Raw genomic sequence first — 121896 nt, 5'->3', positions numbered from 1 at the left:
CTGGAAGTTTCTCTGCCTGCCGCCCCCCCCTTCTCCCCGCGCACGCGCGTTCCGCTCTAATTCCAGCCCATGAGTCACCCCCTCCCCGCCTCAGCCAAACCTGCTGGCCGCCGGTTTTTTTTCAAATGTCGGATGAGTGACACCGCCGTCGACCAATCGGCTGGGAGGAAGCGCGGGCGCGCCGCGGTTCTCGGGGCGGACAGGCAGGGGGCGAGCGATGAGACAAACAAACCAATCAGCGCCTTCGAGAGGCGGGCGTTCACCGGCATCGAAGCAGCTAGCAAGTTAGGCAGCGGCGGAGAGCGCTCTTGGTTGACGTGTTGGTTTAAAGTAGAAATATTATTTAACGGTAATAAATTCTGCCATCTGGGCTCGAAATGTTCTAAATTCAAAATAAAGTTTTCTATTGCATTTTTAAAAATTTTTAACCACGCACGGTCACTGGCTGGAGCTTGTCACTTTTTTAAAAAAAAGAGCACAATAATTTAAATGTTCCTATACTAATAAAAATGTTTTTTCTTCCTCTTCCTCCCCCCCCCAACCCTTCCCGAAAGATCGCTGCTGGCTGGTCAACGTTTCTGGCAAAAAAAAAACAAAATCATGGGTAAAAATTACTATAACATCCTCGGTATCAGCTCGGAAGCCAATGAAGATGAAATTAAAAAAGCTTACAGGAAAATGGCCTTGAAGTTCCACCCGGATAAAAACAAAGAGCCCAACGCCGAGGAGAAATTTAAAGAGGTGGCCGAGGCTTACGAAGTGCTCAGCGACCCCAAGAAGAGATCCATTTACGATCAATATGGGGAGGAAGGTGAGTGGGTGCCCTTGTGGAGCTGGCTGGCTGCTTCCACCGCCCTGGGATTCCCTCGCTATCTGTCAGACCGATAAATGTTGCAGTCCATTACAATTTAGTGTAAAAGTCATGAAATCCCCGATGCAGAAAGATTCTCGTTTTCTGACAAGTGCAGTTTCTTCTTTTGAAAACTTGTGGCCATTTTACAACGCCGGCATTCAATTCGATATAACTGGAAGTGTTATATTTTGCTTGGTTTTTTTTTGAAGGAGAGTTTGTGTCATGGATATGTGACAAGGACTCAAAATAACGAAGCTGAAGGGCACTGCTGCCAATTAGCACTGAAAAGCAATGTAAGCAGTTTGGCACAGCCTCTGTTGGAGGGAGAAGTCATTCTCCTGTCCAATGTTAGGTTTGGAAGTAGCTGGGTGTTGCTGCGACTATCCTATTAATAAGCGGGTTTTTATTCCGTTACGATTTGTCTAACCTACGATGTTAAACTAAATACGCAAGGGTTAATGTGTGCTGGTCAACGGAACGATCGGTTAATATGAGCAATCGGTTATGACTGCATATTTAACGAATTACTTTCTATTCCTCCTTTAGAATCACCTTTTGCAATGTTTTAAAAAGATGTGCAACTCTGAATAATGTTCATGCTTCAGCAGTTGATTGAACACAAATAAAAGACAAACTTGCGTTTTCACAACTTCAGAGCAGCCCAAAGACTTTTGCAGCTGCTGAAGTGTACTCACCGGTGTAATATAGGAAACGTGGCATCAAATCTGGGCACTGCAAGCTACCACAAACAGCAATGTGCTAATGACCAAATTTTCTTTTAGTTATTAGTTCATGGATGTGGGTATTGCTGACTAGACCAGCATTATTGCCCATCCTTAAATCGTCGTTGTTTGGAGGGCATTTTAAGAGTCAACCACATTGCTGTGGGTCTGAAGTCACATTTAGGCCAGTTAAAGGTGACAGATTTCCATCCCTAAAGGACATTAGTGAACAAGATTTTTCATGAAAAATGGTTCCATGGTCATCATCAGACCTATAATTTCAGATTTCCATTGAATTCAAATTGCGCTATCTGCCATGGTGGCATTGGAACTCAGGTCGCTAGAGCATTCCCCTAGGTCTCTGGAATATTAGTCCAGCAACAATATCACTTTGCCACCACGTGGTTGAGAGATAAATATTGTAAGAAGTCTCACAACACCAGGTGAAAGTCCAACAGGTTTATTTGGCAGCACTAGCTTTCGAAGTCTCGAGCTCCTTCATCAGGTGAGTGAGGACTTGTGTTCACAAACAGGGCATATAAAGAGACAAACTCAATTTACAAGACAATGGTTGGAATGTGAGTCTTTACAGGTAATCAAGTCTTAAAGGTACAGACAATGTGAGTGGAGAGAGGGCCAAGCACAGGTTAAAGAGATGTGTATTGTCTCCAGCCAGGACAGTTAGTGAGATTTTGCAAGCCCAGGCAAGTCGTGGAGTTACAGATAGTGTGACATGAACCCAAGATCCCGGTTGAGGCCATCCTCATGTGTGCAGAACTTGGCTATCCGTCTCTGCACAGCAATTCTGCATTGTCGTGTGTCGTGAAGGCCACCTTACCCGAAGATCAGAGGCTGAATGCCCATGACTGCTGAAGTGTTCCCTGACTGGAAGGGAACACTCCTGCCTGGTGATTGTCGAGCGGTGTTCATTCATTTGTTGTCGTAGCGTCTACATAGTCTCCCCAATGTACCATGCCTCGGGACATCCTTTCCTGCAGCGTATCAGGTAGACAACGTTGGCCGAGTCGCAAGAGTATGTACCGTGTATCTGGTGGATGGTGTTCTCACGTGAGATGATGGCATCCGTGTCGATCCGGCACGTCTTGCAGAGGTTGTTGTGGTAGGGTTGTGTGGTGTCGTGGTCACTGTTCTCCTGAAGGCTGGGTAGTTTGCTGCGGACAATGGTCTGTTTGAGGTTGTGCGGTTGTTTGAAGGCAAGAAGTGTGGGGATGGCCTTGACGAGATGTTCGTCTTCATCGATGACATGTTGAAGGCTCTGGAGAAGATGTCGTAGCTTCTCCGCTGTGGGGAAGTACTGGACGACAAAGGGTACTCTGTCTGCCATGTCCCGTGTTTGTCTTCTGAGGAGGTCGGTGCGGTTTTTCGTTGTGGCACGTTGGAACTGTCGATCGATGAGTCGAGCGCCATATCCTGTTCTTATGAGGGCGTCTTTCAGCGTCTGTAGGTGTCTGTTGCGATCCTCCTCATCTGAGCCGATTCTGTGTATACGGAGGGCTTGTCCGTAGGGGATGGCTTCTTTAACTTGTTTAGGGTGGAAGCTGGAGAAGTGGAGCATCGTGAGGTTATTCGTGGGCTTGCAGTACAGTGAAGTGCTGAGGTGACCGTCCTTGATGGAGATGCGTGTGTCCAAGAATGCAACCGATTCCGGAGAGTAGACCACGGTGAGTCTGATGGTGGGATGGAACTTGTTGATGTCATCATATAGTTGTTTCAATGATTGTTCGCCATGAGTCCAAACAAAGAAAATGTCATCAATATATCTAGTGTATAGCATCGGTTGAAGGTCCTGTGTGGTGAAGAGGTCTTGTTCGAACCTGTGCATGAAGATGTTGGCATATTGAGGTGCAAATTTGGTCCCCATGGCTGTTCCGTGTGTCTGGATGAAGAACTGGTTGTTGAAGGTGAAGATGTTGTGGTCCAGGTTCGAACAAGACCTCTTCACCACACAGGACCTTCAACCGATGCGATACACTAGATACATCGATGACATTTCTTTGTTTGGACTCATGGCGAACAATCATTGATACAATTATATGATGACATCAACAAGTTCCATCCCACCATCAGACTCACCATGGACTACTCTCCAGAATCGGTTGCATTCTTGGACACATGCATCTCCATCAAGGGTGGTCACTTCAGCACTTCACTATACCGCAAGCCCACGGATAACCCCACGATGCGCCACTTCTCCAGCTTCCACCCTAAACACATTAAAGAAGCCATCCCCTACGGACAAGCCCTCCGTATACACAGGATCTGCTCAGATCATAACAGACGCCGAAAGACGCCATCACAAGAAGAGGATATGGCGCTCGACTCATCGATCGACAGTTCCAATGTGCCACAACGAAAAACCACACGGACTTCCTCAGAAGACAAACACAGGACACGGCGGACAGAGTACCCTTCGTCGTCCAGTACTTCCCCAGAGTGGAGAAGCTACGACATCTTCTCCAGAGCCTTCAACATGTCATCGATGAAGACAAACATCTCGCCAAGGCCATCCCCACACCCCCACTTCTTGCCTTCAAACAACCGCAAACAGACCATTGTCCGCAGTGAACTACCCAGCCTTCAGGAGAACGGTGACCACGACACCACACAACCCTGCCACAGCAACCTCTGCAAGATGTGCCGGATCATCGACATGGATGCCATCATCTCACGTGAGAACACCATCCACCAGGTACATGGTACATACTCCTGCGACTCGGCCAATGTTGTCTACCTGATACGATGCAGGAAAGGATGTCCCGAGGCATGATACATTGGGGAGACCATGCAGACGCTACGACAACGGATGAATGAACACTGCTCGACAATCACCAGGCAGAAGTGTTCCCTTCCAGTCGGGGAACACTTCAGCAGTCACGGGCATTCAGCCTCTGATCATTGGGTAAGTGTTCTCCAAGGTGGCCTTCACGACACACGACAACGCAGAATTGCTGAGCAGAGACTGATAGCCAAGTTCCGCACACATGAGGACGGCCTCAACCGGGATCTTGGGTTCATGTCACACCATCTGTAACCCCCACGACTTGCCTGAGCTTGCAAAATCTCTCTAACTGTCCTGGCTGGAGATAATTCACATCTCTTTAACCTGTGCTTGGCCCTCTCTCCACTCACATTGTCTGTACCTTTAAGACTTGATTACCTGTAAAGACTCACATTCCAACCATTATCTTGTAAATTGAGCTTGTGTCTTTATATGCCCTGTTTGTGAACAGAACTCCCACTCACCTGATGAAGGAGCCTGAGACTCCGAAAGCTAGTGCTGCCAAATAAACCTGTTGGACTTTAACCTGGTGTTGTGAGACTTCTTACTGTGCTTACCCCAGTCCAACACCGGCATCTCCACATCACGGATAAATATTGACCAGGACACCAGGGATAACTCTTCTGTTCTGAATAGTTCCATTCCACCCAAGAGGGTAGACTGTTTAATCTCTTATCTGAAAAATGGCATCTGTGATAATGCACTACTCCCTCCATACCACACTGTTCCAGTCTTTGTAGTGAGACCTTTAGAATTGGAAACCTGTGAATGTACTAAAAGAACAAGGCCACAAGGTTCATGGTCCACAAAAGTCAAAGAACGTGAAATCTAATTATATTTTGTCTTAAACGGTCAGTTACGTTAAAGATAAAAATACAATAAACACAATTACTTGTACTCTAAATTGCATGTCTTAACTCCATTTCACTTCTACATCCATTAGATTTGCACCCCAAAACCCTCAAGTCAGATACTTAGCAAAACATGGAAGATTAACTGTTAGGTCTGGGTATTCTGTATTTCCAGCAAGGTTATCTCTTCAGATTTCCTTCAACCATCCTAAGATTGCAAACTCCCCTTTCAACCGAATGCTCCTGGTTCTGTTATTCTGTGATTTTGGATTTTTATATCTTAATTTTTTTTCTTTCCTCAGCTTGGCTTTACTAGAAATTTACCTCGCTGTTAATAGAGCCCTTCTGTTAATGAAAGCTTTATTGTTTTATCCAACACTCAGAAGTGCAATGGAATTCTGCTGAAAGAGTTGTTTTCTTCATTTTGCAATTAAAGTGCATGAACAGAGAACAATCCCTTGGAACCTACTAACCCATGAAAGTAACATTGACTTTTTATTCTATTGTCCATTTCCCAGCCACCTGGCCACGTGAACCCAGCTGTTTTTTAAACAGAAATCAGATCCTAAGAAGGAGATGTTGGGTGGGCGATTAAAAAGTTTGCTTAGAGCGAGATGTTTAAAGACACAATTCAAGTTTATAGCCTGTACAGTTGAAGGCAATGGCTGATGCACAAGAGAGTCAGAGTTGGAGGAATGTAAAGCTCTTAGAGCATAGTAGAGATAGGAGAAATTAGATAGGATGGGCAAGGGCATCGAGAGATTTGAACACAAATGAGTATTTTAGAATCAAGTCATTGGTGTACCAGGAGCCACTGTAGGTTGGTGAGCACAGGGGTGGTAGGTTCAGACATAAACAGCAGCGTTTTGGATGGGTTGAAGTTTATGGAGAATAGGAGATGGGTCTTGACCAGAAAGGCCTTCAGAAAATTGGAGGAAATAAAATCATGGATTTCAGCAGTGGGTAAGATGAGACAGGATGTGGAGTGTGGGTCAGTTAGGATGAAAAGTTTGCAAGCTGTAAATTAGCGTGGGATTGTGGCCAGGGAGGGGGATGAAATCGGTGTGAGGATGGCGTTTGTGGCACAGCTGAAGACAATGGGTGGGATTTTGCAGCCACCTAGAGTGAGTTTTCCGATGGCAGAAGCACTCACCATTTTCTGCTGGTGCGATCTTTTAGGTCCCGCCAAAGTCTATGGCATTATATATGGCTCACCTGCCATGCCGCTGGGTACCTGCCATGGGGGTCTGCTTTGCTGGGACCATAAGTTCCTGCCAGCGGGAATAGTTGGAAAATCCCATTCGATCACTTTGGTTTTCCCAGTGTTTAATTAGATGAAACTGCAGCTCATTCAATGTCAATTTGACAACACAGAAACAATGAAGCTTGAGAGAGAGTTCCGTCAGCATACATGTGGAACCTGGTGCCATGTGTTTGGATGATACCACCCAAGGAGCAACCTTTGGATGAGAAAAAGAGATGAAGCTAGACACAGAGACAGAAGGAGAATTCAGTGCCAAAGTTCTGTAGATACCACTGGATTGGTTAGGGTGGAATTAGACAAAGGCAGTTCCACTTAGCTGGACAGCAGATGTGATAAGCATGTCAGAGGTCTTGATCGATGAAGATAATTGGCACCACGGACACAACAGGAAGTCAATATTCCACTGTAGGGACATTTGAGAGGTACAAATTGCTGTTGTAGGATAAATGGACGGAACTGGGAGTTTGCAAACCGTTCAAGTACTGGAAAGGAAAGGGAGGATGGAAATGGGGCTGTAACATTGCAGGCCAAGAGGTCGAGAGAGTTTCTTGGGTGGAGCCCAAATGAAAGTGTTCGCCAGCAACCTCTTGCTACTCATAAGGTTCCCCCATGCCAAAATGTCCAATTATTTATTCACTGAGAGTTGGTCACCCTGTGGGAATAGTGGGAGAATACCTGAGGAGAAGAACAGTTTACAATGTCAGCTAATGTTGGGGCCAGGAAGGAAAGTTGGGTGATGGGGCAGCTTAGTGAGGATAGGATCAACAGTGTAAAGGTAGGCGGGGGAGAAATTAAAGAAACGTGAGTTCAGGGTTAGGGTGGGAGAACGTAAACTCGGTGGGGAAGGTCGAAATGTGGCAGAGGCAGGTAAATGGATGGACTCTTTATTGCTGACAAGCCAACGATATCCTTTGCTGGAGAGGGGTTTAAGGAAGCAGATGGCAGTGGAGAAAAGAAGCAAGGGTTGTCTTTGCATTTCAGAATTATCTTGGTGTAGTTAGTAGTTTTGGCCAAGGAAAATAAAGTTAGATGCTGCCTGATATGACCTAGCCAGATCTGGCAACTAATGGCTAAACCAGTGCACCATATATGTTTATCTTTATATTTTAAATTTAAGGGATCTAAGATGGAGACTAGTCTGAGGGAACAACATGGGTGAAAGAGAGATAAGTGTTATACTGGGAGCAAAGGTTTCAAAGGTGATGTAAAGGTGTGATTGAGCAAATTGATAGCTGCAGAAAAATTGTGCTGAACAGAGGGTCAAAGGCTATATTGCTGGGAGTTTGAAATTGTCATTGTAAGTGATTTGGGCTGAATCTTTTTTTCTGGGGCAGACAGAAGGAAATGGGGTTGAAATGGTTATATCAGTGAGGAATCAATCCAAAGAAATAATGAGAGATAACTTTATCTGTGATTCAGGCAATGCATTAAAGATTTAAATTGCATTTATATTGTGATTTTTCACCTCAGGATGTCCCAAAGTCCTTCAGCCAATTAAGCGCATGTATATTAATGGGAATATAAGAGGCCATGTGAGATAGCAAGATTGATGGGTGATCATCAATGTGGGTAGAAGAGAGGGATCAAAAGGAAGTTAACTCAAAACATAGGAATAGACAGTTCAACACTTCAAACTTGTTCTGTTGTTAAGATTATGACTGATCTGTATCTTAATCTGCCTTAATGTATACACCCTTGTCTAACAAAAATTAATCAAAATCCGATTCAAGCTTATTAATTAATCTACTCAATTTTGTAGAAGAGAGTTTAATTTACACTCCGGCTGTTTGTGAAAATGTGTTTCCTAATGTTTGTCCTGAAAGGCTTGGCTCTGCTATTCTGTTTCATCAGCAGAAATGATTCACTATCTACCCTATCAATTCCTTTTGCAATCTTGACCTCAAATAAACCATCCCTTAACCCACTACATTCCAGAGAATACAAACTTAGTCTATGTAATCTGTCTTCGTAATTTAACTCTTGGAGCCCTGGTAACAGTCTGGTGAATGTGCACTGCATTCCTTCCAAGACCAGTATATCTTTTGAGGTGCACTGCCTAGCACCGTATACGGCAAAAATGTGGGATTGAAGTTGCCATCAGATCAACCATGGTACTGAATGAGCAGTCTTGAGGGGCCAAGTGGTCTATTCCTGCTCCTTGTTCGTATGTGTGTACCCCAGATATAATCTAACCAGGGCTGCAGCAAAGCATCTTCTCCTTTTAGAACTTGAGGGCTAGATTTTAAAGCTAACATTCCTTTATTTTTTTGGTGCCTGGAAAGAGGACAAAGTGAGTTGACATGAAGATTGATTCACTAGGGATGAGAGGAGTTGCTTATTGCAGGCACTGAGGGTGGAAAGAATCTGTATATGTCTGAGATTTGTTGTGGGACTTGAGTGGATGATAGAGAATAAAGATTTTATAGGAGAGCTAAGGAAAAATGTGCTAAAGGATAGGAGAACAATGTGGTAATAAGGGCTATGCCATTGTCCAGGTCCAGAATCTCTTTTTCTTTATGTAGAACAAAACACTTTCCTGGTACATCCATACCAATTTGAAGTGGAAAAACTTGTATACCACTTTTTTGTCAAAATTCAAATGGTTAAAGTAGAAAAACTTCATATTCCTTTCATATTTTCACAGTCCTGTCACTATCGTTCAGTGTTACTCTGGCGGCACGGTAGCACAGTGGTTAGCACTGCTGCTTCACAGCTCCAGGGACCTGGGTTCGATTCCCGGCTTGGGTCACTGTCTGTGTGGAGTTTGCACATTCTCCTCGTGTCTGCGTGGGTTTCCTCCGTGTGCTCCGGTTTCCTCCCACAGTCCAAAGATGTGCGGGTTAGGTTGATTGGCCGTGCTAAAATTGCCCCTTAATGTCCTGGGATGTGTAGATTAGAGGGATTAGCGGGTAAAATATGTAGGGATATGGGGGTAGGGCCTGGGTGGGATTGTGGTCGGTGCAGACTCGATGGGCCGAATGGCCTCTTTCTGTACTGTACGGTTTCTATGATTTCTATGATGATTTCTGTGACTTAATTTCCAAAACGCTCTTGATTTTATTGCAGCCTTATACCTATGCTCTTTGTTCTGAATATAACCAAATGGAAAATAATTCTATTAGAATGTTATAATTATAATTGAATTTTTTTAGGAGAAGGTAAAAAATACTATTTTAAATCTTACAGCAAAACTTGAAGTATAACAGTCTTTGAAAGTGGAAGGGTTAGAGAGAACACAAGACTTAAGTAAGCAGGATAACTGCTGACCAGCAGTACAAACAATATTCAGTATTTCTAACTGGATTCTTTGCCAAGTGATGAAATGCTGTACAACAATCGGCATTGCATAGTGGGTATTTGGCTGGAGCAAATTATTTGTTACGTAGGTTTTTAAAATGGAGTCAGTCCAGCAATGAGACAGTATTGTGGTCTCTATAGCAGCATTAAATTTCAGTTACAGTATGCAGATGCCAGCTTTCAGAGTCCTGTCTTGTCTAGTGAAGCAACCCTCCTGCCTGAAAGTTAATTGGATAACAGTACTCAGGTCAAATGGGATGAAGGAGTACAATATAAAGGGAAAGACTCTTAGTACTGTAGAGGATCAGAAGGACCGGTAGCACGGTGGCACAGTGGTTAGCACTGCTGCTTCACAGCTCCAGGGACCTGGGTTCGATTCCCGGCTTGGGTCACTGTCTGTGTGGAGTTTGCACATTCTCCTCATGTCTGCATGGGTTTCCTCCGGGCATTCCGGTTTCCTCCCACAGTCCAAAGATGTGCGGGTTAGGTTGATTGGCCATGCTAAAAATTGCCCCTTGGTGTCCTGAGATGTGTAGGTTAGAGGGATTAGCGGGTAAATATGTAGGGATATGGGGGTAGGGCCTGGGTGGGATTGTGGTCGGTGCAGACTCGATGGGCCGAATGGCCTCCTTCCGCACTGTAGGGTTTCTATGATTCTATGACCTTGGGGTCCGGGTCCATAGGACTCTAAAATCGGCCCCGCAGGTGGAGGAGGTGGTTAAGGCGGCGTATGGTGTGCTGGCCTTTATCAATCGAGGGATTGAGTTTAGGAGTCCGGGGATAATGATGCAGCTATATAAGACCCTCGTCAGACCCCACTTGGAGTACTGTGCTCAGTTCTGGTCGTCACATTACAGGAAGGATGTGGAAAAGATTGAAAGGGTGCAGAGGAGATTTACAAGGATGTTGCCTGGATTGAGTGGCATGCCTTATGAGGATAGGCTGAGGGAGCTCGGTCTTTTCTCCTTGGAGAGACGTAGGATGAGAGGAGACCTAATAGAGGTATATAAGATGTTGAGAGGCATAGATCGGGTGGACTCTCAGAGGCTTTTTCCCAGGGTGGAAATGGCTGCTACGAGAGGACACAGGTTTAAGATGCTGGGGGGTAGGTACAGAGGAAATGTTGGGGGGAAGGCTTTCACACACAGGGTGGTGGGCGAGTGGAATCGGCTGCCGTCAGTGGTGGTGGAGGCAAACTCAATAGGGTCTTTTAAGAGACTCCTGGATGAGTACATGGGACTTAATAGGATGGAGGGTTATAGGTAGGCCTAAAAGGTAGGGATATGTTCGGCACAACTTGTGGGGCCGAAGGGCCTGTTTTGTGCTGTAGTTCTCTATGTTCAATGTTTCTAAATGTATTTAGATAGTAAAGTGGACACCAAAAGGAAAAATAAATGAGGAAAGGTGGAGAAGATTAAATGGTATTTTTGTGGTTCAAAATCTACATTTCCTGTTTGAAGTTTTAACTTCACGGTACGGTAGCACAGTGGTTAGCACTGCTGCTTCACATCTCCAGGGACCTGGGTTCGATTCCCGGCTTGGGTCACTGTCTGTGTGGAGTTTTGCACATTCTCCTCGTGTCTGCGTGGGTTTCCTCCGGGTGCTCCGGTTTCCTCCCACAGTCCAAAGAAGTGCGGGTTAGGTTGATTGGCCATGCTAAAATTGCCCCTTAGTGTCCTGAGATGTGTAGGTTAGAGGGATTAGTGGGTAAATATGTAGAGATATTGGGGTAGAGCCTGGGTGGGATTGTGGTCGGTGCAGGCTCGATGGGCCCAATGGCCTCTTTCTGCACTGTAGGGTTTCTATGATTCTATGAACTGTGGAAACCTGGCGCTGATGCATAGAAAATAATGGACACTAGACATTACTTTGGACAGCCTTTTCATTGGTGAGCTCTGTTATTTGTGCGATTATTTGAAGCTCTCCAAAGATGCCTGAAAATATCTTCATTCATCACAGGACAGTTGTTTTTTCCTTCTGCCATATCAGGCACTGAGTACAATTTTCCATTTTTGTTTAAATCATTCCTGGACTGTATTCAACAATATGTCAGAATGTGATTTTGTGTTTTCTGGTTACCAGCATGCAATAGTTGAGATGGTTGGGGTTGCTGATGGTGGTGGTATGTATGTATATGTGATTCAGTTGAATGGATGATGTTTTTGAGTGTCAGATGTCAATTGTATTAGTCAAAGAATCAATTTTTCAGTTAAGTACATGTAATGTATTGCCAGCAGAAACCCGGAGGTCAAATTAATACCTTTATTGCAACAGTACCAGATTTCTTATTATTCTTTAGCCAAAGGTTTTTAACAGATCATTACTTCTCACTCAAGCTACATAAAGCTGTGTGTGTAAAAACAGGCCAAAGAATATAAACACAAATTTTGTGAAGAATCTAGCCTTATGACTCCAGTTGAAAGGACAAGTTTACAACTGATCGGCTCAGTATTATTCAACGAAGAAATATTTTACTTCCTTAAAATCTGCCTATTACAATTTCAGCATCTGTCAAAGAAGAAAACAGCTTCCAAACTAGCACTCTTGTTCCACAACAAAGTCATTGTTTAAGATTCAAATTTCGTAGCAACATTTTAACTACTCATTCCTTAAGTCTTAAGTTTTTGCAATGACTTGCCCATTGGAATGAATAGAGTGAAACTCTGGAGGATACAGACTGTTATATTTTTTTCATCTGTAGAATCAATGTTGAGGAATTCTTTCAATTCACCTGCAAGCTTTCCTAAAAATCTTTTAATTCAAATCTAGTGAATCTTCATTTTTAGCCCAAAGATTAGCTTTCGAACAATAAGTTGTATCGAATAACTATTCTTCCCACACCCCCAAAACCACACCTTGCCACACTGATCCAATTGCATTATTTCATCCGCTCCTCCAATGTAGTTGCCATCCCATCCTTCAATGTATTATATATGGGAAGAGAGATGTTGGGATAACTTTCCCCTTTTTCTCCTCGCCCCTCGCTTGTCTGCAACAACATCTGTGTTTAGAGGAAGTGCTTTACCGTTTTAGGGTTGTGACTTTTAATAATGAACATAAATCAGAAGAAAATATAACATTTATTCACAACTCCCTTCTGTACAAACAAAAATAAAGATGGATTCTAGAAAATGAAACATATAACTAGAATATTAATAAAATACAACCGAACACATTCAGATCAAGTCATTTAAGGCGGGCCACATTGGACTCGTGGCTTTTTTGGAGATGAATGGAAATTGGAAGTCTCTGGATTTCCAGACAAGGTTACAACTGGGTTTCTGTCAAGGCAAATCTTTGCAGGTGAAAATCAGTTAGCTCCACTCACGCTGCTCGAGTTGACTGTTAGGCAATGTTCTGTTCTTCTCGGTGTTAGAATGGTCCCTCTTGTCCTGATGGTTTCCAGACTGATCTGATTTCTACCAGGTGCTTGGACTAACTTACCCCACCGGGAGGATACGCTCTGCAGCTGGCTGCTTGATGGAGTCGCCAAGCTTGGCAGGCAGTAATAGAGGGGAGGGGAGGAAAAGGGAGCAGTGGAACTTGAATTTCTGCAGGGTTCAGCCCACACTGAAGAGTTCAGCCCCTCTTTCCAACATCCCTCCCAACACCCAAGACCTCACTCACACGCCAGCCTTCAAGCAACCCTGAGCTGGACTCTCCATGGGATTCTGGGAGGAACAGCTAAGGTTCCATTTGTGGGGAATAGACAGAGGTGCAAATAGCAGGACAGGTTGTATCGAATTGGCACTAACTTTCAGTCACAGTGGCCTATGAAAGAACCTGTGGAGCCCCAGTACAGCTCAGGGTTGCTCTAAGGCTGGCGTGCGAGTGAGGTCTTGGGGGTTAGGAGAGATGTTGGAAAGAGGGGCTGAGCTCTTGTTCCCTGCGTGGGGAATGTGCAACATCATACCTATGAATAGGTGTCTATTCTGCATCTGAAATCCCACTCTCGTAGTTAATATCAATTCTCTCATAGTGTGTGGATCATGGTGGTCAGTCTTCATCCAGGTTATTATTTGGTTGTTGAAGACCCAATTCGGCACTTTGACTTTCCATCTGTAAGCGACTGACCTGCACTTCTTACACGAAGCTAGCATACTTGGAGCCAATGGGTAACTTCTGAAAGGTCCTCTTGTCTGCCTATGAGAGCATTAATGGTGTCCTGAAAAGGCTGTATTGCCCCAATCCCATGTTGCAATGACTTTGTGTCTTTCCTCCCTAGTTTGGCTGACTCCATATCATCCTTGTGCTTGTTGTATGTTAATCAAGCTGTCTGTTCTCATATGTGTCACCTCTTCCTGCATTCCAGCTATGTCTAGTGAGTTAACGTTGGACATTCCTGTCCCATATGCTCCTGCAGCCAAATCCACTATATCCCTTTTCTTGCACCTCTGACCCTCCAATCCAGTTCCCTGCGCTATACATGAGCTTATGCTTAGGAACAGTGACTGCCCTTAACAAAAGCCTGGGAGACTCGGGCTGCCTAAATTGACTCGGACCTTCACATGTCTATACCCTGGAACTAGGGGTAACCACACACTCTCGGTGGGGCCCATTGCCAATCTGAGCCCAGTGGTTAAATTTGCAATACCCCCTCCAGTTCTGCATATTGCTAATGTTAATGACATCGTTATGACCATGTCCCACAGTTTACCCCAACGGGCCCCATATGTCCCTTAGTCGTTGACCAGTATCAAGTTAGTAAAATTATTCACAGATTTGCATAGCAACCACGTTACATTCAGTTACATGCCAGTTATCCAATGTTATCCAGATGATCCGTCTGAGGAAATCCTTTTCGGCGAAGTGGCAGTACCTGTAGGTATAAACAGAATGTCTTTCTGCTCTCAATTAGTGTTATGTTAATCTCACCATTTCTATCTCTTGATTTCTTTGTTCCGTGACCTGGCTACTCCACTGGCCCATTTATACTTTCATTAGAATATACATCAGTGCCAAGTCACAATATTCCAATTAATTGAATTGCATTCAATAACCCATTTGCTGTTTAGATTCCGATCTCTGTCTTAATTACTTAATTCTCTTCAGTTTGCTTCATAACATCTTTGATACAGAAATCAAACCTTTCTATTTGATTTCAGGCAGTAACTTATTTTGATTTTATTTATTTTGTCTTAAATAGCATTATTTTTAAGATCGCTTGCTTACAACACATTTTCTTATGTCAGAATTATCCCAAATTCAGAAAACGATGTTGTGGGCTTTCAAATGTCCATTAGTATCTATCTTTTCTCTCCATAGCTACCATCTAAACTGCGTTTTTATTATTTTTTTCTCTCTTAGAATCCCTTTAAATGTCTCTCTTTCATCACCATTGTTGTTCTCATTATCCATTAAATGAATCCCACCTTTAATTCTGTTCCACTCTATTCAACTATCAGCTCTCCTATAACGTCTCTTCCAGTACCCTATTCATTTCCCCATATCCCATCTCACATCTCATCTGTACATCATATACCAGTTCCTTTCCTTCAATGTTCATCTATCCCCCTGGGTTATTTCCCTCGTACCTAACTATAATAATTTGCCAGTTTTTGTGGTGGGAGCAGGCATTCCCATTGAGCCCACCTTGCATCTGATAGTTTTCAACCTTCCCACATTCAAAATTTGCAATAGGTGTGTTCTGTGTTTAGAACTACTTCTCCCAGTCTTGTGATTGGTTCACTAACTCTGAACATCCACACCACACTGTCTAACTAGAATGCTGTTCAGTCACTACGGTAGTGTAATAATTCCCATCATTGTCAGACAGCCCTACAGCCAGTGCAGTTGCTAAAAGTTGTTCAATAGTGATGAATGCAACTTAGCACTTCCCCACTCATTCTATCTTTTGCAACTCCTCACTAGATGCCCTCCCCCCTTTTACTATATTTTGATTCCGGTTGATTATTTCTGCTATATTGAAATCCACAAATAAACTCTCGAATGTCTTGAAGCTGCTGCAAATCTTGCTTTATTTACAGTTACCTGAAAAACAAAACACGAAGATCCATCCTGCTTGGGACAGAATGGGTTAATTCTCTGCTAGTTTCAAAAGGGGTGGAGTAACGTTATCAAATGGACATCATTACGTCATCACTTTTTTGAAAATTTAGCAAACCTTCGGAACCGGGCCTAATTCCTTTCTTAGACTCTAATTCTAGAATTATCTTTTCATTGCCAATTATATTAGGAATACATCTTTGAACCTGACAAGAAGTTTTGATCCAAAATCAATCCAAAACAAGATTTGCCATAATCATTTCAAATATCCCAAATCTTAATTAACCCTACCAAATTAAGACTGCCACATTTTCACACTTATTCCGCATCCCTTCAGCATACGCTTAAAATTTGCTCATTTAATTGTTTCCATAAATTTGTCATTTTAAATTAACAGATGTGAGTTTGAGTATTTAAAATCAAATCAAACTGCTTGCTGAAATAGTTAACTTTCCTACAGATCCCAAACGGAACTTAGCATGCAATATAGAGGTAGCCACCTCTCATAAATTTTAAACAAGTCAGCTTCTTCAAGTGACGGCTCAAAATCTCTGTCAAATTAAAAAATAAAAATAAAATTTGTAATCTCCAATATATATAAATTCTTAATTACCGAATTAGGAACAGAAGATGGTGAAATCTCAATACAAGAGCTGCCGTCAAAATTTCTTCAGACTAAGACAAAGGATCTTAAGAGCACCTGGTTTCCTTCAAGCTTTAAATCCTTTCTTGCCACACTTTGAACCCAGGATTATTCAGAGTTCAAATTGGTTATATGAAACTCCAATTTATATACTTTGAATTTAAAATTCCAATTTACTTTCCAACAAAGTAACTTCCCATACATATATATGTTTGTATAGGCTATATCTCTTGAGAACAACCGTGGCCATTGATTATACTCAAGATTAAGAAATTTCAAATACTTTTATTTCAATTTACACTTTAATCCAATCCAATTCCCATTTGGTTTTAAACTCTGCATCAAACCACTATTGCAAAATCACAAGTTAGGGAAAAAGCATTAAAGCAAACAACATAACAAAAACATCCACACGTGCTATTAAACACACAAACGCAAATGGAAGCTTCCATACTTCACTCCACAGCATTTTTTCTTTCATTCAATCTCAACATTCTAAACTGGAATAAAAATAAAACATACAAAGAAAATAAAGAAAATTGTTTAGGACAGTAGCCTTCATTCTTCTTTCTTCCAAACTATAATCAAACCCAAAAACAAAAGTAAATTCGAGAACTTGTAAACTTAAATTTTAACAGGTTTAATCACTTCCCGGCCTTTTGGCTAAGATCAAGTGTACAAAGAACAATACAGCACAGGAACAGGCCCTTCAGCCCTCCAAGCCCACGCCGCTCCCTGGTCCAAACTAGACCATTCTTTTGTATCCCTCCATTCCCACTCCGTTCATGTGGCTATCGAGATAAGTCTTAAACGTTCCCAGTGTGTCCGCCTCCACCACCTTGCCCGGCAGTGCATTCCAGGCCTCCACCACCCTCTGTGTAAAATACGTCCTTCTGATATCCGTGTTAAACCCACCCCCCCCCCCACCTTGAACCTATGACCCCTCGTGAACGTCACCACCCTATCTATGCCTTTCATAATTTTATACACCTTTATTAGGTCACCCCTCATCCTCCGTCTTTCCAGTGAGAACAACCCCAGTTTACCCAATCTCTCCTCATAACTAAGCCCTTCCATACCAGGCAACATCCTGGTAAACCTCCTCTGCGCTCTCTCTAAAGCCTCCACATCCTTCTGGTAGTGTGGCGACCAGAACTGGGCGCAGTATTCCAAATGCAGCCGAACCAACGTTCTATACAACTGCAACATCAGACCCCAACTTTTATACTCTATGCCCCGTCCTATAAAGGCAAGCATGCCATATGCCTTATTCACTACCTTCTCCATCTGTGACGTCACCTTCAAGGATCTGTAGACTTGCACACCCAGGTCCCTCTGCGTATCTACACTCTTTATGGTTCTGCCATTTATCGTATAGCTCCCCCCTACGTTAGTTCTACCAAAATGCATCACTTCGCATTTATCTGGATTGAACTCCATCTGCCATTTCTTTGCCCAAATTTCCAGCCTATCTATATCCTTCTGTAACCTCTGACAATGTTCCTCACTATCTGCAAGTCCAGCCATTTTTGTGTCGTCCGCAAACTTACTGATCACCCCAGTTACACCTTCCAGATCGTTTATATAAATCACAAACAGCAGAGGTCCCAATACAGAGCCCTGCGGAATACCACTAGTCACAGGCATCCAGCCGGAAAAAGACCCTTCCACTACCACCCTCTGTCTTCTGTGACCAAGCCAGTTCTCCACCCATCTAGCCACCTCCCCCTTTATCCCATGAGATCCAACCTTTTGCACCAACCTACCATGAGGGACTTTGTCAAACGCTTTACTAAAGTCCATATAGACGACATCCACGGCCCTTCCCTCGTCAACCATTCTAGTCACTTCTTCAAAAAACTCCACCAGGTTAGTGAGGCATGACCTCCCTCTCACAAAACCATGCTGACTATCGTTAATGAGTTTATTCCTTTCTAAATGCGCATACATCCTATCTCTAAGAATCCTCTCCAACAGCTTCCCTACCACAGACGTCAAGCTCACCGGCCTATAATTACCCGGGTTATCCTTCCTACCCTTCTTAAATAACGGGACCGCATTAGCTATCCTCCAATCCTCTGGGACCTCGTCCGTGTCCAGTGACGTGACAAAGATTTGCATCAGAGGCCCAGCGATTTCATCTCTCGTCTCCCTGAGCAGCCTTGGATAGATTCCATCAGGCCCTGGGGATTTGTCAGTCTTTATATTCCCTAAAAAACCTAACACTTCCTCCCTTGTAATGGAGATTTTCTCTAACGGGTCAACACTCCCCTCCAAGACACTCCCAGTTAACACATCCCTCTCCTTTGTGAATACCGACGCAAAGTATTCATTTAGGATCTCCCCAACTTCTTTGGGCTCTAAGCATAATTCCCCACTTTTGTCCCTGAGAGGTCCAATTTTTTTGGGATTCTCCTTAATCCTGTCTGCCAAGGACATTTCGTGACCCCTTTTTGCCCTTCTAATTCCTCGTTTGAGTTCTTTCCTACTTTCTTTGTATTCCTCCAGAGCTCCCTCCGTTTTTAGCTGCCTGGACCTAACGTACGCGCCTCTTTTCTTTTTGACCAATCCCTCAATTTCCCTGGTCATCCACGGTTCTCGAACCCTACCCTTCCTATCCTTTTTTACAGGCACATGCCTATCCTGCAGCCCTAACAACTGTTCCTTAAAAGACTCCCACATGCCAGATGTGGATTTACCCTCAAACAGCCTCTCCCAATCAAGAGCTGTCAATTTCTGCCTAATCCCACTAAAGTTAGCCTTCCCCCCCAATCCAACACCTTACCCTTGGGACACCACTCATCCTTTTCCACCACTATCCTAAAGCTAACAGAATTGTAATATCGACATGCTGTGCTTGGTTGAAGTCATTAGGTTACATTTTAGCTTCATTTGAAGCAATTTTTAAAAGCGGCATCTCGGCCTTTTGGCTAAGATGCAAATGAGATCAAGCCTTGGAGGAGGAGCTATGTCTACTCCAATCAGCTTGGATCATGTAGATCAATGCCACGACAGGAGGTGAGAGCCCTGTCTTGTCAGCTTGGACCGGGAATGCCTCAACTTGTTGAGACTCTGAATTGGACTTGATTTGATTGAATTGGAATAAAAATACAAAAAAAACCTCTTCCTCAGCCTGCCCCTTTGAAGTTAAACCAAAGTGTAAAGCATGGCATTTATTGCCCGCAATAAATACTCTACAAAAACAAATAGTGACTTTAACAACTCCTGTTCTCTATCTAATGCAACAGCAACCATCTATATTCAAAAAGTAACCAGACTGCACAAACACACAAATATAAAAAGTACTCAAATTATCAGCTCAACTTTAGGTTTTCTCGAATCAATTTTTTTGCATCTTGCCAATTAATTCACAGTCTTTCTCTAGTAAGGTGAGAGAACATAGTTCCTTTTCCTCTCAATTCTGTAACACCACTCTGCACACTACCTTCCTGATATTAAAAGCAACGGTCCCCTTTGAGGTTCTTTGTAAGGTTAGTGAGGGTTTGAGCGCCTGCTCCTTATTCCACAGTCTGTTTTTAATCTGTCTCAGCCACCAATCCTTTTGCTCAGCTTCGGGAACTTCTGAGTCATATCCTTTTTCCATCATTTTCTTAATTTCCTATGCTCAATTTGTATTACTTGTATTAGGAGGGCAATGTAATACAAGTCCCTCCCAGAGATTCCCTGCCTCGGGACTGTCCGTCATCATTCTGTCGCATGGCTCATATCCCCCAACGTCGTGTTGCACAGCATTTTTTTTTTCGCTCTGCTACTCGCGATACAAAGTCCCACATTCTCGTTCCCCCACATTAGCGCAACTCCTAATCCCTAACATCTTTCCCTGTTGCACGGTCTTTTTTTTGGTTCTGCTACTCAGTGATGCGAAGTCCATTTTTGCTCCCTTGCATTAAGCGTGACATATTTACTCAGTCATCCTGAGTCAGGAGTCCCCTAATCTTCTTCAGGTCACTCAGCTTATGGCTCCGGTAACCTGATGTGTGATTCCTCAAAATACTGGGTGGTGACCTAAACGATACTCATCCACAAAGGGAAACTTATCCTGCTGCTGGAATTCTGGTGAACAGTGCCAATCTGGAACTTTTTTTCAGAGATTAAGCGTTACGCTGGCTTTCTCAGCTAACACAGACTCATGGAGACCGTATTCTGGTTAAAGACATTTCTTTACTTACCAAGCTTGGTCCATGCACATGGGAGAGAGATTTGGGGCAGTCCAAATCGACTCTGAAGTTACATTAATCTCAGTACTACAAAGAACAAAGAAAAGTACAGCACAGGAACAGGCCCTTTGGCCCTTGCAAGCCTGTGCCGATCATGATGCCCTAACTTTTTTTAAAAAAACCTTCTGCCATTACTCGGTCCGTATCCCTCAATTTCCTCCATATTCATGTTCCCATCCAGTTGCCTCTTAAATGTTGCTAATGTGCCTGCTCCCACCAGATCTCCAGGCACCCACCACACTGCGTGAAAAACTTCCCCCACACATCTCCCTTAAACTTTCCTCCTCTCACGATGAACCTGTGCCCCCTTGTAATTGACACTTCCACCCGTGGAAAATGCCTCTGACTATCCATCCTATCTATGCCCCTCATAATTATTTTAGACCTCTATCTCTATTAGGTCTCCCCTCAGCCTCCATCTTTCCAGTGAAAACAATCCTAGTTTATTCAACCTCTCCTCATAGCCAACACACTCAGACAAGGCAACATCGTGGTGAACCTTCCTTGCATCTCACAAAAGCTTCCACATCCTTCTGATAGTATGGTGAAGTGCACGCAATACTCCAAATGCAGCCTAACCAAAATTTTATATAGCTGCAACATAATTTCCCAACTCCTGTACTCAATGCCCCGGCTGATGAAGGCAAGCGTGCCATATGCCTTCTTAATCAACTTGGCCACCTCTGTTGTCACTTATAGGGAACTGTGGACCTGCATGCCCAGATCGTTCTGTATGTTATATGTTGCTAATCCATTTACAGGATAATTCATACCTAAATTTGATCCTCCCAAATGCATCACCTTGCATTTGAACAAAGAAAATTACAGCACAGGAACAGGCCCTTCGGCCCTCTAAGCCTGTACCAACCATGCTGGCCGACTTAACTAAAACCCTCTACCCTTCCAGGGACCATATACCTCTATTCCCATCCTATTCATGTATTTGTCAAGACGCCCCTTAAAAGTCACTACCGTATCCGCTTCCACTTTCTCCCCCAGCAACGGGTTCCAGGCACCCATCACCCTCTGTATAAAAAAAAATCTGCCTCGTACATCTCCTTTAAACCTTGCCCCTCGCACCTTAAACTTATGCCCCCTAGTAATTGACTCTTCCGCCCTGGAAAAAAGCATCTGATTATCCACTCTGTCCATGCCTCTCATAATCTTGTCGACTAATCAGGCTGCCCCTCAACCTCCTTCGTTCCAGTGAGAACAAACCAAGTTTCTCCAACCTCTCCTCATAGCTAATGCCCTCCATACCAGGCAACATCCTGGGAAATCTTTTCTGTATCCTCTCCAAAGCTTCTGGTAGTGTGGCGACCAGAATTGAACATTATATTCCAAGTGCGGTCTAACTAAGGTTCTATAAAGCTGCAACATGACTTGCCAATTTTTAAACTCGATGCCCCGGCCAATGAAGGCAAGCATGCCATATGCCTTCTTGACTACCTTCTCCACCTGCATTGCCACTTTCAGTAACCTGTGTACACCCAGATCCCTTTGCCTATCAATACTCTTCAGGGTTCTGCCATTTACTGTATATTTCCTTATCTGTATTAGACCTTCCAAAATGCATTACCTCACATTTGTCCGGATTAAACTCCATCTGCCATCTCTCCGCCCAAGTCTCCAACCGATCTATATCCTGCTGTATCCTCTGATGGTCCTCATTGCTATCCACCAATCTTTGTGTCGTCTGCAAATTTACTAATCAAACCAGTTACATTTTCCTCCAAATCATTTATATATATATTTACAAACAGCAAAGGTCCCTGCACTGATCCCTGAGGAACGCCACTTGTCACAACCCTCCATTCAGAAATGCCCCTTCCACGGCTACCCTCTGTCTTCTGTGACCGAGCCAGTTTTATATCCACCTTGCCAGCTCACCTCTGATCCCATGTGCACCATTCTGCCATGAGGGACCCCGTCAAAGGCCTTAACAAAGAACAAGAACAAAGAACAATACAGCACAGGAACAGGCCCTTCGGCCCTCCAAGCCCACGCCGCTCCCCGGTCCAGGATTGAATCCTGAATCCAGGATCCCCTCCCAATTTTCCAGCCTATCTACATACTAATATCCTATCCACCGAGCTGTCCCTCACAGCTACGATGCTTTGTTCATCACAACCTATTAGCTCACCCCCACCCCCCCATTCCAGACCATGTGATCTCCAGGGAGAGGCGAAAACCCAGAGTGAAAACCCCAGGGCCAATATGGGGAAAAAAAATCTGGGAAATTCCTCTCCGACCCCCTGAGGCGATCGAAACAAGTCCAGGAGATCACACTGGCCCTGATCGGCAAATGCTTCCCAACCCTATTCATTTCCACTTGCACGAACACCATATGAATTCCCTGCCCCCGAGACAGGTTCCCAACTATCCGCAGTCTCGCTCTGTACTGGCACCAGCAAGTTGATCATAGAATGAAGCCTTGAAACGAGAAACAAAGAACAATTAGCCCGCGCCGCTCCCTGGTCCAAACTAAACCACTCTTTTGTATCCCTCCATTCTCACTCCGTTCATATAGCTGTCTAGATAAGTCTTAAACGTTCCCAGTGTGTCCGCCTCCACCACCTTGCCCGGCAACACATTCCAGGCCCCCGCGACCCTCTGTGTAAAATATGTCCTCCTGATATCTGTGTTAAACCTCCCCCCCTTCACCTTGAACCTATGACCCCTCGTGAACGTCACCACCGACCCGGGGAAAAGCTTCCCACCGTTCACCCTATCTATGCCTTTCATAATTTTATACACCTCTATTAAGTCTCCCCTCATCCTCCGTCTTTCCAAGGAGAACAACCCCAGTTTCCCCAATCTCTCCTCATAACCAAGCCCCTCCATACCAGGCAACATCCTGGTAAACCTCCTCTGTACTCTCTCCAAAGCCTCCACGTCCTTCTGGTAGTGTGGCGACCAGAACTGGACGCAGTATTCCAAATGCGGCCGAACCAACGTTCTATACATCTGCAACATCAGACCCCAACTTTTATACTCTATGCCCCGTCCTATAAAGGCAAGCATGCCATATGCCTTCTTCACCACCTTCTCCACCTGTGACGTCACCTTCAAAGATCTGTGGACTTGCACACCCAGGTCCCTCTGCGTCTCTACACCCTTTATGGTTCTTCCATTTATCGTGTAGCTCCTCCCTACATTATTCCCACCAAAATGCATCACTTCGCATTTATCAGGATTGAACTCCATCTGCCATTTCCTTGCCCAAATTTCCAGCCTATCTATATCCTTCTGTAGCCTCTGACAATGTTCCTCACTATCTGCAAGTCCTGCCAGTTTTGTGTCGTCCGCAAACTTACTGATCACCCCAGTTACTCCTTCTTCCAGATCATTTATATAAATCACAAGCAGCAGAGGTCCCAATACAGAGCCCTGCGGTACACCACTCGTCACAGGCCTCCAGCCGGAAAAAGACCCTTCCACTACCACCCTCTGTCTTCTATGACCAAGCCAGTTCTCCACCCATCTAGCCTTACTGAAGTTCATGTAGACAACATCCACTGCGCTACCCTCATCAATCATCTTCGTCACTTCCTCGAAAAACTCAATCAAGTTAATGAGACACAACCTCCCCTTCATAAAACTATGTTGCCTCTCTCTAATACGTCCACTTATTTTCAAGTGGGAATAAATCCTGTCTCGAAGAATCCTCCCCAATAATTTCTCTACCACTGATGTAAGGCTCAGCAGCCTGTAATTACCTGGATTATTCTTGCTACCCTTTATAAACAAAAGAACAACATTGGCTTTTCTCCAATCGTTTGGGACCTCCTCTGTAGCCAGTGAGGATACAAAGATTTCTCTCAAGGCCCCAGCAATTTCCTCCCTTGCCTCTCAGTATTCTGGGGTATATCCCATCAGGCCCTGGGGACGTGTCTACCTTATTGTTTCTCAAGAATCCCAATACCTCCCCATTTTTAATCTCAACATGATTCAAACTATCTACACACCCTTTCCCAGACTCATCATCCACCAAGTCCTTCTCTTTGGTGAATACTGACGCAAAGTACTCATTTAATACCTCGCCCATTTCCTCTGGCTCCACGCATAGATTCCCTCCCTTGTTCTTGAGTGGGCCAACCCTCTCCCTGGCTACCCTCTTGCTCTTTATATATGTATAAAAAGCCTTGGGATTTTCCTTAATCTTGCTGGCCAATGCTTTTTCGTGACCCCTTTTAGCCCTCACTACTTGCTTAAGTTTCTTTCTACATTCCTTGTATTCTACACTTGTTTCATGTGCTCCCAGCCTCCTAGCTTTGACAAATGCTTCCGTTTTCTCTTTGACTAGGCCCACAATACCTCTCATTATCCAAGGTTCCCAAAACTTGCCATACTTCATCATTACAGAAATGTGTCGGTCCTGAATCCCTATCAACTTACACTTGAAAGCCTCCCACATGCCAGGTGTTGATTTGCCCACAAACATCTGCCCCCAATCTACATTCTTCAGTTCCTGCCTAATATTTTGTAATTAGCCTTCCCCCAATTTAGCACCTTTCACTTGAGGACACACTTATCTCTATCCATCAGTACCTTAAAGCCTACTGAATTGTGGTCACTGTTCCCGAACTGCTCCCCTACTGAAACATCGACCACCTGGCCAGGCTCATTCCCCAACACCAGGTCCAGTATGGCCCCTTCCCTAGTTGGACTATCTACATACTGTTTCAAGAAGCCCTCCTGGATGCTCCTTCCAAACTCTGCCCCATCCACACCCCTAAGTGAGTCCCAGTCGATATAGGGGAAGTTAAAATCTCCCACCACATTAAGCTGCCAATCCTGTCCTTCCCTTAACCAAGTCTCTGCAACAAATTCATAGTTCCTAGTACTAATCCAAGCTCTAAGTTAATCTGCCTTACCTGTTACATTTCTCACATTGAAACAAATGCACTTCAGTCCACCAGACCCTCTTTGATTAGCAACCATACCCTGCCTGCTCTTTCTCTGAGTCTTACTGGCCCTATTAGCTGGTTCCCCTTCAGCTAATTCACCTTTGTTTTGGTTCCCACCTCCCTGCCAAACTAGTTTAAATCCTCCCGTGTGACACTAGCAAACCTCCCGGCCAGATTATTTATGCCCTTTCAGTTTAAATGCAACCCACCTGCCCCGGAAGAGACCCCAATGGTCCAGATATCTGAAACCCTCCCTCCTACACCAGCTGTTTAGCCACGTGTTGAGCTGCACTATCTTCCTATTCCTAGCCTCACTAGCACGTGGCACAGGGAATAATCCTGAGATTACAACGCTAGAGGTCCTGCTTTTTAACTTTCTACCTAACTCCCTAAACTGCTGCTGCAGGACCTCATCACTCTTCCTACCTAGGTCGTTAGTACCAATATGTACCATGACCTCTGGCTGTTCACCCTCTCCCTTCAGAATGCTTTCTGCCCCTTCAGTGATATCCTGGACCCTGGCACCGGGGAGGCAACATACCATCCTGGAGTCTCTTATGTCCACAGAAGCGTCTGTCTGCACCCCTAACTATGGAGTCCCCTATAACAATTGCTCTAGTCCTCTTTGTCCCTCCCTGCTTAACAACAGAGCCAGCCGTGGTGCCACTGCTTTGGCTGCTGATGCTGCTGTTATCCCATGATAGGCCAGCTCCCCCTACAGTATCCAAAACAGTATACTTGTTGGAGAGGGAGATGACCACAGGGGATTCCTGCACTGACTGCCTGCCCCTTCTAGCGGTCACCCATCTGTCTGCCTGCACCTTGGATGTGACCACGTCTATAAAGCTCCTATCTATGATGCTTTCCGCCACCTTCATGCTCCTAAGTGCATCCAACTGCTGCTCCAACCTATCCATGCGGTCTGTAAGGAGCTGCAATTGGGTGCACTTCCTGCAGACGTAGTTTTCCGAGACGCTGGAAGCGTCACGGATCTCACACGTGCAACACTTAACCCCACTGATCGACATTTTGAATATCAATTAAATTATGTAAGAAAATTTACCTTCACTTTTACCTTCTCACAGTGGCCTTTTGTTTGGTCAGAGGAGGAGGGAGGGAGGGAAACAATGCAGTGTTTCAGGCGTAGTGCTCCTTGACACCAGATCTTCTGCTTCCCACTTGGTAGATGTTGCTGGTCTGACTTCTCCCAGAATGCACCAGTGAAGTCCCTCAACCACCTCTACTGGATTAAACTCTATCTGCCATTTCTGTGTCCAAGTCTCCAATTTATCTATATCCTATTATATTCTCCCCAGCACTATCAGCAACTCCGCCTATCTCCATGTCATCCGCATCCGCTAATCAGACCACCCACATTTTCCTCCACATCATTTATATATACTACAAACAACAGAGGTCCCAGCACTGATCCTTGCGGAATACCACGAGTTACAGATCTCCATTCTGAAAAATACCCTTCCACTGCTACTCTCTTTTATAACCAAGCCAGTTCTGTTTCCATCCAACTAATCCACCCCGAATCCCATGTGATTTTAATTTTTGTACCAGTCTTGTCATGTGGGACCTTGTCAAACGCCTTACTAAAGTCCACATAAACTACATCCACAGTCTTTCCCTCATCAATTTCTTTTGTCACCTTTTCAAAAAACTCAATCAAGAGACATGACCTTCCCCGTACAAAACCATGCTGCCTGTCACTAACTAGTCCATTTTCCTCCAAATGTGCATATATCCCGTCCCTCAGTATCTTCTCCAAAAGCTTCCCCACCACTGATGCCAGGCTCGCCTGCCTATAATTTTCTGGATTATCCCTGCTTCTTTTCTTAAACAAGGGAACAACATTGGCTATTCTCCAGTCCTCTGGAACTTTGCCTGTGGTCAAAGAGGATGTGAGGATATCTGTTAAGGCCCCAGCTATTTCTTCCCTTGCCTCCCGCAGTAACCTGGAAGTGGTAGACCAGCCCCTGCTCTCTTTCCTCCTATCAGTTGAGTGCAGCAGGTGTTTTAAAAATAATTTGATGCGTTTAATTATTGTGACTGTATCACAGAGATAGGTTTCCTTGTAAATCTTTTTTTAAATGGTAATTATTGTATGTAACACCTGATCTTTAAAAAAAATAATAAAATGCTCCAACTCTACCTCACAAATGCATTCAAGAGGTTCATACACACACACACGTATGCACACACAAACGAGTTACAAAGAAGGAGAGTAGGTTAAGTCCGAAAATAAAGTTACTCCTATACGGATCCTGTAGCTTGATGACTTGGGTGGTTTTAGGCTGGGTTCGGTAATCTTTCTGGATTCTTTGGTTTTATGTTGAATGTGCTGTTTGTGGTATTGAACAGGCAAGGTACACCCTTGCAAATTGGCTAGGGAGAGTGAGAGATAGAAGAGGAGCACTAGTCTTTTTGCTGTTACCCCCTCTTGGTATTTCCACACACTGACCTTGGAAATCAGTATCTTTTTATATAAAGGGCTAGTTTGCTGTCATGTGACCTTATTTAACAAACCAGCCATATACCAGCCAGTTTCCAAAATGGCCATAACACGTTCATTCCAGGTACATTGTTTAAAGTGATTAGAACAAAATGGTCGGTGGGGCCTGCTACCCAGACAGGGTCCATTGTCTAAAATGGTGGAGTTCAATGGTTTGGTCCCCATCCAACTGAATAATATCTGAGCCTTTAAGTAATTCAGGAGATGGAAGTTCACAATTATAGTGCACCAAGGACATTAAACTATGTTCAGACTGCCCGACTCCCTTCTGATAACGTCACTTCATAATTTACAAAGCTGTGTAAATATTCAGCCATTTTGAGGCCTATTGTTTAGGTCACTTGCAACTTTTTGAAACTTATTGAGTGGGGTTCTCCCAAAAAAATTCTAAGTGTCGAACTTGCATAAAAACTGGAGTAAATCACATTGGTTTTTTTCAGCAGGATTTTCAAAATGAATCTCCAACACTCTGTGCACTGCAGAGTGCACTAGCGTGAATCTCATTAAAAATCCAGGGTTGGGGCCTATTTCCACTTGAGAGGCCGGCAGCATAGCGCAGAGCGGGCCACTGCACATGGGCCACTGCACATGGGCCGAGATCGGTGCATGCGCAATTGCTCCACACTGCCAGCTTCCAGATTGCTGGCCAGCTGTACGACCACTCGATCGCTCACCTCCCTGATGTGTCCGGGCCGGTCTCGATCACTGGCTTCCCTCCCTCTGTGGCTGCTGAGTGCAGGGTGGCAGCAGGACTCCCCTACCAATCTCTTCTCTCCCCCACTCCCTTGGTGATGCCTGGTGGGCAATGACACTTTGCCCCCTTGGGCAGTGCCAAGCTGGCAATGCCTGGGGGCACCCCCCCAATCCCTGACCTCCCAGGAGGCTTCCATGGCCTCCCAGGAGGCTTCCATGGCCCCCCACTCCAGCGTGGTCGGGCCACCAGTTCCCCGCAAGTGGGGAACTGTTGTAAACCCCGCTGGAGTGAAACCTCCCTGGTGGGGGGAGGGGGTGGGGGACTCTGGTGGGCCCAGAGACCTCAGTCCTGTGCCTGTTAATAGGATGTAAATCTTCATCTACATAATTTCTGGCGCGGAGCTGACAGCGCCGGAAATTCGGCGGCTGAAGACTCGCGGAGGCCGTGGTACCTAGCAGGAAGCCAGCTAAACGGTCTTTGCTTGAGTTTCAGTGGGCTGGGAGAACTGCCCCCATTCTGTGGGTTCAGCCCACTCAATAAGCAAAGTCATTTTTTACTGTTTAAGAAAAACCCTTTTTATAACACTTGTGTGTAATCTGTTTTATATTATAGGTCTGAAGGCTGGAGGGGTGTCTCCTGGTGGCCCTGGTAATACGTTCCACTACACTTTCCATGGTGATCCCCATGCTACGTTTGCTTCCTTTTTTGGTGGTTCTAGTCCTTTTGATATTTTCTTTGGTACTCAAGGACGCTCCAGAATGGCTAGTGACTTCAGCCATGAAGACATGGACATTGATGATGATGATGATGACCACGATCCCTTCAATGCATTTAACCGTTTTGGTTTCAATGGAATTAATGGATTTCATCGACGGCATCCAGACTCCTTCCATACTCGAAGAAAGATACAAGACCCCCCTGTAATTCATGAACTTAGAGTATCTCTTGAAGAAATCTATCATGGTTGTACTAAAAGAATGAAGATCACGCGTAGGCGGTTGAACCCAGATGGCCGAACCACAAGGACCGAAGACAAGATTCTGAATGTTGTTATTAAAAAAGGTTGGAAAGAGGGCACAAAAATCACATTTCCCAGGGAAGGTGATGAAACAGCAACCAACATCCCAGCTGATATTGTCTTTATTCTAAAAGACAAGCCTCATCTCCATTTCAAGAGAGATGGATCCAATGTTGTTTATGTTGCGAAGATCACCCTTAGAGAGGTAGGTACAAACAAATTTTGTTCTAACCTATCAAAAATTTAGAGGCAATCTTGAAATGTCAGTTATTTTCTGTTACCCAATGTTTATACACTAGAATAGAACATAGTTTGATTTGGTCCTAGGAAAACAAAAAGCTTGAATTATAACCTGCCAAGGTTGGACGGAGGGATATCAGTTGAGCCCCGGGAATAAAGATTTCCTGTATGCTGTAGAGTGCTTATGACATAATTGCCCAGGAACCAGCTGATCTACAGACTTGGCTTCCAGTCAAATGTGCATTCCAAGGGAGCTGCATGACAAGTTTTACACACTGGATTATTGGGGGTGTGGGTGTTATTTTTTTTCATCCTTTTCACAGGATGTGGTTGTGCCAGCATTTTTTGGTATCCATCCCTAATTGCTCCTGAGACGATGGTGATGAGCTGCCTTTTCAAACCGCTGCAGTCCATGTAGTGTAGGTACACCCACAGTGCTATTAGGGAGTTCCACGATTTTGACTGAGTGACAGTGAAGGAATGGCAATATAGTTCCAAGTCAGGGTGGTGTGTGGGTGTGGAGGGGAACTTGAAGGTGGTGATGTTCCTAGGTATCTGCTGCTCCTGTCTTAAGTAATAGAGGTTGCAGGTTCAAAGGTGCTGTCAAAGGAGCATTGATGAGTTGCTACAATGAATCTTTTAGATGGTACACACTGCTGCCACTGCATTGGTGGTGGAGGGAGTAGATATTGAAGGAAGGGATGGGATAACAACCAAGTGGATATTTTGTCCTGGATGGTGTTGAGCTTCCACGTGTTGTTGGAACTGTACTATATTTGACCAAGTGGAGAGTGTTCTATCACACTCCTGATTTCTGCTTTGTAGATGGCAGACAGGCTTTAGGGAGTCAGGATGTGAGTTACTATGCAAAATTCCCAGCTTCCTGTAGCTGCAGTATTTATATGGCTGGTCTAGATCAGTTTCTGGTCAATGGTAAGCCCCCGGGATGTTAAGACTGAATATGGTTGCCATGTTTATAAGTGTAAAGTGAAATTGTTTCTTTGCCCCATATTTTTAAATAAATGTATTTCTTCACCCAAGCCTTGTGCCAGTGGAAGACTTAGTGGGACGTAGCAGAGTCTTCCAATATCTTTTGCATATGTCACATTTTGCACTCATCTCTTTTGAGCCTTGTATACTCAATCACACCTACATCCTTTAGTAGGATTTTTAATCTGTGATGAGAAGGCTGATCAAATTGTGTAACTTTCAGACAATATTTTTTCTCTCATTCTTATTACCTAATGCCATGTCTTTAACATTCTCTCTACAAGTATCAGATTTTTCTAAGTGAGTGCTACAGTGCCCTGATTGGGAAAACGATTACTTTATCATGTTCCATGTCCTGTTTCATGTGTGCCTTTTTCATGGAAGGCTTGCTCAACATCAAGGGTATCTGAATAGAGAACACAGAACTAATAAAGTGGCTTAATCCAGCTGTTTTCCAGCCTTTTAATAGACCTCAATGTATTGTCATCCCCAAACTTGAAACAAGTAGAACTTACATACTCTGTAACATTACTCAAATCCTTACTAAGTGAATCTAAATAGCATTTTAACTAATCTGCTTGCATACTGTTGAAGTGCAATCACTATAGTATGGCACTATTAAATGAATGCATAACTAATACACTCATTACCAGACTAAAACTTTTTCTGACTAGTTCAATTCCCCAGACTGATCATTATCATCAACATATGAATTCTTTATGTTGTGTGTCACTTTGAAAACCATACTGTTCTGCTTTGGGCAGTTCATCACACAATGACATTGCATCACATCTGAAGCACCTGTTAATTGTTCCCTGGGCATTCCTGGGTTCATTTGTCTATTATGCTGGTCCAATCCTATCTGCAATATCTAGATTTGCTCAAAGTGCCCTCATCATCATTCTTTCTATCTGTAGTTCTTCTGTTGTACTGGCCTGTGGGCCACAAACTGTGAGCAGAATAACCTTCCACTTTTCTTCAGTTGTCATCTCATTCACAACAAAAAAGTAACGTCGTCTTTCAATATACTGGCCTGCGTTTTCTACTTCGTGGTAGAACTGTTCTAATTTCCCGATTTAAAGGCATTTTAACACTGCACCTGTACCTTGCTTTTTTACTTATCTTCGACGCTCCAGTCTCTTCCCTCTCTAAGAACAAAGAGAACAAAGAACAGTACAGCACAGGAAACAGGCCCTTCGGCCCTCCAAGCCTGCGCCGCTCCTTGGTCCAACTAGACCAATCGTTTGTATCCCTCCATTCCCAGGCTGCTCATGTGACTATCCAGGTAAGTCTTAAACGATGTCAGCGTGCCTGCCTCCACCACCCCACTTGGCAGCGCAATCCAGGCCCCCACCACCCTCTGTGTAAAAAACGTCCCTCTGATATCTGAGTTATACTTCGCCCCTCTCACCTTGAGCCCGTGACCCCTCGTGATCGTCACCTCCGACCTGGGAAAAAGCTTCCCACTGTTCACCCTATCTATACCCTTCATAATCTTGTACACCTCTATTAGATCTCCCCTCATTCTCCGTCTTTCCAGGGAGAACAACCCCAGTCTACCCAATCTCTCCTCATAGCTAAGACCCTCCATACCAGGCAACATCCTGGTAAACCTTCTCTGCACTCTCTCTAACGCCTCCACGTCCTTCTGGTAATGCGGCGACCAGAACTGGACGCAGTACTCCAAATGTGGCCTAACCAGCGTTCTATACAGCTGCATCATCAGACTCCAGCTTTTATACTCTATACCCCGTCCTATAAAGGCAAGCATACCATATGCCTTCTTCACCACCTTCTCCACCTGTGTTGCCACCTTCAAGGATTTGTGGACTTGCACACCTAGGTCCCTCTGTGTTTCTATACTCCTGATGACTGTCATTTATTGTATAACTCTTCCCTACATTATTTCTTCCAAAATGCATCACTTCGCATTTATCCGGATTAAACTCCATCTGCCACCTCTCTGCCCAATTTTCCAGCCTATCTATATCCTGCTGTATTGCCCGACAATGCTCTTCGCTATCCGCAAGTCCAGCCATCTTCGTGTCATCCGCAAACTTGCTGATTACACCAGTTACACCTTCTTCCAAATCATTTATATATATCACAAATAGCAGAGGTCCCAGTACAGAGCCCTGCGGAACACCACTGGTCACAGACCTCCAGCCGGAAAAAGACCCTTCGACCACTACCCTCTGTCTCCTATGGCCAAGACAGTACTCCACCCATCTAGCCACTTCTCCTTGTATCCCATGAGCCTTAACCTTCTTAACCAACCTGCCATGTGGGACTTTGTCAAATGCCTTACTGAAATCCATATAGACGACATCCACGGCCCTTCCTTCATCAACCGTTTTTGTCACTTCCTCAAAAAACTCCACCAAATTTGTAAGGCACGACTTCCCTCTTACAAAACCATGCTGTCTGTCACTAATGAGATTGTTCTGTTCTAAATGCACATACATCCTGTCTCTAAGAACCCTCTCCAACAACTTCCCTACCACGGACGTCAAGCTCACCGGCCCATAATTTCCTGGGTTATCCCTGCTACCCTTCTTAAACAACGGGACCACATTCGCTATCCTCCGATCCTCAGGGACCTCACCCGTGACCAAAGAAGCGACAAAGATTTCCGTCAGAGGCCCAGCAATTTCATCTCTCGTCTCCCTGAGCAGTCGAGGATAGATGCCATCAGGCCCTGGGGCTTTGTCAGTTTTAATGTTCCCTAAAAAACCTAACACTCCCTCTCTTGTAATGGAGATTTTCTCTAACGGGTCAACACCTCCCTCTGAGACACTCCCGGTTAACACGCCCCTCTCCTTCGTGAATACCAATGCAAAGTATTCATTTAGGATCTCCCCTATTCCCTTAGGTTCTAAGCATAATTCCCCTCCTTTGTCCCTGAGAGGTCCGATTTTCTCCCTGACAACTCTTTTGTTCCTAACGTATGAATAGGATGCCTTAGGATTCTCCTTAATCCTGCCTGCCAAGAACATCTCGTGACCTCTTTTTGCCCTTCTAACTCCCCGTTTGAGTTCTTTCCTACTCTCTCTGTATTCCTCCAGAGCTCCATCTGTTTTCTGTTGCCTGGACTTAACGTACGCCTCCCTTTTCATTTTAATCAGATCCTCAATTTCCCTGGTTATCCACGGCTCTCGAATCCTACCTTTCCTATCTTTCCTTTTTACAGGCGCATGCCTATCCTGCAGCCTTATCAATAGTTCCTTAAAAGACTCCCAAATGTCAGACGCGGACTTACCCTCGAACATCCTCTCCCAATCAACATCCACCAATTCCTGCCTAATCTGGCTATAGTTAGCCTTCCCCCAATTTAGCACCCTGCCCGTAGGACAGCACTCATCCTTGTCCATGACCGGGCTCATTTCCCAGAACTAGGTCCAGTATAGCCCTCTCTCTAGTCGGGCTATCTACATACTGTTCCAAAGAACCTTCCAGTACGCATTTTACAAATTCCTCCCCGTCCGAACCCCCAGCTCTAAGCACTTTCCAGTCTGTGCCAGGGAAATTAAAGTCCCCCACTACAACAACCCTATGTTTTCTGCACCTATCCAGAATCTCCTGACATATCCTTTCCTCCACTTCCCGTGGGCTGTTGGGTGGTCTGTAGTACACCCCCAGCATAGTGACTGCACCCTTCCTGATTCTGAGTTCCACCCACAGCGACTCAGTACATGACCCCTCTAAGTTGTCTACCCTCTGCACCGCGGTAATATGCTCCTTAACTAATATCGCTACTCCCCCACCTTTTTTAGCCCCTCCTCTGTCTCGCCTAAAACACTTATACCCCGGAATATTCAGCTGCCAGTCCTGTCCTTTTAACCAAGTTTCCGTCACCGCAACCACATTCAAATTCCGCATAAGCATTAAGGCCGTAGGTTTGTCTGTTTTACCCGTTACGCTCCTCGCATTGAAGCAGATGCACTCCAGACCTCCAGGCTCACTCAGGTCATCCTCCTCCAGAGTGCTCCTCTTCTTAGCTAGCCTTGCCCTGGCCCCCAGCTCAACCCCAGCCTCAGTATTTACTGACCTACTGTTTGGTTCCCCACCCCCCTGCCACACTAGTTTAAATCCTGCCGAAACACTCTAGCAAAACTCCCAGCCAGGATATTTGCTCCCTTCCAGTTAAGGTGTAACCCATCCTTTCTGTACAGTTGCCATCCTGACTTGAAGATTTCCCAGGCAAGAGCTTGTAATGGAGATTTTCTCTAACGGGTCAACACCTCCCTCCGAGATCTCCCATCCCAAGAGCTTGGAAAATTTTTCCTTGTTGCCAATGTAATAAATTGAGGGCATCTCAATGAAGTTTCAGAACACACAGGCTTTATTGCTAAAGCAACAAATAACGATAAATACAAATAGGGTCTGACAGAATTCTATGTGACTATATACTATGCCTCCCTGGCTCCAACTGCTGATCCTTCCTGACCCAGGATATGCTCCCTCACACTCCATTGGCGCCGCTTTCCACCACAATACTCCATAGGGTCCAGCCCAACCACATTACTGCCAGGGAATGCCCCCTTAAAGGGGTCACGCTACCACACTTAATTTGTTGAATAGCAAGTTAATTCAGTAAATAAAATAAGAGCCATTGCTGAAGAAAGAGACATATTGAAGCTTTTCATCTTGCACTCAACAGGATACTTTGCAAGAATACCGATAACTAGAACCTACTTGCCAACCAGTCAGGGAGGGAGGGAGAGGATTGAGGGAGGGAGAGGATTTTCTGAACAGTTTTATCCAGAATATAATCATGCCCCAGGGAAAACAATGGCTCCGGAAAAGGAGGGTTTTTTATTCATTCGTGGGACATGGGCATAGCTGACTGGCCAGCATTTATTGCCCATCCCTAGTTGCTCTTGAGAAAATGGTGGTGAGGCGCCACCTTGGATCGCTGCAGTCCACGTGCTGTGGGTTGACCCACAATGTCGTTAGGGACAGGATTCCAGGATTTTGACCCAGCGACTGTGAAGGAACGGCGATATATTTCCAAGTCAGGATGGTGCGTGGCTTGGAGGGGAACTTGCAGATAGTGGTGTTCCCATTTATCTGCTGCCCTTGTCCTTCTGGATGGAAGTAGTCGTGGGTTTGGAAGGTGTCTAAGGATCTTTGGTGAATTGCTGCAGTGCATCTTGTAGATAGTACATACTGCTGCTACTGAGTGTCGGTGATGGAGGGATTGAATGTTTGTAGATGTGGTGCCAATCAAGCCAATGGGCTGCTTTGTCCTGGATGATGTCAAGCTTCTTGAGTGTTGTTGGAGCTGCATCCATCCAGGCAAGTGGGGAGTATTCCATCACACTTCTGACTTCTGCTTTGTAGATGGTGGATAGGCTTTGGGGAGTCAGGAGGTGTGTTACTCGCCACAGTATTCCGAGCCTCTGACCTGCTCTTGTAGCCACTGTGTTTATGTGGTAAGTCCAGTTCAGTTTCTGGTCAATGGTAACCCCAAGGATGTCGACAGTGGGGGATTCCGTGATGGCTACACCATTAAATGTCAAGGGGTGGTGGTTAGAGTGTCTCTTATTGGTGATGGTCATTGCCTGGCATTTGTGTGGCGCGAATGTAACTTGCCACTTGTCAGCCCAAGCCTGGATATTATCCAGATCTTGTTGCATTTGGACATGGACTGCTTCAGTATCCGAGGAGTCATGAATGGTACTGAACATCCCCACTTCTGACCTTATGATGGAGGGAAGATCATTGATTGAAGCAGCTGAAGATTGTTGGGCCTAGGACACGACCCTGAGGGACTCCTGCAGAGATGTCCTGGAGCTGAGATGACTGACCCTCCACAACCATCTTCCTATATACCAAGTATGACTCCAGCCAGCGGAGAGTTTGCCCTCTGATGCCCATTGATTCCAGTTTTGCTAAGTTGAGTGATAGGGAGCTGGATAGCAGGGATTTCAGAGATATTAAGAGGAAGGAAACACAGCTCCCGGTACTGTCCAACAGGTACACTATACTTGCTAGCTGTGAGGGTAAAGAGAAGGACTGAAGGGAGGGCAGCCATAGTGTAGACCAAGGCACTTTGGCGTAGAAGGTTGTCTGGGAGAAGGGGATGGAGAGCAGAATACAAATGTAGCAACAACAGGGGATTGACAATTAGGCAGATGATAGTCTCTGCAGCCAAGAATAAGAATCCCGAAGGGTGCGTTGCCTACATGGTGCCAGGGTAAGTGGCTAGAGAGGAACTTGGAAAGGGTGTTCTTAAAAAAAAAGTGCATTAAACACTAACATGTTAAATGAAAATCACCTTTCTATAAGAATACATAATAAGAATGGGTTATGCTTCTGATGTATAATGTTACATTAAAAACCTTTTGCTGTTTTGAACCTAGCTAATGAGTCTACTTACTAACTTGAGGATGTCTACTATTTACCTCTCACTCAGTGCTTCTGCCACCTCCCTGACACTCGTGCTCACCGCTTCCCTCCTTCTTGCCACTTCTCCATTTGCCACTAACCTCCCCAACACACCCACTTGTCACTTGACCGACCTTATTGAATATTTTGAGATAACAGAGCGAAAGAGTAGACAAGTGCAACGCAGTACATTTAAATCATCTTTCGCATTGATCATGGCTGATCATCAAATTCAATATCCTGATCTCCCTTCCCCACCCCCATTTTCCCTTGATCCGTTTAGCCCAAAGAGCTATATCTAATTTCTTCTTGAAGTCAGAAAACATTTTGCCCTCAACTACTTTCTGTGGTTGTGAATTCCACACATTCATCACCCTCTGGGTGAAGAAATTTCTCATCGCCTTAGTTCCGAAAGGTTTACCCCTTATCCTCAAACTATGACCCCTAGTTCTGGACTCCCCCACCATTGGAAACATTCTGAATCTACCCGGTCTAATCCTGTTATAATTTTATAAGTTTCTCTGAGATCCCCTTGCACTCTTCTAAATTCAGTGAATATAATCCTAACTGACTTAGTCTCTCTTCATATGATAGACCTGCCATCCCAGGAATCAGCCTGGTAAACCTTCGCTGTACTCGCTAGGACATCCTTCCTCAGATAAGGACGCCAAAACTGCACAAAATACTCCCAAGTGTGGCCTCACTTACGCACTATACAATTGCAGTAAAACATCCCTATTCCTATACTCAAATCCTCTCGCTATGAAGGCCAACATACCATTTGCCTTCTTTATTGCCTGCTGTACCTGCACACTTAGTTTCAGCGACTGATGCACAAGGACACCAACGTCTTGCTGAGTATTGATCTCTCTCAATTTACACCCATTCAAGTAATAATCTGTCTTCCTATTAGTGCTACCAAAGTGGATAACCTCACATTTATCCACATTATAATGCAGCTGCCATGAATATGCCCACATACTCAGCCTATTCAAATCACACTGAAGCATCTCTGCATCCTCCTCACCGCTCACCTCCCACCCAACTTTGTATCATCTGTATAGTCTGTGCTCCATATCTGAACAATCTAGAGAGGCCGCAATCGTTGTGTCCTCCATCCATTCTGACGCAGCAGAATGTCCCATTTGTGCCATTAAAGCTGCTGGAAGTGACTCCTTCATCAGGATTATTTTTTAACAAGCAGCAGAGATTTGATCCAAAAACAGAAAATGCTGGAAAATCTCAGCAGGTCTGACTGCATCTGTGAGGAGAGAATAGAGCTAACATTTCAAGTCTAGAGGATCTTTAATTAGAGCTAGAGATTTGATCCAAATGGGCGTCTTTTTCTAGGAACTAAACTGCAGTTAAGACCAGGTGCCTGTCCATGATTGATACCATAGTACTACATAACAATTCAAATACGAGCACTGAATAATAAATCTCCAAATTGAATTTCTCCAATCTTGCACACAGTCTGTCAAAGTTCATTTATATATTCCTCATGGAGTGACTGTCAGTCTTTAAAAAATAATCAAAGTCAGACCATGCATGGATCGCATGTCATCGTTCATCTTTTTTGTAAATTTCATCAATGAAGCTTAATAGAAGACTCAAACTTTGAACAGTATTCAACTGATGGCTATCCAGCTTGCAAAATATTTTGCTTCAAATTTTACTTTTGTTTCCTCTTCGGTAATGATGTAAACAGTGCCCACATATCCACTTCATTTTTTCACTGGTCATAATGTTTGGATTCAGTGGGTAATCATACACTGACAATTTCATAGTATCATAAAAGGTTTATGGCACAGAAAGAGGTCACTTGGCCCAACATGTCTACTCCAGCGAAAAATTGAGCCACCCTTCCTAATTCCACTTTCCAGCATATGGTCTATAGCCCTGCATGTTACAGCACTTGAGCTGCATATATAAACATATTTTAAAGAGTTGAGGGTTTCTGCCTCTGCTGCCCTTTCAGTCAGTGAGTTCTAGGCCCCTTCCTGCAACCCTCTGGGTGAAAATGATTTTCTTCATCTCCCTACTAATCTGTGTCACCTAGTCACTGACCTCTCTACTAAAGTAAATAGGTCCTTCCCACTATTCTATCCAGGCCCCTCGCAATTTTATATATCTCAATCAAATCTCCCTTCAGACTCCTCTGTTCCAAGGAGAACAACCCCAGCTTAGTCAATCTTTCCTCAATTTTCCTGTCCTGGCAACATCCTCGTACATCTCCTTTGTATCCTGTCTAGTGAAAATACAATTGGCAGGATCTTGAACCATACTCTCCGGGTGCAAAATCCGACAAAAACTGGAAATCGCAAATCTCGCTGGTGAGATCGCGATTATCCCCAACCCTCGCCTATGGGACATGATTATATTTTAATATAATTATCCACTCCCATGCCAAGTTCGCTAATAAATAAAAGCATTCCATATGCTCTCTTAACTACCATAGCCACCTGTTCTGCTATCTTCAGGAATCTGGACCTTCACTCCAAGGTCCCTGTGTCTCCAAGGTCTCAGCATCCTCTCCTAAATTGTGTATCCCTTAAGTATATCACCTCACATTTCTCTGGGTTGAATTACATTTGCCACTTTTCTAACTATCCTCAGTCCATTGATATTTTCTGCAGTCTACAGCTATACCCCTCACTATCAACCACATAGCCAATTTTTGTGTAATCTGTTAACTTCTTGATCATTCTCCCCAAATTTGCACCCAAATCATTATTATATACCACAAAAAGCAGGGGACCTAGTCTTGAGCCCTGTGCACCAATCATGAAACAGTCCACCAGTTGGAAAAACATCCATTTACAATTATCTCTTGTTCCCTGTCACTAAGCCAATTTATATTCAGCCTGCTACATTCCCCTGGATCCCATGGTTTGATTTGATTTATTATTGTCCCATGTATTAGCATACAGTGAAAAGTATTGCTTCTTGCACGTTACACAGAGCATACTGTTCATAGAGAAGGAAAGGGGTCCTTGTGCATGAGACGCAAAAGCCCAGTCTGCAGGTACAACAGGTGATCAAGAAGGCAAATGGGATGTTGGCCTATATCGCGAGGGGGATAGAATATAAAAGCAGGGATGTCTTGATGCACCTGTACAGGGCATTGGTGAGGCCGCAGCTGGAATACTGTGTGCAGTATTGGTCCCCTTATATGAGGAAGGATATATTGGCATTGGAGGGAGTGCAGAGAAGGTTCACCAGGTTGATACCGGAGATGAGGGGTTTGGATTATGAGGAGAGGCTGAGGAGATTGGGTTTGTACTCGTTGGAGTTTAGAAGGATGAGGGGGGATCTTATGGAGACTTATAAGATAATGCGGGGGCTGGATAGGGTGGAGGCGGAGAGATTCTTTCCACTTAGTAAGGAAGTTAAAACTAGAGGACACAGCCTCAAAATAAAGGGGGGTCGGTTTAAGACAGAGTTGAGGAGGAACTTCTTCTCCCAGAGGGTGATGAATCTCTGGAATTCTCTGCCCACTGAGGTGGTGGAGGCTACCTCGCTGAATATGTTTAAAGCGCGGATGGATGGATTCCTGATCGGTAAGGGAATTAAGGGTTATGGGGATCAGGCGGGTAAGTGGTACTGATCCACGTCAGATCAGCCATGATCTTATTGAATGGCGGGGCAGGCTCGAGGGGCTAGATGGCCTACTCCTGCTCCTATTTCTTATGTTCTTATGTAAATGAGTGCGCAGAATGTAGTGTTACAGTTATAGCTAGGGTGTAGAGAAAGATCAACTTAATGCAAGGTTAGGTCCATTCAAAAGTCTGACAGCAGCAGCGAAGAGGCTGTTCTTGAGTCGGTTGGTACGTGACCTCAGACTTTTGTATTTTTTTTCCCGATGGACAAAGGTGAAAGAGAGAATGTCCGGGGTGCGTGGGATCCTTAATTATGCTGGCTGTTTTGCCGAGGTAGCGGGAAGTGTAGACAGAGTCAATGGATGTGAGGCTGGTTTGCGTGATGGATTGGGCTACATTCACGCCCTTTTGTAGTTCCTTGCGGACTTGGGCAGCGCAGGAGCTATACCAAGCTATACCACCAGAAAGAATGCTTTCTATGGTGCATCTGTAAAAGATGGTGAGAGTCGTAGCTGACAGGCCAAATTTCATTAGTCTTCTGAGAAAGTAGAGGCTTGGTGGGCTTTTATACCTATAGTGTTGGCATGGGGGGACCAGGACAGGTTGTTAGTGAACTGGACACCTAAAAACTTGAAGCTCTCAACCATTGATATAGACAGGGGCATGTTCTCCACAACGCTTCCTGAAGGCGATAACAATCTCCTTCGTTTTGTTGACATTGAGGGAGAGATTATTGTCGCCACACCAGTTTGCCAGTTTTTCTATCTCATTCCTGTACTCTATCTCATGAGCCTTTAACCTTGTTAAAATCCAATTGCCCTACCTTCATCAAGCCTCATGTTATTTCAAAAAGTTCAAAGTTTTCAGATACAAAATTCCTTTAACAAATCTATACTGACTGTCCTTGAGTATTAATCCATGCCTTTCTAAGTGACAGTCCTGTTCCTCTGAATTGATTCTTTTGCAGAAGAGACCCAACCTGTCAATCTTTTCCTGATGCATATAATCTGTGTTTCTGGTATCATCCTTGTAAATCTTTTATGCACTCTCTCCAGTGCTTTTAAATCCTTTTACATAATACGGTGACCAGCATGCAGCTCCCGAAACGTAGTCAACCCAATGTTCAATATAGATTTACCTTACCTTCCTGCTTCTTAATTCTATGCATGCCCGACGCTATATTCTCTGACCTGATTCAATGATCTATAACGGACACCTTTCGAAGGCTCTTTGAAAATCCAGATATCAGGCTTGAAGGGTCAAATGGCCTACTCCTGCTTCTGGTTTTTGTGTTTCTACTTTTCTGAGACTAGCTAGAATTTTAAAATAAGCCAGATTGGACCTTAGTCATGCCTACCAACAGTTGGAATTGGATGAGAACTCGAGACTGGTAACCATCAATACTCACAAGGGTTTATGCCAATATAAATGCTTGCCTTTCAGAGTCTCATCAGCAGGTGCTATTTTCCAACATACAATGGAAAGTCTTTTACAGGACATCCCAGATGTAGTGGTTTATCTCAACTTTTTTAATGACAGGAACGACACCTGGAGAACACAGGGTAAACTTGAAGGAGGTTGTAAAGCAATTTAAAGAAGCAGAGGTTAGGCATAAACGGGAGAAATGTACCTTCCAAGCAGACAAAGTTGCCTATTTAGGTTTTAGGGTGGACGAAAAAGGTTTGCATCCTTTGGAAGACAAAGTAAAAGACACTCCGCAGCCACTAAACATCTCTGAATTAAAATCATTTCTCAGAATGGTAAACTATTATGGTGGGTTTCTACAAAATATATTCACCACCTTAGCCCCACTCCACCAATTGTTAAAGAAACAATCCGTCATGGAGGTGGGGAGTAAACTAAAAGGAGGCATTCACAAAAATCAAATAGGCCCTGCGGTTGTCAGCATTATTGGTGCACTGTGATCTGATTAAGTTCTTCTTGGTGATGTATGATGCATCTCTCTATGGAGTTGGAATAGTGTTGTCCCCAAACTGCTTGATGGAGCGGAAAAGCCAATTGTCTTTGCCTCAAATACTTTGTCTGTGGCGGAAAATAAATTGATGAGGAGGTGGCAGTAATATACACAGTTCCATCAATACATTTATGGTTGGCATTTTACAATTATTTTGGACCACAAGCCTTTGCTGGGTTTGTTCAGAGGAGATGAGCCAGTGCCGCCAATAGCTTCAACAAGAGTGCAAAGGTGGACTCTCTTATTGGCCGCATTCAATTACACTTTCCAGCATCGCCCAGGAACACAGATATCTAATGCGGGTGCGCTGAGTATGTTGCAATTGCCACAGATTGTGGTATCACGGCCAATTCCACAAAAGATAGTGCTGGCACTGCATATGATAGAGTCCTTGCCAGTCTCAGTGAAACACATAAGAATGTGAACAGAAAGAGATCCAGTATTATCAAAGATTTTTTAAAAATGGTATTGCAAGGGTGGAGATCTGAGAAGTCTAAGCTGTTGAAGCTCTATCAGCAAAGAAGGAAGGAGGTAACTTGTGAAGACAGGATGTTGTGCAGAGTGAGGGTTATAATCCCGCCCCAAGGAAGATGGCTATTGTGCAACAGCTGCACAACTCTCATCCAGATCAAAGCAGGATGTAACCACTAGCCAGGAGTTGTGTGGTGGCCAGGCCTTGATGCAGAAATAGAGAGGATGGTTAGTCAATTCCCCAGTTGTCAAGCTCAGCAGGCCTGCCGCCGCTGGCTAATTTACACCCTTGGGAGTGAACAGGGAAACCCTAGGCAAGAATACATATCAACTTTGTGGGAGCCTTGTGCCAAATGTTTCTGATTGTAGTGGACTCTCAATGTAAAATTAAATGGCATGCGTCACGTTGGGTCAGCACCTTACCATCCAACAACAAACGTGTTAGTAGAATGTGCCACGCAAACATTTACAGCCTCAATGAAGAGACAAGTAATTAGGCTTCTCCCATTAAGAATGGCCAGCTTTCTGTTGTACAACACTACGCCAGTTGTGACCACGAGGGTCATGATAACAGAGTTGCTAGTGGGATGTCGTCTAACGACACGGTTGGATATGATATTCCCAAATTTGGTGGGGAGGGTGGAGGCTAGGCAAACTTCTCACAGAGTCAGGACCCAAGGAAGAGCATGAGAGTCTTCAGAGATGAAGATTTAGTTGTGATCAGAAATTTTGCAACTGGACCAGCATAGGTGGGTGGGAAGATCGTGGAAAGGATATGTTCAATCTCCTGTTTTGTGGAGGTGCAAGGATGTTGCATCAAGAACCATATGGATCGCCCGAGAAGGAGAGTGGTACCTGAGAAAAGGGACCAGCAGGTAACACACTCAGTCCAGGTAGATCTGCCTGGATTGGGAGTGGGGATCCCACTCCTGAATGTGGAACCTGATCAACCAGTAGCGGCAGTAACGGAGATTGCAGCAGCCACCAAGGATGAATTAGACCCTAGGTTGATGAGTTTGTCTTTCAATTCTGCCCGACCTGATTTGTCATTTCCAGACAAACCTAGATTGGAGTTGAGACGGTCTACGAAAGTTCATAAGTCACCGGATCGATTAAACTTGTGACAGGTTGTCATGGAGGTTCCCCTTTATGATTTTTCTTTATAAACTATTGTTTGTGGATTTTTTTTCTGTTTCTCCTTGAGTGACTTCAGGAGTTGGGGGGTGGGAGGGGGGGAAGGGATGTGGTAGCGTGACCCCTTTAAGGGGCCGTTCCATGAGGGCCACATGATCGGGCTGCACCCTATGGAGTGTCATGGTGGAAAACTGAACAAATGCAGTGCAAGGGTGCATATCCCGAGTCAGGAAGGATCAGCAGAGCCAGAGAGGAGGAGTTATACAGTCACATAGTATTCTGTCAGGTCTTATTTGTATATATCGTTATTTGTTGCATTAGCCTTTTGTGTTCTGAAGCCTCATCGAGTCACCTTCAATATTTTAGTTTAAGTAATAAATTTGATAGTTATTTTTCTGCTTCTATTTTATAAACTAATCACCTACCTGCTTACTTAATTAATGTGTCTTGTCTTCGGCTCTCAGATCTCACTTTTTGCTGCTTCCTCATTCAACATTTCTTGTTCTGGAAAAGATTAGAACAGCACATCATCCCTCACTGCACCAAATTCTGTCACTTGCCAAATTCCCCAAGTTAAGCAAGAGCTATGTCAAATCAGTACTCCATTGAGCTGAACTTTGTGCATATGCATACACTGACAGGGACTCTAACAAATTTAAATTTAGGTGCTAGAATTGCCACTTGGATGCCTGGCATTTTTCCATAATTGGAACAGAATGGATAAGACCGAGCAAAAATGAATTCTCTGCCTGAAATAGAACCCAAGAGGACTTGACTGAAGAATACTATAATGCTCTTACTAGAAACAACAGTATGTAGATGGACACTACCAATTTGATACAAGAAAATAACTTGGCAATCTCACTGTTTTGGGCTGTGAGGAGGATGCAGAGATGCTTCAGCGTGATTTGGACAAGTTGAGTGTGTGGACATGTGCATGGCAGATGCAATATAATGTGGATAAATGTGAGGTTATCCACTTCGGTAGCAATAATAGGAAGACAGATTAAATTGAGAGTGTAAATTGAGAGAGGCGGATACTTAATGAGACCTTGGAGTCCTCGCGCATCAGTCGCTGAAAATAAGCGCGCAGGTACATCAGGCAGTGAAGAAGGCAAATAGTATGCTGGCCTTCATAGCGAGAGGATTTGAGGATAGGGATGTTTTACTGCGATTGTATGGGGCATTGGTGAGGCCACACCTGGAGTATTGTGTGCAATTTTGGTGTCCTTATTTGAGGACGGATGTCCTTGCTATAGAGGGAGTACAGGCTGGGGTGGCAGGCCTGTCATATGAGGAAAGACTAAGTCAGTTAGGATTATATTCACTGGGGTTTAGAAGAGTGAAAGGAGATCTCATAGAAAGTTGTAAAATTCTAACAGGGTTAGACAGGGTAGATTCAGAAAGAATGTTCCCAATGGTGAGGGAGTCCAGAACTAGGACTCATAGTTTGAGGGTAAGGGTAAACCTTTTAGAACTGAGGTGAGGGGAAATTTCTTCACCCAGAGGGTTGTGAATGTATGGAATTCACTACCACAGAATGTAGTTGAGGGCAAAATGTTTTCTGACTTCAAGAATAAATAAGATATAGCTCTTGGGGCTAAAGGAATCAAGGGATTTGGGAGAAAGGGGGGATCAGGATATTGAATTCGATGATCAGCCATGGTCAAAATGAATGGTGGAGCAGGGCTGAATGGCTGACTCCTGCTTCTAGTTTCTATGTTTTACTTCCATCTCAAAATCAAAGTAAATTTGATTGCAGCTTTTAATTACAAATGACTGGATTTTTAGCTCATGGATGAGTGATGACCATGTATCAATTGAGGCAGTGTTTTTTGTAATGATTCATTTCCAAATCTATTTAGTAATTTATTTATGATTATATTTAGGAATTGTTGCATAATTTTGTTCTAGTTACTGCTAATTAAGACGGTTTTTTTGTATCAGTTCTGTTACTTGTCTCAATATGTAATAAACACTATTGCTTCCAAACATGGGAAATTTGATTTCAATTAAATCAGTTGACAAGCAGGGAATTTGTGTAAGCCAGTGATTATTTTCATGTGTGAAAATAGTCACTGGCATGGTAAAGCTACACAAGAACCCGACATTTTAAAGTTTCAGCTATTAGATCAGTTGATTTTTCTTGTTTCCATTAGGTTGGATTTTTGAATGTTTTTTTTTGAAGGAGCTTTGTCAAATCACCTAGGATAGTCCTTTCAAGGATAATCAAATTCAACTTGATAAGTGCAGACATGTTTAAAAGTTAGACCATCTTTAGGTATAAGACAATTGTGCAGCATCAGAGGCAATCCTGCATTGTAAACAACAGGCACAGCAGCATTTGTACTATATTCAGCATTTTGATGCTGGACATGGATAGACTGAGCACTGGACAAGCTGCAACATATGCTTTTGCCATTAGTGGATATTCAAAACCTGTCCTTAAAATATGTTTAGTGGCTGGAGCTCCAAAGTCACATCGGCAACTGTATACAAATAAAACTTGCATTTATATTCCACTTCTCATGTAACAATGTCTCAAGGAGAGATGTTGACATCAAAAAAGAATGGTGTGAGGGGTTGGAGTGAGGAGAATTAGGATGTCAAAGGCACAATCAGTGATCAATATCCCAGTAGTTAGAAAGCAGGGAGGCGTGTTAAATATGTTTCAAATAAATGAGTAAATATGGCAGGAAGGAACATGGTTGTGATGAGTTCTGTCATTTCTTCAAACTTCCTTTCCAAAGAGATGCAAGGCAGCCTTTATTGCTTTTCCTTGTATTTAAAATTTACATTACATGTAGGTAATGGTTTCTGGGTTTATTTGTATCCAGTGTGTTAACCCAGAAATTATTAGATATAATAAAATCACAATCTCTGAATTACTGTCCATTAAAATTTGGGCTGTGAAGGAGTGTAACTAATTGGATAACTCTTTCAAAGACCCAGCAGAGGCATATTTAGTTGGTTGATAAAGACATATTTGCATCACTACCTGGTGTGATTGTTTCTGTTGTTTGTAAATTTGTGTAATGTATTGTAATTATTCAGCCTATTATTCAATTTTTTTGATTTGCATTTTTTTTCATTTATGGGATATGGGGGTCGCTAGCTAACCAACATTTATTGCCCATCCCCAGTTCCCCTTGGAGGACAGTTGAGAGTCAACCACATTACTGTGGCTCTGGAGTCACATGTAGGCCAGACCGGTTAAGAACGGCAGATTTCCTTCCCTAAAGGGCATTAGTAAACCAGATGAGTTTTTCTGACAATTGATAGTAGTTTCCTAGTCTTCAGTAGATTCTTAATTCCAGATATTTTTTATTGAATTCAAATTCCACCATCTGCTGTGGTGGGATTCAAACCCAGGTCCCCAGAACATTAGCTGGGTTTCTGGGTTAATAGTCTAGCATTAATACTGCTAGTCATCGCCTCGCCAAGTGCATGGCTTTTGTTTTTGCAATATGAAAAAGCTTGTTGAGTAGTTAATAACATTAAATTTAATGTAAAATGTATTTCGGTCAGCAAATACAATTTGTTTTTGTACTTATTCCATATTTACACTAAAGAGCCAGAATTTTTCTTGCTATTGACTGTGCCCTTCTTGATAAAATCTCATCACTCATAAAGGTTAACTTTCCTCATAAGATGGTGAATGTGACATCAGGAATTTTTTATATATAGTCCAGCTGTCTGTACTGGTAGTACTGTGGTTTAATGAGCAGACATCAGTATATTGTCTTTTTCATAAAGCTTGAGAGTTATGAGTTGAAAAATTTATATAACAATCACCAATATTTGAAACTCTTCACCCACTGCCCATCAGGGGCTGTAGTGGAGGGTGTATATAGTTTGCACACTTTTTGGGCAGCTAACTAATATGGATTAAACATGCACTGTAGAAACATAGAAAACTACAGCACAAAACAGGCCCTTCGGCCCCACAAGTTGTGCTGAACACATCCCTACCTTTTTAGGCCAACTATAACCCTCCATCCTATTAAGTCCCATGTACTCATCCAGGAGTCTCTTAAAAGACCCTATTGAGTTTGCCTCCACCACCACTGACGGCAGCTGATTCCACTCGCCCACCACCCTGTGTGTGAAAACCTTCCCCCCAACATTTCCTCTGTACCTACCCCCCAGCACCTTAAACCTGTGTCCTCTCGTAGCAGCCATTTCCACCCTGGGAAAAAGCCTCTGAGAGTCCACCCGATCTATGCCTCTCAACATCTTATATACCTCTATTAGGTCTCCTCTCATCCTACGTCTCTCCAAGGAGAAAAGACCGATCTCCCTCAGCCTATCCTCATAAGGCATGCCACTCAATCCAGGCAACATCCTTGTAAATCTCCTCTGCACCCTTTCAATCTTTTCCACATCCTTCCTGTAATGAGGCGACCAGAACTGAGCACAGTACTCCAAGTGGGGTCTGACGAGGGTCTTGTATAGCTGCATCATTACCCCTGGACTCCTAAACTCAATCCCTCGATTGATAAAGGCCAGCACACCATACGCCGCCTTAACCACCTCCTCCACCTGCAGGGCCGATTTTAGAGTCCTATGGACCCGGACCCCAAGGTCCTTCTGATCCTCTACAGTACTAAGAGTCTTTCCCTTTATATTGTACTCCTTCATCCCATTCGACCTGCCAAAATGGACCACGACGCATTTATCTGGGTTGAAGTCCATCTGCTACTTCTCCGCCCAGTCTTGCATCCTATCTATGTCCCTCTGTAACTTCTGACATCCCTGTGTATGTTTAATTTTCATTTAACATGCCTTTTATACTCTTATAGACTTAAGGATATAAAGGATTCATCATACATATCATGGATTCCATTATCATTACAAACTTTGTTTTGTCCTTAATTACATGCATTCCATATTTTATGTCTTAAAAATCTGCCCCCTCATTTAACCTTATATTGGCTGATGAGAAATCACTACCGCACTTCAGTTTAAAAAAAATAAATTATTGGGTTGCAACCATTTCTTTGCATTCCTGATCAACTTTGAGCAGATGGTGATGAGCTGCCTTCTCGAACCACTGAAGTCCATGTGCTGCTAGGGAGAACATTTCAGGATTTTGGGCCAGTGATATAGTTCAGATCAGGATTGATGTGACTTAGAGGGAGAATTGCCGATGGCATTTCCGTGTGCCTACTGTCCTTGTTCTACTAGATGGTAGAGATTGTGGGTTTGGAAGGTGCTAGCAATGGAGGTGTGACGAGTTGTTGCATTGCATCTTGTAGATGATGCACACTGCTACCTCGGTGTGGTGGAGGGATCGAATGTTTAAGCTGATGGATGAAGTAGCAATGGAGTGGGTTGCCGATGTCGAGCTGTGCCAATCCAAATAAGTGGAGAGCATTCCATCACACTCCTGGCTTGAGCTAGTAGATGATGGGTGAGTTATTTGCCACAGAATTTCCAGCCTTTGGCCATTACAGCCACAGAGTTTATATGACTGTTCAGTGATAAGTGTCAGAATGTTGATGGCAGGGATTCAGCAATGACCGGGGAGATATTGGGAAAAATGTGGGAGATGGTTCTTGCCTGATACTGTGTGGTGTGAATGTTACTTGCCACTTATTAGCCCAAGTCTGAATGTTGTCTATGTCTTGCTACATCCACGCACAGATTGTCACAGTATCTGAGGAGTTGAGATTTGTACTGAGCACATCAGCAAACATCCTTACTTCTGATCTTGTGTTGGAGGGAAGGTTGATGAAGCAGCTGAAGGGGTTGGGTCTTTGACACTACATTCAGCAACTCCAGCACCACTACATTCAGCAACTCCAGCACCAATGTTCTGGGGATAGGCAATTGCCCTCCACAGGCCATCCTCTTTTGTGCTAGGTATGACTTCAAGTTTGCTCGGCCTTGGCCATGCTTGACCAGTTGCTGCCTTGATATCAGTCATTCTCCACTCACCTCTTGAATTCAGCTCTTTTATTCATATTTAGAGCTCTGGCAGAATCCAAATAGATCATTTGTGAGCAGTTATTGATGAGCAGGTAAGCAAGTACCATGTGAGTGCTGTCAAAAACATCATCCATCGCTTCTTGCTGATTGAGAGTAGACTGAAACTGTAATTGGCTAGATTAGATTTATACTGCTTTTGTGAGCAGGACAAACCTAGACAATCTTCTGGGTTGTCAGGTAAATTATAGTGTTGCAGCTGTACTGATTTAGCTTGACTAAGGGTGCTGCTGGCTCTGGAGTGCATATTTTCAGTTCTACAGTTGGGATGTTGTCAGGGTCCATAGCTACATATGGCGCCTTCAGCCATTTCTTGATATCAAATCGAATTGTCTGAGAACTGCCTTTGATAATGGGAACCTTTATCAAAGACTAAAATTGATCATCCACTCAGCACTTGCTGAAATTGATTGAATCCTTCAAGCCTGTCTTTTGTGCTTCTGTGTTGAGCTTCCCTGTCATTGAGGATGGGAACGTTTTGTGGTACATCTTCTCTAGTTAGCTGTTTAATTGTCCACCATTGACGAATGAATGTGGCAGGACAACAGAGCTTTGATCTGATCCGTTAGTTGTGGGATTCTGTGGCTATGCCTATTGCATACCTCTTCCACTGTTTAGGATACATTTAGCCCTGTGTTGCATCTTCACAGGTTGGCACCTCATTTTTAGATATAAGAACATCAGAAATAGGAGCAGGAGTAGGCCATCTGGCCCCTTGAGCCTGCCCTGCCATTCAACAAGATCATGGCTGATCTGAAGCGAATCAGTTCCACTTACCCGCCTGCTCCCCATATCCCCTAATTCCCTTATCGATCAGAAAACTATCTACCCGTGATTTAAACATATTCAACGAGGAAGCCTCCACCACTTCAATGGGCAGAGAATTCCAGAGATTCACTACCCTCTGAGAGAAGTTCCCCCTCAACTCTGTTCTGAACCGGCCCCCCCTTATTTTGAGGTTGTGCCCTCTAGTTCTGGTTTCCCTTCTAAGTGGAAAGAATCTCTCCACCTCTACCCTATCCAGCCCCTTCATTATCTTATATGTCTCTATAAGATCACCCCTCATCCTTCTAAACTCCAACGAGTACAGACCCAATCTGTTTAATCTCTCCTCATAAGCTACACCCCTCATCTCCGGTATAACCTGGTGAACCTTCTCTGCACTCCCTCCAAGGCCAATATATCCTTTCGCAAATAAGGGGACCAAAACTGCACACAGTACTCCAGTTGCGGCCTCACCAGTGCCTTGTACAGTTGCAGCAAGGCCTCCCTGCTTTTATATTCTATCCCCCTCGCGATAAAGGCCAACATTCCATTCGCCTTCTTGATCACCTGCTGCACCTGCAGACTGAGTTTTTGCGATTCGTGCACAAGGACCCCCAGGTCCCTCTGCACAGTCGCACGATGTAATTTTTCTCCATTTAAATAATATTCCAATTTACTATTATTTCTTCCAAAGTGGATAAGCTCCTGCCAACAGATATGTCTGTTGCTGCATCTGGCTTGCTCAGCTACGCTCCACATAGAACCAAGGTTGATCACCTGACTTGATAGTAATGTCAGAGTGAGGGATAAGCTAGGCAGTGAGGTTACAGATTTGTGTTTGAAGCAACTAGTTGATAACTCAGGGCCTCATGGATGCCGTGTTTTGGGCTGCTAGATCTGTTCTGAGTCCATCCAATTTAGCATACTAATAGTGCAAAACAACATGATGGAGGGTGTACTCAGTATGAAGGTGGAAGCTAGTCTCCATAAGGACCATGTGGTGGTCACCCTTGCCAATATTGTCTTGAACAGATGCATCTGCAACATGTAGTTTGGTGAGAGCAAAGACAAATACATTTTCCCACATGTTGGTTCACCTGTCACAGGCCTAGTCTGGCAGCTAGGTCCTTCCTATAGGGCCACTCTTGATGATATTGATAGTACTCTTGCTATCCTCAATACTTTTTCCAAGTGGTGTCCAATCTTGAGGAGACTGATTGCAGGAGGGACGGTACACGATAATCAGGTTTCCTTGCCCATATTTGCTCTGATGCTGAGAGACATTGTGGTTTCCAGAGTCAATATTGAGGACTTTCAGAACCACTCCCTCCTGACTGTATGCCACGTTTCTGGGACGGTCCTGCTAGTGGGACAGGACATCCTCAGGGATGAAGCTGGAGAAATCTAGGAAGTTGAATGTCGGGTACAATTCTGTGAGAATGACAGTATCAGGCTGTTGCTTCACTAATCCTGGGTGGTTGTACTACAGGATTGAGGCGGACTGAAAAGATTGAGTATGTGGACATTAAGAAAGATGTGTTGGAAATTTTGAATAGTATCAAGATAGATAAGTCGCTGGGACCAGATGGGATGCACCCCAGGTTACTGTGGGAGGCGAGGGAAGAGATTGCAGAGCCTCTGGCGATGATCTTTGCGTCGTCGATGGAGATGGGAGAGGTTCCGGAGGATTGCAGATGTGGTTCCTATATTCAAGAAAGGGAATAGGGATAGCCCAGGAAATTACCGACCGGTGAGTCTAACCTCAGTGTTGGTAAGTTGATGGAGAAGATCCTGAGGGACAGGATTTATGAACATTTAGAGAAGTTTAGTATGCTCAAAAGTAGTCAGCACGGCTTTCTCAAAGGCAAATCGTGCCTTACGAGCCTGGTGGAGTTCTTTGAAAATGTGACTAAACACATTGACGAAGGAAAAGCGGTAGATGTGGTTTACATGGACTTCAGCAAGGTGTTCGATGAGGTCCCCCATGCAAGACTTCTCGAGAAAGTGAGAAGACATGGGATCCAAGGGGCTGTTGCCTTGTGGATTCAGAACTGGCTTGCCTGCAGAAGGCAGAGAGTGGTTGTAGATGGGTCTTTTTCTGAATGGAGGTCGGTCACCAGTGGAGTGCCCCAGGGATCTGTTCTGGGACCCTTGCTGTTTGTCATTTTCATAAATGACCTGGATGAGCAAGTGGAGGGATGGGTTGGTAAGTTTGCCAACAACACGAAGGTTGGTGGTGTTGTGGATAGGTTGGAGGGATGTCAGAAGCTGCAGCGTGACATAGATAGGATGCAAGACTGGGCGGAGAAGTGGCAGATGGGCTTCAACCCAGATAAATGTGTAGTGGTCCATTTTGGCAGGTCAAATGGGATGAAGGAGTGTAATATCAAGGGTAAGACTCTAAGCAGTGTAGAGGATCAGAAGGACCTTGGGGTCCAGGTCCATAGGTCTTAAATCGGCCTCGCAGGTAGAGGAGATGGTTAAGAAGGCGTATGGTGTGCTGGCCTTCATCAATCGAGGGATTGAGTTTAGGAGTCGGGAGATAATGATGCAGCATTATAAGACCCTAGTCAGACCCCACTTGGAGTACTGTGCTCAGTTCTGGTCGCCTCATTACAGGAGGGATGTGGAAATGATTGAAAGGGTGCAGAGAAGATTTACAAGGATGTTGCCTGGATTGGTTGACATGCCTTATGAGGATAGGCTGAGGGAGCTCGGTCTTTTCTCCTTGGAGAGACGAAGGATGAGGTGTGACCTGATAGAGGTGTACAAGATATTGAGAGGTATAGATCGGGTGGATTCTCGGAGGCTTTTTCCCAGGGCTGAAATGGCTGCTACGAGAGGACACAGGTTTAAGGTGCTGGGGAGTAGGTACAGAGGAGATGTCAGGGGTAAGTTTTTCTCACACACGGTGGTGGGCGAGTGGAATCGGCTGCCGTCAGTGGTGGTGGAGGCAAACTCGATAGGGTCTTTTAAGAGACTTGTGGATGAGTACATGGGACTCAATAGGATTGAGGGTTATAGGTAAGCCTATATATAAGCCTAGGTAGGTAGGGACATGACCGGCGCAACTTGCGGGCCGAAGGGCCTGTTTTTGCTGTATTTTTTCTATGCTCTATGTTCTAATCTGTGGGACAGTTTTCCCAGTTTTGCCACAAACCCCAGATGTTAGTGAGGAGGACTTTATAGGGTCAACGGATCAGGGTGTCCCTTTGTTGTTTCCAGTACCTTGGTCAATGCCAGCTGGTGTGTCCAGTTTTATTCAGTTTTTGTCTAGCAGTTTGGTACAGCTGAGTGGCTTGATGGTTTCTGAGCTATTAATCCAGACACCTGGACTTCATGTTCCAATACATGAGACTGAATTTTCCCAACCGATTGGAGACAGACTGGGAGGTGGGAAGATTGGTAGTTTGATGTGTAAAGACATCAGGAAATAGATCCCATATGTCTCCCCATTACCCGGTCATATTGCCAGTGTCGAGAACCTTAGTGACTAGTTAAGGGCCATTTCCTGCCTTGTGGGCATTCTCTGAGGCAACAGCGAAGTAGTTCCTGATAGTTTCCTCTGGGGGTGAGCTCCTTAATGGGTGCTCCATGGCCATGGAAGGGTCCCCAGCAGCAAGGCATGGCCGCCATAACATTTCACCCTCCACCAGATCGCCGGGGCCTTCCCACCTGACTTTAATTTCGCCACGGGCACTTGCATGCTCTGGTGAGGCAACCTTAAAAGTGCCACCTGTAATGGTGGTGATACTGAGACAGCCAGCAGCTCTTGGGGGACAGCTGCTGTCCTGAATCGGCCATCGCCTGCAAAACGTCATTCCTGGATTCCACCAGCTGCTGTCGTGGGCTAATCTCCCATTTTTGTGCCCTGGGGCAGGGTATCACCTTTCCTTGAAAAATTCAGCCATGTGTGCCAACCCCAACACAGCTGGGCAATTTAAATTTAATTAATTAAATAAATATGGCATAAAGCTAGTATCAGCGATGGTGACCATGAAACTACTAGGTTGTTGTTAAAAAGCAATCTGGTGTCCTTTTATTGAAGGAAATCTACTTTCTTAATTCAGGCCTGCATGTGACTCCAAACCCTTAAAAAAAAACATAGCAGCAGGAGCCCTTTGAGTCTGCTCCACCCATTCATTATGTTCATGGCTGATCATCCGGCTCCCGCTTCCCCCACCAAAATTTGATTAATGGGATGCAGATGAGGTTTATACCATCCCTGGTGAGTTTTCCAACCCACCATGGCAGGCACCAGTGAAAGATCCCACTGAAAGTTCATGCCAGCATGAAACCAGTTTCTGGTCCTCCTGCCATATTCATCCACCATGCCCGCAAACGCGCTTGGGAGAATTCCACCCTTGGATTCAAAGATGAGCTTGTGACCTCAGATTTTAATTATGGTGTGCATTGCTGGCAAAGCCAGCATTTATTACCATTCCGAAAGCAGCTTGACAGGGTAAATGCTGAGAGTATGTTTGCCCTCATGGGAGAGTCTAGGACCAGATTTAAGACTGAGATGAGGATGAATTTCTTTTGAGGGTTGTGAGTCTTTGGAGTTCCTTGTCACAAAGCTGTGGGGGCAGAATCATTGTGTATATTTAAGACTGAGAATAGATAAATTTTTGATTGGTAAGGGAATCAAGAGTTACAGGGAAAGGGCAGGAAAATTGTCTGAATCAGAGATTAGTTCTGTCTCCTTTACTGACACATGGGCTCAGAACCTCCGATCTCCGGATGGTCATCCAGAGGCATCCCCAAGGATGTGCTAGGACGACCCCTCAAAAGTCCCCACGCACTGACAATGCAGGAATTGCCTGGGAAGCTTGGACTTCTAATGGACTGCAACTCGAACCTTCCAAAACTCTGAGTTAGGGGACTTTGGACGGTTCCAACTCACCAGGATAGTTACATAGGAGATGTTGGAAAGATTAAAAGCATTTTGAACTCTTGGATAACTACTACTGACCCTCTCAAAAATTGCTTTGGGACCTTTATGGAAAATGGCAGCTCGTGCTGTAAAAAGCGGGTATTGGTCTGGCTTGCCCGGTGTCCCTGCCATACAAAGGAAGGACTTCCAGAGCATATGTACACTCATTTCTGAAGAAGTGTGGGCGAGAAATGCAGTGTTCCGATGACTAATAAATAGGATCGGAGTGGCAATCTGTCAGTTATTCCCATTCCTCAAAAGGATTGGCCCATTGTTTCTGGGATATTTGCTGCTTCCCTCATCTCTGTCAGATCCTCTCTTAGTAATGTCCCATCTCACATTTAACATACTGTATTTTTAATTATATCAGTATCATTCATTCTGATGGTTTATGAAATGTTTTCCTTTGTCTACTTTGGACCTCCTCTTGCCACAGTATATGAATGATAAGATGACTCGACTTCAATTTTCATACTTAAGGAATACATTCTACCCAATTGGAAGCTCATTTATTATATTCAAGAGAGATTGATACATTTCTAGAATCTAATGATATCAAGGAATATGGAGATAGCCCAGGAAAACAGCATTGGGATGGACGATCAGCCATGATCTAGTTGAATGATGGAGCAGACTCCAGGGGCTGAATGCTCCTGTGCTTCTATATAGAATATGTTCAGCACATTCCTTGGACTGTTTGTCAATTTGTAAATTACAATGTATAAATTGATGGCAGCAAAATGATCATACATGAATGGGTGTAACTTGATTAGGCTCACACAGGAAATTCCACTCCAATGTATTCTACTGAAATTTCTTTTAGATGAGTAAAGAGCAACTTGGGTTAGTTACCTGTCACGCTACCTTTATTTGAGAGATGGTGAATAAAGGAACTCAAGGCATTGTGTTTCAGAATTGCGTGATACAGGAATTTGGATTATACATTGTATGATATCTGAATGCGAATGTACTGGTTTTAATACATTTTTTGCTCAACTGCACAGCATCAATATATCAGCAGGCTGTCTCTTGGATAGGAGGCAATAATACCACTAAAAAAGGTTCCCTCCTTCAGTTGCGCAAACTGAAGGCTATTCTCTGTGGTTAACATAATTACTGCTGCTGCTGATACAGAAATTTGAGAACTTGAGACTCATTTACATGGTCACCATGTTTTTAACTTGCCTTTCTGACAGTACCAGATTGCCTTTCGTGGATAGAAATTTGGTGATTCTTTTAAACAAGAGGTTTAATTTGATAAGATTCTTTTTATGGCATAACTACGCAATCAAGACTTGTTTTGAAGGCCAACCGAATTGACAGTGTGTTGTGATGCCTGTGCTCCATTCCACAGCGTTGGGACATATTCACTCCTCCTTTGTCAAGTTTCCAAGCTCTGTCTTGCTATCTGAGAAGATGCCTAACAGCAGGGTAAACAATAGATAAATGAAAGTAATTGCTAAGCCCAGGATAGTGGCAAAATTGATGAAGGCAAAATAATCTTTTATTCCATTAACAAAAATGCCCTTATTAATTAACTGGCTAAGCATTGTCCCAAAGGCTGTTATCTTGAATAACATAGGAAGTCTTGGGAATTTCTGAAAGCACTTCAGAATTCAGATTGGACTCTACCAACTTATTGGTGCAACAGTTATTATTTGATATCTTGGATGCAAGAGCTGGGCGTATGGATTAGTGTATAATTCAGTAGTGCCATGCATGATTAAAGATGCAGTGTTTTAAGAACCTAAATCAATGACTGAAAACATATCAATCTGGTCACAGGGCATCTCGATTTAACACCTATATAAACTCTACAGAACTTTATCAGGATGCCTTGGAGAACCTCTCAGTTCTTTCCGCTCCCTGAATATGCTTTGTCATTTGCTCAGTACTGTACCACAAAAATTCCCTTCAAAAAGATGAGTCTGATAAAATAAATGGATTTCTCCTGTTCCATTTTGTGCACACAATTTATTTGTTTTACAGTTTTTGTCAGATAAAAGTGGCTTTAAATACCTCAGTATAATTAAACATTTGTTTACTTTCATAGGCCTTATGTGGTTGTACAGTTAATATTCCTACAATTGATGGCAGAGTGATTCCCCTACCTTGCAATGATGTTATCAAGCCTGGGACTGTGAAGAGGCTGAGAGGCGAGGGTTTACCGTTTCCTAAGACACCTACTCAACGCGGTGACTATATAGCAGAGTTTCAGATAAAATTTCCTGACAAAATGCCTCAAACAACAAAAGAAATCCTGAAGCAACACCTTCCAATCTCTTAGAACTCAAATCAAAGCAATATTTAATACTGTGCCAGAAGTTTGAAGAAACGAACAAAGGATCATTTTCTAATATAATGTAACACATTTTAAAGAAAATTATTTTAAGGCAGAGCTTTTCAGTTCTTTATTATGCTGAGCCTTGTAAGCATAACAATGGTAAGTGTGCAAGAACTGTGGAATCTGTTTTAGTAGAAAAATGTAATGCATACTGAAATCACTTTCACCAGTATCAGGGTGGGTGGGAGGGGACAGGTCGGGAAACTTATTTTAAATATATCTGTATTTGAAAAGGAATGGTGTAGTGCTACATCACTAAAACTGGGTTTGTCCAGTACAAAGTCATTTTGTGGAAACTGAAGTACCTGAATAATAAACCAGAGATAGTACTTTGAAAGTTGAGCTTATAGGCATTATTCTTCAAGAGAAACACTAGAAAATTGTAAGCTAACATGACACTGGTCAGCAGTATTGAAGCACAAGTCATCAGGGTGCCATAAAAGAGGTGGTGTTTGGTTGAACCATGGGATAACTTGTACAAGTTTACAAAAGTCCACTGCAGCAAAAAAAGTTCCAACTTTTGTAACGCTATATAAACTTGCAACAATATTGGTTATATTTTTTTACAACCTGTTTCACAATTTGAGGGGCTAAATTACTGATCCGGATTACATTTGGACCTATATACTGATAGAGTAGAAGCAAAAACAACCTTTGTATGTAGAGCAGCCAGTATTTCGAGGAAGTTTGCTTTTGAGAAGCCAAATGTATTTCACACTGTTAATAGTGGAGAAAATGAAGTTTTAAGTATTAGGTCAATTGATTGTGGCAATATAAAACTAAATGCAGAAATTGAAATTTTATATACAAAAGCAAGCACTGTAAAGTCATCTGTGAGCAACAGAACAGGTAGCTTTTGAAGGCTTATGATTTCACAATTTTAAAACTGAACCAAGTTTGAGCATTAGGGAAATTTATTAAACTGATATTCTCTTGAATTTCCCTTTGATCATTTGAAAAATATTTTTGTTTAATATTTGTCACGTCAAATGTTCAACTCTGTATTTTCTTCTGTTTTGTATGAGTTCCTATGTATAATGTGATGTTTAAATTCTCTAGCTTTCTCCTAACAGTCACTGCAACTCTTATGATGAGCATTCTAATAGTTGTTTTTGATTTCTCTTGTTTTCTGATTTATGACTTGTACTGCTTTTTAAATTCATCCCGCTTTCCCTATGTCACCACAAATTTAATTACGATTTTATATTCACTGTTTCAGTTATTAACAGTCATCATTATTTTACCAGCTTTTTTGCAGTAGCTATTCCATTGTTCTTCTACACAACCTAGCCAAACTATTTTGCATTTTGCTTTCAATGAGCTGAAACACACTCCCAATGTTTTTTATAGACTTATATGCTTCACTCATTCATGCTAGTATGATGGTTAAAAGTTGGCACATACAAGATTTGGACAACAGTTTCATAATCTACAGGGAGATGATGTAAGCAAGGGAGAAACTCTGCGAGACTTTTCTTTGCTGGTCTATTTTTGACCCCTACAGTTAATATTCAAAAATTGTTTTGGAAAGAGATTTTGCTTGCACTATAACTCGAGGTTGCATGTTTTTGCCACTGAGTATACCTGCTGCTATAAAACATTTTATGCCATTTGTACAATTATCACTAAATAATCTGGTAAATGGATCTCTTTAGTAAAGATTGCACAAAAATTTCTTAGTTTCATGAAAATGCAAAATTATTCAGCAGTGTTTTTTCATCATTTCCCCAACCCCCATTTGGTTAAAACAAACTGCCAACTAAAGAAGGAAAAAGTGCAATCTGTATTGACTGGAAGTCTTGAAACCCTCCTTTTTCTATATCTTCATATGACAGCATACAAAATTATGAACAAGGATATATATGTGCAGTGTGGCAATCGTAAATATTCATTTCTTAAAATTGGTTGGTGCTCCAGCACTAGTAAAAAGAGCACCAGCACATTGCAAATGCTAGATGCATTTTTAATTTTGTCTGCCTTTTACACTATTTTGTGGAAATGACAGGAAGCAGAGCTGCCCCTACACACTGGTTACCAAAGACTGTATTGTGCTAATAGAAAAGGAATGATAGTAGCGCAGGTGCTGCTTGAAAAAAATGAAACTCTATTGCTGCATCTTAATTTTTTTAATTGAATTTGAGAGACTTTCAAAAGAAAATCCACAAGTCCTTTTTGAAACCTATAAATTGTTGACTGTTTCAATACTTCCATCTGTATTTTGATTTAATAAACTGCATTTTGACTGAACTTTTTTCTCTCGTAGAATGTATTTATCAACAGTAATTTAGTTCAGATACTTAATATAATATTTATTGTAATGGGAACTCAGTGTTTTTGTACAAAGCAACTTTATCTAATCAAAGTAGAAAACTCTTAAATTTACAAAGAGCCCTTGTAATTTGACTTGTTTTCAAATTTCAAGTGAGTTCAATCAAATTTCCGAAAACATTTTTTTTAATGCAGCAAGGGGTGGCATGAAGCAAGATATGGCTTAATAATAAAGATGGATATCTCAAACCATGACCAGGGAATTCAGATTCTTGTAATTTCTTAAGTGGCCCTCCTCTGGTATAGCTCAGAGCTATTTTCAGTTTCAGAACAGATATCAACTTAACTACTTATTATGTAGCACCTCTGAACATACATTTTGGGATGACTTTCTGAAGGGGAAAAAATTAATCCTGAACTAAAGTAGAGATTGGCATAATTGATGAATGGAGGTGGAGTGGCAGAAGTGTTTAGTTCGGGAATTCCAGACTGTGTGATTAAGGTAAAATTCTTAATGGTGGAGAGAATGGAAGTGGACATAAGGAGCCAGAGGTAGCAGACTGGAACACTTCGGGCAAAATTTTATATTCCACCCCTAGGTGGATTCTGAGGCAGTGGAGGGGAGCATAAAATTGCAAAGACAGGATTCCCCCGGGAAGCCAACTGCCCAAACCCAGATGCAATTTCACGTTTAAGTAGGCTATGTCAGGAGATACTGGATAGGTGCAGGAAATATAGGGTTGTTGTAGTGGGAGACTTCAATTTCCCTGGTATAGACTGGAAATCGCTGAGGGTAGGGACTCTGGATGGTGAGGCATTTGTAAAATGTGTACAGGAGGGTTCGTTGGAACAATATGTGGACAGCCCAACTAGAGAGGGGGCTATACTGGACCTGGTGCTGGGGAATGAACCCGGTCAGGTCTTCAAAGTTTTGGTCGGGGAACATGTGGCAAATAGTGACCACAATTCTGTTAGCTTTAGGATAGTGATGGAAAAGGATGAGTGGTGTCCCAAGGGTAAGGTGTTGGATTGGGGGAAGGCTAACTTTATTGGGATCAGGCAGAAATTGGCAGCTCTTGATTGGGAGAGGCTGTTTGAGGGTAAATCCACATCTGGTATGTGGCAGTCTTTTAAGGAATGGTTGTTAGGGCTACAGGACAAGCATGTGCCTGTAAAAAAGAAGGATAGGAAGGGTAGGATTAGAGAACCGTGGATAACCAGGGAAATTGAGGGACTGGTCAAAAGGAAAAGAGAGGCGTATGTTAGGTCCAAGCAGCTAAAAACGGAGGGAGCTCTGGAAGAGTATAATGAAAGTAGGAAAATACTCAAACGGGGAATTAGAAGAGCAAAAAGGGGTCACGAAATGTTCTTGGCAGACAGGATTAAGGAGAATCCCAAGGCATTTTATTCATACGTTAGGAACAAAAGGGTTGTAAGGGAAAAAATCGGACCTCTCAGGGACAAAAGTGGGGACTTATGCTTGGAGCCCAAAGAGGTAGGGGAGATCCTAAATGAATACTTTGCGTCGGTATTCACTAAGGAGAGGGATGTGTTGACTGGGAGTGTCTCGGAGGGGAGTGTTGAACCGTTGGAGAAAATCTCCATTACAAAGGAGGAAGTGTTAGGTTTGTTAGAGAATATAAAGACTGACAAATCGCCAGGGCCTGATGGAATCTATCCAAGGCTGCTCAGGGAGACGAGAGGTGAAATAGTTGGGCCTCTGACGCAAATCTTTGTCTCGTCACTGGACACAGGTGAGGTCCCAGAGGATTGGAGGATAGCCAATGTGGTCCCGTTATTTAAGAAGGGTAGGAAGGATAACCCGGGTAATTATAGGCCGGTGAGCTTGACGTCCGTGGTGGGGAAGTTGTTGGAGAAGATTCTTAAAGATAGGATGTATGCGCATTTAGAAAGGAATAAACTCATTAACGATAGTCAACATGGTTTTGTGAGAGGGAGGTCATGCCTCACGAACCTGGTGGTGTTTTTTGAAGAAGTGACCAAAATGGTTGACGAAGGAAGGGCCGTGGATGTTGTCTATATGGACTTTAGTAAAGCGTTTGACAAAGTCCCTCATGGTAGGCTAGTGAAAAAGGTTGGATCCCATGGGATAAAGGGGGAGGTGGCTAGATGGGTGGAGAACTGGCTTGGTCATAGAAGACAGAGGGTGGTAGTGGAAGGGTCTTTTTCCGGCTGGAGGCCTGTGACTAGTGGTGTACCGCAGGGCTCTGTATTGGGACCTCTGCTGTTTGTGATTTATATAAATGATCTGGAAGAAGGAGTAACTGGGGTGATCAGTAAGTTTGCGGACGACACAAAACTGGCAGGACTTGCAGATAGTGAGGAACATTGTCAGAGGCTACAGAAGGATATAGATAGGCTGGAAATTTGGGCAAGGAAATGGCAGATGGAGTTCAATCCTGATAAATGCGAAGTGATGCATTTTGGTGGGAATAATGTAGGGAGGAGCTACACGATAAATGGAAGAACCATAAAGGGTGTAGAGACGCAGAGGGACCTGGGTGTGCAAGTCCACAGATCTTTGAAGGTGACGTCACAGGTGGAGAAGGTGGTGAAGAAGGCATATGGCATGCTTGCCTTTATAGGACGGGGCATAGAGTATAAAAGTTGGGGTCTGATGTTGCAGATGTATAGAACGTTGGTGCGGCCGCATTTGGAATACTGCGTCCAGTTCTGGTCGCCACACTACCAGAAGGACGTGGAGGCTTTGGAGAGAGTACAGAGGAGGTTTACCAGGATGTTGCCTGGTATGGAGGGGCTTGGTTATGAGGAGAGATTGGGGAAACTGGGGTTGTTCTCCTTGGAAAGACGGAGGATGAGGGGAGACTTAATAGAGGTGTATAAAATTATGAAAGGCATAGATAGGGTGAACGGTGGGAAGCTTTTCCCCGGGTCGGTGGTGACGTTCACGAGGGGTCATAGGTTCAAGGTGAAGGGGGGGAGGTTTAACACAGATATCAGAAGGACATATTTCACACAGAGGGTCGTGGGGGCCTGGAATGTGTTGCCGGGCAAGGTGGTGGAGGCGGACACACTGGGAACGTTTAAGACTTATCTAGACAGCTATATGAACGGAGTGGGAATGGAGGGATACAAAAGAGTGATCTAGTTTGGACCAGGGAGCGGCGCGGGCTAATTGTTCCTGGTTTCTCGTTTCAAGGCTTCATTCTACGATCATCTTGCTGGTGCCAGTACAGAGTGAGACTGCGGATAGTTGGGAACCTGTCTCGGGGGCAGGGGATTCATATGGTGTTCGTGGAAGTGGAAATGACTAGGGTTGGGAAGCATTTTCCGATCGGGGCCATTGTGATCTCCTGGACTCGTTTCGATCGCCTCAGGGGGTCGGAGAGGAATTTCCCAGATTTTTTTTTCCCCATATTGGCCCTGGGGTTTTTCACTCTGGGTTTTCGCCTCTCCCTGGAGATCACATGGTCTGGAATGGGGGGGTGGGGGTAAGTTAATAGGTTGTAATGAACAAAGCATCGTAGCTGTGAGGGACAGCTCGGGGATAGGATATTGGTATGTAGATAGGCTGGAAAATTGGGTGGGGATCCTGGATTCAGGATTCAATCCTGGACCGGGGAGCGGCGCGGGCTTGGAGGGCCGAGGGGCCTGTTCCTGTGCTGTATTGTTCTTTGTTCTTTGTTCTTTGTTCTAGGCAGGGCATGAGTGGGGAAACCCAACCCCCCACCTATTAAGGACCTTAAATAGCACCATTCACTTGCCATCCTTAAAATTCTACCTTTGTTATTTATCACGCTAGAGGAGGTTACAAAGCTGAAGGGGGTAAGACCATGGAGAGATTTAAACGGATGGACAAAAAATTTAAGATTCCATGGTTTACTTGAGAGAGGACATTCAAATTTTGGATGAGCTGAGGTTTATGGAGAGTCAAGTGTAGGAAATCAATTGGAGGGTGTTGGATAATCAGAATTATTTGGGGTGCATGAGGGTATCAGTGCTATTTAACCTGAAACAGGCCAAGGTGTTGGGAACAAAAAACAAACTTGCTGCAAGTAGTTAGTAGGTCAGGCAACATCTGTGGCGAGAAAAACAGATGTTTCAGGTCTGTGACCTGTCATCAGAATAGCTATGGTCACTTAAGGGCCTCATCTTGCTCCCAATGATATGTTATCTATGGCAAAGGGAGGCCCACATCAAGTGGGTAGCCTGGAAGCTTTAGGAAGGGGGACTTCTTTGTGTGGGGTCTCATGTGCCCATCAGAGGCACTCACCCTCCACCACCTGCCCCACCCCACCCCACCCACCCCACCCCACCCCACCCCACCCACCCAAAAACACTTCCCCCTGAACTTACTCTCCTGCTCAACTCTGGTGCTGGCACTAGAGCCACTGCCAATCCAATCAGCTGGCAGCTCTGAGGTGGCACTTGTCCTTGAAGAGTGGAAAATCTGCCTCCAGCCTATTAACAGCAAATTGCCTATAAAATGACTACAAGATAGCCATTCTTCCTGTGGGCACGTTTTGTGCTGCCATATTAGCCTGGAATGGATGGGGTTATGTAATCATTGTGGTGCCTGTCTCGTTAAGATCTGGCTTGAAGAACCAATGGGAACCAAGAGTGAGTGATCACCCCAGAGGGTGGAGTCCTCTCTGGGGCTGAATACATCTGGAAGCCATGCAGTAAGCATGAATGGACTGGAGCAGCCAGTGGCTGCAAACCCCTGTATATAGCTTCCCTTTATCAATAACTGCCTTTTGTTCCTAACAAGGTCTGGAGTCTCTTGACTCCTGAAGTGTTACTGTGTAACATATTGGCAACGAGGTGGATCAGTTGCTGGCATAGCCTACCTGTATCTTATTTAACTGAAGTTCAGAAAAGAGGTAGACCCACCTGAGTGCCTGTTTTGGGCAAATAGACTCAGAAGGTTGTCGAGATAGGGGCAGACAAAGTAACAAACCCAGTGTGGTCAGTGGGTCAAGAGTCTTGGAAATATGTAGAAAATTAAAATAGAGGTTAACCTTCAGGAGCAAGGAAAGTAAAACTTAAGCTAATGAGAAAAGGACAGGAGTTGCTACCGTTTTCCACTCTTCCAGAAAAAAAACTAAGGAAACAGGAATAGAAAGGGAAAAATATCCCAGGGAACTGCAGAACTTGTACCAGAAGCATAGGAAAGTAAAGAGGCTGACTCATGAACAAGGATATCCAGGTTCCTTTGAACACCAACATTCTCCAATCTCTACATTTTTTGACTTCACGCTTAGTAAAATATATTCCATTTGCCATATTCTTGGCCATTCACTTAGCCTGACCAGGTCCACTTGCATCTGCCTGGCAAGTTACATTCCCATCTGTCGTTAGCAGATTTGGAAATATTACAATTGATCCTCCCATCCAAATTATTTATATGGATTGTGAACAGCTGAGGCCCTAGCACGAAACCTTGCGCCTACAAGTAACAACCTGCTATCCTGAGAATGGAGTGGATATGGGGAGAATGTTTCCTCTTGTGAGGAACAGCATAACTAGAGGCCTCCAATATCATAGTAGTCAAGAAATTCAATAGGGAATTCAGAAGAAATATCTTCCCCAAAAAATGGGACTTGTTGAAGTGGATAGTATAAATACATCAAAGGGAAGCTAGATAAGCATTTGAAGGAAAAGGGAATAGATGCTTTCAAAGATAGATTTAGATGAGGAAAGACAAGAGGAAGCTCAAATGAAGCATAAACGCCGACATGGACTAGTTGGACCAAATGGCCTGCTTTTTTTAAATATTCATTTGTGGGACATTGGTGTCGTTGGCTGGCCAGCATTTATTGCCCATTCCTAGCTGCCTTTGAGAAGGTGGTGGTGAACTGCCTTCTTGAGCGATTGATATAACTAAGTGGCTTGCTCGGCCATTTCAGATGGCACTTGAGAGTCAACTACATTGCTATGGCTCTGGAATCACAGGTAGGCCAGACCAGATAAGGATGGCAGATTTCCTTCCCTGAAGGATATTAGTGAACTATATGGGTTTTTCCAACAGTCGACAATGGTTTCATGGTCCCTAAAAGATAAAAAAATTGTTTCATGGTCGTCAGTAGATTCTCTGCTGTATATCATACTTATGTATGATATCCAAATAAGTAGCAAGGGAATGAAGGAAAAGGGAGTGGGAAGTTACAATGATCGACTTAGGTCGGGAAAATGGGAGGAGGCTCAGGTAGACCTTTCGATCTGAATAGCCTGTTTCTGTGCTGTATGGCCCATGTAATCTTTTACACAAATGCTATTTTTAAATTTTGCTTTGACAACCTGTGTTTTTTGTTTTGCAGTAATTATTACTGAAAATCCAGCAGAATATGGCATTGAGAAACTATCTACAGTAGCAGTGCTACTTTGAATAAGTCGGGTTATGCTACTTTAGTATGTTCATACAAGTAAATGTTTCAGCTTACAAGTATACATAACTAAATGAATGATAGTTTTACCAACAAAAATTGCAGTTAACATTAGGAAACCATTTACCAGCAGAGATTGTTTAATTCTCAGGACATCTTTTGTTTTTCATTTATAGCCAAACGAGTGTGTGCAGAGCTCAAATAACAGCTGATCAGACCTAATAAGAGCATCAAAATAGTTGGTCTGGTCTCTTTAAGCTTATTTTTCAAATACATTTTTTCCTTATGTATAATAAGTGCTGCAAATGATTTTTTTTAACCAGATATGGTGTACCTTAGACACTCTGCTGTGACCTTGGTTTTCTGTAGAAAAACTTGGCTGGTTAGTCAGACCATATGTGGCATCATACAACTCCATCTTACTGTAATGGAAAATAGAGCAGCCATCTGCACAAATAACTTAAGCTGTGCCAATAAGGCACAGTACAATAACCATTGGTCAGCAATATTTATGTTAAACAGACAACCTGTTGGTAACTGTTGGATGATATTCTCTAATAGGCAGAACGCTTAACATAGAAACATAGAAAAATTACGGCACAATACAGGCCCTTCAGCCCACAAAGTTGTGCCGAACATGTCCCTATCTTAAGAGATTACTAGGCTTACCTATAACCCTCTATCTTACTAAGTTCCATGTACTTATCTAAAAGTCTCTTAAAAGACCCTAACGAATCCGCCTCCACCACCGTTGCTGGCAGCCCATTCCACGCATCCACCACCCTCAGTGAAAAACTTACCCCTGACATCTCCTCTGTACCTACTCCCCAGCACCTTAAACCTGTGTCCTCTCGTAGCAACCATTTCAGCCCTGGGAAAAAGCCTCTGACCGTCCACGCGATTAATACCTCTCAACATCTTATACACCTCCATCAGGTCACCCCTCATCCTTCGTCTCTCCAAGGAGAAAAGGCCGAGCTCACTCAACCTGTCCTCATAAGGCATGCTCTCCAATCCAGGCAACATCCTTGTAAATCTCCTCTGCACCCTTTCTATGGCTTCCACATCCTTCCTGTCATGAGGCGACCAGAACTGAGCACAGTACTCCAAGTGTGGTCTGACCAGGGTCCTATATAGCTGCAACATTATCTCATGACTCCTAAACTCAATTGCTTGATTGATGAAGCGCAGTACACCATACACCTTCTTAACCACAGCCTCAACCTGCACAGCTGCTTTTGAGCATCCTATGAACTCGGACCCCAAGATCCTTCTGATCTTCCACTCTGCCAAGAGTCCTACCATTAATATTATAGTCCACCATCCTATTTGACCTGCCAAAATGAACCACCTCACACTTACCTGGGTTGAACTCCATCTGCCACTTCTCCGCCTAGTCTTGCATCCTATCAATGTCTCGCTGCAACTTCTAACATCCCTCCACACTATCCACAACACCTCCAACCTTTGTGTCATCAGCAAACTTACCAACCCATCCCTCTACTTCCTCATCCAGGTCATTTATAAAAATCACAAAGAGTAAGGTGACCGACCTCCATGCAGAATATGACCCATCTATAACCACTCTTTGCCTTCTGTGGGCAAGCCAGTTCTGGATCCACAAAGCAATGTCCCCTTGGATCCCATGCCCCCTCACTTTCTCAATAAGCCTTGCATGGGGCACCTTATCAAATGCCTCGCTGAAGTCCATATATACTACATCTACTGCTCTTCCTTCATCAATGTGTTTAGTCACATTGTTCAGTTTAGCTTAAACTTGAAAAAAAAATGGTCTTTCTATGTAATCATTGAACTCTCCAGGTTTTTGTGACTTTCCCATTATGCTGAAAGTAGATATTGAAAAGAAAGAAAATTAAATTTACAAATGCCTGATCATCTTACCATATCGCAAAATCTCACACGCAGAGTGTTCCAGGTCATTACCATTCACTGCATGAAAATGTTCTTCCTCACATCCCCCCATAACTCTGGCCCCAAACTCTTAAATTTGTGTCCCATAGCCCTTCAACCATCAGCTTATGTGAACAGCTTATCTTTGTCTACCTTATTTAAACCTGTCATAACTTTGTACATCTTTCATTCTGGTAAATCCCTGCACCTCTGCACCCTTACATCCTTTCCAAAGTGTATTAACGAGAACTAGATGCAATATTTTAGTTTTAGAAGATTTTAGTTTATTTATTGTCAAAAGTAGGCATACATTAACACTGCAATGAAGTTACTGTGAAAATCCTTTAGTCCCCACGCTCCAGGGCCTGTTTGGGTACACTGAGGGAGAATTTACCATGGCCAATGCACCTAACCAGCAGGTCTTTCGGACTGTGGGAGGAAACAGGAGCACCGGAGGAAACCCACGCAGACATGGGGAGAATGTGCAGACTCCACATAGACAGTGACCCAAGCAGGGACTCGAACTCAGTTCCCTGGCAGCAATGCTAACCCTTGTGCCACCATGCCGCCCTGAGTTGTATCCTAACTAGAGATTCACACAAGTTCAGCAAAACCTACCTGCTTTTATTTATGAAGTCCTAAATTCCATATTCTTCCATAAACTACTCTCAGAATTTGTCCTGTCACCGCCAAAGTTCTATGTACATGAACTCCATGTCCCTCTACAGCAGAGGGTTTTTATGTCATTCTTTGCATCTCATGAATGCCAAAACAGGTCCTTGGCTGTAATGTCACCTCCTCTTTGGACAAAATGGTTCATCACCTTACATACCATTTATAAGATCAATAATGCCACCAGTGCCGTTGAGCCTGATCACTCACATAAATCAGTAGCCACAGTGACAGAGACCAGGAAAGGCTAAACCAGGAAAAGGATGGTATTGTTCCCTCTCCGCTACTGTTCATCGCCTTGCTCTGATTACTTCATCTGTACCAAAAATAATAAACAGCACCAGGTTATGTCTGCAGCTACAAAGGTGCAGCTGCCACCAGAAGACACTTTATTTGAAACATCCTCGCAGAAGTCAAGAGCAGTAGGGCTCCCATGGGGAAATGGTGTTTAACTAATGTGCTGGAGTTTTTGAGGAGTTAACAAAAGAGGATTGTCTTTTTCTGGTCCTTCTCCTATCTTTATTTCAAGTAAAAATGAACAATGGGATTTTTATTATGTTAAGTGCCATGTTCAGGTCAAACGTTGTAATCAATTCCCCAGCTGTGAACACAGTGCACCCTATGGAAAGTAACGCTGTCCCTTTAGCGTGGACTTCAGCCTCGAAAGAAAGCACACCCAGTTAATATTGAATAACATTCGTACACAACCTAGAATCAGCACTAGCAGTAAAGGTTGATGTAGAAGATATTTTGACAGTGTCAGGAAGCAGAAGTAGTTTCAAGAAATCTATATTTTTATTGTTGGAGATTAGAAATAAGGTATAGAGAGTTTAATTTAGAGTTTCTATGTAAGAAAGGATGGAAACTTTAGTTAGATTCATGTTAAAAAAGTACGGGGGTTTTGGTTTAACTTCAGAATGTACCTGAATTGTGATTCGAGAGTTTACAACATGAAAAACAGAGATCATAAAGAAAGAGTTGGCTGTTGCTTAGCAACAAGAGACCACCTTTAGGTTAGAAACAATTTTTGAGTTCAGTTTTAAGCCAGACCCAGTAGCATTTGGGTCTGGATAGCTGGAAACGAAACATCTCTGGAACTGCCAGGAGCTGGAGCAGAGAGGCAGAACAATGGAATGAGCTGAAGAAAGCAAGTCCCAAAAGCTAAACAACAGATTCTTGAAACGAAGGAAAGTAAAGTACCAGAAAGAGTAAAGTCAAAGGGACAAAAGGAACAGGTATTTGAACAAGAGACTTCACTGGAGTTAAATAAAGGGACAGAGACAGGCTCCCAGTTAAAGACGGAGCTGAAAGTTGCAGACCTAGTGAAGTTGGCTAGCAACAAACAAGAATCTGAAGTAATCCTAAGGTTGGTGACCTTAGTACAGCCTGTGAAGCAGTAGTGTCCTGTTGGCGTGGCTGGGCACCTGAGAGATTGTGGAATCTTGAATTCATGTGGCAATTCAAGGTAGAGGAATGCTGAAAGGAGAAGTAGAAATCCGAGAAGTGGATCCATGGTGAAGACAGCGGAATGAAAGCATTGCTTGGGAGGGAATTCTAAACCATGTCTTTTCAAGAGTGGAGTTTGGAAACACGCATGTGAAAATTGGAATTCCAGTGAGGCCGCTTGGCTCACAGAGTGATTAGTATCTGGGAGGATTTGATGAGAAATCCACAGAGGTTGTACTGAGTAGCATCTGCCACTTGATTTCAAAGTGTGGTATGTCTGACCACAGTTGATCTGTTGGTTTGCAGGGACTGTGTACTTAGTTTGAACATTACAATTGAAGATATTTTGCAACTTGTGTTATCCTTAAAACTTGTGTACATCTGTAAAGATATAAGTGGGAGTGAAGGAGAGGGTATATTATAGTCAATCCTTCCATGTTTAATAATTGTTTTATTCTTTTTGTTAAAAGCTAATTGACAGTCCTGTAACTCTGTTCATCCACATTTCTACAAAAAAAAAGTTACGGTCTTTTGAGCCAGTGTTCCATTCTGGGAACTTCCCATCCAGTAGTAACTTCAACTGGGATTGTAACAACAACCAGGAATTAGTAATAGTAATAAAATGAGTAACAATTAAGTTGAGGTTTCTTTTTCATATTCTTTGCTTTTATTTCTAGGCTTCTGTTACACAGTGTACCTGTTAGACTTTTAGGCTTCCATCAGGATACTGTTATCATGCCTATTGCCATGATTCATTCTCATAAGCGAGTGCTTGTTCCCTATGGCCATTTGTACACGAGGTCTGAAAATGTATGATTGCATAAAGTTCAAATAGGACATAAGTTACCGTAAACGTCTGAGTGAAATGCTCACATCCTCTTAGCCTTCAGAGAGCAGAAGAATGGTCACTCTTTGAACTACATTACTTAGGCTACCACCTACAAATCAATTTTATTGAAAACAAGAAGAAATGAAATTTTAGTAAAAGGTTAACACAGCAGATTTCAGTTTAACATGCATCGGTTCAGGTAAAAAAAATGCAAAGTCAGAAATTGCATTGATATAGTCCCTTTTTCAGCCTCCATGATACTTCACAGCCAAGGAAGTACTTCTGAAGTGTTTTAACTATTGTAACATAGGAAACAATGAACAACTTTATTCAGGAAACAGGAGTGATTCGCTGATCCAACACTCTACAGGAACAATGTTCAAGAAAACTTTGCAAGCATCATGAAATCAGGCCAATTGAACCTGGCCCAGAATCCAAATCAAAACCTTATGTGAAAGGTTGAGTAGCTTTTGCATGCTCGCTTCTACACAGAACAGTAAAACCTGAAAAATATGATGAATTGGCAGACACTTTGCGAGTAGATTTAATTGGCTGAGTTTGGGATTGTCACTCAGTATCTTGTGTGACATATTCCTACCAAGAACTAGTTACTTGAGTTCGTGATATGCAGTTCGATTGGGCTGATTATTTACTAAAGTATAAAGACGCATGCTGTTATACACAACAAAGATGACCTGGGTGCTCAGCCATATGTATCTGTAGCCTCCAGGTCTGTGGTATCTGCAAAACACCTGAACAATCTATTTAAACATTTATGGTGATTGTTTGTAGTGACAATATGCAATCTGACCCCTTGACTCATTGACATTGGTTTCTCTCCCAACACAGAACTCAAGGTTAGCGTAAGCAAGATTAAAGGGGAAATTTTAACTTAGCTGACCCGCAGTCGCTGCCACAATCCCATGTATAGATAATTGTCAGAACTTTTCAGTTGGCACAATACCATTTCCATCAGAAAAAACTGGACAGGCAACATCGTCCCTCGCCATAGGGATTGCCTTGAACCAGCTGCTAGACTTATGCAAGTGTAACTGAGGGCAGTTAAGTTTAAACTCTAATCATTTTACTATTTCTGTTGCTTTCATAACTAACAGGTTTAATTAAGGGTCATCAATTATTTACTAAAGTGTAAAGTCTTCGAGGAGAAGCCAATAATCAGCACAAAGCACTGACTTGTGTACTCCAGACAGCGATCACCACTCACATCAACACTTTCTGCAGCAAGAGGTAAGTACCTGCAATCACAGAATAGATACATGAAATCACAGTATGAGCTATATTGACGTTGATGTTAATTGTTAGAAATGTGTAATGAACTGCTTGTTAAAGGAGTATTTTCTAACTAGATTTTAAAAAATTCATCATGGGAGGTGGGCATCGCTGGCTCGGCAAACATCTATGCCCATCTCTAATTGCTCTTGAGATTTCTTGGGAAACTATGCTGAGCAGACTCAAGATTTACCAAAAATTGAGTATGTTTAAATATAATGGCACAGAGCATATTTATTCTTCCTCGTGATGTGCTTGATGTCTCTCGAAATGACCATGTTATTGATCATGCAATGTATTGTTATAGTCTTGTCTCAAATTATAATGTGATACTCCCCTTCTACCTAGGTCCTTGGGGACTTTTGCATGAGTTGAAGGTGCCAAACAAATGAAAGTTGTTGTTGTAAATATTATAATAAATGATTCACCAGGCACTAATCCAGAGGTCTGGACCATTGTTGCCTTTAAGTTGTGCAGGCTGTACACAAGTTGGCTTCTTTAAGTCACCATAGGTGCATGAATTTTTTTTGAAGACCTGTACATTTAATTAAATCATCCATGCACTATAAAAAAACATAGCATACATGTTGGTCTGGACTAATATCCTGAGACATGAGTTCAAATCACACTATGGCACTGGGGGAATTAAATTTAGTTAATTAGCTAAATCTGGAATAAACTCCAGTATCAGTAATGGTAAACACTTAAATACCAGATTGTCATTAAAAAAAATATTTCAATACAATCCTTTACAGAAAGAAATCTGCCAACCTTATCTGTCTGGGCATGTGTGACTCCAAATCCTTAACAATGTAGTTGACTCTTAGCTGTCCTGTGAATGGCTTGGCAAGCCACCAGTTATTAAGGTGGTTCACCACCATCTTCACAAGGGCAATTAGGGATGGGCAATAAATGCTGCCCTTGCCAGTGATAAATTCAGGCGTCAAACTCTGTTTTAACAGACCAAAGTGCACAGGCATTTAACTGCCTGGTTTTATTTGCAATCTACTTCTATGTACTGATTACAAACCCATGTTACAGCATTTTTGTCGAAGCTGTAACCCACATGCCTCAAAAATAAGCATTGCAGTCAATCACAATTGTTCAAATATAGCCATGAAAACATGGTCAAGACTTAATACTTCAATGGATTGTGCATTCATGAAGGATCTATTTCCTCATCACAAGTTACCTACACATTGCTAGAATTGAATACTTTCCAGCTGAGGTAAGCCATGTGAAGGGTTTAAGGCATTGATGACCCTTGGGAAGGCAGAAATAGATCAGAAATGTGGCATCTGTTTAGCTGCTTCTTGATAAAACTGTATTCGGAAGCTTTCAATCCAAAACAATGGTGCGGTGCCTCTCTTATACAGATGGGTGGCCTTTAGTTTATCCACACCACCCCCGCCGCCACCCCCAACTGATTGGAGATAATAGAGTAAAGGAGTAACAATGACAATCATATGCACTGTGGTCACAGTTACTGTAGAGATTCTAAAACCAGCAGCTAACATTTCACAATTCTCAATGCTTACCTTCTTAGAAAGCTTCAACCTTTTCAGGCACTGCGTTTGCTATTGGAATGTTTTCCCTCTATATCTTCTCTCTGGGATAATATGTTCTGAAGCTTTGGTTTCTGCGTACACATATCTCTTATCCATTCCATTTCATGTATAACTGAATGATAACAGCTGCAAAAGCTGACACAAGACATAGATCACTGGTTCATGCAGAGCTTTATGACTACTTTGTACTTTGACCAATGGCTTCGAGCAAGCTGTTTCTATGCCAGTTGTATGCAAGGAAGTTAGTTCATCGGCTTTATTAACTAGGTTCTATTGTATCAGTTAGTGGCCTTAATTGGAGTTTTGCCAATAGCTTCATAAAAACATTTCCAGCAGCTGAAACACAGGAAACTTTAAACCTCGGTGACTTGTCGTCAGCGAACAGCTGTTTGAATGCATGTGCCATTACATTTTCCAAGTACCTTTAGGTCATCCGAAATATTGACAACAGCAGAATTTCCTCCTGCCCAGTACAACCCCTCTCCCTAACTGTGTGTGAAAGTCACAACACAATCGAACAAAGCAGGAAAATAAATTACCTGCAAATTGAAGAAAAAATTGATGCGATGTTTCTGATTATTTGATTCATTTCAGGTTGCTAAATTTAACCTTTCTCATTCCCTATCCTTTATTTCAGTCATTGACTGCAACCCCCACATCTTCCCATCTCCCATCAACATTATCATAGAATCCCTACAGTGCAGAAGGAGGCTATTCAGCCCATCGAGTCTGCACCAACTCTCGAACAGAGCATCTTACCTAGACCCACCCTGTCCCTGTAACCTCACACATTTACCATGGCTAATCCATATAACCCACACATCTTTGAACACCAAGGGTCAATTTAGCGTGGCCAATCCACCTAACCTGCACGTCTTTCGGACTGTGGGAGGAAACCGGAGCACCCGGAGGAATCCCACGCAGACACGGGGAGAACATGCAAACTCCACACAATCACCCAAGTCCCAGAATCAAACCTGGGTCTCTGGCACTGTGAGGCAGCTGTGCTAACCACTGTGCCACCGTTCTGCCCTACACTCAAACTTTTCTAGTTAAATGTAACATAAGCCATAAGGTCATCTACCTGGGAAATGAGACAAACGGCCACCAAAATTAATCATGGTTCTACAAATTTTCAAGATGTTTTCACTCATCTGAGGAAGAAGCAGCGCTCCAAAAGCTCATGATTCCAGAGACTTCTCACTAGAAATTTTCAGCAGTCATTTTATGAGTTTCCAACCTGGCTGGCTCACATCTTTGTTCAGCACCCATCAACTCAACCATGACAAATGGCAGAACAAAGTCCTGCAGAGTTTGTCATTTTATATCCTTTGTCAGCTAATTTCTGCAAGAAACACGAATGCCGGTATATATGAGAGCATGGCCAGCTCCAGGGCATGAGCATGTAATCCAGGTTGACACTCCAGGGCCATGCACAGTGCGCAGTTAAGAAGGTTGTTCTTTCAGATGTCACGTAAACTAAAGCCCTGTCTGCTACTTCCAGTAATTCAGATGGATATGCAAGGACTTGTATAGAAAAGCAAGCCACTATGTTGGCCATGTTTTTCTTCAGCCCACTGTTGGCAGTCGTAAGTTCTGGAATTCCTCCCCCCCGCTCAGTTTCAAACATTTTGGCTGTCTGTTCTAACATCTTTGTGACTCAATGTCAAATTTTGTTTAATAATACTCTTGAGAATTGCCTTGGGATGTTTTACTACATTAAAAGTGCAATGCAAATACAAATTGTTAGTGTTACTTGTTAGTCACTGCACTTCAAGGAATCATAGAATCCCTACAATGCAGAAGGCGGCCATTCAGCCCATTGAGTCTGCACTGACTCTCCAACAGAACATCCCACCCAGACCTATCTCCGTAACCTCGAGTATTTACTCCGCTAATCCCCCTAATCTACACATTTTGGGACACTAAGGGGCAATTTAGCATGGCCAATACGTCTAACATGTACATAGTTCAAACTGTGGAGTTCCTCCAGAGCACCCGGAGGAAACCCATGCAGGCACAGGGAGAATGTGCAAGACACACAGAAAGTCACCTGGGTCCCTAGCACTGAGGGGCAACATTCTAACCATTGTGCCGCTCTGTATAGTTCTGAATCAGTTCAATGTAAAATGCTTTGAAATGATAATCTATCTATATATATATATATCTATAAAAACCTACCTTTTAATCTAATAATCCAATAGCTTCTTTGTTAATTTATAGCTTTTGAGTTACCTTGACGTGAATCGATAACTTAAACCATCCAAAAGAAATCTCATTGTTTACTCAAAATTACTCTTTAACCACGTCTTAGTTCCAAAGTACGATTGGGCTAATTGTCACAAAACAGCAAAGGTCACCATGGGAACTGGACCGTCTGTTCCCAGAAAATACAGTTCAACATTATATGAGTTTCACCAGAATATCGATCAGTAAATATCTGCAGCAGCAAAGAAGAAATTTGTACTTTCAGTACAACAGGAAGTGAAAAGACAAATAAATATTTTTTTAAATATTGAGTAGGCAAGCATAACAGCCATTTTGCACAAATCAACACATCTGAATCATTAATGTCCTTTGCAGAAGCAAACCTACTGGTCTATCTGACTCCAATCAGCCCTATATCTGACCCCAGTTTCATGTTATTCATTCCACAAATGTTGGTTGACTCTTAGCTGCCCTAGCAAACCATATGTTGATATTGGTGATGGTTGATATTGTTCTTGAATCTGTTCAGACCACCTTTTTGCAATAATTGAGGATGGCAATAAATGGCAACCACATCCCACAAACGAATGAAGAAAAAGCTATATGTGTTTATGTTTTAATATCCTCACTTTATTTTTCTCATTTTTCTTTCCTCTTGCTGTTTAATTTATTCTTTCCCCAGCCCGTGTCCTGTATCTCATCATGCATGTCAGGAATCAATACTCAGTTTGAAGAACAGTAAGATGGCCCTTTCCACATCTCTGCTGAGAGTATTGTAAAAACAGCAAGCACAAGAATGGTCTAGGATAACTAGCTCTCCTTTTCTTCTTCCTCTCTTGTTCTGGGAGACACCACCACCAGTTAGGACTTGTCTTTAATTCACTGCTTGCATTCAATAACTCACAGTGGAGATTTGCAATTGTGAATCTACTTTTTTTTTCAAATCTATGGCAGAGCACATTAAATCACTGCTATTAATTTATTGGAAAAATTCCGCAAACCCAGCTCTTCCAGCTGGGAACTGCATTCACAGGAAAGCAGTCAGAGAATCAGAACTGCAAAGCTGTAACCCTCTCTGATCTGCACTACCTTCAAGCACAGCTTCTCTGCTGAGAGTGTGGGAACACAGAACTTGTCCTTTATAATTGAGAACATTTGAAGGAAGGCCATGAACTTGATGTGACAGGTGTTGCATTGTAAAGTGATGGGATGCTGTTTGAATTGATGGAAGCAAAAAGTTTTTTTTACATCTGCCATTGAGGAAGAAAGGAGCAGAGGCGAAGTAGTTCCCTTTGATGAGACAGTTGTGGGGGGGAAGTGAAGGTAGATATTGCTGTTGACAAAATCCATTCAGATACTTCTCAAAGTCAGATAGAGAGTATGACTTCGTTCATTATATGTTTGCCAAGAGTTCACATCAATCTTTATTTATAGGTGTGTTTTTTGTGACTTTACACAGGCTGTATTTCTATAATAATTCACAACTCTTGCACCAGGGATTAAAAAATGAGTAGTGAATATGTTACACTTGCCACAGGGCAGAAAATGCCATTAGTTGGATTGGGAACATGGAAGAGTTCAGCTGGCCAGGTAAGAACCTTAAAGTTGCGGCACACTAACTGGTCAATTTTTTACTACATTTGACTACATTTATTTTCCTCATTAGTGATTTATTTCCTTTTATACTTGTCAAGTTGAAAGCTCATTATACCTTACAACCTAAATATTTTGCAATAAAATACACTACAATACACCTGAAATCAGATCTATTTGTAAGTATAGATATTGTACCTTGCTAATATTTGATACTGTGTTACTTTGATTTCTGCAGGTGAAATCAGCAGTCAGTTATGCCCTTGAAATCGGATACCGGCATATAGACTGTGCCTCTTGCTACAGCAATGAACATGAAATTGGAGAAGCTCTTTGTGAAAAATTACAAGCCAATAAAGTAAGGAATCAGGATGCATTTGTAGTCTTTTTGACAAGATATTCACTGAAAACCACCTGCAGTGAATGGAGTTTTGGCCGGAACGCCAAATTTTCCATGCTCACTTGCAGTGGGGTGAACCCAGACGAGATCGGAGAATCCGGCTCATTAATAATGATGCCAACCCCGCCATCTCATAAATCAGGAGACAAACTCGTAAAAATTGAAAGAGTTGGTACAAAAATCATGAGTTTTTTCAGATATAAATGAATATAACTTGACAAATCATAAACCTTATTATTGGCTTATTTAATCTCCAACAGCTTAGATGAAGCTATATTTAGTCCTGCAATGTATCTGTGCTTATAAAAGCAGATTCAGAGGATGATACTCAAAGATTCTTGATCTCCAAACACCCCTCTCTCTCTCTCTAACTTTCTTCATGTTTTTAATCCAAATTAAAGTTCATTAAGGTTAGAATCAGAGGTTTATCAGCATGGAAACAGGCCCTTCGGCCCAACTTGTCCACGCCGCCCCTTTTTTTAAACCACTAAACTAGTCCCAATTGCCCACATTTGGTCCATATCCCTCTCTCCCAATCTTACCCATATAACTGTTTAAACGCTTTTTAAGAGACAAAATTGTATCCGCCTCCACTACTACCTGTGGCAGCTTGTTCCAGACACGCACCACGCTGTGTGTGAAAAAATTGCCCCTCTGGACCCTTTTGTATCTCTCCCCTCTCACCTTAAACCTATGCCCTCTAGTTTTAGACTTCCCTACCTTTGGGAAAAGATATTGACTATCTAGCTAATCTATGCCCCTCATTATTTTATAGACCTCTGTAAGACCTCATTAAGGCTCCCAAAAGGAAGGAAGTAGAGTTTCATGCTTTGATATTCATTGGTTCAGAAGTTTTGGTCATCCGAGAGTAAACTTCACATTGCTTCCCTCGGGTAACATTGCTCAACCTCTCTCCTGTAGCTGATCTGTAGACTCAGATTTTCATGAGACCATGATTCTATTGCTGGATAAAATGGTCAATTTTACAATGTAAAACACTGGATGCCAGAATACAGATGTCACACTGTTAGGAAAAGAATTGTAAAAACACTTTTCATTGTAAATCCCCTAACTGATAAAGTTGTGCGTATCTGGGACCTGGGTGTATATGTGCACAGATCATTGAATGTAGCAGGACAGATGGAGAGAGCAAACAATAAAGCATACAGTATCCTGGGCTTTATAAATAAAGGCATAGGATACAAGTGCAAGGTGTTTCGTAGCTGGAAATGGAAATTGGATCAGGGAGGCCAGGTTCTGAATTATTACCCAAAAAATATTAAAATGCAATGCTGATAATAGTCAAGGCCACTGTTTAAAAGGTTTATTTAAATTGATCTTTCATGGGCAACTTTTATGTCCTTCCCTTGCTCCATGTGGCTTATTTCTCTGATTTTTAAAATTTCATTTACGGGATGTGGGCATCGCTGCCTATGGCAGCATTTATTGCACATGCCTAGTTGCCCCTCAGAAAGTGGAGATGAGCTACCTTTTTGAACCGTTACAGTCCCTGAGGTAGATACATCCACTGGAGTAAGCAGCAAACAGGTTTGTTTGGAGGTTGCCAAGAGCCAGAAGTGAACATGAAGCTTGAAGGTTGTTGGTGCTGGATACTTTTACAAATGGTATTTTTTCCTGTTTCAACCCTCTGAACAGATTGCTTCTAACACTGTGGTGCTTTTTTCACCTTTAGGCATTTAGCACAGCACAGAATTCCCATAAATATTCAACTTCGCCACTGCTACAATAAGGAGGTGGCAAAGGAGGATTGCAAGTTTTTTGTGAAATATTTCAATAGTTGCCTTACACTTTCCTTTTAAAATTTAATTCTTTGGAGCAATTTTGTGGAAAAAGTTTATACAGTGAAGGTGCCTTGGGTAGCATGGTTGTGCAATGACATGCTGATTTGATGTGCTGTCTCATAGGACAGTAAAATAAAGACATAGGTACAATCTCTCCTCATTTCCAATCTTCAGATTGTTAGTGGGGAGGACACCAACCAGAAGACAGTTGCTTCTGCAAAAAGAAAATGGTGTTTGGATATTTGTATGTACTTCATAGGTGCCTCAGGCACCGAAAGAGAGTGTCATCAGCTTGACCATAAGATAGAGTAGTAGCTATTCAGCCCATCGAGTCTGCTCCACCATTCAATGAGATCATGACTGATCTGATATGATAATCCTCAATTCCACTTTGCTGCCTTATCCCCATAACCCTCGATTGCCTTAATGATTAAAAATCTGTCTATCTCATCCTTGAATACTTAACAATCCAGCCTCTACAGCCCTCAGCAGTAAAGAATTCTATGGATTCACTACCCTCAGAGAAGAAATTCCTCTTCATCAGCAAAGAGAAACCTGAAGACTCACGTTAGAAAGGAAAATTAAAAATGCTGTCAATACAGAGAAGGAAAAGACCCTGTCTATATTATCATTTAACACCAGCCTTAAACTTGAACCTGAATTCCAGTGCCACATTTATAAATCAACTATTTCAATTTTTTTTTAAACAGGCTTTTGTTAAAAGTCAGGTTTCACAATTTTGTTCATAGCTCCTCCATTTTTTAACATTTGTTTTGAATGTAACGTTGAATATTTTGAACATAGATGTTAAAAGAAGAAAATATCTCTTTGCATTATAGAAAATGCATCTGTGATTAGGAAATAATGTAACTGTATCCTTCAGATAGCATGCTCCATATACTGTTGGCTGCTGGTATGAGTCAGGTCTGGATCCACTTCTGGAGAAACCATCTGGCAGGCAGTGCACCCATGACTGTTTTGACTTCAGTATGCAATTACATTAGACAGCGTCGGGTCTCATGGTATTCATATTGCCATGCAGTTTAATAGTGCTGAGTGTGCATTGGAGTGATAGTTCATTTTCCACAGCTCAAAAGAATATTCTCCAACTCCTTGCAATTCAGCACCATTCAAAAATGATTTATTTTCACCAATTAGTCCTTTTAGACTTAGACCAGTACAGCACAAAACAGGTCCTTCGGCCCACGATGTTGTGCCGAGCTTTATCTGAAACCAAGATCAAGCTATCCCACTCCCTATCATCCTGGTGTGCTCCATGTGCCTATCCAATAACCGCTTAAATGTTCCTAAAGTGTCTGACTCCACTATCACTGCAGGCAGTCCATTCCACACCCCCAACCACTCTCTGAGTAAAGAACTTTAATTCTTGTTATTGTTACCATATTTTTCTGTGCCCTTTAGGTTTACCTTCCTGATCTGAATCATTTCATGAGGCTTTGACACTGGTTGATGCCACAGTTCCCACTGTTCAGTGTTGACCAGTCCCATGACAGCAATCTGAACCAACATCCGATAGACTCTGTCTGTTAAGCACTCCCCATTATCAGGAATCCATTTATTAACTGCTGAATTTTTGAACACCTTTACATGTCCTAATACACTCCATCCCACACTCAAATTCACTTTTGAGATGGAGCAGCTCCCTAGTTGAGTAATCCACTAATGGGTTCCATCAACACTGTCTTCCGCAAGCTTAATCTCACCAGTCAATATAAAACTGGCCTTTCCAGCCATCTTGTAAATAGGGTCCTAGCCATTTGCTCACCTTGCAAATTTGATGCAAAAATAGAGCACATCAGAGCTGTCCTAATGGCTGTCCTGATCACATCATTGTTCGCTCTATATCACACAAACTCACAAATGGGCCACAGATTGTCACTTTCATGCCTAAAAAGAGCCTGGTTTAGGTATTCAGAAAAGCAATGTACCTCAGAAACTCAAACAACCAGGTTAAAGAAATTGTTTGACGCTGCTTCTCAAGATTATGAGGGACATGGATGGAGTGGATACAGAGCAGCTATTCCCCTTAGTTGAAGGGTCAGTCTTGAGAGGACATAGGTTCAAGGTGAGGGCAGGAGGTTTAGGGGGGGGATGTGAGGAAAAATGTTTTTACCCAGGACGGTGGTGACGGTCTGGAATGCGCAGCCTGGGAGGGTGTTCGAGGTGGGTTGCCTCACATCTTTTAAAAAGTATCTGGATGAGAACCTGGCACATCATAGCATTCAGGGCAATGGGCCAAGTGCTGGCAGATGGGATTAGTTGGGAGTTCATGTGTTCTAATGTGTCAGTGTATGGACTCGATGGGCCGAAGGGCCTACTCTGCGCAGTATGATTCAATGATTCTCTACATGAGTGATATTTCCCACCAACAGGATGGTGCCGTCAGTCCAGAAAAACATTCTGCCTGCGACACAAATGGCTAACAACATGTATGAATTTCAGTGCCAACGTGAAGCCAGTTAAATAGAATATACATCCCAGTGACTGGCTGATTGAATCAAACATGTTCTTTCAGTTGATATATAATAGGCAGAGTTCAAACTGTATTCAACCAGCCCCTGCTTGTTAGTCATGATTCCATGATTGGGCAGCACTTTATGTACAATCCTAAGTGTGTAGAATAATAGCTACACTAACAACCAATTTAACATAATCAATTGAGTTCATAACATGGCGTGTTTACACTTGTTGAAAGTGACATACATTCATACACATGGACCTGCTCTCTGCAACAAAAGGAATGTGTTTAAGCCTTGCACATTTTTTGAATTAGACTGGAGCTTGGGGAGCCTATTGTTCCCCATTGCTTTTTCCCTCAGCCAATCAGGATACACTTATCTTGCTCAGCGATTGGAGATGGTTTTAGGCTCAGCTCCTCTGTGCCAAGTTTCTGTTTAAAATTTGGAAGTGAGGACAAAAACAAAGCTGTGTTTTTTTTCCTAATAGTGCCAAAAGAAAGTCTGCAAATAACAGAACAAGTGAACAAAATATGGAGGGATTAGGTCGACAGGGGAATTCATCCTTCCCATCACTGCACTTTGGGCCTGAAGCAGATAATGATTTCAATTATTTATAAAGCCACTACATTGAGTAATCATCGTTAAATATTAATCAGTTTAGTGACTGCCAATGAGTCACAGAGTCTTAGAGGTTTACTGCATGGAAACAGGCCCTTCGGCCCAACTTGTCCATGCTGCCCCTTTTTTAAACCCCCAAACTAATCTTAATTGCCCACGTTTGGCCCATATCCCTCTATACCAATCTTACCCATATAACTGTCGAAACGCTTTTTAAAAGACAAAATTGTACCCACTTCTACTACTGCCTCTGGCAGCTTGTCCCAGACACTCACCACCCTCTGTGAAAACATTGCCCCGCTGGACACTTTTGTATCTCTCTCCTCTCACCTTAAACCTATGCCCTCTAGTTTTAGACTCCCCTACCTTTGGGAAAAGATAAATAGCTGAGCTATGCCCCTCATTATTTTATAGACCTCTAAGTTCACGCTCCAGAGAAAAAAGTCCCAGTCTATCCAGCCTCTCCTTATAACCCAAACCATCAAGTCCCAGTAGCATCCTAGTAAATCTTTTCTGCACTCTTTCTAGTTTAATAATATCCTTTCGATGATAGGGTGACCAAAACTATACACAGTATTCCAATTGTGGCCTTACCAATGTCTTGTACAACTTCAACAAGATGCCCCAACTCCTGTATTCAATGTTCTGACCAATGAAACCAAGCATGCCGAATGCCTTCTTCACCACTCTGTCCACCTGTGACTCCACTTTCAAAGAGCTATGAACCTGTACCCACAAATCTCTTTATTCGATAACTCTCCCCAACACCCTACCATTAACTGAGCAAGTCCTGCCCTGGTTTAATCTACCAAAAAGCATCACCTCGCATTTATCTAAATTAAACTCCATCTGCCATTCGTCAGCCCACTGGCCCAATCGATCAAGATCCCATTGCAATCCCAGATAACCTTCTTCACTGTCCACGATGCCGCCAATCTTGGTTTAATCTGCAAACTTACTAACCATGCCTACTAAATTCTCATCCAAATCATTAATATAAATGACAAATAACAGTGGACCCAGCACAGATCCCTGAGCCACACCGCTGGTCACAGGCCTCCAGTTTGAAAAACAACCCTCTACAACCACTCTCTGGCTTCTGCCATCAAGCCAATTTTGTATCCATTTGGCTACCTCACCCTGGATCCCGTGAGATTTAACCTTATGCAACAAACTACCATGTGGTACCTTGTCAAAGGCCTTGCTAAAATACACATAGACAACATCAGCTGCACTGCCCTCATATACCTTCTTGGTTACCCCTTCAAAAAGCTCAATCAAATTTGAGACATATGATTTTCCACTCACAAAGCCATGCTGACTGTCCCTAATCAGTCCTTGCGTCTCTAAATGGCTGTAGATCCTGTCTCTCAAAATACCTTCCAACCACTTACCCACTACAAATGAGAGGCTCACCGGCCTGTAGTTCCCAGGCTTTTCTTAAACAAAGGCACAACATTTGCCACTCTCCAATCTTTAGGCACCTCAGCTGTGACTATCGATGATTCAAATATCTGTGCTAGGGGACTCACAACTTCCTCCCTAGCCTCCCATAATGTCCTGGGATGCACTTCATCAGGTCCTGGGGATTTAAATACCTTGATGTGCTTTAAGACTTCCAGCACCACCTCCTCTGTTATATGTACACTCCTCAAGGCATCACTATTCATTTCCCCAAGTTCCCTAACATCCATGCTTTTCTCAACAGTGACGACTGATGAAAAATATTCATTTAGGATCTCACCCATCTCTTGTGAATCCACACAGATGACCTTGTTGATCCTTAAGAGGCCCTACGCTCTCCCTAGTTACTCTTTTGCCCTTTATGTATTTGTAGGTGCTCTTTGGATTCTCCTTTGCCTTATCTGCCAAAACAATCTTGTGTCCCCTTTTTGCTCTCCTAATCTCTTTCTTAACTCTACTCCTTCACCCTCTATACTCTTCAAGGGATCCACTTGATCCCAGCTGCCTATGCATGTCATGTGCCTCCTTTTTCTTGACCAGGGCTTCACTATCCCGAGTCATCCAGGGTTCCCTACTTCTACCAGCCTTGCCCTTCACTCGATGAGGAATGTGCTTACCCTGAACCCTGGTTAACATACTTTGAAAGCCTCCCACTTACCAGACGTCCCTTTACCTTCCAACTGACTCCCCTAGTTAATTGTTGAAAGTTCCTGCCTGCCATCAAAATTGGCCTTGCCCCAATTTAGAATTTTAACTTTTGGCCAGACCTATCATTGTCCATAGCTATCTTAAAATTAATGGAATTATGGTCACTGGTCCCAAAGTGATCCCTCACTAACACTTCTGTCACCTGCCCTTCCTTATTTCCCAAGAGGAGGTCAAGTTTTGGCCATCCGCATACTGAATGAGAAATTCCTCCTGAATACACTCAACAAATTTCTCCTCCAACCAAGCCTCTAATACTATGGCTGTCCCAGTCAATGTTAGGAAAGTTAAAATCCCCTACTGTTACAACCCTATTTTTCTTGGAGCTGTCTGTAATCTCCTTACATATTTGCTCCTCAATTTCCCTCTGACTATTTGGGGGCCTATAGTACAACCCTATCAAAGTGATTTCCCCCTTCTTATTTCTCAGTTCTACCCATATAGACGCAGTGTGCGAACACTTGGAAAAATCCCTCTCAGAACTGCGTGATGTTTTCCTTAATCAAAAGTGCAACTCCCCCTCCTCTCTTACCTCCTGTTCAATCTTTTCTATAGCATCTGTACCCTGGAACATTGAGCTGCCAGTCCTGTCCCTCCCTTAGCCATGTTTCAGTAATTGCTATAATATCCCAGTCCCACGTATCCATCCATGCCTTGAGTTCATCTGCCTTGCCCATCAAGCCTCTTGCATTGAGATAAATGCAGTTTAATCTGGACGTCCCTTGCTCTCTGTCTTGCTTTTGCCTGATCTGTCTAGTATTAGGATTACTGACACTGTCTTTACTATTTAATGTGCTCTCTTTAACGTCTGTGCTGTCCTCAACTTCCTCTTCTGGATCCCACCCCCCCTGCCAAACTAGTTTAAACCCTCAGCGGCTCTAGCAAATCTCCCCGCCAGGATATTAGTCCCCCTCCAGTTCAGGTGTAACCTGTCCCTCTTCCCCAGAAGAGATCCCAATGATCCAAAAATCTAAATCCTTGTCCCCTGCACCAACTCTCAAGCCATGCATTGATCTGCCTAATCTTCCTATTCCTACTCTCACTAGCACGTGACAGCGGTAGTAGTCCAGAAATTACTACCTTCGAGGTCCTGCACTTTAGCCTTCTGCCTAACTCTCTATGTTCACACGTCAGGACCTCATCCCTTTTCCTACCTATATCGTTGGTACCAATATGTGCAGCGACTTCTGGCTGCTCACCCTCCCCCTTAAGAATGTCCTGCAACCATTCAGAGACATCCTTGACCCTGGCACCAGGGAGGCAACACACCATCCTGGAATCTCGATCGCGGCCACAGAAATGCCTGTCTGTGCCTCTACCCAGTGAGTCCCCTATCACTACTGCTCACTTGCTCTTTGCCCGACCCTGCTCTACCAGCAGAACCAGCTGTGGTGTCACAGGCCTGGCTGCTGTTGATATCTTCCCCTGACAGGCTATCCCCCTCAACAGTATCCAAAACAATATACCTGTTTGAAAGGGGAACAGCCACAGGAGACTCCTGCACCACCTGCCTGCCTCTCCTGGCGGTCACCCATCTACCTGGCTTAACCTGTGGTGTGACAACCTCCCTGTAACTAGTGTCTATCACACTCTCTGCTCCCTGTATGCTCCGCAACTGCTGCTCCACTCGAACAAAGCGGTCTGTGAGGAGCTACAGCTGGACACACTTCCTGCAGACAAAGTTGTCAGGGAGACTAGATTGCTCGCTAATTTCCGACATCTGGTGGGAGGAGCATACCACAGCCCTAGCTGCCATACTGCCCGTAAACAGTAAAAGGATAAAAGAATCTCAACTCAGTTTTCCCCTGCTTGTGGTCCTCCCAGTGACTTTTTTTTTTGGTTAGGGGAGGAGGTAGGGAGGTAAACATTGAAGTAGTGTTTGGGGTTTAACTGTCCCTTTACAACAGCTCTTCCACAAACCACCTTCTGGTAGCAGTGACTGTGCCTATGCAAATCTTGCCTGCAACAGCCAATCATGGCCCTCACCTGGATATAAATCTCATGATATTCATTGTTTGATCGTTGAGTCTCTTTTCACTCCACGCTACCATTAGGACCACCACTTCTTGACTCCTACTGAAGATGCTGTGTGAAGGAGAAAGGTCACTGATCTTGTGTCTTTTTTCCTTCCTCACCGATGTATTCTAATCCTACAGAATCATTGGCGGCACGGTGGCACAGTGGTTAGCACTGTTGCCTCACAACGCCAGGGACCCGGATTCAATTCCTGGCTTGGGTCAGTGTGTGGAGTCCACACGTTCTCCCCGTGTCTACATGGGTTTCCTCTGGGTGTTCCGGTTTCCTCCCACAGTCCAGATGATGTGCTGGTTAGATGCATTGGCCATGCTAAATTCTCCCTCAGTGCATCCGAACAGGCACCAGATGTGGTGACTAGGGGATTTTCACAGCAACTTCATTACAATGTTAATGTAAGCCTACTTGTGGCACAAATAAATAAACTTTAAACTTTAAAACGTTGCCTCAAGCCTTGCATGTGCACATTGCCAAATCAAACTGCTGGCTGTAATTTGCAATGAAGTATGTTTACCAATGTGACCTCATGTCATATTGCATGTTGCTGATCAAAGTCACAATAAGGGTGTCATTAGTCAAGTTTCCCAGTATGTGGATCCATGCCTGACAAAAGAACAAAGAAGCTGTATAAGGCCAATCAGATTTATTGTTATTTCACTGTCCTTCTCTAGTCAATCAAGCGCAAAGATGTTTTCATTACATCCAAACTTTGGAACACCAAGCATCACCCAGATGATGTGGAACCAGCCTGCCGTAAGACCCTGGAGGACCTGCAGATAGACTACCTAGACTTATATTTGATGCACTGGCCAATGGCATTTGAGTACGTATCGATGCACCTAATCATTATTGTTCTTTTGTTCCAATTTGTTCGGCCACTTCCATATGTTGTATTGTTAAATTATAATAATTCAAACTGTAATTTTCTTAGCAGTAATAGAACAAAGTCTAATAAAAAAACAAAATACATTAAATTTTCCTCATGTTTGCTGTTGGAGAGTGAAACAGGCCAGTCGACCCAGGGAAGAGGTTGAAGGCAGCCACAGGGGCTGCTAGGTGCCAATGTGGGCTGTTCAAAAGGCAGGCCCGCCTCAGTGCTGTGGGACTTGGTCCCAGTTAAAATCAAAGCACAAAGGCCCTCCCAGCCCCCACACCTTGCAAACACTCCCCATACTCATACAATCCCTACAGTGCAGAAGAGGCCATTCAGCCTATCAAGTCTGCACCGACTCTCTGACAGTGTATCTTACCTAGGCCTTCTCCCTCACCCTATCCCCATAACCCCACACATTTCCCGTGGCTAATCCATCTAATCTACACATCTTGGGACACTAAGGGGCAATTTAGCAAGGCCAATCCACCTAACCTGCACATCTTTCAACTATGGGAAGAAACCGGAGCACACAGAGGAAACACATGCAGATATGGAGAGAATGTGTAAACTCCACACAATGAGCCAAGGCTGGAATCGAACCTGGGCCTCTGAAGCTGTGAGGCAGCAGTGCTAACCACTGTGCTACTATGTCACTCTTCCATCCATGCTACTTAAGCCTCCCCACCCACACCCTATTGTCTCCATTTCATTCTGGCCTCGGATCCCTTACCGATTTCAGTTTCCTACCTGCCTTTGGTTTCTGTTGCTCCCCAATGCCAACCGCCCTGGTGTGTTTCTGGCCTCTGATCCCTGACCCCCAATCCCTAACTGTCACCTGGATGGCCACCCTGATCCTCTGCAGCTTAGGACTCCAATGTTTCTCCTTCAACCTCCCCAATCTGCCCAGCTCCACACACTGATCTATCACCCCCTTTCCATTCTTTCCCACCACCCCTGCCATTTTAGTTTAGACTCAAAGCTAAATTAGTCTTGCATCAAAACCTGATCTATCCCATTCATTTTATATGGATTAATGCTCAGATGGAAATAATCTAGATCTTGATCTGCCAAGAACAACAACTTATATTTATAAAGCACCTTGAACGTAATGAAATGACCCAAGAAGCTTCACAGGAGTGTCCCCACGCAAAATATGACACCGACTTACTTCAGGAGCTAATTGGACTGGGCTTTATTCAAGAGATAGATTTTAAGGAGCATACATGTCATATAGCTCCAAAACTGGCATCTCCCCAACAACGTGAAAAATAGTTCACTGTGTGACCCGTCCACAAAAAGCAGGACAAATCCAAACTAGTTAATTCACACCCAGTCAGTCCACTCTCACTCACCAGCAAAGTGATGGACATTGTCATCAACAGTGCTGTAATGTGGTACTTAGTGAGAAATAACCTGCTCACCAATGTTCAGTTTGTGTTCTGTCAGAACCACTTGGCCCAAGACATCATTACAGCCTTGCCCCAAATATGGACAAAAGAGCTGGACGAAGGCGATGAGGTGATTGAATGCCCTTTCCATCAAGGTAGCATTTGACATTAAGGAGCCCCAGCAAAACTGAAGTCAATGGGCAGCACAGAGAAAACTCTCCAGTTTTGAGTTACACCTTCTATTCGGAGGGCTCATATGATTCTTGCTAATTTAATAAGAATTCTGTAATATTCTGGGAAGCACCATTTCTTACAGCTCCCAACTTTAACAACACCAGGTTAAAGTCCAACAGGTTTATTTGGTAGCACAGGCTTTTGGATCGCTGCTCCTTCATCAGGTGAGTCAGCAGCGCTCCGAAAGTTCATGCTACCAAATAAATCTGTTGGACTTTAACCCGGTGTTGTGAGACTTCTTACTGTGCTTACCCCAGTCCAACGTCGGCATCTCCACATCATAGCTCCCAACTTTGAGAAGGAAATATACTTATGGACTTCTCACAACTGATTTCTGGCCAACATAGCAATTCCTAAGCTACAAGCTTTCTTCCCCAATTTCAGATAGACAAGCCTGAACTCAAGGCATAGAGCTAAGTACAGATAGGGAGGAGGGACATGATATCAACTATCTTAGCGTTTGTTACTCTAGTGCTGTACACTCAGTCACACAGCAGCAATGCATGGAGGTTGATACAAGTACAATTTTAATGTAAAAATAATACTTTTGCTTAAATTAGAAATAAGATTTTGGAACATGTTTTCCACCCAACTGTGCACAATCACCATTAATTCTGGACTCATGCCAAAACTAATACTGGAGTATGCTAATTGCACAAAAGATGGGATATGGCAGATCACACAGTTCTCACAACCTAGCTTCTGGCTCAGTTGCAAAGGCCTAAGATGAAAATGATTACCTGTCCTCTTGGCCTGAAAGGAGGATGATTTCTGACTGCTAGGAGAAGATTACTTGCAGATTGGAGTGTGGGGAAGGAAATATGAGGTGTTGCATTTCCAGTCCAGTCACACCCGTGAGCTAAACGGAGTCACAAAATTAAGTACAGATTAAAGAAACTCTGAGCTCCAGTGTGCAGATGGGCTCCACCTCCCAATTATATTTGTCTTATGTCCCTGCAGACGCGGTGACATCATGATTCCAAAGAACGATGATGGAACAGTGCGTTATGCTAATACCGATTACAAGGATACCTGGAAGGCCATGGAAAAACTACTGGAAAAGGGTTTGGTCAAGGCAATTGGCTTATCCAACTTCAATGCAAAGCAAATAGATGACATTTTATCTACTGCAACTTACAGACCCGTTGTTAACCAGGTTTGTGCCAATAACCATGTTTGCAGATTTGCCCCATGTCTCAGAAATCTTTTGATGCGGAGATGCCGGCGTTGGACTGGGGTAAACACAGTAAGAAGTCCAACAACACCAGGTTAAAGTCCAACAGGTTTATTTGGTAGCAAAAGCCACTAGCTTTCGGAACAGCCTGTTCCTTCGTCAGGTGGGTGGGAGTTCTGATCACAAACAGGGCACAAAGACACAAACTCAAAAGTTAACCTGGTGTTGTTAGACTTCTTACTGTCAGAAATCTTTTGCCATACTGTACAATAGGTGTCAAACAGTAACTGAAGAAGCACACACACATTGGAATAAACCAGCACAATTATTGATGTACGTAATTAGATCCAGCTGCACATCTTTGAGGCACCACCAGGTACCTTGCACTCAAGGACCCTGTTGAGCTAAAGTTAAGCGCGATAGCCCCTGTTCTTTGAATGCCACAAGTGATGTTAGGGTTCCAAAATGATGTTCACAGCAAGTGTGCACACTTTCAATGCAAAGCATGCTGGTCACAATTTTGATAAAGGGGTTAGCACGTTAATATCTACCGGAAATATGCAGAGCAAGCAGATCATGACATCAATCTTTGTGCAACACTGATTTTTATGCCAGCCTTGCTATTTTGTAATTCCATGCTCCAGCCAATGCCATCTCTTGACTTCACACAGCTGAAGCAGCATGAAGGACATGCCAGCAATGTTTCTTAATGGATCATCAACTACTTACAAGTTAATTGATGATTCTTTCCCTCGGGTTGTTACTCAAATCCCACATGTTTTTGGTGCTTTTCATAGTTACTTCAAAGTTGAAAAACGTACAGGGTGCAGCAGGTCTTGAAGTGTTTTTTTTGCTGACTTCAAGGCTTCTGCATAGAACAAAAGAACAGAGTATTATTTAAATGGAGAAAAACTGCAGAAAGCTGCAACACAAAGGAACTTAGGGATACTTGGACATGAATCACAGAAAGCTAGCACAAAGGTGCAGCAGATAATCAGGAAGGCTAATGGAATGTTGGCCTTTATTTCAAGGGGGTTGGAGTTAAGAAAGCCCACCACGCCTCTGCTTTCTCAGGAGACTAAGAAAATTCAGCATGTCTGCTATGACTCTCACCAACTTTTACAGATGCACCACAGAAAGCATCCTTTCTGGATGTATCACAGCTTGGTATGACTCCTGCTCTGCCCAAGACCGCAAGAAACGACAAAGGGTTGTAAACATTGCCCAGTCCATCACGCAAACCAGCCTCCCATCCATTGACTCTGTCTGCACTTCCCGCTTCCTCAGAAAAGCAGCCAGCATAATCAAGGACCCCACGCACTCAAAACATACTCTCTTCCACCTTCTTCCGTCGGGAAAAAGATACAAAAGTCTGAGGTCACGTCCCGACCGACTCAAGAACAGCTTCATCCCTGCTGCCATCAGACTTTTGAATGGACCTACCTTATATTAACTTGATCTTTCCCTGCACCCTAGCTATGACTGTAACACTACATTCTGCACCCTCTCCTTTCCTTCTCCCCTAAAGAGCTTGATTTGATTTATTGTCACATGTATTAGTATACAGTGAAAAGTATTGTTTCTTGCTCCCTAGCTATGACTGTAACACTAAGAACATAAGAACATAAGAAATAGGAGCAGGAGTAGGCCATCTAGCCCCTCGAGCCTGCCCCGCCATTCAATAAGATCATGGCTGATCTGACGTGGATCAGTACCACTTACCCGCCTGATCCCCATAACCCTTAATTCCCTTACCGATCAGGAATCCGTCCATCCGCGCTTTAAACATATTCAGCGAGGTAGCCTCCACCACCTCAGTGGGCAGAGAATTCCAGAGATTCATCACCCTCTGGGAGAAGAAGTTCCTCCTCAACTCTGTCTTAAACCGACCCCCCTTTATTTTGAGGCTGTGTCCTCTAGTTTTAACTTCCTTACTAAGTGGAAAGAATCTCTCCGCCTCCACCCTATCCAGCCCCCGCATTATCTTATAAGTCTCCATAAGATCCCCCCTCATCCTTCTAAACTCCAACGAGTACAAACCCAATCTCCTCAGCCTCTCCTCATAATCCTCACTACATTCTGCACCCTCTCCTTTCCTTCTCCCCTAAAGAGCTTGATTTGATTTATTGTCACATGTATTAGTATACAATGAAAAGTATTGTTTCTTGCACGCTATACAGACAAAGCATATCATTCATAGAGAAGGAAACGAGAGAGTGTAGAATGTAGTGTTACAGTCATAGCTAGGGTGTAGAGAAAGATCAACTTAATGCAAGGTAAGTCCATTCAAAAGTCTGACAGCAGCAGGGAAGAAGCTGTTCTCGAGTCGGTTGGTACATGATCTCAGACTTTTGTATCTTTTTCCCGATGGAAGAAGGTGGAAGAGAGAATGTCTAGGGTGCGTGGGGTCCTTAATTATGTTGGCTGCTTTGCCGAGGCAGCAGAAAGTGTAGACAGAGTCAATGGATGGGAGGCTGGTTTGCGTGATGGATTGGGCTACATTCACGACCTTTTGTATTTCCATGCGGTCTTGGGCAGAGCAGGAGCCATTCCAAGCTGTGATACAACCAGAAAGAATGCTTTCTATGGTGCATCTGTAAAAGTTAGTGAGAGTCGTAGCTGACATGCCAAATTTCCTTAGTATTCTGAGAAAGTAAAGGCATTGGTGAGCTTTCTTAGCTATAGTGTTGGCATGGGGGGGAACCAGGACAGGTTGTTGGTGATCTGGACACCTAAAAACTTGAAGCTCTCGACCCTTTCTACTTCGTCCCCGTTGATGTAGACAGGGGCATGTTCTCCTTTATGCTTCCTGAAGTCGATGACAATCTCCTCCATTTTGTTGACATTGAGGGAGAGATTATTGTTGCCGCACCAGTTCACCAGATTCTCTATCTCATTCCTGTACTTTGTCTCATCATTGTTTGAGATCCGACCCACCACGGTGGTATCATCAGCAAACTTGAAAATTGAATTGGAGGGGAATTTGACCACACAGTCATAGGTGTATAAGGAGTATAACAGGGGGCTGAGAACACAGTCTTGTGGGGCACCGGTGTTGAGGATGATCATGGAGGAAGTGTTGTTGCCTATCCTTACTGATTGTGGTCTGTGGGTTAGGAAGTTCAGGATCCAGTCGCAGAGGGAGGAGCCAAGGCCCAGGCCACGGAGTTTGGAGATGAGTTTCTTGGGAATAATGGTGTTGAATGCTGAGCTATAGTCAATAAATAGGAGTCTGACATAGGTGTCCTAGTTATCTAGGTGTTCCTGGGTTGAGTGCAGGGCCAGGGAGATGGCGTCTGCTGTGGACCTGTTGCGGCGGTTGGCAAACTGTAGTGGATCCAGGTAGGCCAGGAGGCTGGAATTGATTCATGCCATGACTAGCCTTTTGAAGCACTTCATAATGATGGATGTCAGAGCCACCGGCCGATAGTCATTAAGGCACGCTGCTTGGTTTTTCTTAGGTACCGGGATGATGGTCGGTCTTCTTGAAGCAGATAGGGACCTCAGATTGTTGTAAAGAGAGGTTGAAGATGTCTGTGAATACCCCCGCCAGCTGATCCGCACAGGATCTGAGTGCTCATCCGGGTACACCATCCGGGCCAGCTGCTTTCTGTGGGTTGACCTTCGAGAAAGCTGCTCTGACATCTGCAATGGTGACCCCAGATATAGGTTCATCCAGGACTTCCAGGGTGGAGGGCAAGTTCTCGCTGACCTCTTGCTCAAAATGGGCGAAGAATGCATTGAGCTCATCAGGGAGGGTGCATTGGAGCCAGCGATTTTACGCGCCTTCATCTTGTAGCCTGTTATGTCTTGCAGACCTTGCCATAGTTGGCGGGGGTTGGTATGGCTAGCCTGGGACTCTAACTTGGTCCTGTACTGTCTTTTAGCATCTTTGATGGATCTCCTTAGATCGTACCTGTATTCTATGAACATAATGCTCTGTCTGTATAGCATGCAAGAAACAATCCTTTTCACTATATACCAATACATGTGACAACAATAAATCAAATAACAGTAGGGAAGTCTTGCTGCAACTGTACAAGGTACTGGTGAGACCACATCTGGAATGCTGTGAGCAGTTTTGGTCCCCTTATTTAAGGGAAGATATTATTTCATTGGAGGTAGTTCAGAGAAGATTCAATAGGATGATTCCCCGGTGTGGAGGATTGTCTAATGAGGAAAAGTTGAACAGATTGAGACTCTAATCATTGGAATTTAGAATGAGAGGTGATTTCATTGAAACATTCTTAAGGAGTTTGACAGGGTAAATGCTGAGAGGACGTTCCCCCTCATGGGAGAGACTAGGATCAGAGGGCATAGTCTCAGAATAAAGGGGCACCAATATAAGACTGAAAGGATGAGTTTCTTCTGAGGGTTGTGAATCTTTGGAACTCCTTGCCACAAAGAAGCAGAGCCCTTATGTATATTTAAGGCTGAGATAGATTTTTAAAGGAATCAAGGATTACAGGGAAAAGGCAGGAAGGTGGATGTAGCGATGATTCTATTGATTGGCAGAGCAGGCTCAAGGAATTGAATGGCCTTCTCTTGTTCCTATTTCTTATGGTCAGTAGTAGACATACCCCTCGGAATACAGCATGACTGGGGAATATGCAGAGGCCAAACAGCACAGGGCAAGTTACTGGAAGAGGGAGGAAGAGGAATGGAGGCTGCAAACGACACAGCATCTTTCTGTTCAAATTATATATAAGGAACTAATTTGAGTACGATACCAGTAACGTCAACCTCGATTTCCCCTTTCACCAACACTTCACCAATCCTTATGATCCTTCTGATCAGGGCCAGTGTGATCTCCTGGACTCGTTTCGATCGCCACAGGGGGTCGGAGAGGAATTTCCCAGATTTTGTTTTCCCCATATTGGCCCTGGGGTTTTCACTCTGGGTTTTCGCCTCTCCCTGGAGATCACATGGTCTGGAATGGGGGGGTGGGGGTGAGTTAATAGGTTGTGATGAACAAAGCATCGTAGCTGTGAGGGACAGCTCGGTGGATAGGATATTAGGATGTAGATAGGCTGGAAAATTGGGCGGGGATCCTGGATTCAGGATTCAATCCTGGACCGGGGAGCGGCGCGGGCTTGGAGGGCCGAAGGGCCTGTTCCTGTGCTGTATTGTTCTTTGTTCTTACCTTCACTCTGTCACCGATCATCACATTGTTATCTTGGATCAGAATGCAAAACATAAGAGGCTAAACAAAATACACATTCCATCCAACTTCATAAATTAATTCATGTCATTGGGTGCATACAAACTTAAGCTAATCATTCAGTTTAGTACCCATCTTCCATGACTCTTTGCCTGTCCTAATACTGCTACACAATGCTACCCCATTAGATACAATATGGCTGGTGGAAAGCTGCTCACTGTCAGTGGAGGAGAACACAGGTGGCTGTGCAGAACAATATTGAACTGCTTTAAATTTAGAAGGCACAACGTTTGACTGCACCATAGTGACATGGGCACTGTCAGTCTGCACCGGCTAACAGATAGGCACCAGCAAGGATACTGGCAATGGTGGGAGGACAAGTGCTGTCAACCTTAGAGAGGACAGCAGGATTGTGATTCACAAAGCCACTACCATTCCCCTGTGGTGGTATCTCAGCAATCAGAGTAAACTGTTAGAGGACAGATTACTGAACTGCTGTGTTACCATGCAAGTTCCTTAGAACACTGATATCCACTTCCAAGTGGCAGCTAGCTGATTATGCATGGCAGCACTCGGGGTTTCTACACCAGCACTGATGTGTAGGCTGGCCACAACTTGTGTTGCAATGGATACTGCAACATTGGCTATCAGATGCTGCATGATGCTCAAAGCTACAACTGTGTTGAAGGAGATGGCCACCAGGAAAGGATGCCCCCGCCCCGCCTGCCCCTCAAGTTCTATGCAAATCCCTGTACCAAGGTGGTGCCAGACTCCTCTATTCTTCTCGTCATTGGACACAAGACTTTCCGACTGCACCAATCATTTCACTGTCCTCTTCCGTAGCCTGGCTCAACAATGACCTCATATATCCTCTGAGCAGAACCCATCTGAACTCACCCTCTGACAAGCTGGCACCAATCCTATCCTCATCCCCTATCCTGGATGCAGGCCGGCTGTACACCATGTCTAACCTCATTCAGATCCCTCCTCTATTCTATCTGCTAACCTTGAAGATGTACCTGGCTGATCACACCGGCGGGATTCTCTGTTCCCACCAGTGGCTCAGTCCCTGCCGTGGGTTTCCTGGTGGCGTGCGGTGGTTTCAATGGGAATTCCCATTGACAGCCACAGGACCAGAAGATTCCGCAGCCAGTGAACGGCACGCCACCACCCACCGAGAAAATGTCACCCAGTGTGTCTTCATCATCACTGTCTTCTTGGGGTTCCTTTACTTCCTGACCTATTTGCAGTGTCTAGGTATCAGAAAGGAAAAGGTCACAAGGTTAAGGTTGTGGCGAGGGTAAATGTCGATAAAAGAGGAACTTGATAACACTATCTGCAGCTTGTAGCTCAGAAGGCATTGTGGGATGTGAGGAGGAGTACTAGGAATGAAGACAAAGTCATCCTCAATAAATTCAGGCCCATCCATCGCCATGGCAACAGCGACTGACCATCTCAGAATAGTCAACACCGTCTTCCTCGTGGGGGTAACTTTCCCCCTTGTGTTAGTTCTTGTTGCCTCTGATAATGCAACACCTTCTCCTGAAAAAGAGGAAAGCATGTCAGTGAATGTGATACAATTCCTTGTGTGCTGTGGTTGAATAGTTTTGGTGTGTGCAAGCTTGAGATATGGGTTGAGGCATGCAGTTGTGTAGTTGGTAGGTTATGTAACTTGAAGTTTGTGATGTATTGTACATTGCAAGTCAGTGATGAAGACTCGATGGGCCTTAGGGCCTTTTCTGCGTTGTCCGACTCTGACATATTTCAAGTGTCCATCCAAATACTTCTTAAAGGTTGTAAGTTTCCAACCTTTAATACATTCCCAGGCAGTGCATTCCAGATTCTCACTACTCCAAGTGAAAATTGCTTTTCTCAAATCCCCTCTAAATCTCTTGCCTCTCACCCTAAAACTATGCCCCCTCGTGCTTGATCTCTCAACCAAGGGGAACAGCTGCTTCCTATTCATCCTATCCAAACCCCCCATAATCTTATACACCTCAATCATACCCACCGCCCACCCCCCTCCCCCCCCCACAGCTTTCTCTGCTCTAAAGAAAACAATTAGTATTTAAAAACTCTGCAACCAGCCTGAATGAGTACACCACGACAGTAACTGACTTCATTAGTAACTGTGTAGAAGAACGTGTGCCAAAGCAGCAAAATGCAGTCCATGCCCGTTTTGAGAAAGGGGTCAGCAACAGCAGCCCTCCATCCCAGAAGCCTCAGATGAATCTGTTTCCAAGGTCACCATTGCCGTCGTCAGAACGGCGTTCTCAAAAGTCAACCCACGGAAAGCAACTGGCCCAGATGGGGTACCTGGACGAGCACTCGGGTCCAGCGTGTAGTGGGTCGGATCTCAAACAATGACAAGACACAGAACAGGAAAGAGATAGAGAATCTGGTGAACTGGTGCAACGACAATAATCTCTCCCTCAATGTCAACAAAACGAAGGAGATAGTCATCGACTTCAGGAAGCGTAGTGGAGAGCATGCCCCTGTCTATATCAATGGGGACAAAGTAGAAATAGAAACATAGAAAACTACAGCTCAAAACAGGCCCTTCGGCCCCACAAGTTGTGCCGAACATATCCCTACCTTTTAGGCCTACCTATAACCCTCCATCCTATTAAGTACCATATACTCATCCAGGAGTCTCTTAAAAGACCCTATTGAGTTTGCCTCCACCACCACTGACGGCAGCCGATTCCACTCGCCCACCATCCTTTGTGTGAAAAACTTCCCCCCAACATTTCCCCTGTACCTACCCCCCAGCACCTTAAACCTGTGTCCTCTCGTAGCAGCCATTTCCACCCTGGGAAAAAGCCTCTGAGAGTCCACCCGATCTATGCCTCTCAACATCTTATATACTATCAGGTCTTCTCTCATCCTACGTCTCTCCAAGGAGAAAAGACCGAGCTCCCTCAGCCTATCCTCAAAGCATGCCACTCAATCCAGGCAACATCCTTGTAAGTCGCCTCTGCACCCTTTCAATCTTTTCCACATCCTTCCTGTAATGAGGTGACCAGAATGGTCAAGAGCTTCAGGTTTTTAGGTGTCCAGACCACCAACAACCTGTCCTGGTTTCTCCTTGCCGACACTATAGTTGAGAAAGGCCAGCAACACCTCTACTTTCTCAGGAGACTAAGGAAATTTGGCATGCTCGTGACAACTCTCACCAGCTTCTACAGATGCACCATTAAAAGCATTCTTTCCGGTTGTATCACAGCTTGGTATGGCCCCTACTCCGTCCAAGACCGCAATAAACTACAAAGGATCATGAACGAAGCCCAGTCCATCACTCAAACCAGCCTCCCATCTGTTGACACTTCCCGCTGCCCCGGAAAAGCAGCCAGCATAATCAAGGACCCCATGCGCCCCAGACATACTCTCTTCCACCTTCTTCCGTCGGGAAAAAGATACAAAAGTCTGAGGACACATACCAACCGACTCAAAAACAGCTTCTTCCCTGCTGCCATCAGACTTTTGAATGGACCTACCTCGCATTAAGTTGATCTTTCTCTACACCCTGGCTATGACTGTAACACTACACTCTGCACTCTCTCCTTTTCTTCCCTTTGTACGGTATACTTTGGCTGTATAGCGCAGAAGAAACAATACTTTTCACCATATACTAATACATGTGACAATAAATCAAATCCATCTGAGTCTAACAAGTCTCTTTTTATAGTTCAAATGCTTCATCCCAGGCAACATCCTGATGAATCTCCTATATACCCACTCTAACACAATTACATCCTTCCACAGTAAGGTAACCAGAACAGCTCACAGTACTCCAGCTGTGGCCTAACCAAAATTCTGTACAGCTTTAACATTACCTCCCTACTCTTATACTCAATGCCACGACTGATAAAAACCATATACCTTCTTAACTATTCTATTCACCTGCTTTGTGCTCTTCAGGGATCTGTGAATAAGTACCCCAAATCCATCTCATCCTCTGAGCTTCCTAATGTGCTGTCATTCATTAAATACTCCCTTGTCCTGTACTTCTTCCAAAGTGCATCACTTCACATTTATCAGGGTTAAATACCATCTGTCAGTGCATTGCCCATCTGATCAATCCATCTGTATCATCCTGTAACCTACGACCTTTTTCTTCACTATTAACCACCCTACCAATCTTGGTGTCATCTGCAAATTTAAATAGATTTTTTCAAACCATGAAACACGCTTTAAGGTCATCGCAAGGACATTCCTCTATTCAAAAGCGTCTGGACACATTTCTGCTGACATACCAAAACACACCATATGTTACGACTAAAACATCTCCAGCATTCCTACTAATGGGATGGCAACTGCACGCTGGCTTTGATCAGCAGGATGACCAAGTGGAGAGAAGAACATAAAAGATCAAAGCCATGAATTTTCTGTTGTGGACAAGAGGTTCTAGCTCATAATTATGCTACTGGAGCTTAATGGGTTCCTGCTGCTTTGATACCTCAGTAAGAAGTCCCACAACACCAGGTTAAAGTCCAACAGGTTTATTTGGTAGCACAAGCTTTCGGAGTGTCGCTCCTTCTTCAGGTGAGTGAGGAGTTGTGTTCACAAACAGGGCATACATAGACACAAACTTAATTTACAAGATAATGGTTGGAATGCAAGTCTTTACAGGTAATCAAACCTTAAAGGTACAGACAATGTGAGTGGAGAGAGGGTTAAGCACAGGTTAAAGAGGTGTGTATTGTCTCCAGCCAGGACAGTTAGTGAGATTTTGCAAGCCCAGACAAGTCATGGGTGTTACAGATAGTGTGACATGAACCCATGATCCCGGTTGAGGCCATCCTCATGTATGCGGAACTTGGCTATCAGTTTCTGCTCAGCGATTCTGCATTGTCGTGTGTCGTGAAGGCCGCCTTGGAGAACGCTTACCCAAATATCAGAGGCTGAATGCCCGTGACTGCTGAGGTGCTCCCTTACAGGAAGAGAACACTCCTGCCTGGTGATTGTCGAGCGGTGTTCATTCATCCGTTGTCGTAGCGTCTGCATGGTCTCCCCAATGTACCATGCTTCGGGACATCCTTTCCTGCAGCGTATCAGGTAGACAACGTTGGCCTAATAAATAATTTATTTATCTAACTAACAGTGGACAAATTAACTAAACTATTAACAGACCGAACAAAACAAGATTCTAATGGTATGCTGTTCCAATAAATACAATTTTCACTCATTAAGAAAAACTGAACTTTTCTCTTCTTTGATACCTTTGCTATCTAGATGGTGCTTTGAGCTAAGAGCTGTGAGCTGTGGCAGATGGCACTTGCTCTCTCCTTTTGTCCCACTGCCCCCCTTCTTCTATACCTGAGATGACATATCAATATTTCCCACAATAGGATTGGCCCTACGTTGCCAAAACCATCAGATTTAAATTTGATAGGTTCTTGGTATCTAAGTGTCTAATTCAAATTGATTGCTGAATTCAAATTCTTGGTAAAAATTACTGCTTGGCCATTCGATATAAATGTTTCAGTTTGGGCTCTTATGTACTTGCATTTTAAAAAAATTTCTAAGCACAGAAAAAGCACCACCTTTTAAAGGGACCACGCAATGCTTTCTCCCTTGTATTTTACAAACAACAATCTACATTTACTCTACCCAACTTTGTAACACCAGACAGATTTCTCATCAGAGTCAATACCATAAGTGAGGGGTGATAAGATATCAGGTGCAGATGGAATCCAGATTTGAGGTTACTATCAGGCCAGCCATCATCTTATTAAATGGTGGAGCAGACTCGAGGGGCCAAATGGCCTACTCCTTATTCATATGCAGCAGCTCACCAAAGCTTCTTCTGAAACCCACAAGCTCTACCTCCTAGAACGACAGGTTCATAGGAACACTACAGGAACACGACTTGGAAACCTCTTGGATCCTATTCTTGGATATAAACATTCAATGTTCATAACACTGTCCATATCCATGTAGCTCAAGAAAAGTGAGTTCGCAACTTCAGAATAAATTGTGGCTAGTCACTGAAGGCATTGTGAAATGAAATTGAGATGTTATGTCTTTGTCATCATGAATTGAATATTTATGTTTTCTATTGCAGATAGAATGTCACCCATACTTGATCCAAAAGCAGCTTATGGATCACTGCACAAAACAAAAAATTATTGTTACAGCGTACAGCCCGCTTGGCTCACCTGACCGTCCCTGGGCCAGACCTGATGACCCAAAGCTGTTGGAAGATCCAAGAATACTGAAAATTGCAGAAAAATATGGGAAATCCGCAGCTCAAGTTATTATAAGGTACAGTTCCAATTTGATATGTAAACGGTTACATTTCATTTAAAAACATTTCCTATTTCATATGTCCTTTACGTGAGCACATTATATTTTTACTAACTAACCACAATATTTCCATGCTGTAAACCACTATGACTCTAATATTTCTACTGTTCAGCAATTCACAATGTGTATTGAGAAGGACAGAAATGTTTGGCAGACGAGAAACAAAGATTATTATTTGAATGGCTATAAATAAAGAGGTGCATGTTCAACGAAACCTGGGTTCCTCGTACACAGTCACTGAAAGTAAGCATGCAGGGGCAACAGGCGGTAAATGTGGCAAACAGTATGTTGGCCATCATAGCATGAGGATTTGAGTTTGGGAATAGGGATGCCTTGCTGTAATTATATAGGGCCTTGGTGAGACCATGACTGACATAGTGTGTACAGTTTTGGTTTCTTTATCTGAGGAAGGATGTTCTTGCTATAGAGGGAGTACAATGAAGATTTAACAGACTGATCCTAGGATGGCAGGGCTGACATTTGAGAAGAGTGAGTCAGATGGGATTCTTTTAACTGGAGTTTAGAAGAATGAGATCTTATAATAACTAATAAAATTCTAAAAGGACTAGTCAGGGAAGATGCAGAAAGGATGTTCCTGATGGCGGGAAGTCCACAGCCAGGAGTTACAGTCTAAGGATATGGGGTAAACCATTTAGATGAGGAGAAATTTCTTCACCCAGAGAATGGTGACCCTTTGGAATTCATTAACACAAAAAGCAGTTGAGGCCAAAACATTGTATGTTTTCAAGAAGGAATTAGATCAAAGAATATGGGAAGAAAGCAGGAACACCTCCCTGAGTTGGATGATCAGGCGTAATCATAATGAATGGCATAGCAGGCTCAAAGGGCCGAATGGCCTACACCTGCACCTATTTTCTATGTTTCTACAATCTGACTGGCACCATTTTGAAAGCTGCCTGCCCCTGGGCATTCTAAACATGCAAGTTAGGACCCTAGGATTTAGTTCACTGTTTTTCAGAAATACTGCTGAGCAAGTGTGTCCTCCCCCGGTTCCCCCAACCCAAACTGTACTTACCTAAATTTTAACAGGGGCAGCCTGTTATTGCCCTGGCTGAGTCCAATGAGCTGTCTAGCACCCCAAAGTACAAGGCCAAAGCCTTAGCATGCTGACCATTCTTCATGATGGATATATCATTGGTATGCTCTATCACTCTGTGACCCAAAATTCAAATTAAATCCCAAGATTTTAAAAGTAAGCATCTATGCACATTTGGTATCCTTTGATTTTAACCAAAGAAGTGCACCCATTCTCTTCACAGATCGATGGCACTTCCTTTACGGATGTTGTTTAATATCACTCAATCATCCAAAGAGCCAACGCATTAGTGACCGTCACCCACTAAACTTCACTTATAAGCTTTGGCAGTTGAGGGAACAACTGAGTTGTTTTTCCTCAACTGGTTCAAACCTTAGTGCCAAAGGAGACTAACTAAGTTTAACTTCATATTTCTCAAATACACTGATGGGCAATAGAAATGTTCAGATTAATCATTGAAAATTGGTACCACAGAAATGATCGGTGAAAATCTAATCTTATTCCTTATATCCCGAGGTGGCAAGTGCAAAGAGAAATAGTGTGCATACCAAAGAGTGCTACACCCTCCAGGATTAAGGAAAATATTGAGGTAAAGCTTTTGTCAATGTTACAATATTTGTAAACTTCAAATAGCTTTAGGCATGAGTGTGCAACTAATAAGATTTGTCATGCTTCTGAATTAATAATGCAAGACCATTACAATTCCAAAAATATGTTAAAAGTGTATGCCACAAGAACAACTTGCATTTATATAGACCAAGGTGCTTCACAGAAGCATAATCAAAAAATGGATGTCAAGATAAACATGGAGATATCTAGAGTGATGACCAAACGCTTGGTCAAAGAGGCAGATTTTAAGGAGATGTGGAATGGTTTAAGGAAGAAATCCAAGACTTTGATGTTTAGGCAGCTGTAGGCACAGCACCCAAATGGTGGGCTGAAGGAAATGAGAGTGCACAAGAGACCACAGGAATTGGGAGTTCTGGGGAGAAATTTGTAGGGTGGGAGGAAGTTAAAGAGATGGAGAGGGGTGAGGCCATGATGGGATGAGGATGCAAAATTTACATTTTGAGGCTTTTGGGGTCTAGGCTAGCAGCCAGTGTAGGTCAACATGGAGAATAGCAATGGGTGAGCAGAACTTGGATGCATGGGTAGTGGAAATTGGATGAACTGAAGTTAGGTCATCCCGACTAGCTGGGGTGAGGGGTGGAACTGGTGACAATGATACAGAATTTGTCACAGGTGAAGATGCTGGCTTTTGACTGCCCAAGGATGGTAGAGGAAATTACAACTTATACCAGACTAAATCTAAGAAAAATGGTCTCACAGCACAGAGACATTGGCAAGGTTGATAGATCTTGTGGATGATGCTCCCAAGGAGGATCTTGTTGATGAAGAAAGGGAAGGTACCAAGGGCAGATCTTTGAAAGACTCCAGAGTTAACAGTGTGTGGATGGAAAAGAAGCCATTAGTGTACATCCTCTAATTACCATGTGACAGCAGTCCCAGTAGGCTGAACAGCAGAAGAGAAATGTTGGAGACAGTTGGTTTGCTCAACCATGTCAAAAGCTGTAAGGAGGATAACATAGGAACACCTCAAGCCTGCTCTTCCATTCAGCTCGATCATGGCTCATCCTCTAGTCCAAGGTCATTTTCCAGCACTATCCCCATATCCTTTGATATATTTTAACATCTAGAAATTTGTTGGTCACTGCCTTGAACATACTCAATGACTGAACCTCCAGAGCCCCTTGGGGTAGAAAATTCCAAAGTTTCACCACAATCTGAGTGAAGAAATTTCTCCTGATCTCTGTCCTAAATAGCTCACCTCTTATTCGGAGACTGTCTAGACATTCACCCGCTCCCAGCCGGGATAAACATGCTTACTGCATCTACCCTGTTGAGCCAGATTAGAATTTTCTATGCTTCAAAGAGATCATCTCTCATTCTTCCAAACTCTAGAGAATAGATACACAATCTCCCCACTCCCTCCATGGACAATCCTGCCATCCCAGGAATCAGTCCGATCAGCCTTAGTTGCATTCCCTCTATCGCAAGTATAAGAACATAAGAAATAGGAGCAGGAGTAGGCCATCTAGCCCCTCAAGCCTGCTCCGCCATTCAATAAGTTCATGGCTGATCTGATCGTGGGTTCAGTTCCACTTACCCGCCTGCTCCCCATAACCCTTAATTCCCTTAATGGTTAAAAATCTATCTATAACTTAAACACATTTAACGAGGTAGCCTCTACTGCTTCATTGGGCAGAGAATTCCAAAGATTCACTACCCTCTGGGAGAAGAAGTTCCTCCTCAACTCTGTTCTAAATTGACTCCCCCATATTTTGAGGCTATGCCCCCTAGTTCTTGTTTCCATTGTAAGTGGAAATAACCTCGCTGCTTCTACCCTGTCTAGCCCCTTCATTATCTTATATGTCTCTATAAGATCTCCCCTCAACCTTTTAAACTCCAATGAGTACAGGCCCAGTCTACTCAATCTCTCCTCATAAGCTAACCCCCTCATCTCTGGAATCAACCTGGTGAACCTTCTCTGTACCCCCTCCACAGCTAATCTATCCTTTCTTAAATAAGGGGACCAAAATTGTACACAGCACTCTAGGTACGGCCTCACCAGTACCCTGTACAGTTGCAGCATGACCTCCCTGCTTTTTATATCCTTCTTTAGGTAAGGAGACCAAAACTGTACATAATACTCTATCACCAAGGTTCTATACAATTACAGCAAGGCTTCTTTTCTCCTATACTCAAATCCTCTTGCAATAAAGGCCAACATAACACTGGTCTCCCTAATTGCTTCTTGCACCAGCAAGTTAACTTTCAGTAACTTATGAACATGGCCAACCAGATGCTTTTGGACATCAACCCTTCCCAATGTTACATCATGCAAGAAATATTGTAATTTCAACTTTTCCTACCAAAATGGACAACACTACATTTTCCACATTACATTCTATCTGCTATGATCTTGCCACTCAGGTAGCATGTCTAAATCTTCTTTAAGCTTCATTGCATCCTCCTCACTACTCATATTCCCACCTAGTTGTGTGTCATCAGCAAACTTGGAAATATTACATTTGGTCCCATTCATAGATATAGATTGTGAATAGCTGTGGCCCCCACACTGATACTTGCATTACCCCACTCGTGACATCTTGCCCACCTGAGAATTACGTATTTATTCCTACTTTCTATCCATTAATCAATTCTCAATGGTATATCACCCCAATCCCATGTGTTCTAATGTTGTTTACTTATATCCTGTATGGGACCTTATTGAAAGCCTTCTGAAAATCCAAATACACCACATCCACTGGCCATCCCATAACTATTCTACTAGTTACATCCTCAAGAAACTGTCAATACGTTTGTCAAATAGTTTCCCTTTCATAAATCCATGTTGACTCTGCCCAATCCTACAATTGTTTTCTTAGTGTCCAGTTATCACATCATTTAGAGTATATTCTAGCATTTTCCCTACAACTAACAGGTCTAGAAGTTCCCCATTTTCTTAAATAGTGGTGTTACATTTAGTACCTTCCAATCTGCAGGAACAGTGTTCCAGAATCTATAGAATTTTGGAAGATGACCACCAATGCATCCACTATCTCTACGCAACCTCTTGCAACATTCTGGGTTGTAAATCATCAGGTCCAGGGGATTTATCAACTTTCAGTCTCATCAATTTCTTTAGTACTACATTTTTCACAAATATTAATTGCTTTCAGTCCCTAATTCTCACAAATTCTTTGGTTCTCTAGAGTTCCGGAGAGATTTTTTGTATCTTCCTCTGTGAAGACAGAGGCAAAGAATTTGTTTAATTTCTCAATTTCTTTATTCCCCATGGCTGGATCACCTTTCCTGCTGGGCTCTTATGCCTTAAAGAAAAATATATCCATTGTAAACCATTATATTACTGATTTAAATACTCGCCATTGCTATCAACAGTCATACTTTTAAAAATAATTTCCCAAACTACCACAGCCAATTTTTCCCTCATGTTTTCATAGTTTCCTTTATTTAGATTAAACCAGAGTTTTTGGATTGAACTACATCACTTTCAGACTTAATGTAAAATTTGTTCATATAATGGCCACTCTTCCCGAAAGGCTTTACAACATGATTATTAATTAGCCCTCTCATTGAGCAATACTAAATTGAAAATAGCCTGTACTCTCGTTGGTTCCTGAACATTTGGAATATTGTGTGCAGTTCTGGTCACCTCACTATAAGAAGGATGTGGAAGCGCTGGAAAGAGTGCAGAGGAGATTTACCAGGATGCTGCCTGGTTTGGAGGGTAGGTCATATGAGGAAAGGTTGGGGGAGCTAGGGCTGTTCTCTCTGGAGCGGAGGAGGCTGAGGGGAGATTTAATAGAGGTGTATAAAATGATGAAGGGGATAGATAGAGTGAACGTTCAAAGACTATTTCCTCGGGTGGATGGAGCTATTACAAGGGGGCATAACTATAGGGTTCGTGGTGGGAGATACAGGACGGATATCAGAGGTAGGTTCTTTACGCAGAGAGTGGTTGGGGTGTGGAATGGACTGCCTGCAGTGATAGTGGAGTCAGACACTTTAGAAACATTTAAGCGGTTATTGGATAGGCACATGGAGCACACCAGGATGATAGGGAGTGGGATAGCTTGATCTTGGTTTCAGATAAAGCTCGGCACAACATCGTGGGCCGAAGGGCCTGTTCTGTGCTGTACTGTTCTATGTTCTAACATAGTTTTCCAGAAAACGATTTTGCATACATTCCTCCACAGCATTAGTGTTAACTAGGTTTACCCAGTCTGTGTGTAGATTGAAATCCCTCATAATTACAGTATTGCCCTAGTTACAGGCGCCTCTAAATTCCTGATTTATACCATGCCCTACATTACCACAACTGTTTGCTGACCTATAAATAACTCCAACAGTGTTTGCTGCGTATTGCTGTTTCTTCACTCCACCTAAACTGATTCTACATCTTGATCTTCTGATCCAAGATCCTTTCTCACTAATGCCCTCATCTCATCCTTTATTAACAATGCAACACCACCTCCTTTTCCTTGTTTGCCTATTGTTCCTAAATGTTGAATATCCTGGAGCATTCAGTTGCCAGCCTTGGTCACTCTGCAGCCATATCTCCATAATGCCAATTAGATCATCTCTTTACATCCATTTGTGTCATCAATTAATCTACATTGTTCCACTTGCTGTGTGCATTTAGATAGTGCCTTTAATCCTGTCTTTTTATTATTTTCACAATCTCTAGCCTTATTCGGCATGTCCACTATGTCTCTCACCAATTTTTACAGATGCACCAAAGAAAGCATCCTTTCCAGATGTATCACAGCTTGGTATGGCTCCTGCTCTGACCAAGACCGCAAGAAACCACAAAGGGTTATAAGCGTAGCCCAGTCCATCGTGCAAACCAGCCTCCCATCCACTGACTCAGTCAACACTTCCCACTGCTTCAGAAAAGTAGCCACCATAATTAAGGACCCCATGCACCCCGGACATTCTCTCTTCCACCTTCTTCCATCGGAAAAAAGATACAGAAGTCTGAGGTCACGTACCAACTGACTCAAGAACACCTTATTCCCTGCTGCCATCAGACTTTTGAGAGGACCTACCTCACATTAAGTTGATCTTTCTCTACATCCTAGCTATGACTTTAACACTATATTCTGCACCCTCTCCTTGCCTTCTCTATTAATGGAATGTTTTGTCTGAATAGCACAAAGAAACAATACTTTTCACTGTACACCAATATATGAGACAATAATAAAATAAAATCTTCTGCCTCACTCTTAAGTTTGTATGCTCTGTCCCTTCTTGCCACTCAGATTATCAATTTCCTTGTTGCTACTTTGCTCCCTTGCCTTGTCCTATTCTCTAATTTATCACATCTCCCCTCACTTGATCCCTTGCCCCCACTATTTAGTTTGAAGTTCTCTGTACTTCCCTAGTTATGATAAACTCCCATCACAGCTTAGGTGAAGGTGATCCCAACTGTATAGCTTCCATTTTCTCCAGTGCCCATCAAAACCATTTCTCCTACACTAAACATTGAGCCGTACATATAATTCTCTAATCGTATTTCCCCTATTGGTTCCTGGCTCAGGTAATAATCCAGAAATTAGGTGCTTTTTTTCTGTCGCCAGGTCTTACTCTCACGCTCATTTAGGTGCTGCTGTCTCTCTCCGGGTCCTCATCTCTGCTGCTGGAATTAAAACAATGACCATGAAAACATTGTCAATTGTCATAAAAACCCATCTAGTTCACTGATGTCATTTTTTGGTTAGGAAATCTGTCATCCTTATCCGCTTTGGCCTACATGTGATTCCAGATCCACAGCAATGCGGTTGACTCTCAACTGCCCTCTGAAATGGTATAGCAAGCCACTCAGCTCAAGGGCAATTAGAGATGGGTAAAAATGCTAGCGTAGCCAGCGACACCCACATCCCACAAATGAATTAAAAAAATATAGGTGTTGCTGTCTTCTCCAGGTCCTCCTCTCTCCTACTCATTTAGATTTTTTTAAAAATTCCATCCAAAAAACAAAATTCAAATTAAATCCAATTCATGGTCCCCACGAGAGACAAACAAGATCCAAACTGACAAGATGAGACATTGCACCCCATCTTGGGCTTGATCTGACACTTCATCTTAGCCAAAAGGCCAATTTAACGTCATTAGGTACCCTGATCCTTGACTCTATCCTAGCCTGGGTGGACCACCTGCATGATCATGGTTTCACTCCTGCCAGGAAGGTCAACCTGTCTGATCATTGACTCCCCCCTGTCTGCCTCCAGGCCCCTCTTCTCTCCTGCCCTTTTAACGAGGGATAATGCACCACATTCTCAGTCACAAATTGTATTTATAACTTTGATTAGGATCATTGCAGTGCAATGATACCCAGTAAATGGAAATGTGCGGTGAAACAATTATTCAATTACCAGCATATATTTACAAAAACATTATATTCAGTAACAGCCACAAGGAACAAACAATCCAGTCTTTAAATTGACTGGGAGAATTACAGATTTACCAAACACAATTAGGACACTCTCAAAGAGCCCTGTAAATATATTTCTGCAAAAGGACAGTGCAGTGAAAAAAAAGTTTGCATAGTTTAATTGATTACACCAAAGTTTTGCTTCAAGAACCTCTCAGTAAGGGGGCAGTGGAACTCCCCATGGAGTGCTGGAAAGCAGAATTCAAGTCTTAATCCAGCAAACATTGTAGAAAACAACACATTTAAGCAGTGAACTCAGAGTTGTGTTCTAACCTCAAAGTTATGAGTCAGATGATAAACACCATTTGTATTCTTCCATCAATTTGATAGTTACGTCACATGAAACACAAGTCATAGTATACACGTTGAAGAATTGAGACAAGGCATCTGACACAGGAATAAAAAAAATATAACAGCAAGAATTGGGAGTGAAAAAGGTAAAACCTGACTGAAATTCACTAACAAATTTTCATTCTTGGGACGTGACCATCATAACCAAGGCAAGCGTATTTTGCCCATCTCCTGTTGCACTTGAGACGCTGGTGATGGGTTGTCTTCTTGAACTGCTATAGTGGTGATGGTGCTCCTACAATACTGTTAGGTAGGGAGTGGTAGGATTCTGACCCAACAATGAAATGAGTGATGTGTTGAAGTCAGAATAGCATGCGTCTTGGAGTTGATGGTATTCTCATGCACCAGGATTGAAACTGAGAAACTGAAACTGTAAACACATAGATCTGTATAGCCTGGCAGAGATTATTTTGCAAAGTGGACACTGTGTAGCTATCAAAACAAATCAATTGGTTATTTACTTTTTAGTTATTGGTTTTTCTTTGGCAAGGAGGAGCCTACGACATAATTGAAATAAGTGAAAAGTTTCCTTTAAAGTTTTTTGTATATCAGTGCAAATACATTATTAACTGAGGTAATGTTGAACATACTGTTTACATCTGAACATGTGTGTGTGTTATAAAACAGGTCTTTGATTTCATATTGTCAAAGGAAGATATGAAACAAATTGAATCTTTTGACTGCAATGGAAGAATGATAGTGCCAATGTTAGAAGTAAGTTTTTAAAAAAGTAAATTTCATAGCTGTGTTGTTAACTGGGGATGTGCATATAAAGAGCAAAGCAAGTAACAAACAAGTAGCCATGACCATGCAAATTTCAGGACGCTTTTATCTCCGGGATTCATTAGCACCCTTGAGATGTGCTCCACCCAAAGATGACGAGAATGACTTAGACATCAGTGGGTAGGAATGGGATTCAGGTGCTATGAACCCCCAGAGGCCTCCTGAAACACATCAACATAAGCTCCTCCTGATTAATAAGGAAACCATTATAAATCTTTTAAAACTCACCTTGCTTGGATCTTTTAAGAATTAAAGTTGGTGATGATGCAAGTGAAATTGGGGAAAAAAATTGGGACTCATGATTACCACTTCTCCTCCAAACCGAGATGGTTTCTGGCAACACCCAGAGCCGTAATGTTCTGTACTATGGTGCTGTGCACCTTTCCATGTATAGTATAGTGCGACTTACCTTTCTGTGTGTAGCATACAACATATAAATTAGGAGCAAGAGTAGGTATTTTGGCCCCTCGAGCCTGTTCTGCCATTTGATAAGATCATGGCTTATCTGATTGCGGCTTCTACTTTCCTGTCGACTCCCTACACCCTTTCACTCTCGTCAACCAAGAATCCAGCTATCCCAGCCTTAAAAATATTTAATGACCCTGCCTTGATGGCTCTCTGGGGGAAGACTAATGACCCTCAGAGAAAAAAATCCTCATCAGGGGAGACTCCTTATTTCAAACTGTGTCCCCTAGTTCTAGTCTCTCTCTATGTACCCATAGTTCTGTTTACCATTCCATGTGTATCATAGAGTTGTGTATCCTTCCAAATTTCCAATTGCGTTGTACACCATCAAGGGGTTGAATGACCTTCCCTTGCTCCTAGTTCTGATGTGTTCTTGTATCAAATTGCTATGTATCCTTTCATGTGTACCATAATGTCATGCATTCTTCCATGTACCATAGACCAGTGTACCATCCCATGTGTACCATGGAGCTATGTATTCTTCATCGCACCATGGTACTACACACGTTCCATGTGTATCACAGTGTTAGATATCATCCCATGTCTGAGACGATAAGCAGCTGACTGTCTGGCCACTGTATAACTGGCCTCTGGTACACCCAGTACACTGTTTCCCTCCCCAATCCTTGGCTCCAGTTCATATGGCAGAGAATGCCCACTGCAGACGGTCCACTCACATAGATGTGGAAATGCAGCACAATTACCCAAATGCATACAAAACTCAGCACCATTGAATAAATGTGAGACTTTCCAAAAATACTACAACCTGACTGATCTTCCTTTACTTTTGTAGAGAGATGGAAGGAGAGTTTGGAGAGATTCAAGTCATCCGTACTTTCCTTTTAACGAGCCTTACTGAAAGCCAAACAACAAGTTCTACAATATCCACAACATATTTTGGAAATGTTTCTCTTTAAAACAACTTTGCAATGAACTCCTCTAAAATTGGTGTAACAATTAACAAAATATTAGAGAAATTATTTTATCACGGACATAAGCATTAAAAATATTAAAGCTTAAATAATCATTACTAGATCTGGTTGGATAAGGCAAGATGCATGTAAAAAATGGCAAACCTAACAAAAGCTCAATCATTTCCAAACATTCAACAAATAAACACCTCAATCATCAGCAACTCTCTGGCTGCAGATTTACATTGGAGTTTACAGGAACCTCAATTAAGTCAGAAAACTTCCAATAAGAATATAATAATGTAGAACGTTAATATGCACACTGCTAGTATTGCAATATAAAAGAGATATTAAATCATTATTTTTATTGACTGTCTTGCACAAATCAAGCATTAAAGAAATTGTGTGGAATTGTGTGATACCAAAGTGATTTGTTTTTCCATGTTATGCTAGTTCACACAAACATTTCATGTCATTTCAATTTAAATATAGCATGCCTGTGTTCAAGGTATGGCTACCACTGAAGTTTTTAAAATATAATTCATTAACAGTAAGGATTTGTTTCTTTAGAAAGTGTGTAGCATTTCATAAATTAAGTAAAGCAAAGTTTTCGAGATGTAGTTAAATATAGCTCTTGGGGCAAAGGGATCAAAGGAAATGGGGGTGAGGGGGGGAAAGAGAGGCAGAATCAGGCTATTGAGTTGGATGGTCAGCCATGATCATAATGAATGGCAGAGCAGGCTCAATGGGCTAACTGGCCTCCTCCTGCTCCCATTTTCTATGTTTCTATTAAGAGTCTTTTAGTGGCACAGAATTTGAGTATTGCTCTGTAATGGCTATAAGATCATACCCATTAACCTCAATTTGTGCCATTAATTCATTTATTTTCTCCCAAATACTACATGCGCTTAATTAAAGAAACATTTACCATTATTCCCCTATTGTTTCTATTTGCTGATTTTTTAATGTTCTGCCCCTTCCTGTCATACTCTGGGCATCATTACCTAAATAGCTGCCTTTCAATGCCGCCATATCCTTCTGCTTTATAAGCCTACGTGTCCCCTCTCTAGAACCTTCCACCCACTGTTTAGTTTAAACTCTCGACTTTCCTAGTTATATGGTTTGCAAGAACACTGATCCCAGCAGAGTTCAAATGTAGCCCGTGCCAATGGAACAGCCCCCACTTTCCCCAGTACTGGTGCCAGTGCCCAACAAACCAAAACCCACTTCTCTCACACCAGTCTTTGAGCCATGTATTCACTTCTCTCATTTTATTTATTTTTATTCATTTATGGGATGTGGGCATTGCTGTCTGGGCCAGCATTTATTGCCCATCCTTGGAGTCACTTGTAGGCCAAACCAGGTAAGGATGACCAATTTCCTTCCCAAAAGGACATTAGTGAACCAGATAAGTTTTTACAACAATCGACAATGGTTTCATGAGACTTTTAATTCCAGATTATTTTTATATCAAATTCAAATTTAACCATCTGCCACGGTGAAGTTCAAACCCGGGTCCTCAGAACATTACTCTGGGTCTCTGGATTACTAGTCCAGTAACAATACCGCTCCGCCAGTCTCCCCTGAAGGGGGAGATGCCCTATGCCAATTTGCACAGTTCATGTAATAATCTGGAGTATATCCTTGGAGGTTCTGTTGTATAATTTGGTGCCTAGCTCCTCAAAGTCTCTCTGCAGAAACCTCTTTCCTCATTCTACCTATGTTGTTGGTATCTACATGGGCCACAACAAAGGGATCCTCCCATTCCAACTGCAAGTTCTGCTCCAGGCTGGAGCAGATGTCCTGAACCCTGACACCAGGCAGGCAACACAGCCATCTGGACTCACTCTACTTGCGACAGAGAACAGTGTCAATACATCTCACTATACTGTTCCCTACAACCACTGAGTTCTTATGTGCTCCCCCAGTTGAATGGCATCCTGTACCACAGTGCCATGGTCAGTCATCGTGTCCACCCTGCTCTCATTCGTTCACATGAGAATTCACGCAATTTGGCCAGTAGAAATGGTTTTTTTTAAAAGACTGAAGTAACAAGCTGAGGACGTGACTGATAACTGAGGAACTAACATGAGGCCTTAAGTGTCGCAAATCTGAATCTTGATAATCTGATTTTGTGAATAATCTGTCAATCATCATTTGAAAATTGGGTCACTCAGAATCTACATTCCCCCACCCCACAAATTAATTGTTTTATTTAACCATCTGTCATTGCTTTAATTCCTGATGTTACATGACTTTACTTTCAGTAGTTCTGTGGAAAGCAGAAATGTCAATAATCTTTGGTTAGAAAACTGTTTACATGCCAGTTTTTGTTTTGAGGTTTTTTTGCACCTACTCAGCACAGATCAAATAAAAACAGTCTATCAGCCTGTAAACAGAGCGTATGCATACTGCTGTCAAGCGGCTGCATTATTTAATCTTTCAATGTTCCCAGTTTGTCCTAACTGGAGCTCATTTTGGGTTGGTCTGTAGTTGCTTCTCGATATGTGGTGCCAAATTCTCCTTTTTAGTACACAGAGTGCATGCTGTAACTCTGCTGCGTGCCAACAAAATCTGCCAAGAAACTTGACCTTTCTCGTGACACCAGCAAATGTTGCTAAATGGTAATCAAACTTTCCTCAATTTGCAGTCCGGTAATTTTATTTTGGATCTGCTGTGTAAATGTAAACCTTCAAAAATGCACACGAAGCACATGCCTGCAGTTAGCTAATGTTATACTTACCAAATCAAAGGAATCCCGTTACAGTACTGCCTGAGTGAAGCCCAACTTATAGCTCTCTGGCTCTTGTAAAACTCTCCATTGATTTTTTTTTAAATCAGTAAAACTTAGGATATACAGTACAACAGGATAAAAATCATTACCAAATCCAATCCTGCATTTGCCGACGATACACAACAGAACAATAGCTACCTCTGGAAAAAAGCACTGATGCCAAATTTCAGGCTGTAAAAACAGATTTAATCTACATCATTCCTGTACACAATGGAACTAACTATCTTTACCTCAATCAAGCAGTGTCCATTAGTTGAGTGCAGAATGGAACTTCATGTGCTATTGCTGACCTGAACAAACGTGTTCCAGCACTGAAGAGAAAATTATTAAAAAGCAAAACAACAGAGTGCCCTTTACAGCTTTAGTAAAAGGAAGAAGCAAGTGGAATCCCAAATTGCAGCAGTCAATCAGAAACAAATCAACAAAATCGGATGATTTTCAAATGAAAGAAATATTCACTTCCATGGATACTGTCATAAATTCTGCCTGGCCTACTTGACATTGATCACATGCATGATCAAATTACACATCAAAGTGCATATGTACCTCATAAGCCAAAATTCTATTTAACTTTTCAAAGATCTTATTGCACAAGAACGTAAGAAATAGGAGAAGACCTCTCGCAACCCATTGAGCCTGCTCTGCCATTGAATATGATCATGAATAATCTTGGCCTCAGCTTCATTTTCCTACCCACTCCCATATCTCAATTCCTGAAAGATTGATATCTGTCTATCCCAGCCTTAAATAGTTCAACAATGGACATCTGCAACCCTCAGGTGTAGAAAATTCCAAAGATTCCACAACCCTTTTGCATGAAGGAATCTCTCATCTGTTCTAAATGATCAGTCACTTATCCTGAGACTCTGCTCACAAATTTCTGATTCTCCGAGCAACGAAGACAATCTCTCAGCATCCACTCTATAAAGCCCCTTCAGAATTTTGTAGGTTTCAAAAAGATCACTTCTCATCCTTCTAGAATACAAGTCCAATTTACTCAGCCTCTCATCGCAGGACAACATCCTCATCCCAGGGACCAATTTAATGAACCAGTGCAATTTGTGCTCACCCTGGGACTCACTGGTAGCCAAGAACTCCCACATTCCGCAGACGCAACACATCACCTGCCCTGCCATCTTTATCATGTGTTGGTTAAATTATTTCATAATTAATAAACCCTGCTACTCCCAATAACCTTTACTACTGTTCGTAGACCTTAATACTACTAATAAAACTTTACATTAATTATATACTTTTGCAAAATAAAGGAGCAAAATATTCACCACTTACCTGTATCCCTATGATTTGATTTATTATTGTCATATGTATTAACAGAGTGAAAAGTATTGTTTCTTGCGCGCTATACAGACAAAATATACCATTCATAGAGCAGGAAATGAGTGTGCAGAATGTGTTACAGTCATAGCTAGGGTGTAGAGAACGATCAACTTAATGCAAAGTAAGTCCATTCAAAAGTCTGACGGCAGCGGGGATGAAGCTGTTCTCGAGTCGGTTGGTACGTGACCTCAGACTTTTGTATCTTTTTCCTGACGGAAGAAGATGGAAGAGAGAATGTCCGGGGTGCATGGGATCCTTAATTATGCTGGCTGCTTTGCCGAGGCAGCAGGAAGTGTAGACAGAGTCAATGGATGGGAGGCTGGTTTGCGTGATGGATTGGGCTACATTCACAACCTTTTGTAGTTCCTTGCAGTCTTGGGCAGAGCAGGAGCCATACCAAACTGTGATACAACCAGAAGGGATGCCTTCTATGGTGCATCTGTAAAAGTTGGTGAGAGTTGTAGCTGACATGCCAAATTTCCTTAGTCTTCTGGAGAAAGTAAAGGCATTGGTGGGCTTTCTTAACGATAGTGTCAGCAGGGGGAGAACCAGGACAAATTGATGGTGATCTGGACACCTAAAAACTTGAAGCTCTCGACCCTTTCTACTTCGTCTCCGTTGATGTAGACAAGGGCATGTTCTCCTTTCAGCTTCCTGAAGTCAATGACAATCTCCTTTGTTTTGTTGACATTGAGGGAGATTATTGTTACCGCACCAGTACACCAGACATCACACATTGATGATTACTCAAAGGTAATCTTTCACGCTGCTTTCAATCTCCTGCTGTTCTCACCTCTGTGCTGTTTTTCCACTATACCTTGCTTGCTAAACCCCTGGGTTTTGGGATCCTCCCAACCAGCCTCTACCTCAGGAATTCCCAAGCAACAGGAATGTTCCAATTCTGAGGAAAATTCTGAGTCATAATGAGGTAGTAATAAGAGCACATGGAGTACCAATGTCCAATTTTGGATTAATGTTGTAAAAATTGAATAAGATGTTGCTGGAGTTTCCATCCTTTGGATGAGGCATTAAATCTAGACCTTGTTTGCCTATGCTCCTGTGGTTCAAGTTCCCATGGCGCTACTTAAGCAAGCTAGTCAACATTCCTCTGTCAATCAACACCAAATTAGTCAAGTTATTCATCTCTTCACACCTCAGCGTATGGGATGTTGCTGTGTCAAAATGGTTCCCATGTATGCATACATTTTAAAAATTTGATCACGTGAGCAGCACTGACAAAACCACATTTACTAGTCATTCCTAGAGACAGTAATGATCGGCCATTTTGTGCTATTGCTGTGTGATGAACGTTTCCATCATGGTTGAATAGGAAGTTTCAGAATATTGGCACAATAATGATGATGGAATATGTCTAAGTCAGGATGGCGTGTGCCTTGAAGAGTAACTTGCAGATGTTGATGCACCCATGATAATTCTACTCATCCATCTCAGAGGTAGAGATCACAAGGCCAGGTGATATCAATGCAAGCTCAGTGAGTTGTTGCAGTTTCTTCTGTTGGCATACTGCAGGCACACTGGTGAGTGGTGAAACTAAATTCAGTTGTAGAGAAGACAGAGCAAGCAAATGCCTATGTCTGCATGGTGCCAAGATACTTGGATGTTGTTGTATTTGCATGCATCCCAGTAAATGATCAGTGTTCCATTACACTCTGGCTGGTTGAGATGGAGAGGACACTCATTGCAAACTGTGGGAATATGAATTTACTCACACTACCTGTGTACTTCATTGTCTTGCGATGTTTGTGGGATCAGCAGACCCAAGGATGAAAAACTGGACAAATGAGGTCATTTGTGTATGTGCTGAAGACCTGGAGATGTTGGTCTGGTCCCTGACTATAGTAATGAAGCGAATGAAGAGTTTCAGAAGGTTTCAGTAAATCACAATTGGTTCATAAATGTTTTCCAACATTTGTTGGGGCAACATTTTCAAATTTCATCAAGTTTGAGTTTTTTGACAATTTTTTCCCCATGTATTTGTAAAGCATGAGCATTGTTTAGAGTAGCAATCTGAAAGGAATCTCCAGTTAACTATGAGAGGATCTGGACAAATTTTGGCCAATTTTTAATAAAAAGATTGAATCCCTTATGAGATTGGGCAGAAAACAATGAGAGGAGGATAGAGAGACATGGCAATTAGTGGAGAATATCCAATTAAAAAAGGTGCCATGTATTCAAATCTGGAAATAAAAAGAAATCATTAGTGTCACAGTGCCAAATGCTGAAAATTCAAAAGTCAGGAGATACTAGGGCCAGAGAGAAGGATGTTGCATTTGGGGCGAGTGGCAGCTAAGGAGAGAGAGAAAAAACACAAGTCAGTTCCAAGCTCTTAGAGCAGCTAGAACTGTTCTGACGCTGAATCAACAGCTTTCAGAACAGAAATCATGATTTTTAGAAATGTACACTTTTAGAATGTACTGAAGTTGTAGAATGGAAAGATGGCAGAGACTTGAGAATGCATAGTAGTCAGAGGGCCTCACAGCATCTTCTGTCCAGTGAATTGGATTAGGGCGGCACAGTGGCAAAGTTGTTAGCACTGCTGCCTCAGCTCCATGGACCTGGGTTCGATGCCTGGCTTGGGTCACTGTCTGTGTGGAGTTTGCACGTTCTCCGTGTCTGCATGGGTTTCCCCCTGGATGCTCCGGTTTTCTCCCACACTCCAAAGATGTGCAGGTTAGGTTGACTATGCTAATTTGCCCCTTGGTGTCAAAGATTAGTGGGATTAGTGGTAAACATGTAGGGTTACAGGGATAGAGTTGGATTGTTGTTAGTGCATACTCGATGGGCCGAATAGCCTTCTGCTGCACTGTAGGGATTCTATGATTCTATGAAGTGGCAGTAGGTGGAGGTATTAGCTTGCCTAAGATAGAAATTAATAAAAGCAGGTGCTGTTAGGTGGTTCCAACAGTCCCAAAGGTTGGATGTGAACTTTAGGGTAGAGAGTATAGCCACAATTTCCTTTCCTTATCCTCTCCAACTTCAGAGTCCTGAGCAAGCATCATTTTAGTGGTAATGTTAGGAATAGAGGAAGAAGTTAAGCAAATGGGCAAAAATCTGGTAAACGGATAATGCAGAAAAATTTGAACTTGTCCACTTTGGCAGGAAGAATAAAAAAGCAGTATATTATTGCAAGGGAATTTAACTACAAAAGTCAGAAAGTTTTATGCAGCTGTCCAGGGTCTTGGTGAGAGCACATCTGGAATATAATGTAGAGTTTTGGTCTCATTCCAAAAAAGGATATAATTGCAGTATCATAGAAAACCTACAGTGCAGAAAGAGGCCATCTGGTCCATCGAGTCTGCACCGACCACAATCCCACCCAGGCCCTACCCCCATATCAATCCCTCTAACCTACGCATCTCAGGACACTAAGGGGCAATTTTAGCATGGCCAATCAACATAACCCGCACATCTTTGGACTGTGGGGGGAAACCGAAGCACCCGGAGGAAACCTACGCAGACACGAGGAGAATGTGCAAACTCCACACAGACAGTGACCCAAGACGGGAATCGAACCCAGGTCCCTGGAGCTGTGAAGCAGCAGTGCTAACCACTGTGCTACCGTGCCTCCCCCCACCCCCCTTGCACAGTAGTTCAGAGAAGGTTCACAACTCATTTGTTGGGTGAAGGGCTAATTTTATGAAGTTTGAACAGATTAAGCCTTTATCCTTGAGTTTGGCTCATGGCAATGTTTCAGTGGAGCCTAACAAACTGCAGGA

At 43.1% G+C, this 121896-nt stretch overlaps 2 protein-coding genes and 1 long non-coding RNA gene across 4 annotated transcripts; 2 read left to right on the top strand and 1 right to left on the bottom strand.

Moving 5' to 3' along the window:
- Positions 1-246: 246 nt before the first annotated feature.
- Positions 247-60893, top strand: dnajb5 (DnaJ heat shock protein family (Hsp40) member B5). The gene is made up of 4 exons (XM_078219483.1): positions 247-349; positions 555-811; positions 29412-30022; positions 58356-60893. The coding sequence occupies exons 2-4, from the start codon at positions 601-603 to the stop codon at positions 58587-58589; spliced, it is 1056 nt and encodes a 351-aa protein (XP_078075609.1). The 5' UTR covers positions 247-349; positions 555-600; the 3' UTR covers positions 58590-60893.
- On the bottom strand, positions 22636-22878 carry LOC144498392 (uncharacterized). Its single transcript, XR_013498695.1, has 2 exons — positions 22818-22878; positions 22636-22748 (listed from the first exon to the last, which is right to left on the bottom strand). It is a non-coding gene; the product is annotated as an uncharacterized LOC144498392 (long non-coding RNA).
- Positions 60894-73282: 12389 nt separating the features above from the next.
- akr1a1a (aldo-keto reductase family 1, member A1a (aldehyde reductase)) lies at positions 73283-114436 on the top strand. 2 transcript variants are annotated; one of them, XM_078219484.1, is made up of 9 exons: positions 73283-73388; positions 78666-78796; positions 79038-79157; positions 88974-89125; positions 91759-91954; positions 103201-103400; positions 105016-105088; positions 112496-112582; positions 113910-114436. In XM_078219484.1, exons 2-9 carry the CDS (start codon positions 78713-78715, stop codon positions 113973-113975), a joined length of 978 nt encoding a protein of 325 aa, XP_078075610.1. In that variant the 5' UTR covers positions 73283-73388; positions 78666-78712; the 3' UTR covers positions 113976-114436. The 2 variants fall into 2 exon arrangements, with proteins under 2 accessions (XP_078075610.1, XP_078075612.1); XM_078219486.1 differs by lacking the exon at positions 73283-73388 and adding an exon at positions 77904-78005.
- The last annotated feature ends 7460 nt before the right edge of the window (positions 114437-121896 follow it).

Source organism: Mustelus asterias, chromosome 1 (genome assembly GCF_964213995.1).
Source record: "Mustelus asterias chromosome 1, sMusAst1.hap1.1, whole genome shotgun sequence".
NCBI classification, from domain to species: Eukaryota; Metazoa; Chordata; class Chondrichthyes; order Carcharhiniformes; family Triakidae; genus Mustelus; species Mustelus asterias.
Note: the sequence above shows the minus strand (reverse complement) of the source record. Positions and strands in the feature narration are given on the sequence as shown.

What these genes read in the sequence shown, in the direction of transcription:
- akr1a1a (XM_078219484.1), top strand. Translation starts at nt 78,713, where the DNA reads ATGAGTAGTGAATATGTTACACTTGCCACAGGGCAGAAAATGCCATTA. An exon ending in ACAGACCCGTTGTTAACCAG is followed by an intron (nt 91,955 to 103,200) that starts GTTTGTGCCAAT and finishes TTTCTATTGCAG; the next exon opens with ATAGAATGTCACCCATACTT. An exon ending in TGATAGTGCCAATGTTAGAA is followed by an intron (nt 112,583 to 113,909) that starts GTAAGTTTTTAA and finishes TTACTTTTGTAG; the next exon opens with AGAGATGGAAGGAGAGTTTG.
- dnajb5 (XM_078219483.1), top strand. Translation starts at nt 601, where the DNA reads ATGGGTAAAAATTACTATAACATCCTCGGTATCAGCTCGGAAGCCAAT. An exon ending in CGATCAATATGGGGAGGAAG is followed by an intron (nt 812 to 29,411) that starts GTGAGTGGGTGC and finishes TTTATATTATAG; the next exon opens with GTCTGAAGGCTGGAGGGGTG. An exon ending in CGAAGATCACCCTTAGAGAG is followed by an intron (nt 30,023 to 58,355) that starts GTAGGTACAAAC and finishes TTACTTTCATAG; the next exon opens with GCCTTATGTGGTTGTACAGT.